General features: G+C 40.6%; 3 protein-coding genes across 3 annotated transcripts; all 3 read right to left on the reverse strand.

Annotated features, from left to right (window-relative positions):
* Window positions 1-1359: 1359 nt before the first annotated feature.
* On the reverse strand, window positions 1360-41973 carry LOC124290969 (3-hydroxy-3-methylglutaryl-coenzyme A reductase-like). Its single transcript, XM_046727820.1, has 21 exons — window positions 41820-41973; window positions 33872-34073; window positions 32675-32786; window positions 27565-27652; window positions 26490-26680; window positions 24630-24736; window positions 23555-23677; window positions 23230-23387; window positions 22038-22219; window positions 21227-21441; window positions 20517-20632; window positions 20022-20100; window positions 19409-19567; window positions 18644-18729; window positions 18452-18523; window positions 14880-14989; window positions 8599-8704; window positions 7542-7746; window positions 6105-6263; window positions 5242-5393; window positions 1360-4606 (listed from the first exon to the last, which is right to left on the reverse strand). Exons 1-21 carry the CDS (start codon window positions 41822-41824, stop codon window positions 4510-4512), a joined length of 2724 nt encoding a protein of 907 aa, XP_046583776.1. The 5' UTR covers window positions 41825-41973; the 3' UTR covers window positions 1360-4509.
* A 25541-nt stretch (window positions 41974-67514) lies between these two features.
* On the reverse strand, window positions 67515-89366 carry LOC124290998 (putative amine oxidase [copper-containing]). The gene is given in 4 exon segments (XM_046727860.1): window positions 67515-67906; window positions 67909-67945; window positions 70235-72418; window positions 89112-89366. Coding segments are annotated over 4 exon segments (2718 nt in total). The 5' UTR covers window positions 89364-89366; the 3' UTR covers window positions 67515-67661.
* A 29706-nt stretch (window positions 89367-119072) lies between these two features.
* On the reverse strand, window positions 119073-137512 carry LOC124291025 (putative amine oxidase [copper-containing]). Its single transcript, XM_046727927.1, has 3 exons — window positions 137342-137512; window positions 130862-132971; window positions 119073-119717 (listed from the first exon to the last, which is right to left on the reverse strand). Exons 1-3 carry the CDS (start codon window positions 137437-137439, stop codon window positions 119421-119423), a joined length of 2505 nt encoding a protein of 834 aa, XP_046583883.1. The 5' UTR covers window positions 137440-137512; the 3' UTR covers window positions 119073-119420.
* Between the last annotated feature and the right edge of the window lie 6667 nt (window positions 137513-144179).

A 144179-nucleotide genomic window follows, 5' to 3' on the forward strand; every position in this document is an offset into this window, starting at 1 on the left:
TCAACAGCATGAGCATCGATGTACGCAATTGGGAACCGATGTCGGCGAGCCTGACCAACCGATCCTGTTACTCGCCTCTTACAAGCGTGGGTTACTGAAGATCAATTCTACCCCGGATCTTCACGGGTACTTTACTGTAGGACATGTAATCAGTTTCTGAAAAGCAACTGGAAGTTGGCTAAACCTCCCAAAGGAAGTGGTTGTACTTTTTGCGATTCAAAATTAATTGGAGACAATGTCAATGGTTTTAAAATGGCCACACTTGATGTACGACCATAAATCATTATTGAAATACTGCAGTACAAAAACAACTCGAGTTTAAGGACTTATCTCGGATCTTAAAACACATCACTATGAAAATCAAGTAATACTTTGTCATCTTGCTGTTCTATTTGTACCACAGCAGTGGTTTATTATTTGAGGAATAAATTTGAAACATGTACTATACTACTACAAAACATTAGGAATTTCCGTCACTACATTATCGACATTAGAGTGAGTGAGTTTAGTTTCACGCCGCACCCAGCAATATTCCAGCTATATGGCGGCGGTCTGCAAATAATCGAGTCTGGACCAGACAATCCAGTGATCAACAGCATGAGCATTGATCTGCGCAATTGGGAACCGATGACATGTGCCAACCAAGTCAGCGAGCCTGACCGATCCCGTTAGTCGCCTCGTAGGACAAGCATAGTCGCCTTTTGTGGCAAGCATGGGTTGCTGAAGACCTATTCTACCCCGGATCTTCACGGGTTATCGACATTAGGACTAAATAACTGGGGACATCAATGTATACAGGCAGCTATTCACGCCCTTGTAGTTAAAGTCTCTACCCAGAAATAGGTATTACCACCAGCATACAGGTCATTCCGTTAGCTGATACAAGTGTTGGATATTCCACATGTACTTCCTTATCACCAGATGGGATGAATAAAAATATGTTGAAACTAAAAAACTTTTTTTTTCAAGTCAGCATCAAGAAATAAGAGTGATAATGTGTGTTGTTTTGTTCATCTGAGAGGTCTTGATGTGATTACTGTGTACGTCATAGTTTCACTTATTACATCTAACCAGTTTGTAGTGGACTTCCTGGTGCAGTCTAATGGTAGCAAATGGCCACTGCCACTAGCTGTAGCTTATTGGAACAGTTACCTCTGCACTGGAAGGGTTGGGTTAGCCAGGTCAAATTATCCCATTCTAAACATGACATTCCCAGTTACTGTCACTGTTGACTTTCATGTCCACTGTCCAGTGAGAATGCTGTTGGCTTAATTTTCAGTACCTTGTATTATATCACAATGCATTTTTCTAAATAATTCAGTACAATTTTGCAACATCAGTTCAAAGAAAATACAATTATTTTTGAAAGATCAATATATTTATTTTCATTCAAAAGATCAGTCATAATTTCCATAAATAAATATGTAAGCACAGTGCTGATGCGGATAGGAATATGTAATAAATACACTCATCATTTCTTTACATAATTACAAAATGTACATAGATAAAATATATTTTCTCTTTCACAAAATGTACATAGCATACCTGCACACTGACACATAACCTCTTACCATCCACACCATGACTTACAATCTACGGTAATAAAGAGGCTGTTACATTAATAGAATGATTAATACATGAAATAAAACAGTACACGAATGCACACAGATATACCAAACACAAGGAATCGTATCATCCTGGATTAATATTTTAATAACACTTCGAACAATATTTCACTGTTGTCAGCTAATAGATGAGAGAGCAAAAATGAAGTGCAGAGCATAATAGGTAATTTTGGCCTTGAAAATAAAGAATGTTAAAAAATTATTACCAATTTCAATATTATAACAATACCATGTCAATTTTCCAAAAATACAATGTCAATATTTCAATATTGTCATTATGATTAGTTCCAAAACATACATTATTGACATGTCTACCTGCAAGACAAAAACTTAAGACAGATGTGACATTGACAGCTGGCGCTGGGATGGAATGATTCAATGACAAAACAAATGTATTTTTTCATCTATCAAACATACACAATCACAATCTCTCTCATTCAGCCAGCCTTTGACAACCAAGGCCCATTTCAATCAAGTCTGCTCCTAAATCAACATCATGACAAGGGAGGTAACTGCGATCACGAGCCTCTATAAGTCAGGTTAACAGGAGTGGTCCTGAATCATATTTTAATGATGGACATGTAACCTAGGCTACAAATCTAATATCACAGCTGTACCTTGATAGTTACACACTTTCAACAAGTAATGTTCTTAAACAAAACACCTTAAACATACAAACAAAACATAAGCTGGGGCTACTCTTCCTCCCTGTGTATCCTTCAGTTATTCATCAAAACTGACATTCTGAATATCATCCTGTCTGAAAACAGGGTTTCATTTCCTCAGTAAGCCTTACTCACCTACCTCTATTACAGGGAAGATATTGATATAGGATATTGGGAAGATCTTTAACACCTACAATACAGAAAATGCAACCAAAGCTGTTTAACCCCAATTTCAGTACCCCCTTTTTCATGCCGAAACAAACAAGGAATTATAGAAAAAGATGAAAACTGAACAGTTAGGTGCTTATTTTCAGCAATACATTATTTTCAAGGATATTTCCAATTATTGTCGTACATGGATACATATGCAATACTTTTTTGTGAAACTATATAAAAACCAATCAGAAACAATGAAGATAAATAAATCTGACAGAATCAAGAGCGGGATGACATATCAGATTTATGCACATTGCTTACTGAGTTGTCTGAAGCCATGAAACATGATTTATATTATGACATCCTAGCATAAAAAACATGATCAGCCAAGGATACAATGGCTGATCAGTAATGTGCAGTCTAATGTGTAATAAATGCCCTCATAAATGCCATAATACTCCAAGGTGTACATGAATGGTGTTCCATCACACAAATCTGTGTGTATCCACATATCTGACCTGCAGGAGGCTTGTGTACCAACAATGACAATTTAAACAGGAAGTGTCTCCAGGGGGAGGGCAAGTTTAATGCCTCATCCAGAATCTTCAAGTCGTTTTCAACAAAGATATATTTGCCAGTACACAACTGACTTTCACAAATAGTTCAAAATAGCCAGTCTGTATTTTGTTAATGAAGAAATTGACACATTTTGACAACTAGGACAAGGACAATATGCAAAGGGTAGCATGATCTTTGAGACAATTACATTCCATGCTATTTTTTCAAAAACAACTTGTTGAAAAATCTGTTTTGTAATGAATACCAATATTAACAAATACAACATAGGTTCTTTGCAAGCCAGTCTGTGTTTGTAAAATGCGAGGTGTATTTCTTTTGTAATTGTGTACCTGGATAGCCTGCCTAGTGATACCAGCAGGACTAGTTCATCTTAGTTGGACACTGTTGGTGTGATCAACCAAGTCAACAAGCTACCCTCAACATGGTACATGATACATCATTTCAAAGGCTGCACAATGCTTCATATACCCCAGTAACTCATTCAAACTACTCATCACGTCTGAACACATTAACGAAACTCAACCATATAATTTATTAATATCACTCTCAGATCGATATTGCATCTCAACCCTTAATTCATGATATGGATTGTCATTCTATTTGTCAGTGATGGACAGATAACGAGTTGGATTAGATGTCTTCAGTGCAGCAATAATGATCATACACTGGAGCACGTCATAGGGTGCGACGATCCAATCCAACAATATATAAAACATGAACATGGACTACAACATTTAGTACACCGGTAGATCTGATACTGAGCCTGTTACAGCTGGGCCGTCATTAGCTGACTTTCGGTCCCAACAGAGTCAGGACACATTGGGGCTTCATGCTAGAGTCTCTAGAATACACAGAATACACAAAGGACAGAGAGACTGTCCCAAAAGCTGACATGGACGTACGGAACAACACAACTGGTCTCATTTACATCAGCACCTATAATCAGCAAGACAGAAAATGCTGGAAGATGGTTGGACAACCAGATTTCTTAGCACCGAGAATGGAAGCTGAGCAGAAACATAGAAAGTCTACAAAAGCTTGCATCACCTTAAAAGAGTTGTGTTTAGCATACAGTTCTATAAAACAACTACCAGTATTTCTGCAAGAAAATTCTAAATGTCACTTCACAAACAAATTCTGGATTTCGGGACAACACTTGTAATGACCATATATGATTTAGCTTTGAAAGGCTTGACTGTGAGGCACATGGACACTTCCAGTGCTAGCCTTGAAACCAGGTAGTGGACACTGTATTCACATTGCGCTTGCTGGCAATGTGTTAACAACGTTGGAACAGTTACCCTTTAAAGAGCATGAAGAGCAATAACATAATACACACTACATCTACCACCTCGAAGATGGTCACTGCTATATCTGCTGGAAGTAGTTGATGTGGTTACGTTCGGAGGATGGTTTAGATTTTGACTTTGAAATCAGGTTTTGACTAGTGCTGAGTGGAACAGAGACACCTATAGGGACTGTCATCATGATGCTTTGTGCAGGCAGGAGTTGAGGACAGGCTCTGTCTTCCGTTGTTGAGGCAGAGCTGGAGTGGCAGTGGCAGCCATGTTCATGCTAGACCTGGAACAGATGAGTCATCAAGTTTACTGCAAACATCATTAACATATTCATTGAGCTCAATGCCTTGAGCTGGATTAAATGCTGACAACATGTTAAAGTAACACAATCACTGCTTCACACTAGCACTCGACATTGGCCAGGTTATACAGCCATTCAAAATGATTTGTATCAGGTTATTTAGGATAAACTGAAGATGCTCCACCTTTTGCTGTATGATGCTGTAATGTAAATAGGTGAGTAAGGTCAGGACAACCCGAAAATTGATACATCAGCAATTACCCAGGCCATCAGGATATGGCCAATCAATGGAATAACCAAGTTACTTAGCTAGTTATTAATTCAAAATATTCATTTACTATATAACATGGACCACAGCATCTGGCTCTTCCTAATTTTTGTATAATATCTGTGCACAATATTTGCTTCAACCACTAAGATCTGTAGCCAAAGAAGCTTTACTTCAAAGCCAGAGCTTCGACGATCATCTCAAAACCCACCTACTTATTACTGTATATTTCTGACTTAATGTTGTTCATAGGTAACCTGTATTGGATGGAATTATTTTCAAATCATCAAACAAAGACGGCCTGAGATGATGCTTGTGCATCTCTCATAGCAGCAGTATGTTCACCTACCTGTTGTGAGTGAGGTGGCTCTTTACTAGATGACCAGCGGCCAGCGCAGACAGAAGGGAGAGTTCTCCAGCAAGGACGGTGGCACATACAACTCGCGCCAGGGTACGAGCATTGTCACCAGGTCTGTTAGATGCTCCCTTTACCCCCAGCATCTGAAATGTTATCTCATAATGTATTCCATATTAAACTGTCTGCAATAAACATTTTTAATCAACTATGATATGAAGGTTCATCAATAAAAACAATGTGGAATTATCTAACGGTCAGAGCGAGTGAGTTTGGTTTTACATTGCTTTTAGCACTATTCCAGCAATATCATGGCGGGGGGACACCAGATTTGGACTTCACCCAAGTACCCATGTGGGGAATCGAACCTGGGTCTTCGGCATGACAAACGAACTCTTTAACCTCTAGGCTACCCCACCGCCCCTCTAACGGTCAGAGAACTTTTAAACACTGTAACAAAATTGCCACAAACTTGAAACTACAAATGGAGGGATTTGGATCAGAAATGTCTAGGAATATTCTGGGAATAATATAGTGATAATCATAATGATAGATATGTCAGACAGCATTTTTTTCAAGTCTTTGTAGGTCAAATCTAAAAGGTTATATCTTAAAACTAAGTTTTAGAAGTTAGCTAGCTTTGATATTACTTGCATAAGGTCAATACGGTTGGATGCTGTGGATCCTTGTTCTTTGTGACAATGCTACAAGTACTTGACTACTTCATTGATAGTTACAGAATGATTTTATGAAGCTTCAAAAGTCGTTTTAAATAAACCCTAATGTCCGTCCACTGCACATTACCACCCTACCATCAGATTCATCATAGCTACATCCCATGTTTAGTATGAACCCACCTGCAGACAGGCTGATTGCGGAGGAAGAACAGTGCCGCCCCCAACAGTTCCGATTTCTATTGACGGCATGGTACAGCTGATGTAGAGGTCCTCATGATGTGGGCCTGTTGCTTCAATCAATGTCATGCAGTTAGAGCTGGCCACATTCTGGGCGGGATCCTGTACAAATAAAATAAGGTCACATTTACGTTTTTCACTTTGCTCTTTGAGGATAGCACCCCACATATGATCCATACCGGCTTCAAAATAGGGGTGGGTGGTCCAGTGTGGATTACACTGCATCATGTTTTGTAGTAGCCATGGACATCTCTCATAGCAGCACAACAGCACACATTTACTATTGAAGGAATGGAATGGGGTTGTCTGAGTGACAGGTCAATAGTTTAACAAGGACATTCTCCTCACTTTAACTGATGAACCATGCCACACTTGTCTCCTTTTCTGGTCAGTCTAAGCAAACTTAGGCTCAGTATTATTTGTTATACTGATTATACTGATTTGATTGGATGGTCATAGATCGCTCAAAGGTTAGCTGACGCAACTTCTACTAGGGTTTGTTAGACTCAGTACGGCAGTGTAGCGAATAATACTTTAGCCTAAGTTAACTTAGACTGCGTTTCTGGTCAATCATAGAAAATACAATAAAATAATAAAGATACAGTGAAACCTGTCTAAACCGTCACCCCACAGGACCGAAATAAAGACAGGGTGCCAGGGTGCCGGATTAGACAGTTACGATCATTTTCCAACATGGCTGCCATTTACACTCGTCAATCTCTTTATCTCTATAATGTCTTCGATCTTTTGTAATTGTGCAACAATGCATTGGATTATGGGACCTTGATTGGACTGCTCATACCCTGACGGCTTAGAGCGTTTGATTCACCGTGCAATCACTACTGCCTGATTATCTAGCGTGCCAAGATGATTAATTAGTGTATTGGATTATGGGTCCTTAACTTGTTTGAGTGGCATTTAGAAGTTGGTGTGATGAACAACGAGGAGAGTTCTATGGATAAACAACTTCTTTAATATAATATGAGCGACATTTCGGTGTAGCTACTAACACCGTTATCAAGCAAATGATGATAACGGTGTTAGTAGCTACACCGAAACGTCGCTCATATTATATTAAAGAAGTTGTATATCCATGTATATGGGTCCCTGCCTGGACTGCTCATACCCCTGCCGGTTTAGACAGTGCTAATTACAGTTAAAATTGCTTGTTGGGATCGGAAAGTCGTGCTGGAATACGGAATAGACAGGTGCCAGATTAGACAATGTTTTCATGATCATAATATCGCTGTAAAATGGATGGACCAAACTTTTATGCCAGTTTTGACAATGTGCTGGTGTTGGCAGGTTTCACTGTATATATATAAAACATCATCTGTAAGCGGTCTGGTATGTAAGGAGCTCAACTCAATGACTAATTACCTGTCCAGTGGCAATGAAGATGGCAGTGACGATGTTGGCAGAGTGAGCGTTGAAGCCCCCGATGCTTCCAGCCATAGCAGACCCAATCAGGTTCTTGGTGATGTTGAGGTCAACTAGGGCTGGGACTGATGTCTTGAGTAGCTTCTTGACAACCTGGCCAGGGACAACCACCTCGCATACAACCGACTTTCCACGCCCTTCAATCCTGGAAACACAAAAATGATGTGTAGAATACGAAGTAACTCAATGAAGATACTTTGATGCAAGTTTCAAGAAAGTCACTCAGTCAGGTCTACAGATGCTGTGAGCATTATTACAGTGATATCAGTATATGTCATATTAAATGAGCAGGTCTTGTGGTGTTCACAAGTAGGGGCCTAGTGCTGACAAATCATTCTCATAATGTGGGTAAATCTGGGAAATGAATCCACAACCATAGGACTTTGTACAGAGTATGGCATCATCTCCAATAGCTGGTTCACCTGCATTTTCCCAAGAATAAAGACGTTGGCACATTCCATACCATTACGACACAGAAAGGCTTTGTCAGGCAAACCATTTTCAGTTTTGAAAGAATTCTTTAAAAAGAAGAAACAATTGAATTTTGTAATGTTTTATGGGTGAGTGAGTTTAGTTTTATACCGCTTTAAAGCAATATTCCAGCAATATCAAGGTGGGGGACACCAGAAATGGGCTTCACACATTGTATCCATGTGGGTAATGTCTTGTGGAAAGATTTTGTCATACTTTGCAAAAGGTTTTGGTCATTATTTCAAACTTCTGATCCTACAAATGGAGTGTAGCAATTTGACAGTTGAAACAACATACCTGAACTTCATACCAACTGACAAAGAAGACATGCTTGTATTCTTAGCGAGCTACGTGAGGTTAGATAGTGGTCATTTATTCATAAGTTTCAATGAAACGTTGAGTCCTGTCCGATTATACTTGTAGGTTCACTGCTTGTATAAATTAAGGAAGAAATAGTATTAATAGCAAATATGTAACAAATACTAGAAATACACTAGACAACAATGTCTATTTCTATTTGACTCACCAATTGATAGCTGATGGTTTCTTGTCTGTGCAGTAGAAAATGTAATTTTTGAGTAAAATTGATATTTTATACTTATCCTGACTCATGCTCTTTGCTTGTCTCCTTCCTCTTGCAACATAGTGGAACACTTGTATCTCCCTAATTGAAGTTCCTTCAATGTAAAAATCACCAATTAGTACACCACGAAGTTACCTCCCTTCCACAAGCTGGAACGAGGGCCACCTCTACCCATGTGCCTCACTCTCCTCTCATATACTGAGCCCAACATTTGAATTTACAGGGAAATCCAAAGTGTTATTTGGGAGGATGGGAGGGTTGATTCATGAGTCAGGATAAGTATAAAATATCAATTTTACTCAAAAAATTACATATTTTTCCTTATCCTGACTCATGCTCTTTGCTTGTAGAATCCAACAGAGCGGAGGTGGGAATATATAATACTTTGGATTTTAATAATTAGTGATTTGAATCAGATGATTGTAATAACCCCATGAGAACTTCATAAAGGCATTGAACTGATGAATTCCTGCTGCCAGCTTATCAGCTGCCATATAGAGGTTATTACAATGTACTTATTATGATAAGTATATATAATATTAATACAATGCTTAAGACTAATAGACTTAAGCTTGTTAATATGCTAGTATAAACTCCTTAGAGTTTGTTAGCTAAAATACTTTAAGATATAAACATAGCACTAAGCTTAAAATATGATTAATTTTAAGCTAATTATATAATAACAAACCCTTTAGGGTTTGTTAGTTAAAATATTTATATGATATAGACAGTGCTGAGCTTAAGATATGAATAAGCTTAGCTATATATATAACAGCAAACTTTGTAGAGTTTGTTAGCTAATACATTTTTACAATATGAGATAGTATTGTGCTTAAGATATAATTATCTTAAGCTACATATATAATAGCCAAACTTAGTAGAGTTTGTTAGCTAATATATTTTTACAATATGAGTATAATACTGTGCTTAAGATATAATTAACTTAAGCTACATATATAATAGCCAAACTTAGTATAGTTTGTTAGCTAATATATTTTACAATATGAGTATAGTACTGTGCTTAAGATATAATTAACTTAAGCTACATATATAATAGCCAAACTTAGTAAAGTTTGTTAGCTAATATATTTTTACAATATGAGTATAGTACTGTGCTTAAGATATAATTAACTTAAGCTACATATATAATAGCCAAACTTAGTAAAGTTTGTTAGCTAATATATTTTACAATATGAGTATAGTACTGTGCTTAAGATATAATTAACTTAAGCTACATATACAATAGCCAAAACTCTGTAGAGCTTATTAGCTAATAGATTTATAATGTAACCATAGTACTAAGCTTAAGATATGATTAGATTCTTAAGCTAAATGTATATAGCAAAAAACTCCTTAGAGTTTATTAACTAATATACTTTTATGTTATAAACATAGTACTGAGCTTAAGATATGATTAAACTTAAGCTATATATATATAATAGTAAAACTCCTGTGAGAGTTTGATAGCTAATACATTTTATTATGTTGATTTAGACCTAGTATTGAGCTTAAGATATGAAGTAAACCTTAAGCTAAATATATAATAGCAAAAACCTTTTAGAGTTTTAATAGCTAATATACTTATATGGTATCAACATAGTATTGAGCTTAAGATATGAAGAAACCTTAAGCTACATATGTATAGCAAAACTCCTCAGTGAGTTTGTTAGCTAATACATGATATAATGTAACCATAAAGCTTAAAATATGATGAAAACTTAAGCCCAATATATAATAGCAAAAACTCTTTTAGAGTTTTGATAGCTAATATACCTATATGCTATAAACATAGTACTGCTTTAAGATATGAATAAGCTTAAGTTACATATATAATAGCAAAAAAACTCCATAGAGTTTGTTAGCTAATACATGTTATAATGTAACCATATTGCTTAAGATATGATGAAACTTAAGCCAAATAGCAAAAGCTCTTTAGAGTTTGTTAGCTAATATAGTTATATGATATAAACATAGTACTGAGCTTAAGATATGAATGAGCTTAAGCTACCTATATAATAGCAAAACTCCGTAGAGTTTGTTAGCTAATGTATTTTACAATATGAGTATAGTACTATGCTTAAAATATACTTGACTTAAGCTAATGTGATATAATAGCCAAAAAACTCTGTAGAGTTTGTTAGCTAATGCATTTATCATGTAACCACTGTGATGATAAAAACGAGCTTAAGCAAATTATATATAGCATGAAGCTATTTAGTACTGTTATAAGATAAGTAAAAATCTGTAAGATTGACTTATCTTCTCCGAGGAACTGTCAACTGTTGTGCAAGGACCATGGGATCGAATTGGTGGATACCTGAGATGTCCTCGTGGTGATATCTCTCAGATAATGGTTGGCAACCACCATATCGATCTACAGTAATAAACCCTCCATTATTTCAAATAACATTTGTGTAGATGAAATTGTAGAAGTTAGGGCTCTAATATCAAGAGTATTAAAGCTCATGGAGGGTCGGATTAGGTCCATCTGTCTTGTATGCACGAGTATGACAGTTCTGATCCAAACGGAGATATAGTACGCGAGACTACACTCTGGAAGTTGATGATAGAGGAAAAAATCTGTTGTATATTTTCTTCCTGTTTGGTTTGGTGGAGATAAATTTACAGTGCTCTTGCTGGCCAGCGTGATAGCATCATCGTATCATGGAGTCCAAGTATGTCATCCAGGCATGTTCATAAACCTCACTTGTGAGGTGTTGTAGCACTATATTCATATCCCCAAGTTGGTAATGCGAAACTTCCGCTTATTCTCCAAACAGAAACTTAGTAGGTTTACTAACCATCTAGTTGTGTTAGTAGCTTGATGATGAAATTCAGGTGTAGTCTGAAACGCTGTGGATTTCGATCCACTTGTATCACGCCAGTTCTAGGTAAATCGCTATGATGTCCTTGACGATGTATGCACAACCGGAGTTTGTGTCCTCGATGAACTTTATGTAAAATCGCCTGACTGCTGTGCCCTTGTCTAAACTTGACAGGGAGGTCTCTAACCTGAAGAAAGCAGCCTAATCATGAAGGTTCAGGTTAACTGGGCTGTAAGGAGGCTTGCTCGCTCATTGATATAAAGTTGTCACTTGCAACCTATGTCTTGAACTGTGAACTATGCTCGACCTCTGTGTAGGGCGTTGTTCATCGGGGTCCAATCAGAATAAGGCATTTTGATTCTGTAGAGTACCCGCCAGCTGTGATGTCACCGTGTAGCAGGAAAAGGAACCTTGTATAATATAGTGCCGCCGCTGATATTAGAACAATCATCGGTCTTCATCGTAACTCCCGGTTACCCGAAAGTGACCACGTGTTTCGAGGATTAATGGTAAACGCCAAAAGCTTCGCTAAAATACCTTGCTCTGTAATATTAATGCTGGGTAGGTTATTTTCCTGGCTGTCGTGAAAGTACTTCAGTTTTGAATATAATTCCGACTTCTTTATATATAAAGGTACAATAACTTGTAAGTTGTCAGCTTGTAGACTGTATACATGAATGTATCGCCATAATTGTAGAATTAAAGCTGAATTTGTTGTACATATTTCTTCTCAGAAATGTTGACGATTATGAGTTATACTTCGCTGTAACAAGGCTGCTGTTCAATTTCGATATTGAATTGTCTGCAGATATGCGTAATGGTCACGCATGTAGATAATCGTATCGTCGTCCGGGATTGCATATACTAGCAATTTATACGAATAGTTGATTTCTGTGAAGATCTATGAAACGTCGTTGACAAATTAATACAGCGACGCTCTGTGTTGTAAATAGCCTGTGCAATTGTCTTCGCAGAGGCTTATAGATCGCATCTGGCATACAGTTGATAGACAACTTATGCGTGTCTTGAACGGACTGAGGAGTAGCTATATATGACGAAAGTGGCTAGTATATGGAGACCTTGGAGGAGACTTCGTGAACGCCGGAGACTTCACGGGCTTCCTCGGCATCCCTCTAGATCTACTGGTGAAGTAGACTTGAGCCACTTAGCCTTCTCGCGACCTTCGCTGGCTGTATCGAAGTCAAAGTCCGATTAGAATATATATGTATATATATATAAGAGCTTTGCTTCGCGAATGGCCTCTGTGTTTAACAGGATGTGGGTCGGCGGCGCTACTCCTCCGCGACGCCCCTTGTAGCTGGTGAGGCTCTAGCTCTTCGCTGAGGCTGCCTGGGACTTGCTGGTTCTGCATAAGTAGGGGCGAGTGGATCATCTTATCATTTTCAGAAGTCGTGTTACTTAAATCTGGTGATAAGTGTCTCAATGATCGCTTCTAGATCTATTTAGGCCAACGAACATACGCCTCGGCCATGGATTCAACTGAACCAATTTCACGATTGTAGTTCTTATTGTTGATATCGATGATCAACTTGTAGTTTTCATCGATGTCTTAAGCCTTGAAGAAGGGGTCCATGTTGTAGCGTGGAAAACTTCTAGGCGTGAAAGTTCGCAATTATGGTGTCTGAACTTTTGTGGCTTTATGGGATGCTATGTCTAGATTCTGTGCTACCGCAGCAATCGGGTCGATCGGAGGTAGGGTGATAGCATCTGCGCCGCCTTCCCTTCATCAGGTATGTCTGCGCGCCGCTGCCACTTTCTAGGAAGGTGATGTAGACTTGTGTGCAGACTTGTGTGGTAACCTGTGAGGCGCATCGATGTGGTGATGTACGAGGAGATCGGAGACTATTGACAGCTTCACGGCTCTTGAGTAGTCCCTTGACTCTGTTAAAATGATCGATCTATATTCGGGTGTCCTTCCCGAGTGCCTTTCGCTAATGCCTTCGCGAACGCCTTCACGGTAACGCCTTTGTTCCTAAGTTGGAGCCTTCGGCTCGTGACTCTGGGCTGGCTGCTTCTCCAGTCTGTAGTGACCCTCCATCACGACCATGATTTGGTCGTAGTAGCTCGCCTGGGATGGTCTGCCACGGCAGTAGTCGGTGCCATCTCTGCGCTGTTAGTGGTGGGGCCCCCTCAGGTAAGTCGCCTGACATCAGTGTAGAGACATCAGGCTGCATGCATGACCATCTCTGCTGATGTCATTGTAGCTGTCACCGGGTCGCCACTTGTCTCATATCGCCGAGGATGATGATCGGCTGATCATCGAGAGGCCAAGTTCAGCGGCTGGAACAATCTCGCTGAGAAAGTCCTGTGTAGACTTCGCTGAATTCCCCTCAGAGGTCGACGCCAGTTCTGGGGGTGCCGGGTCTCGCGTTGAGTGTTGGTAGCGACGGGACCCTCAGGAAGATCATCGAATGTTGATCTGCGCTGACATCACTGTTGTCGACATCAGTCATTCTTTGATGTACATCAGGAATGATGATCGGCTGATCATCATACAGGCCCAAATCTGCGATGAGAACAATCTCGGCTGAGAAAGTTCTAGTAGACTTCGCTTGAATACCCCTCAGTGCGAATGGCGGGATGTCTGGGGAAGCAGGACGCTTCTTGAGGCGGCGGACTACGCCCCCACTTCCACCATTCTAGCGAAACCCAGACGGAGGGGGGTCACCAACAGCAGTAGACTGGCGAGGGGTTCAGGTGTATCAGTCATGCTAGACTCTCCGCATAATGCGGACCTCCATTCGCTGCGCTGCCTCAAACGCCAAAGTAATTATTTATTAAAGGTAGAATTGATAAATTAGTATCGCGAACTGCAACGCGAATCACATGAAACATGGCGCAGTACAGCTAGGGCATATTAAATGCGATCAGCAGCAGAATAAAACGAATGTGCAACAGTACAGAATTTTATCAACGAATCCACTGCAACAGCACGGCCCCAAGTGCATAAACAGTAGAAACACTAAATATCAATATATAATTGTTGAAAGATACTAGCTAAACCTCTATAGATCTCTATACGAGGTAACTAACTAAATATAATCAAAGGATATAGTGTCGGAGACACAGCGCTTCCCACGCCCAGCTCAATGGGCTTAAGAAGGAGAGAGTGAGGCACATGGGTAGAGGTGGCGCTCTCGTTCCCGCGCTTGTGGAAGGGAGGTAACTCGTGGTGTACTAATTAGTGATTTTACATTGAAGGGAACTTCAATTAGGGAGATACAAGTGTTCCACTATGTTCTCAAGAGGAAGGAGACAAGCAAAAGAGCATGAGTCAGGATAAGGAAAAATTTGTCAAATTACTACAGTAACAATCAAACAAAAAAATGTATAAAATTTAATGTCAAGAAAATGCGTCTTCACATTGCCGTCCTCAACCTACCTTAGACAGCATGTTCATGCCCATAGCGTCCCCAGTCTTGGCCACAAACCTCACATACAACAGGCGTCCGGCCTGGGCAATTTGGAGTCTCTGTAGGCGAGCAAACCTAGAACATAACAGTCACAATAAACAAATAACTATACATGTATAAACTTTCGATTGTGTGTATGTTTGTTGTTAAGCACAACAGTTAAGGGTCACATGCAACGCAAAACGAAACTTTGCAGATTCTGATACCTTTGGTATGGACTTACAGTAACAAATTATCAAAAATGCAAATTCGACTTATAAAGTTTAAAAATAACGCGATGACACTCCCCAGCCAGCTGGGGTGAAGAGTGGGTTTCAACAGTTGTGCTGCACTGCACCCATAGCATGCATGCTTAGTGAGCAGTGATTAGGTTCGCCGCGGCTTTTGAACCGGAAGGCTTCAATTCGTGAAAACACAACAAGTGATGCATGCAAGAATTCTCGCTGTGAAGATGTTTCTTGTGATTACAAGCATCTTGGGTCTGCAGTAACAAAAAATACACTGGTCCCATACTTGGTAGCATTAGAAATACTAATTTCATTGTTAAAAATTGCTCAGCTTGAAAACTGAAATGTGATAAGCAGTTTCTGTCACAGAAAAAACTCAATGTCTGTTTTATTGACACCTGTGTGTCTGCTTGCACAACTTCAATCATTGACCACATGCAATTTGAACTTAACACCTATCAGGCTATACACCATAAACAAAATACATTGATTTATGGCTCGTGCCCCTGAGTTCTGTCTCTGTCATATTATGTAATTACACAGACAGGCAGGTGTGATACTTGTACACATGACAAGTTATTATGTCTGTGGGTTGCAAACAAACTGCATCCATTTTTCTCGGATGACTGGATTGGACGGAAACTGGTGGAAACTCAGATTGTCAGTTTTAAGTCCTGCTTTGTACTTGGACGAACGACAGTTTCAAGCCACACAGTAGTTCACCATCTCAGTATTTGTTGATTGGCTCAGTATTTGTTGATTGGATCGAACACAAATGCAGAGAGCATGTACTTACAAAACCCAACATCTCTATACACAATCGCATCATATACATATTTGTTTTTTGGGGTTGCATGTGATCTTTAACAAGCATTGTCACTAAGGTGACATAATCCCCCGCTGCAAATTATCAAATCAAACTTCAAAAGTAATGAAAGTTTAAGATGAAGTTAAATGTCAACAAAAACATGACCAGTCAACCTCTCTTGACATCTTCTCTTTAGTTGTTCAAACACACATATATTTTCAAGACTGACTTTGACCGTGACATGAATGTCATAGTGAATGAAATATGCAAAAATGGTACTAAAGAAATTGCTTATTGAAAAACATTCAAGGGAAGTCTTGAAAGTCTATGAAGAAAATCCAGTGAATTCAGGTTAACATGCTGAAATCTTCAAAGTGTTGCAATGACCTTGAAAATTATGTGAATGTCACCAAAATTGACCGGGCCCTGCGCCTTCATTAGTGAGTGAGTGAGTTTAGTTTTACGCCGCACTCAGCAATATTACAGCTATATGGCGGCGGTCTGTAAATAATCGATGTCTGGACCAGACAATCCAGTTATCAACAGCATGAGCATCGATCTACGCAATTGGGAACCGATGACATGTGTCAACCAAGTCAGTGAGCCTGACCACCCGATCCCGTTATTCGTCTCTTACGACAAGCATAGTCGCCTTTTGTGGCAAGCATGGTTTGCTGAAGACCTATTCTACCCAGGATCTTCACAGGTTGCGCTTTTATTAGATGAAGCTTGGTGTCAAATATGAAAAAAATCCAGTGAACGTTTTTTGCGATATCTTGCTGACTATCTTAAAATGCAATTTCACATGCTGAAATCTTCAAAGTGTCGCTGTGACCTTGAAAAATAAGTGAAGGTCACCCAAATCGACTGGGCCTTGCTCTTTCCCTAGATGAAGCTTGGTGTCAAATATGAAGAAAGTCCAGTTAATGGTTCTTGAGATATCTCGCTGACCATCTTAACATGCAGGTTAACATACTGAAATCTTCAAAGTGTCGCTGTGACCTTGAAAATTAAGTGACGGTCACCAAAATCAAGTGGGCCCTGCGCCTTCCCTAGATGAAGCTTGGTGTTGAATGTGAAGAAAATCCAGTGAACGGTTCTTAAGATAGCTTAACATGCAGGTTAACATGCTGAAATCTTCAAAGTGTCGCCATGACCTTGAAAATTACATGAAGGTCACCAAAATCGACTGGCACCTTCCCAAGGTAAAGCTTGGTGTTGAATATGAAGACAATCTAGTGAGCGGTTCTCTAGATATCTCGCTGACAAGAGTAAAACGTTAAAGTCCCCTTGTGACCTTGAAATGAAGGTCAAGGTCACCAAACCTGACTGGGACCTTTCTTATGCTGTGATGAACCTAGGTACCAAATATGAAAAGAATCTAGTCAACGGTTCTTAAGATATTTTTATTCGTATGTACGTACGGAGCCTAATACTATATCCCCAACTTCGCGCTACACACTCGGCAGGGGACAGGGCTCCAGATAAGGGCTGTATCGGCGTATGTACGGATAAAATATATGCACGATACGGTAGGAAATATTTTAGAAAACGTAGCAGATACGCACAACAGCAATGGTGTATGATGTTAGAATCATTTACAGACATTTATCTGAAAAAGTTGTTTTGTCTGAAAGAAGTTGTTATCCATAAAAAATTGTTCTATATTGTTCGATATTGAAAAAGTTTTGCTTTATTGTTTTTCTAATTGTTTACACAAGAGTAGCAATGTTGTGGTACATATATGAAATGAAACATAAGATTACTGGTACTCCATTAAATTCCATTCAGTACTCTAAATGTACTCTTTAAGTTTTCCCAGTACTCCTATTTTGAAAAAATAAGGAGTACGTACTTCTGATGTTGAAAAATTATCTGGAGCCCTGGGGGGATAACAAGCATATCCTCCGCCGCAAATTATTAAATCAAACTTAAAAAGTATTGAAAGTGAAGGTTGCAGTTTAAGATGAAGTTAAATGTCAACAAACCCATGACCAGACAACCTGCACCTTCCTAGATGAAGCTTGGTGTCAAATATGAAGAAAATCCAGTGAATGGTTCTTGAGATGTCTCACTGACAAGGTGTAACAAAATATTCAATGTGTGTGTGTGTGTGTGTGTGTGAGATATGATAATTTTTATGGAGAAGCATGTACAATGTGAATGACCCTCCACCCCCTGAATTTATGTACAAAGTAAGTGACCCCACCCTGCATGTCATGTACAAAATCAATGCCCCCCTCCCTTCCCATAATTTTTAAATGTTTTTATGTACAAATTTGGTAACGCCTACTGTTAATAGTGTTATCCACGTATACCGGGATTTATCCACGAGGAGAGAAATGACAGAATGAATGTTGTTTAACGTATCAACCAGCAATATTCCAGCAAAATATGGTGGCTTATCAGACCTAAAACAGGTGCCATCAGTTAAGTCTAAGCAGCATACAGTCTGGGGGTAATGGGTGCATATTCCAAATATCGACAAGGAGAATTTCTTACCTGCTTGTGAGATCAAATGCTTCCTTGATCAGCTCAAAATTCTCCTTGTCCTCCATCCAAAGTTTCACCTCACTGTGGAAATAAATATTTAGCAATACAGATACAAAACCATAAGACGCCACTAGCAACATGCAGTAGACCGACGGAGAGATATTCTAACCCATGTCTCCATAGGGCTGACTTACTACTGACCTTGCTCTCTTGGCCGTAGGGAACCGAACGACTGGTGCGCGGGTCATGCCTTCATTGATGACCATGCTGTGGGCTCCTCCACTTTGCTGTAAACAATCAACAAATAAAAGCTTTAAGTCTTCGCCGTGATAACTGTTCCGTAGCTGCAGGGACGGTTGTAAGGTGTTTTTTTGTTATTGCCAGTGTCAGTATTAAATGGTTGAATCACTGGTAAAATGTTGAGTGTGGTCAGTTGCCATGTACATCTGAATGTATGCCATTCATCAGTGACGAAAGTTTTGAGTACACCCACATATTATAGAGCTTATCACTTACTGCTGCTGCCATGTACTGGTACTGTTTCCCTCATCCAACAGATCTTCCATTGATCTTGTTTCGTCACTTGCTGACTTCACAATCTATTTCTTTAAGTATTAATATCAAGTTTTGGTTTGGCTGTTGTTTAACGCCGGACTCAGCACTTTTCCAGCTACATGGCAGCAGTCTGAGACTGGACCAGACAATAAAGCGATCAACAGAATGAGCATCGATCTACACAATAGCGATAGGCTGACATGTGTCAACCAAATCAGTTGGCCTGACCACCCGATCCGCTTTAGTTGCCACTTACGTCAAGCATGGGTTGCTGAAGACCAATTTTAATCTGGATCTTCACGGGGGACTGATATCAAGATTAACTGTACATACACACTACTTCTGCCTCAGTGAAAACATTTATGAATTTTGACATATTTGGAGAACTCCTTTCTCACAAGAGTTACTCACTTCAATTGCTCGACAGCCTCTGTTGGTGCTGGCAACCAAACATCCTTCCGTTGTTGCCATGGGAACCTGGTACTTGACGCCATCAAGGAGCAGGGGACCTGCGACACCCACTGGTAAAGGCATGTAGCCAATCACATTCTCACAGCAGGCCCCGTCAACCTGGCAAACAGGTAACACATATAGTGGATGTCCTTGATAATAAGAAAATAAAAACTTTACTCAATATCAGGAATCTCAAAGCCAATAATATATTCAAGAAAAAAAACAAATATTACAGAGAAGTCAAATGAAGATGCCATTTAAACAGTAGTGCAGTTATATCATGGTGTATCAGCTTTATGTGAGAGGGGAGCATGAAGTGATGGAGGACTCAGATGTTTAACACTTCGGTGAAACCAGGGGTGTGGAAACATAACAGGTGCAAACACACAATCTGAACCCACAATCATATTCTCTCAAGGCACACAATTCTGCACAGGGAATTGTGGTGCCTTAACCAACTGGACCACCCATGCCCCTTTGAATGTAAATTCTACTTTAATATATATTTTCTCACATGATTAGCTAGGTAAAGAATTTTTAAAACTTGTCAACAACCAAAGCATATTCTTACATATTTGTAATCATAGTGTTCATATGGCAACGTCTCCAAAGCATCAGTGGCAGCAAGTTTTTCAGAAACCATCCGTCGTCTGGAATATCAAAGAAAGGTACATAAAATAAACCACAGAATACACTGTCACTGTTAAAGTACCCAAAGAATGAACATTATCAAAACTGTGGTGAAACGTCAAGTTTAAGACTACCACACTCACACAGTGACGTGAACATGTGTCTGTGTATTCTACCATTCAAAATCCAATCAGTCAGTGCAACTTCCTAGCTAACTATATACCATTTGTATGTATAGCACTATTCCAGCTATCTGACTGCAGTCTGTAAATATTCAAAACCAGGTAATCCAGTGATCAACATAGTGAACACCAATCCATACCATCTGATACACTAACACATTGAACCAAGCCTCTGAGTCTGATTTCCAAAGAACCTATATATTTTATTGATAGTCGTCAAACTGCATTTAGTGTTCAGCTGATGGTTTGTTTACCTGATGGCGACACCTCTGACGTAGTCCTGTAAAATACTCTCCAGCTTGTAGGCCGGGATGTGCTTCCTCTCCACCAGTAGCTGGATCTCTGCATCAGTCAGCACCCCAGGGCCATCCTGCAAAACAGCCGTTATTAGTACCAGCGGCATCTGACACTGCTTATCCTGAGACAGACTTAGAAATTCAGGGATGGTGGGGAAGCCTAGTGGTTAAAGCATTTGCTTGTCAAGTCAAAAACTAAGACATGTCATCGGTTCCCAGTTACTCAGATCGATGCTCATGCTGTTGATCACTGGATTGTCTGGTCCAGACTCGACTATTTACAGACCGCCGCCATATAGCTGGAATATTGCTGAGTGCGGTGTAAAACTCAACTCACTCACTCAAAAACTAAGATTCAATTCTCTACATGAGTAAAACCATGCTCATTCGTTTTCAGTGTTTTAGAAACTTGTTCTGAGGACTTGCAAAAACCCTATTTAAAAAGTCGTCTGCATTAGTAGTTAGTCCTGCTTGAGTGAGAGTGAGTGAATGAATGATTGAATTGGGCTTTACACTGCTGTTAGCAATATTCCAGCAATATTACGGTGGGGGGAGGGGAGAGAGAGAGAGGAAGAGACACCAGAAATGGGCTTCACATATTGAACTCGGGATTTCGGCATGCTCTAACTATATCTTGGAACCACCATAGAGTTGTCAGAAATACTTACATCTGACTTCATGATGGCTAAACAGTCTTCCAGACAGCGAGGTTGCTTGGGTTTCATCAGTAGCTGGAGCGGCTTGAATGCTTCATCATCCACCTCTGTCTGAGTTGACTTGTCTTCCTTCTCGTCATCAGAGCTGTCATCATATTCACCGATGATGAAGGATGCACCTGGTTTGAATGGAGTACTGACTTGTCCATCAGACTTAACTTCAACGGCTGGAACCAACAAAAACCAATGTGATGATCATGGTATACTCTGTTAGAACATCTTTCAAATCTTGAACATGGGTACCAAAGACACGATTTGCCTCAATCCATCAAGCATGTCTGAAGACATGTCACTTGTCAGCATGTACTGAATGATGGATAATAAACTCAGACAACTAAGAAAACAAAACATAAAATCAGCTACATTTTGAGAATCCATGAACAGTATCAAAACATGTAAAATCTCAAACATAAGTCCAAATCATTTCCATGAAAATCATGAAAAACATAAATGCCAAATATCTACAAATAGCAAAAGGCATCACTTTAGGGTCTCGTTGATATATCTACCAAATTTGGTTGAGTGATATTGAACGGTTATCGAAGTTGTGCTCCTTAAAAACGAAGGTGACCCCTCCCTTTTGAAATTAAGTTCAAATTGTTTCCATGGAAACCAAGAAAAATAAAATGTCAAAAGTCTGTAAATAGCAAAAGGCATCACTTGAGGTTTTGTTTGATATATCTACCAATTTTTGTTTTCAGTCATGCTCTGGAAACAAAATGATTACAGACAAATGGACGAGGCGTTGACAAGGTCAACTCACCCTCTGTCTGTGAGTCACTGGTGGTATTAGTTCCAATTTCTGCAACTGTCTTGTCAGTGGAGGCTGTCTTTAGCATGTCTTCCACTTCGCGGTCAACTTCAGTGTCCATGAATATATATTTGCATGTAAGGACGATTGCCAAAACGAGGGTCATTGCATAATCAGCTCTTCCCAGAAACATTCTGAAACAGGTGTAAAGTTTCTCAACATAATGCAAGCTGTCACTCAGAACTGTACTAAACAATTTTAAAAATATCGTCACAACTTGTTCATCTGAAATGGACCTGGTTCCTGAAGTGATTGCTATTCTGAACTTGGATGATATAGTTAATAACTAATAAATAATAAAAAAAGACCATATTCATATGGAACTTCATATCATATTGAATTTGTATCATACAATGCCAAAGTGATTTGATTGCTACAATGTATGCAACAAGTACAATATAGAAATGATACAGCCCATATCATAATACCTGATGTCAGTGTTGTCATTATGGCCAAATGATCCCAGTCATCCAATGTAAGATTATTAAATGCACTTTAATGTTCCACTCAAGGTTATTTCACTTATTTAGTTATTTAGCTGCGTGCGTGTTGTGTGTGGCAGATTTATTAAATTAGAGTGAGTGAGTGAGTTTAGTTTTACCCCACATTTAGCAATATGCCAGCAATATCACAGCTGAGAACACCAAAAATGGGCTTCACACATTGTGCCCATGTGGGTAACTGAACCTGGGTCTTCCGCCGATGACGAACAAACACTCTAACCACTAAGCTACCCCACAGCCTCAGAGACAACATAATGGGGATTATTCATACAATGTCTCAGTTCCTCAGCAGTTTGTAAGAAGAGTTTTAGATTCAACGTAACTGAATGAGCTGATAAAGTGTAGGACCACTTTAAACACATCTAATGTATAAAAGTCTTCAAAATTATACAGTTTTCAAATTGCATATCACTACAACATAACCATTGGGGATTTAAGACAATATATTTCAATGTGCATAATTATACACAGCCTGAAGGAGAGTGAGAGAGAGGACACATCTTAGGAGGATGGGGAGGTGGCATAGGGTTAATGTACAGGGTGTAAGGGGGAAGAAGGAACCCGGCGTTGTCTGTAGAGGTAGACTTGAAACATTCAAAGCCACAGTCAAATGTCATCACTACACAACCTGACCTACTCACCTCTGAACATAGAACTGCCACAGAGGTACATCAGGGTTGATTCTCTGGTCCATCAAAGCCTGCTCTGCTGGGGTCATGACTGAGGTCATCTGAGTGGCAGCGTTGTCTGCTCCAGCCACCCATCGACTGTGGGCATGTACAAGTACCAACCCAGCAGACTTGGTTAAATAATAGAAGAAATAGTCTTAAATTGTGACAAATGAACACTCAACAGCACCATTATTACAACTTTAACCCACTTAAATCAAATAAAAGATTTCAAAAGATAAAGCACAAGGCCAACTGTTCTGGAGTCCTACAGATATGAGAGTGCTAGCCTCCTCACCATGATGATCTTGACTCTCTGGGTAACAGGGTTGGGCTTGGTCTCTTCTTCCTCCTGCTGCAGGATCTGAGCCAGCTGCCGCAGCTGCCACATGGGGCGGCCATGATTACGTACCCTCGTCAGCTACAACACAAGGTGGCAGTCACACACACAACATTTCTCACACTGATCAAATATTCTTAAATGTGTTTTTATTGGCTTGCTTATTTGTTGTTTAATGCTGCACTCAGCAATATTCCAGCTGAATGACTGCTGATGCTGGTTGCTCAAGATCAATTCAAACACAAATCTTCATGATCTCAATAATGTTTCTCTCATAAATTAGCTGACAAGATTTATAATTTAATGGAAGTTCAACATGAAAGTGAATAGGTCCTTGCCAGATTTAGCTGTCCCCAGATTCTAATACCACAGAAGAGAATCTCCTACAAATTTTAAACACTGATCAGGATTCTTGCTTCCTAAAATGATTTTAAAATCTGTTAGCTCAAATTAATGCCTCACAAAAAACAACCAAAACAAGTGATATCGCGTAAACAAGAGTTTGAAAAGTGGTCAGAGTCATGGTGACCTTGAAGATAAGGTCAAAGTCACTCAAATCAAATGATGTCTGTGTTATCCCCAAATGTAGGCTGTCACCAAATTTGAAGACATTGGGCACAATAATTCATGAGATATCGCTTGAACAAGAGTTTGATAAGTGGTCAAAGTGTCGTGGTGACCTTGAAATTATGGTCAAGGTCACCCAAAACTGACTGGTGTCTGCGTAATTCCCCAATGTAGGCTATCACCAAATTTTAAGACATTGGGTACAATGGTTCATGAGATACCGCTTTAACAAGAATTGGGACGTATGTACATACGGACACAGCTGAATACATATTCCCCTGTTCCGCTTTGCGGCAGGGGTCAATAACTGAACCACAGAAATAAAAGAAATGTTAAAAGAAACTGTACATACAGAATTTCTTGAAGAATCAAGTAGGTTGACAGAAACATGTCAGATCTATGATAGTCATACTACCATCCTCAAGTAAAGGAGATAGCTCTGTACCTCTAGAAGTCCAAGTCTTACCTCCAGGACCAGTGCCAGACAGGCTGGGTAGAAGGTCATGAAGGCAAGGTAGTTAGCCATGACAGACAGACAGCCAAAACAGCACATGGTTTCCAGCTGACGAACACCTGGAACAACATGAGTTACTGAAAGTGCTGGGGATAAAACATATTTTCTGAAAGAGACAACTGCCCTTCCAGTGTTGGAAAAAGTACGTGGAAAATAAATATGTGGTAAGAAAAGTTTATTGTTGGTATTTTATGTCTGTTGCAGTTATATTGCTACAACAGCTGTGACACTTAACCATTGCATATCCAAATTAAACAAAAAGACAAAACAAGAGTCATCAGAAGATGACATATCCACCCGGCCCCCACATATTTGAAAGAACAAATCATCTGACAATTAGTTTCCAATCATTTAAATGGAAATCATGAGATATATAAATGCCAAAAATCTGTAAATAGCAAAGGGCACAATTTCAACATTTGCCTAATATATCTGCCAAATTCTGTTGAAAGATAATGAACGCTTTTCGAGTTGTGCACTAGAAATGAAGCCCACCTCTCCCTTTTGTGACTAAGTTCGAATCGTTTCCATCGAAACCGAGAAAATAATAAATCACAAAAACCTGCAAATAGCAAAAGGCACCACTTTGGGATCTGCCTCACATATCTGCCAAGTTTTGCTGAAAGATATTAAGAAGTTTTCAAGTTGTGCTCCGGAAACGAAACCCACCTCTCCCTTTTGGGACTAAGTCTGAATCGTTTCCATGAAAACCAAAAAAATTAAAATGCCAAAAATCTGTAAATAACAAAAGGCACCACTTCAAGATCTGTCTCATATATCTGCCAAGTTTTGCTGAAAGATATTTAGAAGTTTTCCAGTTGTGCTCCGGAAACGAAGCCCGCCCCTCTCTTTTGAGACTAAGTCCGAATTGTTTCCATGGAAACCGAGAAAAATAAAAATGACAAATATCTGTAAATAGCAAAAGGCACCACCTTAGGTTCTGTTTGTTATTTCTACCAATCTTTATTGAAAAATATTGAAAGGTTTTGGAGTTATGCTCTGGAAACAAAATGATTAGGGACGGACGAGGCGACGACTATATCCACCAGCCTTACATGCTGGGGGGGGGATAAAAAAAGAGAAAGAAAGAGAGAGATCAATCTGGAGCAGGTGTCAAATATTTATCCATTTTGGTACAACTGAGCATGATTATGGTGCCGACATAGACTGGATCCTTATCAGGGTGTGGCAGTTTTACAACTGGATCCTGACACACACAAGAGACATAACCAGGGTTTTACATGACGCGTGATTCCTGCGTATTTGATGCAACAATTTTGCAAACGACTCTCAAAATATTATCATACGAGTCAAGCTTGACGCAAGTTTTATGGGTGACCCTCACGATTCAGTTCAATAAAATCGATTTGATTAGCAAAAAATGATATTGTTCGATGATAGTTTGACTTTTACAGAGCTGTCAGATTATTCCAGAGAACTCAGAGGAGACAGTAATCCTGGCTGTTTGAATTGAACAATGCTGTAGTTTCATTTGGTGGTGTGACATAGACAGTTACATACTGAGAATGATTAACACAAAGAAATATTACAATTTTCATGACTCCCATATATTGAACATGCCTCCCCAAAATAGATATTGTGAGTCACCATGACTCACATTTTTAAAAGTCAGTGTAAAACCCTGCATAACTCTACACGCCTTGCAGTCTTAGACCTCACAGACCCTTCAGAATGAAATACAGAGGTCATCTGAGAATGTGGTATGTCAATTTGGAACAAAACATGTTCAACTTGAAATCAATCTATTCACTGATCAATTTTAGAAAAGTTCTTGGTCGCAAATGAGCTCACCTGACAGTGTTCCGACGCCAATAACCAGAGTTTCCACAATGGCATCCAGGGTGATTGATGGACCAATGAGGGCCATGCCTTTAGCTATGTTCTCTCTCACTTCATCCTGTGTGGAGGAGTTGAGGGCGAACCGAGCCAGGGCGCTGGCTTTAGACAGGTCAATCAACAGCAAGAAAAATGGCAGAGCCTCACTGGAGATGATAGAAACACCACTTTTTAGAGAATCAATTGTCAAAACCTCAAACAAAAACCAGCAAATGCATTTATGGTAAACTTGGTTCAAAAGTGAAATGTCTCATGACTAGAGTTGTGACGATATATCGTAGTATCGATAATCGTGATACTTTTTCTGACAATAAATATATCGATACTTTTTTCCGTATCGTGATATGTATCGTTGACCTTTAAATTGTGAATTTTCACCAGAAATTGATGGTTATGTCAAAATTTACACTGTTTCTTGTTATCAAGATACACTTTTTAAAAGAAAATAACTAAAGATAGCATATCGTGATATGCATCGTATCGAATCGTATCGTTCTATGATATCGCGATACGTATTGTATCGAAAATTTCTGTATCGTCACACCTCTACTCATGACACTTGGACGCATTATTAGGGCCATCAGTGTTATGTCTTTTGACTGCTTATGCTGAAAGAACATATGAAAATTTTCTTAATAAATTAGCCTTAGCTGATAGGGGTGGAAATAACCCATTGCCTGACACCCCAGTCCAGTGTTTTTTTCTGTAGGGTTAGCAAATTTGTATATCAATCACGCTGTACCGGTGTCCAGTTGACTTTCCAATGCTAATTATGTTGTTTATTTAAAAAAATCAACAAGAAAATCAGCCAGTACAGAGGAAAAATTATCAGGGCTAGTGAGTTTACATGTGCCACTGTACCGGAGTACATTAGCAATTTTAAAGTTATTTCCACCCCTGCAGATACAATTTCAGTGTAAGTTGAACGGAAACAATAAATGTGACCTGCTGAAATGTGTCATGGTCTGATAAATAATAATATCAGACCACTCAATATTCAAACCACATTCAGTATCAGTTAACTACTTACTCAAGTCCTTTCAGATTGTTGCCAAGGAGGTTGATGATGGCAACGCTGAACACAAAGCTTGAGAAGATGGTGAAAACTCCAGATATACCTGAATAAGGGAGACAACTCTATATTGTCCAACACCAGTATTATGTATGTATAGAGGATAAAAAAATATTCAACTCTAGGAACTGCCAATGAGGTGCCATGTATATTAGAATCATAGAACAGTTACTTTGGTACTGTGCTTTAATAATACATTGAATTTTCCAAGTATTGCATATTTTATAATTTCGCAATCACGACTATACTACGGACAAATGTTTCAAGATTATAATCACTATTATGATTACCACAATCACTTGGAAGTTGGAGAGGAAATAATGAAGTATGATAATACAGAAACATATCTTGATGCATGAGCAGAATCCGGCACTGGAATATACATATTGTCAACATTGAGATACAGTGAGACAGACAACATATAAATCATGCACAGACACCACAAACACAACACACAGATGGACATGCCAGGGTCCTGTTTCACAAGCAATCATAACACTATGTCTTAACTCCAACAGTTTAAAATAGAGATCTGACAGTTGGAGCTACAACTGCTTTGTGAAACTGGGCCTTGACCTGGTTTTCAACGACTTGTAATACACATAGTAAAGAGTGAACAGAACAGGAATTTGGGAGCTAATAGAAACTCTTACCAAATGCACAGTGAAAGATTATATTTCACTTGTTTTAAATTTCCAGATAAAACGTAGCCCCCCCCGAACCCCCCCACACACACACACAAATTATCATAAATACCTTGTACAGTTTAGTAACTGCAACACTGCACTTTAAAACCTATACTTTATAAAATCACTACATAATACTACTAATAATGCCCACTGACATCAACTGAAATACGTTTCTGAACATAAAAGCCTCCTTGATGATGAGGATATCAAATAATAACTCATTCAATTATAGGAACCGATTTGAAACCTCTGGCTGATTAATCCTTATTTTCCAAATCTATGGAAGAGGTTCTGTTTCACCATATTAACTGTGTTAACAGCAGATTTGTGGGATGTTTTTGCTGGAGCATCACTGCCCGAGAACAAAGATAATATTTCAGCCTAACATGGATTTCCCTGATCCCCAAACACACAGGATGTACAAACAACACGACAAGACCACAATAAAGGCAACATCAGCATGTGGAAACATAGAAAAGAAGCAAGATAAAAGGATCTCCATCAGATCATAGTGGACTCTCTGTTTAGGCCCACCCTTTCCTTAATTCAGCATGTCATACATCACAAGTTCTGCAATCAACCTCGTCATCCTCAAATCTGATGCCAACAGTCATTCTAATCACGCTAAAAGAATCAATAGTTTCTCAAACATAACTAACTTTGTCTTTCAATCCTGACCACCAAATATGACAGACATCAAATGTAGTTACTTGCAGCAGTATATGCATTATTTGTCAAATGATTACTAAACATTATGAAAATTATTAAACATGCAAACAATTTATACCTTAACAGACGAAATACAACAGAATGTGATGTAACAATAACTAAGCTTTTTGTCTGTGTACATATATACTTTAGCTAACCGAGCACCACTAACTCACTCGGGGCACACAAAGTGTTTTTAACTGAAATGCTCAAGTCACCAATATTTAAACTAAATCAAGTGTTATGTGTCTTGTTTGGCACAGCAAACCCTACAGTGGATGAATGTTATCATGGTTATGACAAACTGTTGTTAAACGCTGGAGTGCAATACTTCAGGAATAAGATTGCGGACATGTAAAGTATCAGGTCTGTACATGATGGCGATCCAATAAAAGATATTGTGAGAAACACTTAGTGATGTCAGGGTCCTATGACATGCTATTAACCAAGTAACCAAGCTTTACCAAGGTTTGCTAGAGTAATGCAACACATTGTAACCTGGAATCCTAACAGGGAACAAACAACAAATCATAACTACTTGATCTGCCCCACTTATAGCAAACATGCCATATCAGGGAGTGGGAAGTATTCACATCTCGAAGCCCATAAAATTAGAGAGCAGGGCTCGATTTAAGAGATGTTAACCTACTTGCACCAGGTGCACCCTAAGACAAAAACCTAGTTGCACCAGCCAAATTCCAGTTGCACTGCTTTTATTGCAACATGTAATGAAAGAAATAAGCTATTGAATCATTTAGATGTTTTATTACAAAGTTTACCCACTTGTCATTACTCAGATTCATCACTGCTCCATGCCTGCTCTGTCTGTGTTCTCTTTCCAGCTGCAGCAATCATCCTGTTCTTCTTCGTGAGCCATAGTGCAATGGCAGCATCTGGGTTGTAATCATGTGTGGCTGGACCATTCACTGATACAGAAAGCAGATCTGTCAGAGTCTCACTCTTCAATGAACCTCTCCAGTCAGATTTCACTCTCTTCATGAGTGAAACCCCTCTTTCACATATTGCGGAGTTCACTGGCAGTGAAAGGATTATTCGAACCAGGGCTAAGATGTCCTTGTTTTCACCTTTAAGTTGTCAAAACCCTTTCCCATACCTGTACAAGATTTTCTTCAAATCTGAGCATCCTCACAATCTGTTTCTTCACAGTAAGCCATTCCACTACTGCTGCTTCGGGAACATACCCTTTAGCAGTCAAGGGCCTGTCAAAGTGCTGAGCCAACAGCTGGATCTCTGTGTCCCCATAAGAGTTGAGTGCAGCTGGATCTTTGGGCCAGTTGTTGGGGTTGAGCACGTAGGATGCTCCACACACATCATCTGTCACATCATATCTTGATGCCAAATTTGACTTCATTTTCTGTATGATCATTTCTGCCGATTCAGTCGCATTTTCTTTTTCAGATTTTTTCACAGGTTGCTTTCCTCTTTTCTTTGGTAGTCCCCTTTCAGGTATACTAAGTGTCATCCCATGAAACCTGTACTCTGGGTTGTCACCTTCAGCCACTTCAATTCCTTTCATCATGACTTCAGTAAGTCTCTCTCTGTCTGTCAGCTTTTCAATATGTCCAACTGCCTTTTCTACATTCTCATGTACAGAGTGAAAGCCAGATTTGTCACATTGAAAAGATTTGCTCAGTTTTGACATCACTCCCAGAAGACTTGTGAGAAAATTAAGAATCATGACAAACTTCAGAGACTGGAGAAAAAGAAGTATGCATCTTGATTTTTCTTGATTGTCTTTATTGCCAGTTCTTGCTTCATTCTGAAGATGAACAGCCAGTGCTTCATACGACTGAGAGACAGCCTTCACAGCATGCTCGTGATGAGGGAGCCACCTCACACCAAGTATTCTAACTGGCCTGAGAAGGTTTACATTCAGTGCCTCAGCAGCTGCTTTTAGTCCTTGCCACCTCAGTGGCGAATACTTGTAGAACTTGTACAAGTTCACAAGAGTTTCGTCAAAGTCTTCCAAATAGGATATTTGCTTTGTGACATTTTAACTGCAAGTTCCAGTCGGTGGACACAGCAGTGGATTGCAACTACATGAGGGGCTAATGTTTGTATTCTCTTTGCCACACCTGACTTACACCCCATCATCACAGCTGCCCCATCAAAACACAAACCAACTAGACCACTTTTCCATTCATCCTCTGATAAATCAAGTTTCTCATCTAACATTTTCAAGATTGCCTCCTTGATGTGAAGAGCATCACCTCTTTCCACATTTGATGCACACACAAACACAGTTTTGGGTTGTCCAAATTTAATGTATCTCACATACATGATTTCTTGTTCCAAAACACTGCAGTCTGTTGACCCATCACATAATACTGAAAGAAATTCAGCTGTCCGAATTTCCTGACGAAAAGATTCACTGAGTAGGCCAATAAATTCTCTTGCTTTCTTATCATTTGGTATGTCTGGCCTGATTTAATTCCAAGTATTTCTAAAAGTTCAAGCATTTTGGAGAAATCTGTAAATGGTTTTTCATTTTTTGCTATCCAGTATGCTACTATGAATAAAATCTTCAGGGTGTCAACTTGATTTTCCTGCATTTTAAGAACTGTCTTTTCCAAAGGCAAAACTGATTTATTTTTGCACAGTTGTGCTAGTTCATGGGCCTCAGATCGGAGGTGAACCTCACTAGTTTGGTGGATTTCTATCACACTTAGTCTTATTGACTTGCACCCAATCCTAAAAGAATTACTTTTTCCACTTTTATCATACTTTTGACATGTGGCACAAGACATGTTATTTTCAATCTCATCATAATGTAACCAGTCCCTGTTTTTTTCCATTCCTCTTTAAATTTGTAAGTCTTAATTTTTTTTGCATTGCTTGTGGTTGGACTTACGTTTCAATTCATCATCTGTAGTTTTAACACCCTACCCCGAACTGCCACACGCATAGGCAATGTTAATGGAATCACTCATGTTAGTATCGGCACGTTTCCAAGTTTGGTTTACCACTTTTGTCAGCATCTTCACTTGATTTCTTCAGGAAAAATGCGTTAATGCTTGTCTGTTTACTTTTGCTATCTGTCATGGTTATATTCATTCACGGTTTGGATAAGTAAAGTTGACAGGAGGCTTAGTGTTTCACACAGCCATGTGCGATAAATCTGTTAACTATCACTTAAAATGATGACGTAGTGTGTTAATACGTCAGAGGTATCAGTGCACATAAACATATTTCTGTGACGAAGTACCCTTGAAACCATAGCAACACCGCTACACAGCCGATCCCTGTTTACAAGAGCTGTCACAGCCGAGCGGTGTCTATAAATTGCAATGTTTCGGTGCCATAGCTATTCAAAGTTTAGATGAAAAATGAGCTGACATAATTGTGCTCACAATGTTTGATTTATTGTTGATTTATTTCTCTAAAACTGACCTGCACCTGGTGCAAGTTAGACTAATAACTAGGTTGCATTTTGTAATACTGGGATGCAGCAGTGCAAGTTGCAAAGAACTAAATCGAGCCCTGGAGAGTCCACTATGAACTGAAACTTAGGTGAGACGAAGCAGGGGAAATAATAAATGTTTTACCAATAAAAGATCTTAAAACATCATGCATGGCCACAGGACAGAGAAAGGAGCATAACTATTGATATGAACCTGTCACAAAGCTTTGCTGCACAAGATTATAATCACCCAGGAGGTACTTGGAGCCCAGACGTCGCAAGTTGCGGAACTGCAGATAGATGTACATGACAGCAAGGCAACGTGTGATGGAGAGAATGATCATATCAGAGCTCTTCCAGTCCTGAAAACAGATAAAATTGGTTTTGTGACAATACTGCATGCATTATTTTGCCAAACAAATGACACTAAAATACAAGACAACAATAACCATGTTTGTATCATCTTCTTTTAGTCATTATTATTCACAATCATACTTGTAATATTATTATGACTATCGAGAATTTACGAATTTACAAACTTGCATGATTTAAATGTATAATAAAGATCATCCAGGGTTTTACATGACGTGTGATTCCTGCGTATTTGATGCAACAATTGTGTTAACGACTCTCAAAATACTATCATACGAGTCAAGCTTGACGCAAGTTTTATAGGTGGCCCTCACAATTCAGTTCAATAAAATCGATTTGATAAGCAAAAAATGATATTGTTCGATGAAAATTTGACTTTTACAGAGCTGTAAGATCGTTCCAGAGAACATAGAGAAGACAGTAATCCAGGCTGTTTGAATTGAACAATGCTGTAGTTGCATTTGGTGGTGTGACAGTTACATACTGAGAACGATTAACACAAAAAATTATTAAATGTTCATGACTCCCAAATATTGAAAATGACCCCCAAATATAAATATTGCGACTCACCATGACTCCCATTTTTAAAAGTCGCTGTAAAACCCTGATCATCACTGGTTACCTCTTATTGAGAATAATCAGGATGCATAAGCTGTTCAATGAGCTCATTCAAATACAAACTCAAATTCTTCATCTTGTTTATTCTCAATAAGAGACCACCAATGATGGTACATTTAACTCAAAGCACAAGTTGAACTTGTCTTCATAATTCTGAGTGGTAGACACCAGAGATTTCTTTGTCCATGAAATTGATGAACCTAAAATGTTTCATAAGTTTTTCAAGTTAACCACATACCTCTTCAACCCCTCTATTTCCCTTCAACATCTTGAACATGCTAAAATAAGATCTGTTACATATACTAAGAAATGAAGACTACTGGAGCAGAGCATCAAGCAAATGTTTCAGCTTAAAAGATCATTTGTAAATTTATCTATGGTGAAGGGGTGATTGTTGTTCCTGAAAAGGCAGCCTAACAAGGCAAATACAGTAATCATGTTAGTTAGTAACCATTACCTCCTCATTGTGGCAGTTGTAGTTCCAGCCACAGATTTTATTGCTGCCAGTGAAGACACTCATGGACATGAGGCATAGTGTTGTGGTCACTGTGCCAATGATCACTTCCCATGGGTGAGAGGCACAGAAATGGCCGTGTACTCTGAACACACGAGACAGCATCACAGAGCTTGTGGGGACGATTGGAGAAAAAAGGAAGAAGCTGCAAAAGAAAACAAATCAACATAAGTGTTTAAACTAGGATGCTAAACCAAGGTCCAAGTGAATGTTGAATAAAATCATAATATTATGAATAATCAATCTCAGTTTAATTTCTTTTAAGCTATTGCTCTCCAAACACATACTGAGTGACACTGGACATAACATGGGTAATGGTTTCCTTCCTTTACCATGTTTACCTTCAAAAGGTTCATATCATAACTGAAGTATTTCTGAATTCCAGCCCCTGAATTTAGCAAACTAATAACTTCACCAAGTTCTCTGGTTTTAAACAGTTATATAAATCCATGACGGCTAGAATGCACTTTACCGGGCGCAGCCCTCGCTGCTCACTTTACGATCCTTAGGGTTAGGGTATGGCACCCTTTACGATCCTTAGGGTTTAGGGTTAGGCACCCTTTACTATCCTTGGGGTTAGGCACCCTTTACGATCCTTAGGGTTAGGCAGCCTTTACGATCCTTAGGGTTAGGCACCCTTTACGATCCTTAGGGTTAGGGTTAGGGTTAGGGAACCCCAGCTGCGCTAATTATAATCTGAAAAAGTGCGCCCGGTAAAGTGCAGTACTCCCCTGATTCGTAGTGATGGGTATACTATTACTGCTGTACACAATCACAATTACTGTCTAATCGATTGTCGTACTACATTTTCAGAGATAAACAACCGAATCAAAAATTTATAATAAACCAAAGCTACAACAGGAAAATGAGTATGTACGATTTCATGATACACTAAAAAATCACGATAACAATTGTTTTCGTTCTAATTTGAGAAAATTAGAATATTTTTACCCGATCGAAAACTGAACAATCACATTAAATAACGTACCGTTTAAAGAAGAATGTTTTTCTTCACACGTGGCTTTGTGCCTATGGTTAAGGTATATTTTCCTTGTCTTTGAGACGCTTGTATGACATCGTAGAAGTGTCATGAATTTACGTAATCATAGCTAGTTGTACTATCATGAAAACATGATCCCATTTCTGAAGGTCTTGCCTCATGCCAAAATGGACGCACGTACAATGTATTACTTTCTACGTTACACATAACATATGTGATGAAAGTTGGGGCACACAGTGACAAAACGTATTGCAATAAAATATTAATTCAACATGCTAGATGTTATTGTTTGTATCCTTGAAGATTGATGAACCACAAACACACGACAATCCGTTAAATGTGAATCAATGCTAAATATAACTCAATCAGATAAAATAAGTTGATAGGATGACAGTATCTCAATAAATTCTTACATGCAGTTGTTTCCTCTCGTTGGCAAGATGAACGAAACACAGTATTTCGATTATGACGTGAAATAAATTGGGATAGGTGACAGTACCAAAACCCAGGCTATCAAGAAATACAAGCCGCATTAACACACTTGGGCTCCTTACACGAGATCATATTTGCGTCTGATGCGTAATGCAGATCTATAAATAGAGTACAGTTTGTCCAATGAACTCGTATGCTATTAATAGAGAGCCAATGTGTTTTTATTTTGGACCAACATATGACATACCCAACATACTGATGATCCCGAATAAGAAGTAAATAAAAACAAATGTTGAAACGTGAATCCATACAGAAAAATCAACTTCCTCTACCCACGGCTTCGTGCGTATATCATAATAAGACACGGTAATACAATATGCATACAGTATAGTTTAAATGTACATATGTACGAATTATAAGTAATATTTCTGCTTAACATAACAACTTGAAAGATACTAATGAAATATGCCCTATATAACAACCTAACAACCTTTAAACCTCCACTGGGTTTAACTTACAAAAGTGTAATTTAAATTACATATATTACCCATTCTCAGCGACATGTGAACTGAAGTAGTAAAATGTTTTACGCACGGAAGAGTAACATACGAGTATGCCGGGACGAAATTTACCCCAATCATCATTCCTACAGACTCATAAATTATAACAGAAATAATTACAAAAACAGCATTCATTTGTTAATTCATTGTTTAACGCCACACTCATGCAGCAATGTTGCAACTGTATGACAGTGACATGTATTCCAAAGTAATCTCGTTTGGACCAGTCAGTTCAGTGGTTGATATCGTGAACACGAGCCCAAGCAATACGACATGAAGTCAACCAATCACAGAACCCGACCACCGATCCATTTATTCGAGTGTCGATTATTTCAGAACAATTGGCACTTCACTGAAAGTTTTTCACCACACATAAAGCAGTTATTGCGTGAAAACATTACGATTTGTTTGTATATCCTTTGGAAGGTGTTACGATAAGCTTATATTTGCTCAGAAGAATGACCGATCAGATTTGAAATAATGATGTATTTTAACTGCAACAATCATAATTAGTATTATGATCATTATATAGTATAAGCTAGGGCACAAGTTGACAATGTAAACAACTTTGACAAAGACTATGACAGCGATATAGTACTTATAACTGGACATATTATGTTTGACAGCAGTGGGTTGAGAGATGTCATACCGTTTTAAATCAGCTGAACGCTGGCTCGTAATTTACTTAAACTACAAAATCAATACTCACGTTTGGAGCGGTCCCGCTCGTTCCGGATTTCATTTGACGTATCATTCAGCTATAAACGCATTCTTTCAAATAAGCCAAACGTCTGATTGTCAAAGTGTAAAATGTTTATATTTTCGAATGTAAAACACTCACTTTGGGTAATAACTGATTATCGGTCGTTATGAATGGCAGAGCCACGCGAGTGGTCTCATCTATCGTCAGACTATTTTGTAGACGCTGATTGGCTGATTTCGGGCGGTCAGAGGTCATACACCTGCCCACATGAGGAGACACACTGAGCGGGAACCAGAGTTTCTTGCGAACAAACAATGCCCATGATTCATTGATAAAGCGGCTTAAGTTTGAAATAGACGGATTAGACAGCAACATATTCCACAAAATAGGATATGACGGAGACAGATTGAATAATGCATAATATCCCAGACGAATCGATCCACTACAATTCTTTATGATCTCAACGGGACTCGATGGATTAACACACTTGCATCAATATCAATAGATTTTTAAAAAATTATGTAGAAAAGTACCTTAAAGCTGGAAACACAACACTTGCAAGTATAAAAAATATATATACAGAAAATAAGCACAAATATTTAGATCAAACTATTCAAAGACATTCACTCGATCTCTACAGCTTCAAACGATTTCTCGCGTCACGCCGAAGACCTGGGTTCGAATCCCCACATGGGTACATTGTGTGAAGCCCATTTCTGGTGTCCCCCGCCGTGATGTTGCTGGAATATTGCTAAAAGCGGCGTAAAACCAAACTCAGTCAGTCAAACGATTTCTCAAACTGACATTAGCCTTGTATTTCTATTTTCAGCTGAATTGTTTCATAACATCATTCTATGTACTCCAAATATATTTAATACATATATCTATCCATATCAATAAATCATGTATTTTGAGATGTATAACATAGCTCACTTCCAGCCTGATAAGCGAGGACACCCCCTACTACTGACTGACTGAGTTGCTGTTTTACTCCGCTTTTAGCAATATTCCAGCAACATCACGGCGGGGGACACCAGAAATGGGCTTCACACATTGTACCCATGTGGGGATTCGAACCCAACGCTTTTACCACTAGGCTACCCCACCGCCCCACCTAACACTGGTAATGCATTACTGTTACTACCTGTCCTATTTTAAATATTTATTCTAAATAAATCGTAACTAAGTGCACTCGTCATATATCGTAATATTGTGTGCAAAACATATAACTTCTTTATTCCATATGAATAATATTTAGGTTCACATTTGTCTTTATTTGATTTATATGATACAACAGTGTCGCAATTCTAATAGATAAGCTAATGTTTTCAATATGATGATGCCGACTCCCGTTAGACTAGAAGGTTAAACCGAAATGTTTATGAAAATAAATAACCTGTTAATAAATAAACTTTTTATATTGCAGCAATAAAAATTGAAATTACTCTCTTTTCGTCCATCTTTCAAAATAAATAATATAGCTTCAGTTTGTTCCTGTGTTTTTATTTGGACTATTCCATTATAATGTGTAGATATTAACAGGTAGTAGATAATCTGTTCACTGAACCGTAAATGTAGTTGAGAACTGTCTGTCTGCGTAATGGGAGGACACCCCACCAACCGGTGAACACCTGGGTTAGTCTTCAGCAACCCGTGAACACCTGGGTTAGTCTTCAGCAACCCGTGAACACCTGGGTTAGTGTTCAGCAACCCGTGACTGTCGTAAGAGGCGACTAACGAGATCCGATGGTCCATAGGCGGATCCGGATGTGTGTGTGTGTGTGTGTGTGCATCTGTGCGTGCGTGCTCACAGGCGTGTGCATCCCCCTTTTGTCCTGAAAGTCTATTAAATGACCTATGCAACCTCTGTGAAAACAGGTGAAAATGAACTGTGCCAACACACACACCCACCCCCACCCCCAACACACACACACACACACACATTCTGAACATTCGTGAATATTCTCCGTTGCAGTATCTGTTCTGCCATGACGATTCGAAGAGGGGTCCTTTTCAAAATACAGGTATACACAATGATTTATTTGTTTGTTGTTTAATGTCGCACTCAGCAATATTCCAGCTATAAGGCGGCGGTCTGTAAATAATCGGATGTGAACCAGACAATTCAACGAGCAACAGCATGAAATACGGGCAAGTGAAATTTTCTCTCTCATGTCATCGACGATTTAGATGTTTAAAGAGTCATTTTAATCTTTCACCAAACTGTCGCAAATCGTTGCTCCGTCATAAGAATAACGTCTCAATTGTTGAGAGCTGGCTTGTGTCAAAAGAAAGTGGACTTTATTCATCTTGCGATCGCCTATTCAGAGTCATTTCCGTCAAGCAATACTATATGACTATGCCAACGTCAGAAACACATTTTAACATGGCGTAACGTATAGGATATGGTGATAGATGCATTGGAATGAGAGTTGCATTAGCAGAGGGAACTCCTGGCTCGGTAACGTAACTTGGACGTGAAGACAATAGAGGCAGGACTGGAAGTAGATATGGATGTGGCCATGAGAGAGATCCAGCAACCAGTAACAGATGGAGCTACCTCCCCTAACACCCGAACTATTTGCACAACTGAACTACTTCGCCAACTACCTAAGAACAAAGCTAATTCCTCAACTCACTTACAGCAGAACAACCTCCATACCTCTCCAACAACAGAGCTCCCTCCCTAACAACAGAGCAGTTTCCTCAACAATACAGCTTCCTCCCCAACAACAGAGTTCCCTCCCTAACAGAGACAGCCACTAACAGCAGTGCTAACACCATAACAACAGTGACTGATAACGTTACCTTCGATCGTTTCCTTCTTGTTTTGTTCGCAGTATCAAATTCAGATCCGGGATTCATTTTGAAATAATCAGTTACCTTGCTTTGCACGGTCTTTGGCGTAATACATCTGTCTATGGTCCCGTTAACGTAAATAAATATATACATATTTAATAAAACCATACTCCTTGCAGGCCTGCGTTGAAATTAATATATATTATTTTCACATAGGTTGGTTTTAATTTGAAGTCAGCGGTGCGCTACACCCCTACAGCGCGCTCTAATAAAGGTTTTGTATGCCGACCCGCCCAGCATTGGGTATTAGGAACATGCTTATTTGTCAGGAATTGGCTCTTTCAGAAGACTTTGCATATACAAGTAACCTTGGTCATATCTAGAAACATCAACAACAACAATGACTGTTAACAGGGGATGTTGCATTTTGATCGATCTGAAAACAGAGCAAGCTCGTGCTGAGCATACAGAGGAACAGTCATGACTTTAATTAGATAGGTAAGTTAATTGTCCGCTAAACACCAGGTGACTAGACGGTTATTGATGTGGTGAATCCCTAGAACACTAGTTTGCTGCTACGAAACCAAGAAACATAATCGGGTTGAATCGGGATTCGAGGCTATGATCAGCGGATCCTGGTTCAACCAAGAGACGCAACACAGTACAGCACCTAACGGCGCATTACAGTACTGGAACGTGAATGTTTCTCCCTGAAGGTATAACTGATATTTGAAACCGACAAAGAGTTTGCTGTAAAAATAACAGGTTTATTTTGGCTGATTTGGGGGGTGGCGATTGGTATAACAGGTCCACAGTCCTTACAAAACGATACTGCACTACAGTAAAACCCTAGCAATACGGACTCAGTTAGCTCCTATTAATAATGTTCATGATTAAAGATATCATGCTTTCAGATTATTGTCATTTTGTATGCATGCATTGAAGCATTCACATCAGCAGTCGTCCGGAAAATACAGTGTCCGGGTTAACGGAGTGCGGATAAACGAGGTCCACTATGCAAAGACATGTGTTTTCCATTTGGAAATATATATGTTAGCGACAAAGACTGGGTGCTTTGCTGGTGGGGAAGGGGTGTGTGGGGATGTTGGGGTGCGGGGATGTGGCTCAACGCTTCCACGCGTATCTAAAACCTGAAGAGTTCATTGACTCTGCATATCGCTTGATGGGTTGTGCATGCACTAGATTTTAACCACTGATAAAACGGCTTTCCTTGATCTCAAACTGTCTTATTTAAATCTTCTTATTTGTATCGAAATTGACACGTACAAGGATAGAGCCATATGGACGATCGAGAGTCATAGCGCAACACAACCTGGTTTTACTTCTCTATCCTCAAAGGGGAGTATGGTTTCACGTTGCTCTGAGGGTCGTTTAATACCACGACATGTCAGCTCGGTGTGGCAAGAAAACACGACGCAGGTCTTAGATGTTTACAACGTTACTGAAACCCACGAGGATGGCGAGACAAACATAGAAACTGGACCAGGGCGAGTCGGGATTCGAACCCACGATCTTAGGTTTCTGGCACGTCTAAGGGACGCAACTCTGCTTAGCGAATCTGCCACCTGTCTGTCGTGTACAGTGAGCGTATTCGACCAAATGACAACGAGTTTGGAATGAAACTGATAGGATCTGTTTGATTTTAAGCACTATTCTGACAAAAGACATGTCAACGTCTTGAAAAACGACTTAACGGTTATTGACTCTTGCGGGGTGGTGAGGTAGCCTTGTGGTTAAGGCGTTCGCTCGTCACGCTGAATACATGGGTTTGATTCCTCCTTTTTGTATAATGTGTCCATTTCTGATGTCCCCCGCCGTGATATTGCTGGAATATTGCTAAAAGCGGCGTAAAACCCAACTCACTGACTCACTATTGACTCTTGCTGAGATTGCTGTTTGATTTTAAAACGAAACGGAGCGAGGCATATCAAGTACGTATAATGTAAAAAACACACAACATTACTATGATAAATAACGTTTCGTAGTATTTAATATAGATTTGAACTATAAATGCAATTTCTATATTAAATCGAAGCCATTACAAGGTCCGCATGGCCTCTCCTTCAGCGCATGCACCTTACAACGGAATTTCCCCACCGAATATGAGTTGGCCGTTCCGACATTTTAATAACTTACAGTAACATAAATACATTACACATGTCAGCAACAGTGATATAATAACTAATTAATATATAATACTTATATATAATTAATTGCATTAATAAAGGACATGAATTACATGACTGTAAAATGTTTCTATTCTATTTCAAATTCTACAATTTCAAATGATACCCAATGTATAATATAATATAGAAATAAGGTATTTCCACTTGTTCATTTACAACCGAACAAGTATATTTTGTCATTTCCCCCTACCGCATTCCGGTTCATGTTGAGTGATGCTATATCCTTTCCCCGCTTGGTGTCGCTGCTAACAGGTGTGACGATCTGCCGTGTGTTAGAGCACCTCTCGTGCGTTCGCTGTATTTACATACTTGATCAGGCGAGCCTAGACTTATACCAGTTTCCTTACTTCGGTAAATGTGCAATCTGTTGTTTGCCCCGACAGTTCATCGTGACAAGTATCTATTTCCTTCCTCGTCCGTGTTAAATCTTTATACACATGGACGTGGTTGTCATTCCATGTAGACTGCACCCAGTTTCCCGTCCGTGTTAAATTTTTAAACACATATATACTTGGTCTCTGCTCCTTATGTAGACTGGTCCCAGTTTCCTGTCCGTGTCAAATCTTGATCGTCATTCCAAGTACAGCGGGTGGCCACAATATTACGTACATTGATGGCGGCCGAGTGCGACGCCTCCTGTCAGCGCGGTTTATTCAAATGGTGATAGAGCATGAAATAAAGGGTGACTTACCTCAATACTTGGTCATATGACCCTTGTTCCTCAGAATTTTCACTATTCTCCGTGGAATTGATCTGTACAAGTTCTGTATGTGGTTAACCGGCGTGTTTTGCCAGATATCCCTGATTTCTCTCTCAGTCTCCTACCTCTCCGTGACACCTTGGCAGCACGACCTGTTCGATGGCGATTCTCAATCGAGCCTCTTCGTTGAAAACGGTTTACACAAGAATAAACAGTACTTCTGGGCAAGCCGAAATGTCTTGCAATAGCTGAACAATTTTGGCCTTCCTGATATCGTTCTACAATAATAGTTTTAACGGCCGAAGGCAAGTCTTGAGATTTTCCCATGTCGACGAAAATAGCAGACGGAAGCGAGCAGACGACTTTTTTCAGTCGCGTGAATGCCACGTGACGATAGGGCGTGTTCGGTTCTACTATTTCGCTAAGATTGGTTACGTTTAGAGAGTTAGTTTTCAAACGCGATCGTTTCAAAGTAAGATTAATTTCTAAACTTACTAAAAAAATATGGACAATGTACGTAATATTGTGGCCACCCGCTGGTCCCAGTTTACCGTCCGTACTAAATATTTATTCATACAGACTTGCTCGTTGCTTCTTGTAGACTGGTCTCAGTCTCTTGTCCGTGTTAGATGTTTCTGCATGCAACTTGGACGCGACACCATGTAGACTGGTCCCAGTTTTCTATCCGGAGTAGAAATCTAGTATGTTTATGTGTAAACTTATTTAAATATATATCGAGTTTGTAAATGATTTCTTTTGATAAAGCTCACGACATTGACATTGTTGACAGCCGTCGATGATACGCGATAGCTTGTGCTAACTTGTTATTTTTGTAATATTAAACACGGCTAATATGTGAAAATATGCGCTCAAAGCATCCTGACCGATACGCGGTGGGGTAGCCTAGTGGTTAAAGCGTTGGCTCGTCACGCCGAAGACCCGGGTTCCATTTCCCACATGGGCACAATGTGTGAAGCCCATTTCTGGTATCCCCCGCCGTGATGTTGCTGGAATATTGCTAAAAGCGGCGTAAAACTAAACTCAGTTAGTCAGTCAGTCCTGACCCATACGATTAAATGGATAAATAATGCAGATCAATAAATGTACAATATTTGTAATTGTATGCATCGTTTCTGCAACCGGGAACATGCACGTCATCTCACACATCAAGAAGTATGCAAGACCTTTTATACTACCAGAAATATATTTCCTGAATTGATTCAGATTCCCGCGAAATGCAAACTTAATTCACCTTCCCTGTTTGCTGCTTATTGACCTTGGTATCAACTGCAGTTGTTTTTCATCCTTTGAGTGAGTGGTGTCAACTCTGCTGATACTAACTAAATTAACGACAATTTATGCAGAGCGGATTTGTGTGGTTCATTGTAAAAATAATGAACCATAACACTTGAAAAATTAGGACTGGTCAATATGCATAACTCATTTATTATATGCAGAAATGTGGACATATGACACGTTGGAATAAACCTAATGTTGTCATTTGAACAAAAGATGTGATGACATCGACCATCCATATATGCTACCCAGAACCAACCCCAATAAATGACGGTGTTCCATATTCTTTCTGTAAGTAGATGCATACATTCAGTACAATTGTTACTTTCTGAAGCAGCATCATATGAATGTGGGAGTGTTTCGAGATGGAGTGAGTTTCGAGGTACCAGCTTCCTCTCATCTTGGTTTTTATGGATATACGATGTCAATAAACCACTATCGTCGTTTGTAGTTATTTGTTGTTTAATGCCGAAATCAGCAATATTCCAGCTATATGACAGCAGTCTGTAAATAATCGAGTCTGGACCAGACATTCCAGTGATTGTCATCATGCGCACTGGGAAACGATGACATGCATCAGTCAGCGACCTGACAACCCGATCCCGTTAGTCGTCTCGTACGGTAGTCGGTTGCTGAAGACCAATTCTAACCCGGACCGTCACAAATGTGTCGTTTTAGAAAGGTGGTCTTTTCGTTCGATAGTTTCTATTTTATCCTAGTATTACCATTGCTCTTGTTGATCCATTCTGAAATCAGTGATGCCGGTACTTCCTTGTCCATGTCCTGATCTGTTAAATGAGCTGAAGGAAGTATGGTGAGTGTTCACAGAAGGACTGAAAGAACATGTGACAGCTTTATTACAGTCACGTTGGAAATACCTCGTGATATGCATGTGGATTGGAGAGGATAGGATCGAGTAATACATTGAAAGCTCATAACACATAACGATTCTCCCTAACTTCTCCAGACAGCCTTTCCACGGAGTTTCTGAGTTCGGAGATTAGAAGACAGCAATCACCTCCTGCATACCTCACCAGTGCTCCCCAAAAGCTGTAAAATGACCCATATACATGCAGAAAAGTAGACTGAAGATCACTGATTGAAGGTTTGTGATCAGCTGAGTCTTATCGGACAATGGCACGTCAGATGTGATAACTTGCTAATTTGTCCTGGTTGCGGGCTGCTTCCAAACTTGCACATTTTGATTGCACACCTGTCTTCTTGGCTGCCAAACATTCACTGACTGTCCTGGGTAATGCAAAATTCGATCTTGAATTGTGCAAGGTTATGTAGATGACTGACTGACTGAGTTTGGTTTTACGCCGCTTTTAGCAATATTCCAGCAATATCACGACGGGGAACACCAGAAATGGGCTTCACTCATTGTACCCATGTGGGGATTCGAACCCGGGTCTTCGGCGTGACGAGCCAACGCTTTAACCACTAGACTACCCCACCACCCCTATGTAGATGACAGGTAACAGAAGTGAACTATTTGTTTAAGGGTTTTTCGGTTAGATTGTATTTTAATGAGTGGTACAAAGAGCATAGATATTCCCGTTAGTTTCAAGGACAATCTGTCTAATTTATAGACAACGTGTTGTAGACTATAATTGGATTGATCGGATAGTTTTGTTTCAGGGTCTCTGTGAGACAGAAACGGAGACTATGCAAGTCTAGTATACGTGTTATCTGTGTAACATGACCCGGTCTCCTATGCCCCGTAGATACACATACTGACCTGTACTCCAGCTATATCCTCATATCAAGTATATATCCCGGGAATGCTTTACAGAGAGATTAATCAGGCAGCCCTTGACACAGCCTGTTCAGTTCAGTGCCGGGTGATCCCAAATGCAGTCAGGCCATGGTGGCCTACTGGGTATCGGGTATTTTTTAAATCGAATGAGACTGTGTAAATTCCACTCCTCTTTCCAAACGACGGGGCAGTAAGGACTCGCCCGACTGAACCACGCAGTGTATGCGTAATACAAGAACTATGGATGAATGAGTGAGTGAGTTCGGTTTCACGCCATATTGAACAGTATGAACAGTGTGATCAATTATATCACACCTGTCCGTCTGATTTGGTAGTAGACTGAAGAGACGCAGGTTGAAAACCGTTACAACATATTTAAAACTCGGAGCTCGGGTATGACGCTGAAACAAGTACAAATATTCAGCTCTAATCCCAGACTGGAGCTGCCGATCATAGGTTCCTCTCACACCTAAGGGAGGCAAACCTGTACTTTCAATTGGACACATTGCCCCGGTTGGTGGACATCCTCAGGGTGTGTTTGGTCATTGATAAACCATGGATCATATATAATAGTTATGTAAGCATGACTTACACACACGATCCCACATACGTGCAATAATCATGAAAGTTACGTTAAGCCCTATTTTACCACAGCAAACGTCCGATTTCATACAAGTGTCAGCTATAGGTATATCTGCATTAGTCGTTGCCTAGTAGGTCGTTCGAAAGTGGAAAGATTTAGAGTCATAAGTTGACGTTGACCTGTCGAGATATGTGACCACCGTGGTTTGGGGGTCGTCTCAAATGTTGACTAATGTACTAAATGAGAATCGTTACCATCAAAAATACCGTGGTTATATCACATATCAAATCAATTTAAAATCAACCTGAACATGGCATATTCAAACAAACGAGAAATCGATGCTCAAGCTGTTGATCACTGGTCTGGTCCAGACTCGACTATTTACAAACCGCCGCCATATAGCTGGAATATTGCTGAATGCGTCGTAAAACTAAACTCACTCAAACAAACGAGGCACTCTTTAAACAAATATAACCGTTGGTGGTCTCCAAACGAGGTGGCGATAAGCCATATATATATGGCTGTAGTCGATCTGAGTCGTCTGATATTTATTCAGTTGAATTACACCAACATAACTTGACCGCCATAAAATGAAATCTCTCATTTCGATCCATACGTAATTTGAAAAAGCCAATTTGCTCGAGGTCAAGGTCGTTATTTCGAGTCGATCACTCGTCCAAAAGAATGAGACTACGTTTTCACGGATGCCCCTGATCTTTGTATTGTATTGCATGACACATGCTATCAAACAAGTCGGCATTTTCACAGGCCCTTACTCACTCACTCACTCACACAGTTCTGCAATCGTCGGAAAACTGAAACAAAATCCAAACTTCAGACAGTTTTACTATATTTGGAGAAGGTGGTGTCGGATATTGTGAATTCTTGGATATTGTGATACAATCGTGATTAGCCAACACACTGTTCGCAATCAGATCGAGGCCTATAGCCGCGTCTTCCATTATTTATGGTGGTAAGGCAGTTTGTTAGCTTTCATTTCGTTTGTACATTTTCAAATATATGTTTAAACTGAAACGAAAATGGTGTAGTTTTAGTAAAGCTTTCTTAAAGACGTTTTGTATGTATGGAGGACAGTTTTTCGAATGTGACCATTCAGTGAGAAAATTGATGTCCAATGCTATTTCCTACTTTGACTTGTACCGTGTGTACTGTGTTGTGGTATTTCTGTCGAACAGTTGACTTACCTGTGCCTGTATTTGCGACGGTAGACACCGGTGGTGCAGGATACGCTGTTGAGTGAGTGAGTATTGATTATCGCCGTCATCAGCAATACTCCATCTATATCACATCTTTGTGTAACAGGGGCGGTGGGGTAGCCTAATGGTTAAAGCGTTGGCTCGTCAAGTCGAAGACCCGGGTTCGAATCCCCACATGGGTACAATGTGTGAAGCCCATTTCTGGTGTCCCCCGCCGTGATGTTGCTGGAATATTGCTAAAAGCGGCGTAAAACCAAACTCAGTCAGTCAGTCTTTGTGTAACAAACACTGGCTTGCCACTTGACTTAAAACGCCAATAACGAGGAGTGTGAGTGAGTTTAGTTTTACCCCGCTTTTAGCAATATTCCAGTAATATCACGGCGGTGGACACCAGAAATGGGCTTCACACGATGTAGGCCTACCCACGCGGGGAATCCAACCCGGGTCTTCGGTATGACTAGCGAACGCTTCAGCCACTTAGCTACCCCACCGCCCCTAAACAAGGAAGCCAGGTGGACACGAAGGTACACAATGAGGCAAGTCACAGAACCTGGAACCCCCGATGTATTTTATCGCCTCTTAGGACATGAATAGGTTGCTCGGGTCCTACTCGAACACTACATCCCTACGTGGGAAATACATTAGCGTTATTCGGAGCCTGCTCATTCGGTCAACTTTAGGTTGACAATCACCAATTACCTGGCACGGATTCTACCCTGGAATATATATCCCCCCCAAAAGAATACATATAGTATCAAGAGACGGAAACGAATTAAGATATATCTACTGTATCAGCTACGAAAAAATATAGATAAATCGCAAATCATTCGATACCATTCTGAATCAGACAATTTTTCTTTCTGTTGCAGCTCAAAGGTTCGCCCGATTCGTGAACACTTATAACTCATACTGATTACATCGACACCTTGACCCACCCACGTTGTTGATTACAGGTGCTGACACTGGCTAATCTCGACAGCCTCATGCCACCGAGTTGAATGCCCATAATGGTCCTTCAGAAGTGTACTTCAGATGAAAGGTTAACATGACATGCCTCTTGCATGTACCGTCATACCTTCACGTTTGGGTATGTGTTCATACCAGGTTCTAATCGTTTACGGGGGCGGTGGGGTAGCTAGTGGTTAAAGCGTTGGCTCGTCACGCCGAAGACCCGGTTTCGAATCCCCACATGGGTACAATATGTGATGCCAATTTCTGGTGTCCCCCGCCGTGATATTGCTGGAATATTGCTAAAAGCGGCGTAAAACCAAACTCAGTCAGTCAGTCTAATCGTTTACAGTCGTGCAGCTTGTCGTGAAGACTAACGCTTAGTCTCTGGATTCATTATATTTTTGATATAAACAAACAATTCCTTTTGAATTGAAAAGGAGCCCCAGTTAGAAGGGAGAATCGGAACCTGAAGAAGTCTAGATTTACTTCGTTAAGGGATTTAGCATTGGAGAAAGGTAGAAGGGAAAATGATGCGGTTCTGGGACTGTGAGGCAGTCTACTTGTTGTGTATTATTATTATTGATACACTTCCCCTCGCTATTGTGGACTGACAGTCAACAAACACTCGGTAAAAGCCTTATATAACACATAACACATATTATGTAGAGGGTAATGTCCGAGTAACTCTCCATTCCTTAAAACTAATGACCCGTGAAGATCCGGGGTAGAATAGGTGTTCAGCAACCCATGCTTGCCACAAAAGGCGACTATGCTTGTCGTAAGAGGCGAGTAACGAGATCGGGTGGTCAGGATCGCTGACTTGGTTGACACATGTCATCGGTTCTCAATTGCGCAGATCGATGCTCATGCTGTTGATCACTGGATTGTCTGGTCCAGACTCGATTATTTACAGACCGCCGCCATATAGCTGGAATATTGCTGAGTGCGGCGCAAAACTAAACTCACTCACTTAAAAATAATGGAGCCGAGGCCTATTATTTTTAAGGAATGGAGAGTTACGAGGATATTACCCTACTTGAGTTACATTCAAAGTATTGGTAATATCTCTGTTATCAAAATTAAATGTCAAAATGAAGTCTTAAATTTGAAACTGGTACACATCGCTCCATTCCTGAAAGGTAATGGAGCGAGCAGACAATGGAATGACGTCACAAATGTAATTTAATGATGGAATAAACAGTTAAGGACAACCTTTATTTTTATCGCTGTCAAGCAGGCATGAAACAGGTAGAAAACCAGTTTCATACCTGCTTGACAACTATGCAAGGATCTGTATCGAAACGTCGCATCACCTGATTAAAGAAATTGTTCATCCATAAAGTCTGTCCTTATCTGACCCTTACCTTCTAACGATGCCACTCCAAGAAGAAATAAACAATTGCGCTTTACTAATATGAGATACAGTTTGAATATTCACCTCATTCGTGAAACTATTTAGAAATAGTATATATACAGGCATCAATAGAATAACTCGGTGATTCAAAGAGTAAACACCACATTACATTTTCCTATTAACTCTTACATTCTATTATGGAATGTTTATGTTTAAAAACACTTAGTCTAACTAGTCGTTCAGGTAATACGATCTCACAGTTGATCCCGCACTGAGCAACCGAGGCTACTGATTATGATTAGTCTTAATTTTCCAGTCACGTGATCGTATGACATTTGTGTGGCGTGACCTACAAGTGGCATCAGGTGTTTCAAGTGACCAGTCAGAACACTCGCTGCACGGGTAGTACGAAGTCTTGTATATGTTGAGCTTATCTTGTGCAGGAGTGTTCTTTCTATGGAAGGCAGTAGGCAGTCACATGTAACTGGTCTTACAATGACAAATGGTTTGATTCAAGCTGTTTTTTCTAAGAGTACACGTGAGACGTTATTGTGACTATAAATGGATTTGCGTCACAAACAGCCAATCGGTTTTTACAGCAGAATTGATGTACATAGTAACAGCACTCCACGTCCCGCTCGTCAAACAACACAATAACATTTTAATTCCCAGAGACCCCCAAAACGAAAAAAGATAGAGTTCATATGGATCCCTGCCCATGTTATTGTGTTTGGTAAAGACAAATTAAGTTGCGCTTAAACTCGCCAACTTAAACATACCATTATCTAAAAACGAAATTATTCATTATCTAAAAAGCCTATAAAAAAAAAATATTCCTAAAGTCGCAAAGTAAATACCAAAATTCAAATTCTAAACTAACCAAATCTACTAAAAATATTGACAGGGCGTATACCAAATTACAAACAGGTAACACAAAACTGAAGCCAAAAAACCCGAAAACAACACGGGACCATATGATACACGTGCCCCCGTCCCCCGCTGCCTCACACACACATGCACGCATGCACGCACGCACGCACACAAACACACACACACACACACACACACACACAAACACACACATTCACTCACTCAGAGAGAGAGAGCGCGAGAGAGAGAGAGATTCAAACAGGGACCAAGATCGATGCTCATGCTGTTGATCACTCGAATCTTTACAGACCATAACCAAATACCATATAGCTGCAACAAACAGACAATGAAAACCAAAACAAAGACACACACACAGGCACGCACGCTCGCACATATAATTCTATTACTTCGCATTGGTAATATTTTGTACTCGTGTTAATGTGGTTATGTGATTATTCGATTGAATAAACAGACGTACAAACTAAGAATTTCGATTATTGTAATTTATCTATGTTTTTGAAACACCCCCACACCTTCCTTCACAGATTTTACATACAATAGGCAACTCTTCCCGCTTTAGAAATGACACAGTGAGATCAGTGGTTCAGTGAACACAAAATATACTTATCTGTTTTCAGGGTTAAAACACCACTCTCCGATGTACATAATTATATACATACATTTTCATTTCAGTTTGTTTAACACTGCCAACAAACTATTGAAGTCCAGGCATATTTCTGAACAAACTACACTCTCCGTACAACTCCATCTCAATAGGAATCATAACGATACTTCCCTAAGCAAGGCATGCTAGTTGGAAGATGTAGCAACCAAAATCACAATTCAAGTTGAAAATATCACGCTGTGATCATCTGACTGATTTGTGCTTATCTATTGTGCATCGATTCCCTTGTGACAGGAAATGTCTCAAGTTCAATTTCTACATACTGCTTTGAGGACCGGGCAAAGTCTAACGAAGCGCACATACAATACTTGTAAAGCTTGCGAACAAAATTGACGTGCAATATGGGCGCTTCGTAAACAGGGCTATCCAGTCCATACCTACTCTTGCTTCTATGAGTGGCATTTTAGAAGTTGGGAAGTGTAATAACGACAGATGTAGTGATGGATAACAACTTCTGTTAGTATTTCATCTAACAACTTCAACTTATTTCATCGGTCCGACGTTTCGATACAGTTTCTTGAATCCTGCTTGACGACGCTTCAATAATCTGTATCGAAACGTCCGAACTCATTCATCATTAATGATAGCCATCCATGGATTTGTCATAGCTATTCTATCCTACCCATAGCTACTCTATCCTACCCATAGCTATTCTATCCTACCCATAGCTATTCTATCCTACCCATAGCTATTCTATCCTACCCATAGCTACTCTATCCTACCCATAGCTATTCTATCCTACCCATAGCTATTCTATCCTACCCATAGCTATTCTATCCTACCCATAGCTATTCGTGCCAATCTGTAGCTATTGTATTCAAACCATAGCTACTCTATCGAACCCGTAGCCATTATCTCCAACCTGTAGCTGATCTCTCCCATCCACAGCTACTGTATCCAACCCATAGCTGCTCTATCTAGTCAGTAGGTATTTTGTCACTCCATAGCTATTCTCTTTAATCCATAGCTACTCTATCCAACCCGTAGCTATTCTCTTCAATCCATAGCTACTTTGTCCGACCCGTAGCTATTCCCTTCAATCTATAGCTACTATATCCAACCCGTAGCTATTATCTGCAATCCATAGCTACTTTGTCCGACCCGTAGCTATTCCCTTCAGTCCATAGCTACTCTATCCAACCCGTAGCTATTATCTTCAATCCATAGCTACTCTATCCAACCCGTAGCTATTCCTTCAATCCATGGCTACTGTATCCAACCCGTAGCTATTCTTCAGTCCATAGCTACTTTATCCAACCCGTAGCTATTATCTTCAATCCATAGCTACTTATCTCTATCCAACCATGGCGTAGCTATTCCTTCAGTCCATAGCTACTTTATCCAACCCGTAGCTATTATTTTCAGTCCATAGCTACTTTGTCCGACCCGTAGCTATTATGCCAACCTGTAGCTATTATCTTCAATCCATAGCTACTCTATCCAGCCCATAGCAATCCATGGCTAGCTCTTTATCCAACCCGTAGCTTCATTATCTTCATATCCATAGCTACTTTATCCAAGCTATTATCTTCAATCCATGGCTACTTTATCCAACCCGTAGCTATTCCCTTCAGTCCATAGCTACTTTATCCAACCCGTAGCTATTCCCTTCAATCCATAGCTACTTTGTCCAGCTATTATTCCTTCAATCCATAGCTACTTTGTCCATAGCTCCGTAGCTATTCCCTTCAATCCATAGCTAAACCCGTAGCTATTCCCTTCAATCTCCATAGCTAGCTTATCCTCCTTCTATTTCTTCAATCCATAGCTACTTTATCCAACCCGTAGCTATTCCAATCCATTCCAATCCATAGCTACTTTGTCCGACCCGTAGCTATTCTCTTCAATCCATAGCTACTTTATCCAACCCGTAGCTATTCCCTTCAGTCCATAGCTACTTTATCCAACCCGTAGCTATTATTTTCAATCCATAGCTACTTTGTCCGACCCGTAGCTATTATCTTCAATCCATAGCTACTCTATCCAACCCGTAGCTATTCCCTTCAGTCCATAGCTACTTTATCCAACCCGTAGCTATTATTTTCAATCCATAGCTACTTTGTCCGACCCGTAGCTATTCCCTTCAGTCCATAGCTACTCTATCCAACCCGTAGCTATTCTCTTCAATCCATAGCTACTTTGTCCAACCCGTAGCTATTATCTTCAATCCATAGCTACTTTGTCCAACCCGTAGCTATTCTTTTCAATCCATAGCTACTTTGTCCGACCCGTAGCTATTCCCTTCAATCTATAGCTACTATATCCAACCCGTAGCTATTCTCTTCAAGCCATAGCTACTTTGCTCAACCCGTAGCTATTCTTTCCAATCCATAGCTACTTTGTCCGACCCGTAGCTATTCCCTTCTATCTATAGCTACTATATCAAACCCGTAGCTATTCTCTTCAAGCCATAGCTACTTTGCCCAACTCGTGGCTATTCTCTCCAATCCATAGATACTCTATCCAACCCGTGGCTATTCTTTCCAATCCATAGATACTCTATCCAACCCGTAGCTGTTCCCTTCATTCTATAGCTAATTTGTCCAACCCGTTGCTATTCTCTTCAATCCATAGATACTGTATCCAACCCGTAGCTGTTCACTTCAATCTATAGCTAATCTATCCAACCCGTAGCTATTCTCTTCAAGCCATAGCTACTTTGCCCAACTCGTGGCTATTCTCTCCAATCCATAGATACTCTATCCAACCCGTGGCTATTCTCTCCAATCCATAGCTACTCTATCCAACCCGTAGCTATTTCCTTCATTCTATAGCTAATTTGTCCAACCCGTTGCTATTCTCTTCAAGCCATAGCTACTTTGCCCAACCCGTGGCTATTCTCTCCAATCCATAGATACTCTATCCAACCCGTGGCTATTCTCTCCAATCCATAGCTACTCTATCCAACCCGTAGCTATTCCCTTCATTCTATAGCTAATTTGTCCAACCCGTAGCTATTCACTTCAATCTATAGCTAATCTATCTTACCCGTAGCTATTCTCTTTAATTCATAGCTACTTTGTCCAACCCGTAGCTATTCTCTTCAATTCATAGCTACTTTGTCCAAACCGTAGCTTTTCTCTCCAATCCATAGCTACTCTATCCAACCTGTAGCTATTCTCTCCAATTCATAGCTACTTTGTCCAAACCGTAGCTATTCCCTTCAATCCATAGCTACTTTGTCCAACACGTAGCTATTCTCTCCAATCCATAGATACTGTATCCAACCAATAGCCATTGTATCCAATCCATAGCTACTTTGTCCAACACGTAGCTATTCTCTCCAATCCATAGCTACTGTATCCATCCAATAGCCATTGTATCTAATCCATAGATACTGTATCCAACCGTAACCAATCTTCCTCCATTCTACCAAACCCATACATGTCTAATCATATTTCTATTTCCTCCAAAGGAGAGTACAAGGACATGGCGTAAGATTATTTACATAGATTTACAGAGAGACTAGGATGCTTAAGTACTTTGCTATATGTTACTGAAAATGGAGGTGATGATAGAAAAGTTTTTTATTACACTCTTGGCGTATAGTTGGCTCGTTTCTGCATCGGTCTGCATTGGTGGGTTGCAAGACAACAGACATGCAACAATGTCTACATCTGGCTTCTCGTGAAGGCATACGCTGATCGCAAGGGGACCAACACAGCTGATGTCAGACCAAAGGATATCCCTCAGGTTGGTATCCGGCTCAAATTGACATTCACCATGAGTCAGGAGGTCTGCACATAGTCTGTCACACAGTTTGCACATCCCTGTGTCTCTTCCTGGTCTCCATGACGCACATCTCCTGATGATGAATAATGCTGTTCTCTTCAGTTCAGGGTAGTCTTTGGAGATTTTGAGGTCGCAGTGTTGGGTGGTTGGTCTTTAAGTGTTGAAGGTCAGGGTCAGAGTTGAGACGTGTGTTCCAGTTGGTGGTCTCTGTGTTGTGAACTGCTGTCTTTACCATTCGTTTCTATTCCTGTTGTTTTTCGAATGTGCCTGAATTTAGAAAATTCTCCATATGTGCCATTAGTTTGTGTTTTCCGAAGATTCTTTAAATGTATGGGATCAAACTAGCAGTGGGTCTTCCGCCGTTACGTCTGTGTAGATACAACCTGGTCCTGGGAATCTGGCGTGGTAGTAGATGCTTCTTGTTATTACACAGCTGTCCAAGCAAGAGGAGCTTCTTGACATCAATATGTGCTTCCAGTGAAGTCCAGCCGAGGAGTGCACTGCATATGTCAGTTCTAGTGTGGTGGGGGAGGCCTTGTAGGAGCTTTAGGGCAAAACGTTGTGCTCGTTCCAGCGCTATCATCTCAGGACTGGAGATATTGGACCACAGTTCACAACCGAATAGTGCTCTTGGTATAGCAACTGATCGCAGTAGCTTAGATGATGTTATTGGGCTTTGCCCCAGTGGATGACAATCTGGAAAGTGCCCTTGTGGTTGATTTCAGGTTGGAACAGCTCTGTAGTGTTCTTTCCCAGGAGTTGAATTGGGAGTTCGGGATAATCCAAACATGGTTGGCCTCTGACACTGCTGGAACTACTTCCTTGTGTAGAAGTATCGGTGCCATCATCTTGTCCCTTTTGCCAAACCGAACGACTTGGGAGCTTATTGGAGAGAAGGTGAATATCCATGTTGAAGTGTATTCTTGACAGATGTTGACCACGTCTTGTAGATTTGTGTTCACTGGGCTCATTAGGGTGATGTCATCCGCCTGTGTTGGTGCAGCAATATGAAGGCCAAGGACCATTGCCCCTTTCTTACTTTGACTGAGACGTTGTAGTAGACCATCTATGTAGAGCAGGTATAGTTTTGCGTGGAGAACACTTCCTTGTCTCCTACCTCTGTATAGTTGGAACCAGTATGATAGTTCTTTGTTGGCTGCAACACAACTTGTCATGGATTTATACATACTGTCAGTGGCTATCCGTATGCCCAGAGTGTACAGTTTATGGAGAAGACCTGCACGCCACAAGGTGTCAAATGCTTTGGAGCTGTGGAGGAAGCAGACGTAAACATTATCTGATCTCTCAAGGTAGTGGTGAACAGTTTCTTCGATGACAAGGGATGAATGACACGAAGACAGTCCTTCCTGGAAGCCATACTGATGATTGGACGGGAATGATGTCGAGTATTACAGGAAGCAGCGTGACACCTTGATAGGAGTCTGGCTGGAGCTTCGACCTCTGGCCGCCTTTATATATGGCAATGATGAGACGCTGGGTCCACTCTTTTGGAATGTATCGGACATCAGGATGGCGTTGAACAGCTCGGCTAAGGCTACATACAGGTAAGATCCACCGACTTTCAGATGTTCATGACTTACACCGTCTGTTCCTGCTGCGTTGTTGTTCATGTGTCTTTTGCAAATGTGGTTATACAACTTATGTCAGACTCTAGTGAGCGAAGTTTGTTTCCCAGTTGTTCTATTTCTGATTCTATGTCAGACTTACGTTTGTCATCAAGATGTTTCTCTCCTTGGTCCTTATATACACTCTTGCAAATAGAGCGCGGATCATATATCCTTTCACCGTCTACATCAAGGCATGGAATTTGTTGTTGCTTCTTTCCGTGGCACAAGAAGGACCATAATCGTTGCTGGTCTATATTACCTGCGTCATCTACGTCTTTGAAGTATTCTGATTCATAGACTTTGTCGAAAAACGTATCCAATCGTAGCCAATCTACCTCTTCCGTAGCCATTCTACCCAACCCATAGATGTCAAACATAAGCCACTCCATCAGGACCATTATCATTCTGACATTGGGTTATCCCAACCCCTTCCCCGAGACATTGCAGTTATCGTTCTTGAGTGCTTGAAAACATTCGTATTTGGAGAGACTTTAATTTGTCCTTATCTTAATTATCGAAATGATTAAAACTGAAACTGCAGCATGTCAATTCGTACAGAATGAACCAACTGTTTTTGTGATGCACTCAAGCGACATGGACAATAAACTGGGTTGGAAGCTATTGATGTTAGCTTGGCTAGCCGAGGGCAACATTGAAGTTCGTGCAGTGAGCTTTGAAAAATTATTTTCTATTGAAATAACTGTTTTATAAAACCTTACACAGTGACAATCTCTAAAACGTACATTAATCATGTTATATATATCTGTTTATGTCCGCATATGTTGACGTTGAACAATGTGCGTCACATCCATTATTCCCGTGCTGTCGTGGGCTCACGCATAAGTTCCAAACGGTTTCGTCTGTCCATTGGTGGATTTGATTTATAGCGCGTGGACTTTGAACTTTTTATGAATAGAAATATATCTCAATGGGTGTTTCATATAAACGATATCGGAACAAAATGAAAAATATGGAATTCTTGAAGGTACATTGTCGTGTTGCCGCGCATTTTGAATCCCTGCTTACACATTGTATGCAGAAGGACAATGCCACGTGTTTAGAAGGACAATGTCACGTGTTTAGAAGGACAAAGCCACGTGTTTAGACACTAAAACGTAGTCGTATTGTCGTCAATAAAAATATTATTCAAAGCGCGACAATGAGAAATGATCAACATAATTATGACGTTGTCGCCTGGCCCTCTTGTCGCGCCTTTCTTCGTCTTGAACGTTTTGCTTTGTTGGTTTAAGTGCAACCATATGACAAAGCGACAATTTCCCTTCTAGGTTTCCATAATAGGTAATATTGGTGTTGTACTTACCTTACATTAGTTTATCTCGTTGATATTCTGTTCAGGTTAGGTCCCCTGGCAGACTGAAATGATTGGGTTGGTTGTTGTTTAACGCCGCACTGAACAATATACCAGCTATCTGGCGGCGGTTCAGACAATCCAGTGATCAGCATCATAAGCATCGATCTACACAATTTGGATGCGATGACATGTGTCAACCATGTCAGCGAGCCTGACCAGCCGATCCCGTTAGTCGCCTCTTACGACAAGCATGGGTAACTGAAGATCAATATTCTAACCTGGACCTTCACAGGTTCAACAACATGAGCATCAATCAATGCAATTAGTATACAATGACATGTCAGCGAGCCTGACCACCCGATCCCTTTAGTCAAATTCATATGAAAGACATGGGTTGCTGAAGATCAATTGTAACCCGGATCTTCACTGTTGCAGACTTGTCAATGGCACTGGGTTGTCTGATGGATTATACATAGACGTGATCTGGACAGTTGTTCATGTTATCAATAATGGTCTGCACTATCTGCTCTCTATCATTCATATACATCCCACATTGATATAGCGTCAGTAATACTACTGAGTGCGGCGTAAAACAACATGAATTCATTCAGTCCGTATTGTATTTAAAGAGTCATGTACCGCAATGGAATGTGATATGCTTCCTGTTCCAAGCTTGATGTAGTCTGATACATCTCGACACCAGCACCAACACAATAAACTTAATTTAATTGTGGCCGTGGAGAATTGTATCAACTGAATCAGAATATACTGTGTGAGGTATCGCCTTGACAATCGTTCCTGTCTCCTCGGGCCATGGGTGTCCCAGTCGTCTATGGCGTCGCAAATAGTACAGCGTCCCCAGGTTGGCATCCAAGGAGATCCTTGGTTCAGAAGATTCTTTATTTGTCAGAGCCATACAATGCTGGTAGGTTTCTGCATACATCCAGTGGTGATTAGCACTACATTGTATCTTCCGAAATAAGGTGAAGGTGACACGCCTTTACAATACAGAAATACTGTTAAAAATGTGTTGAACTCAACCAACCAACCAACCAGTGCATCCATCCATCCATTCATCCATTATCCAGCCACCCAATGAACCAGTCCACCCACCCAATCAATCAGTTAGTTACATTCAACCTGAAATACGGTGCGTTAAGTTACATTGAATCTGTAATACATAGCGTTTAGTTACATTCAAGCGGAAACACGTTGCGTTTAGTTACATTTAACCTGGAACACATTGTGCTTAGTTACATTTAACCTGGAACTTAGTTACATTTAACCTGGAACACATTGCGTTTAGTTACATTCAACCTGGAATACATTGTGTTTAGTTATACTTAACCTGGAATACATTGTGTTTAGTTATACTTATCCTGGAATACATTCCGTTAAGTCACATTTAACATGGAACACATTGCGTTTAGTTACATTCAACCTGGAACACATTGTGTTTAGTTACATTCAACCTGGAATACATTCCGTTAAGTCACATTTAACATGGAACTCATTGCGTTTAGTTACATTAAACCTGGAACACATTGCGTTTTGTTACTGGGAATGGATTCCTGGTGGTGCCACAAACATCTTCGTGTTTAAGATATAACATTGTCTTTTCATATAAGTATATTTTTAATCCATGTAGATATGCTCCCTTTACCACCACAGACTGTAAACTATACTATCTTCAAAATTTAATTACGTTTGCCCTGTTCAATTACATACTGATGAAATTCCCGTGAAGGTCCGGGTTAGAATATTGATCTTCAGTAACCCATGCTTGTCGTATGAGGCGACTAACGGGATCTGGTGGTCAGGCTCGCTGACTTGGTTGACACATGTCATCGGTTCCCAATTGCGCAGATCGATGCTCGATGATCACTAGATTATCTGGTCCAGACTCGATTACTTACAGACTGCCGCCATATAGCTGAAATATTGCTGAGAGCGGCGTAAAACTTAACTCACTCACTCACTTATTGAATAAAATATTTTAAAAGTGCTGTCCACTTTTTCCTTGTTCGACGGAACATTTTTCTTTGCAAAATGATTGATTGTCCTTGCAGCTTGTAAAAACGTTCAACCCAGCACCGTCGATTCTTGACTTTTTCTTCTGAAAAACCAGAACCTATCCTAGCCTCTGTGAGAACGTGGAATGTGGAATTTAAATGTGGATCTCATTAATTTACTGGGAATATATGTTTGAACGCATGCGCATAAAAACAGCAGTTTCAGTTTACGAACATTTTTCTTTTTGACAGAAGTGAGAGAGTGAATGGAAATTGTCTTGTACAGCAACATTACAAAAATATCACAGAGGCTTGTGAATACTTGGCTCTGGACCAGGCAATGATGAATGCATGAACGGTAAGCCATACCACTGGAAAATGAAAGCACGAGGACATGCTTTTTAATGACGACATCGACATGGGCGATGTTGATGCTGTTGCAACTGCGGATATCGAAAAATTAAAGGTGAATCACCATCTAATTCCTTTTTATTATTTTTAACCGCTACAAATATAGACATGTGCTTTCTTTTGACCTGCAGTCTATGGCGTCTCTTAGGAATCTATTTTGGGTGATTAATGATTGTTGTGATTATGTGCTGTTTATCGGGATGTATAGTTCCTCCGCTGACTAGATATATGGACAAGCGTGTAACGCTTAATCAAAGTAACGATGAATCGTAATTAATTGTGGCCTGATTGCATGATATTAAGGTGTATACAGACGTAAAAACGTAAACTGTCAACCAATTATCAGCCATGTAGATGTTACAGTCAACCCTGAGTATCTGTGTCTTAGGTTCTTCTCTAAACTTTAGGTCTTTATACACTAATAATGATAATACACATTGAAACTGACTTTCAGTCAATCTGTCAAATAAATCGACTAATGTTTCAGGCAATTTGTAAACTGGCTGAAAATGTCAGGCAAATTTACAAATTGCCCGAGTGAATCAGGCAATTTACAAACTGACTGAAAATTTTAGGTAATTTACAAATTGCCTGATTTTACACATTGACTGTAACATATATCCATTCACATGACATCAATCATGGAAACTGAGGGGCAAACGAAAGAATACCGTGGTTGCTTTTTTTATCTAACTGAAAACTGAAAGAACAGTTAATTTGATTTTACTTTTCCCATCACTCATTCCTGGAGCAGTTTGTAAAAAGTAACCTCTTGCTGGTAATTTAAAAAAAATAAAAATTATTTCAATGAAGACTGGAGCTGGAAAGGAACTTGCACCGATAAGGTTGTTCCATGTTTGAAACGTGAGTGTATGGCGAAATAAGCAAACATGTATTTAAAAAATTAACACCATCAAAGATACACATCAGCGGTTGTGTATTATGCGATAACTGTTAATTCTAGAAATGTGTTAAGTCATATTATATTTGAACAAATAAAAGTAAGAGTATTCTTTGAGTGCTAAATAAGCGAAAGTACCGTTATTTTCTGTGGATATAATAGCCTTAAATTCAGGTATTTTCAATGGAAAGTCAAACGTATGGGGAGTCAGTTGAAGGTATCCACTGTATAGTTTCTTTTGTCCCTGAGTGTCTATCTTAACACACGAGGTCAAACGTCACATAATGTTTCTATTAAATAAATATATGTAATGATGGTGGTAATGTAATAGAATTCTTGCGGTATCTGCAGAGAGGCTGTCACTGAATCAAGCAACGTGTTGTCTTTCTAAGTGCAAGAAGTCTGGACTCGTTCAATCAATCATGGATCACACAAATAACCATGTCAATAGATTTTGTGTTTCCAGAATGCTGAAATGTAATTGCTATGGCTGACTCACGAATTTTAAACATACAGACGTACAAAAGAAAGTACACTCCTGTTGTTTTGGGGATTACTTTCCCAAAAGCCAAGTAGATATTTTGAAAAACGCTTTGATTGTGACGCGTTAAAAATAATAATTATTTAAATGTTGCCAAAACACCACGGATGTCCTTTTCAGTGACATATTGTGAAAATTGAGATTTTGTTGAATAGCACGCACATGACATGCGTTAACAGTAAAAGGCACATTCAATTGCGATTGTTAGTGGTAAATCTGTTACAGACACACATCAAAATGCCAAGATTATCTGCTCTGGAACGAGCCATTGGAATGCTCAGAGGGGCTTCGAACAGATATATTGAAAGAAAGCTGTACAAGATAGCCCATTCTAAGATGCCTAGCGGTTAGAACAATCGAAAAAAGCAAACATTATCAGAACAATAAAGGTATAGTTTTTTGATGACGTAACAATTGAATGATGTTATCCCGTCACTGCGCCATTCTAGTGTGCCTCCTCGTAATCGAACCATTTTACATTACGTCACAATGTAAGCGACGTCACGATGCATGTCAGTTGTCATCGCCTCGTACGGCCTTTACAGTAAACTACACCGTTGCATCCAGTTTCTTGGTTTGCTGTTGCTTCACGCAGCTAACATCACTGTGGCCGTATGCACATGTTAGGCGTAGCTAACGTCAGGCGTAACTCACTACGTCGGGCTTAGCAGCGCCCTCCTCTTACACGTCATGCACAACGTCGGTTAAGCCTAGGCGTTGCTACGCCCGGCTTAACGGATTTACGTCGAGGAGCAGTGAGCTATTTTTAGATTTTCGAACGTTTTTTAAACCACCGGTAAAAGGCGCGAAACAACTTCGCGGTACATCCCTTTCAGCGGTAATCATGGAAAGCCAAAGGAAACCAAGAAAACCCAACTTTATCGATGGATCCTGATGGAGAAATAACATGGACTTTCAAAATGGGCTTCACCATAAATGTCGCCATTTTTTACACATTACGAAATCACGATTCACAACGTTATGTGGTGTATGTTTTCATATGTTCAAATCGGATAATTACTACTTAGAAGTATTGAATTTCAAATAGCATATTACTGATCACTGATATCAGGTTTTCATGAAATCACTAATGATAATTCTAAAAATACACTTACACGAACGCCGAAGTGCGCTTTCCGTCATAGTGGATAGTGTTTACAAAATCACGTTTCGCGAAGGCCGGTATTGAGACGCCAATTATATCACGTATATATCATATTCAGCTGCGACAAATGCATCACTGAATTCCCCATACATTTTAGAATCAAATTTCAAATGGGCTTTGTCACCAATATCAACTGTCTTGATAAAATGAAACGAAAGATATTGGGTGTGACAAGTCCAAACGAACGCTGTGCTCGAAAGGCTGCGCTTGTAAAGAACGAAAAATTCCGATTTTATACTACGTATCATTTTCTGAAATTTTCCGACATTCAGCCGTCTATTCATTGCTTGCAATGGCTCAATAGCTTTAGAATATGCATGGAAAGAGTATCGTAGCAAGAAATGGGAAATTAAAAACAGATACAATGCAATCATTTGATATTTCATAAGAAATTATCGAAGTTTCCGTGCAGCGTGACGCCATGACTGACGCAAAATCACGCAGAACGACAAAGGTAATTATCAGCATTTCTGGCTTCTTCTCTTACTTTAGTACAATGAAAACGATAAAACATATAACAATACACAGATAGTCAGAATCATTCTGATTACTTACGACTCATATTTTATAAACGAATGATCCCTGAATCAAGGGATGGGCCCTCGCAAAATCCTGTGTACCCTTGTCAGCGAGGCCGCCATTTTGTAAGATATCGGTCATCGGTAGTGATGTCATACGTCAACATTGTTGTACATGTTAGGCATTTTCTTTGAGGTGAATGTCGGTTGAACAAGAGTAAACACAATCGCCCTATCCTTCCGATTACACTTTCAGTATTATGATGTATGGTTTGCGTATCGTTCAGATATTTTTTCATCAAACTAATTTCTGTATATACATTTAGCCTTGTTCAATACCATATTATACGTGGATATAAGGGTAGGCGGGTTTTTTTTTTTATTCTTTGAAAGTTTTTGATTGTTTGAATAATATTTACATAAGAAATTGACGCATTTAGTGTAGTACACCATATTTTAAACCTTTACACAAGTATTAGAAGATCACACGTAGCCATAACTGCAAAATATTTGGGTGTTGTGAAATATTATTTTTCATTTACGTTAAATTGATGCCAAACAGGTGCGCGTGCTACTCACAATAAGATACGCAGTCAAACCGTCTAATTGTTGATATATTCGGGACACTATTTAATTGGTAAAATCATTCGTTTTATGTTTTCTCTAAAGAGTGTTAAATTCTGACATAGAAGCCGAGACCTTTTATACAATTAATGGAAATTAGGTACGATATATTTTAATTAGCAAACCAATGTCGTCTTTTTCCGACGTCGCAAAATGCATAAACAAGCAATGACGTCAACTAAAATGTTGTATTATTATCAGTAATTTCATTACATTTGAAGATATGGCTAGTACTCCGTTAATAACGATGCAAAATTAGTCAGAATACATCTACACAAACAGGAGAACATGGGAATCTAAGAACTAACTTACATATCGGATATGGTCATCCACATCGCTATTACCTGCTTTCTCAAGTAGTACATAGCCATCTTTTCTTATAAATTGTGAAACCACCAAAACGAATCCGCTCACATTGTTGAACTATGAATTGGAATAGTTTGGTTTACCGTGAACACAGCATAACAAAAATATAGCGTCCGTATCCACCACAACAACTTTTCTCCAAGTGATCTGAGTTACATTGACCTAGTGTTAAGCATAGCGGAGTTATGCCCCGTTATCTTTATACGTGTGTATGACCTCTCTGTGGTCGGTTGACGTCATAGAAGAAAATCCATTTTTGGCACTTATCGCGAGTCATTTTTAATGTTGAGCGTGTAACGTTAAGCATTAGCACATAAACCCATTTCATATACACTTATGTCGTTCAGATATCAGGCTGTATTTTCTTCACTCACACTTTCTGTAAAGATGCCAAATTAAAAATTTCGTAGCAGAGTGCTTTTATCGGTGCACGACAAAAAAGCGGAGAAATTGACACTGTTTTTTAACGCGTAACAAAATTTTGGACAACATTTAGCAGTGTCTATTTCTAATACCGCCGAGGTAGTCGCACTTATATTTATACCACCAGATAGGAAATTAAATGTTCTACATTTCTGTGTAATTTTATAGCCGTATGCAGATCCAGGACCACAAGAGCGCAATTCTCGCACTACGTTCACTTTTCAAACCTTTTGAAAATGTGCGGCTGAAAAATAACCCTCGGCATCCAGTGCCGCCATTACAGGGCTACGCCTGGCTTACGCCTGCTGGGTAGGTGGCGTAAATATAGAGCGCTGCGACTGGCGTAACTTTAACTACGTCTAATATGTGCATACCGGTTTACGTTACGTCCAGGCGCACATTTTACTTACGCCCGGACTAGAATTTACGCCCGACATGTGCATACGGCCACTGGTGGAAACATTACGTTTATGTTTTACGACGGTTAAAATGTGTCATTTCGACTCACAAGTTTTCAGCGACACGGTAACGTTCGTAATGTTTACATTCCCACAATGCAATTGTGGAATGTCGCTTGACTACTCAACTTCATCTGGATGTACTGATCTAAACTTACGCTGGTAGTAGAAATGCAACGTTCATATTGCCCCATATGGTTTACGTTAATGACAGATGTAATTAAAATAATTCAGAGAAGATATTTAATCCGAACGTAAAGCGTCATCAAACTGTTATCATTTGTTTTTTTCTGGTAACGTTCGTCTTAACGTAGGGGCAGACACATCAATAGAACAGCGCGCCAGTTAGCCCTGTGCGAGGATTCTTAATTTAGGTCACCGACACCGTCGTTTGTTTCCTGCCTTAAATTAATCGTAATTATCTGTAGAAAGTATTAAATTTGGCATCTTAGAAAGGAAATACACTTCGCCTACCACCATGTATAGTGTAATAAAACACACTTTAGCCCTGAACTATTACAACGTAGCACTCGGACGCAAGCGTCCTCGTGCTTTAACTATAATTGTTCAGGGCAAAAGTGTGTTTTATTACACTATACATGGTGGTAGAGCGAAGTGTATTTCTTAATTAGACTATAGTTTAGCCTCTGAATAGGCATAATTTTAGTAGTAACAATTATCCCCATTTTAATTGAAAAGGAGTCCTAGTGAGATGGGAGATTCAGAACCTGAGGAATCTGGACTTTGCTTCATTTAGGGCTTTAGCATTCGAGGGAGGGCAAAATAGTAGGGCAAAATGATGTGGTTCAGGGACTGTGAGGAAGACGAGGCAGGCCATCTTCAGGCTGCTGAGACGCGACCAACAGAATGGCCAGACATCAGTCCATCCCAAAAGAGTATACCCGAGATTGACCACCCCACAAGGTGACAGTCAACTGCCCACTCTCCATCTGCAAAATCAGGTGCTCAAGGTGACGTCATCAGGACCAACAGCGTGTGGTTACCGCATCATCAGGAACACACTGTTGAGACGTCTTTGTGCTGTCGGCATCCGGGCCTATCGACCATTTCGGGGCATGCATTAACCCGTCAACATCAAATGAATCATACACGTGGGCGAGACACGTGTTTTGGCAATACGTACAAATATTTGTGACTTGCAAGTCACATTCAAAACACTTTTCGAAATATTAACATTGGGTTTTGTAAAATAATCCTAAAGGCCATTGTGTGTACTTTCTTGTGTACGTGATACATGTGTTTTCACCTTAGGCAAGTGATTTTGTTCAACATTGCCTCTGTTCACCCAGCAGAAAAATGGGTACCCGGTAGGATAGGTCATGTGACTATTAACCTTGGGTTATCCGGGGTAATAATAATCAGATTGTTTGGGCGCTTCAAGAATTCATTATGCGTGGAGAAATACGCATGATAAATCGACTGTTATTATTATTATGATGATTATTATCAGTTTATGTCAAGCCAAGGTGCTGTTTGGAAGAGCGCCATATTACTGTTGCACAAACGTTAACAGGTTTACTCGATTCCGGTCCTTGGTACAACTTTCACAACGTTTTATTGTTGACATCGGCGTTTTGAAACGGATGAAACTGACCATTGCAGTTCCCTGTTTTGATCTTTAACATATGTTCCCATACATGTAAAATGAATACTCGAATTGCGTGATTGAACACGTGATGTAGTTATGATATAGTCGTAATCACAGAGTGGAATTCAGCAAATATTTGTTGTGAATATGAAAAGGGTTTGGGGCTTCGATTTCATTAGACGAGGGAAGTACAACACCTCCGTCGTATTTGCAGAGGACAAGCAAACAAAGATGCTCTAACCGTCCGATGTGTCGCAGATGAACTACCTGCGAAGATCCGGGTTAGAATTGATCTTCATCAACCCATGCTTGTCGTAAGAGGCGAATAACGGGATGGGTGGTCAGGATTGCTGACTTGGTTGACACATGTCATCGTATGCCAGTTTCGTAGTACGATGCTCATGCAGTTGAGCAGTGAATTCTCTGGTTCAGACTCGATTATATGTACAGACCGCCGCCATATAGTTGGAATAATGCTGAGTGCGGCGTACAACCATCAATCAATTAATCGCAGATGAACTGTGCAGCGTAGGAATGGCAGACACGTAACTGTTTGAAGCCGCCTTCTCCCCATTCCGTTCAATGTGTGTCAGCACAATACCCGTAGTAACGGTCTCCATCAAAATGGTAAACACCCGAGGCCCGCATCACTTCTGACTTACCTCCCTCACTGCGTAGTTTAAAGCGGCGTTAAACTACATTCACTCACTAACTCCAGAAACAATCCATGATCCAACAATCCACATGTGCGCGTAAGTAAATACAACCGATTCAAAATACAAGTACCACTTTAATAATAATAATGAAATTGAACATAAATGAACCGATACCAACTTGACGTGACAAATGTACAAAAATGATGTTGATATTTACACGAACGATGATTGTTTTTGGTGCTTGGAGATTATCCGTTAACTTCACCCAGCTGCCATAAAAATATGGTCCTTTTGTTTAGAGATATCGTCATTAGACATGTGACTCGGGGCACAACTAACATTTTGGGGAATTCCGTGATTGTTCACACTAAATTTCGGTTCTCCATCAATGCGGACCGCATCACGTGCTCCCATGGAGGGGCACTCCTGGAAGTAATTGTACGGGAGTAGTGTGATGATAGCTTCAGTGCCAGTCGTTGGGGTGTTTGGGATATCCTCAGTGTGGGGAGGTGGAGCATTCCAACCGTTGCCCAGACAACCAGATCCTGAAACAAAATATATTTTCAAATGTGGTTTAAATACATTTGAGTGAAACCTTGTCCGTCCTTTGCTTTATTGTTTAAGTATTAATCAGTATTTCTGTGACATCAACAAAGAATGACATTTTAAGTCGAATTTGTGAGATACTGTCAAGTATTCACCGATATGTGTATTTGGATTCCAGATCACAAATTCGAAACAGTGCAATGAATAAAATCAGTATTTCTTTATATCGAATATATTTTTACTGTTCTGTTCTTTCCTACGCCCTGACGTCATCGACAGTAGCTGCGAATATACTTAGTGTTTCCCGAGGCATAGTTGTTGACAATTCGTTATTTTAAACGCATGATCTATCATATGTCACAAGACGGAGCAATCTCTTTAAAGATATTTAACATGCCCAAAAGAATGACATATGCGTCACAGAGCTTCCACAAAACACGCCTCTGTATTACAAAGTTGATAAATTGAAGTATACTTTGGTTTAATTTTTATCACCGTAGAACAATCATTTAAACCTTTGTCAAATACATTCTTGTTAGCATAAAGTGATAAAAGCAAAACCCCGAAGGGCATAATAAATCACTCCATTAATGCTTTACACGGATTATCTGGTTCACAAAATGTGTAACTGCTTACATGTTTGATTAATTAAACTAGAACATCGGGAACTTCTTATCGCTGTTGGTAATGAGATTACGCACATCTGTTGCCATAAATGTCATTAAAACACGTTGATCGACTGTGGTTCTAGACGGTTAGGAAAGTGCGGACGGCCGCAGAACTTTACTCTTCAAAGGTTGAGTTGTGAACATATCAGAAATTTGACAACTCAGGTGTCAGACAGCAATATATCACGCCACTGTTTTGGTTATCGACACTTGGAACAAAAGTGGGTTCTCATTTGTGGGCCTGGACTAAATTTGCTGGTAATTTCGCTTGAGGGCTACAAGGGTTGCTATTTGTAGTTTTACTGTGTACTGCTCAGAGGTAATAATTGTACTTCACAACAGAGGCACTGTATCAGAGGGTCTTCCTTAGACAAACAAATGATTAACTGTAAATGAAGCCCATGAGGAGATAACTCTCATTAAAGCCCCCAGCAGTTGTCTTCTCTGACGTCCGCGCTAAAGCTCCCGATTAGCCAATCTGAGCCCCCGGCCAATGTTCAAACCTTCCCGAAGAACTATTTTAGGCATTTGTGACGTCATCCTGAAAAGTTTTGTCTGTAGGAATAACTGGGTGATATGAGTAATTCTTGGAAATAATCGTTTTTAATATCCGTTATCCTGTTTTGCGTTGATAGCTGTTGATCTCAGACAGGTTAAAGCACTTAATGCACAGTTTGTATGCAACCACTATACAATATGGGTTATGTATTTCAGTACGTCCTGTTATTATTTGATAAAAGACATGGTGCGTGCATTGTAAGCTGCTATGCAAAAATAGTATTTTCCCTGTTCACATTTACGATTCAGCTTATTTACATAAATGGTGAGCTTAGTTCAGAACATACAGATTATATTTTGAGAAAAATAACCTGCCAACAGTCCGGTTTTATTGCTGAGTTTCCTGTGTATAGAAGAATGCGCCTGACATCCGGAAATATTTACATACCATAAGTGGAACTATGTCCACACAAGATCAGATCATGTAATTGCCTCTTGTGGTGCCGGCAAATTGTTTCCTTTGTAGATATCACTATTATATCCATATTGGTTTAAACGTCGCGTGATATGTCTCCTATACTAGTTGGCGACACCTAATGGCATACATTGCGTATGGTCGACGTGGGTCTTGTGACATACAAAGACTAACAGCACGACAGGGCCAACGGAAGCTGCTTTGTGAGTGAAGATCTAGCGCCTAAACAACTGAATCTAATAAACAGTTAAAGGACTGAAGTGACAGAGCAACAAATGCCATGCTGATGGACATTTTTGTTCAATATTATTTAACGAAATAAATATTCAATATTAATGTATTATTTATCGAGAGCAAATGTTTCTCTCAATATCTCCATGACTCGCACAAATCATCCCCATTACCATGATAAACTGATCAATTCCATGAATCTTGTCAGCTCAAATTTCCTGCACTTGATTTTGATCAACATTTAAACATCCAATCAAACGTCCAGGGCGGGCACTTTGAGACTACGAACACCATTGAAATGGGTTTAAATGCTGGTTGACTGAAATACGGGCCCTGGAGAAATATTGGATGATGTTTCCGAGACGGACGAGGGTCTATTATAAACTTACCAAGTGTTTAAAAAAGAAATATATTACCTGATCAACGATGTCTTCATCATCATCAATGAATGTTTGCAAGCTCACAACAGGGTCAGCACTGTCGAATATAGCGTGCATGGAGCTGCTGACCGGCTCTTCGTCCTTCCGTTTGGTGACGGCCAACTGATAGCGGGACCACGTGTAGGTGTTCAGGGCGCCGAGGTCCTCAGGAATCATCTGTTTCGAGAAGCCGTGCGCTTGCAGTCTGTACCCTCGCTTCCCCGAAAACACGTTCTCCATGTTATTGTTGTAAATCACGTGATATCTTGGGGTATCGAAATTGAACTTGTAGGCCGCTTCTTGCTCCGTGCGTTTGAGGTCACGTTCAAACGATAGCTGAGGAATCGGTTGTCCGTTGTCATACCAACTTCTGGTCGTGTTGTCCACTTTAAAATTCAAAGTCTCGTATCGGTTGTTGGTACCAAGGATATCGATGTCAAGTTTGAAGTTGAACATATGATGATGAATGGAACCTACAGTGTCATCAAGCACTCTGAATCCAAACGGTTTTTCCTCTTCTGTATAGAAGGCGCTGAGGATATAACCAGTTGACAACACCTTAATCTCTAGGGCGCCGCTTTGGTGAAAGATAAAGTCCAATATGTAGTCATAGTTGTACATGACGTAAACTGTTCTAAGTATGAGGACAGTGTCCACGAGGCCCTGGTAGTATGAGCCGCTTCGGTAGCTGTGGGCCTTGTGTCGCCGTGCAGGGACGTTGTTGTTGTGTTCAAAGATACAGACACTATTTGGGTAGTCGAGAGGATTCGGATGGTCAGCTCCAAACAGGGTCACAGGCAAGAACGTGGCATGGTCCGGGCAGTCTACTCCAGGAACTAGACCATGAGCGTTCCGACTCAAACCGAAGGCACTGTCAGCCAATTGGGCGTGCATGGTGGCTGGATTAGCTCCTGCATATAACACTACAATTTCTTGCAGACTGATCTCATATGCAATTCTGTGTCCTCCAAACTTCACATCATAAAGCTGAATAGCACTGGCGTAAGACATCCTATAATTGAAGGACCATTGCTGCAAATACTCCACGTGTTCATCCTGGACTGTGTATCGGTGACCTTGGGGCTCATACTGGCGGGGCCCGGCCTGGGGCACCTTTGGGAACTGTTGGCCCTTGATGTTGAGGGACCCGCGGAGGGTGTCCTCCCCAGCCTCGACCTTGGGAAACTTGAGATTAATCCGAGGGGTCTCTCCTCGTTCATATTTTGCGATAAGATCATCAAAAGAGTCGTATAGTTTGTCTGCGTACCAAACCTTCTCAATGTACCACTTAGAAGAATCAAGACCAACCATTGTGAGAAGGAACTGAAAGCCTAGGGCATGTAACGTGGAGAATTCCACCATATACATAGCGTTAATCCACAGCCGTCTCTCCTTCGAGAAGGCCGAACTTACTGCAGAGCTGGTGAATGTCAAACACTGCCCAGAACAACCAAAGAAATGGGCTTGATAGTGTTTATGAAGGAATTCCTCAATCTTAGATCCTAATGCGTTCTGTACTGTTCTGATAGCATGGCCCATCTCAACGTTGTTAAACTGGCGGACCCTGAAATCTATTGACTTGTCTCTCCTGGGGTTACGATAGTGATACGTTGGAGTTGGTAGCGGTCCAACCACATATTCCTCCACGACTGGCGGGTTGAAGGTAGGAAGGAACAGCACAGCAAGTGCTTCGCGTGCGGGTGGTCTCCCCTTGTTGTCCAAAAAGTGCAAGGCGGACGATTTATTTGGTGTTTGTAACTCAATACTGAAGATAAAATTACTTGTTAGCTCTGCTTGAAATGCTTCAACTATATCAAAATCTTTGACTTTGAATAAGTATTCCTTCACAGATGTGATCTCTTCTGATCTCAGATCATGGAATATGTTTTTGTATGGTGGAGGTGTTAACCTGGAGCTGGAGTTACCCCCACACTGTGTAGGCACTGTGGGGGCGTGGTGATTTGGGTCAACTGATGGAGGTGTGGATGAAGAATGTCCATTCAGACCAATCACGGGGTTCGTTTGTGACACTTGTTGGTCATCCTTTGACCAATAGTCAAAGGGCATAAATCGAGTCCAGAGCAAGAATCCAATCAACGCCAAGTTGAGTAACACAGATAGTGATAGGAGTACCTTCAACACAGAAGATTTGTTCATCCTGACTAGGCCTTTGTAGGGTACCTGAAAATATAGAATAAGATATTCCTATAAACAAACAAGATATCAGATTAAACAACTGGGAAAATTACACCCATGTTTGACAGTGACTAAAATGAAACTAACTACAAATATCTGTACGACGGTGATGTTTTGTAAGCTTGTGTTTTGGAACTTAAATTTTCCTTTGTTTCCGTTTTGATAATGTTTGTGAGTTTTTATCAAATCCAAATTACAACTGATTCTTATGCCCGATAGTATGTTACCGATAAGGATTTATAAGAAGGATGAAATGTGAGTCAGATTTTTATCGACTGACATAGATACACAGTTTGGACACTTCAGTTTTCACATAACCTTTTAAAATATTTTTATTTCAAAACGCCTTAAATTCAATCACGCTCAAATTCACTGAAATATGATATTTAGCCTCCGAATGATATTGGTCGGTGTGTAACTGGCTGATATGTATCGACGAAATGATTAGCAGGCAACTTCTGCGGAGTCACATACCTATATTTCTGGCGTCATTTAGACCAGTACACTCCATCATGGCGCGATAACAGAATGGATATTGATAACTGTGGTATTTAATTTATCTGATATATAATCCATTCATCGAACCGCTACAGCCTCTCCCGGGCCCATGACATAGAGAACCCCCTTCCTGGTCTTGTGACAAAACATCTCAAGGGACATCTACCATAATGGCACTGGTATATTAATTCTGCAGATGGAATCACATTCTAACGAAGAGGCAAACTCTGTGTTTCAATAATATAAATATCTTGCAAGTAATTCTGTGAAAACTTTTAGCGTTAATGTTTAATGAACCGAAAAGAAATATGCAACACACACTAAAAGATTTCAACACCTTTTCTTGCGTTTATGGAATTATGAAGGGAAATAACGTTTTTGCGAATTCGGATTTAGCCACTGTGCATACCGTTTTTTATATCTAAAAGTAAATTGTAATTTTTTTTATCTGTACTTAACTTACAAAATATACCCTCGATGGATTCTTCACCCATCAAGGCATTCAACATATTTGTATATATAGTTTATTTGTGTCAAAGAGGCCACAGGCCATACAGTTATTAAATAAACAAACATATGTTTTACAAAAGCATCATATATACACTTGTCCCCAAACTTAAATAGATATACATACTGACATATATGTACAAAGCATATTAATAAATATAACTTTTTACTACTGCTACAGTTAATTATCTTGTGTACCATAAAGTTTAAAAGCAAAATATATATATTTCCCAAGATTTAAAATATTGATTGACAATTTGAATTCATTAAGTTCGTAAAGATTCCTGTGATGGATTTATAGTATAATTGCATTTAACATACCTTTTCCGTAAATTAGTAAATGCATATTTATTATGTAAATTATACATATTTGTATAAATACCAATGAAAAACAGAATTAAGTTAGATTCCCATGTAAATACGTTTCAAAAGATCGACAGTTTGCAATAAACAGTTGAATTTATACTTTGTACTTTAAATGGTAGACGTTATCGTACAAAATGTTATGACATGATGAATAAATACAACACACTTTTTCAACCCGACATTATATAAATGAATGATATGTAGAAGAAATCCCGTTATGCTCACAATTCACCGTACAACAAACACTCTTTAATCGGGACAGTCGTACAGTGTCAGAATGACACGAGGTTTGCTGGAAGCCTCAAGTGTACTGTAAGCTGTGAAGACCTCACTGTGATCTGACAGAGCTGACGGGGATAGGCGCGAGTGCGACTTGGTGACAGTTTGTCTTTCATGTGTTCTATGTTCACATGATGATTCATGATGACAGACTAATCGGTTATGATGATGGACTTAATATGTTTTCCAATATATAGGCCACATCGTTATAGAGGCTTAGCTGAACTGAAGCTGAATGTTAGCAATGGGGCGTTTAGCGTTTCGAGACAAAGGCTTGCGTTTTATTGTTCTGAGCGCTGGAAGCGTGGCGACATATGGATAAAACTATTTCATTTTATGCACATTAAAACAGAATCAGCTTTAATTGGAAGGAAATTCAAACATAACACATACTTCATTGACGATGGACAATTGCATATGGGAATCCTGATTCCAAAAAAGGTGGTTCCAAGTGCTGGCTGTACATACAACAGAGAGTGTTGAGAGGAGTTGAGCCTGTTAACGTCCAGGTCAACACTATATGAAAAAACCCAAGCTTCGCGATTATATGACATAGGCGGACCCAGAGAGGGGGAGGGGGGTGCAGGGGTGCGCACCCCTTTTGCCCTGAAAGTTTATTAAATGACCATTGAAACTCGGGTGAAAATGAAGTGTGCACCCCCCCTTTTCCTCAATAGTGTTCACCCCCTTTCTCAAAAAGCTGTATCCGCCCCTGTATGAAGTGAGCATATTGTTTTACGCCGCAATGTTACGGCTGTACTACTGCTGTGGTAAAGCATTGTCTAAGCCTAGCGAACCTCTGCCTGATAGCATGAGAAAGACTAACGAGGTGACAAGCATGGTGCGACAGGACCCCATACTGCCTGGACTCCGGTCAGAGTAGACTATCGTTAACCTAATGTCCAGTTAATTGCAGTCCGGGAAACACGTGGCATGGTGCGGTTGTCTTGATGAGGAAACAAAAATAGACGGTTCATCATACCTAAACAGTTGACCGCCTGATTTTGTTTGCTGTTTAATGCCACACTTAGCAATATTCCAGCTATATGACGGCGTTCTGTAAATAATCAAATCTGGACCAGACAATCCAGTGCTTGTCATCATGAGCATCGATCCACGGAATTGGGATACGATGGCATGTATCAACCACGTCAGCGGAACTGACCCGTTAGTCGCCTCTTACGACAAGCATGGTTGCCGGAGACCAATTCTAACCAGGATCTTAACGGGGACATGAACGTATTCAATATGACCTGGCTGAGTTAGTGTAACATCAAACCCAATCTAGAACACGATTTGTCGCTGGAACATTTGATAAAAACAAATAATACACGTGGTGACCATTGCGATACATCTTTCGTTTCATCAACATCATCTTCAGAACTCTCCTTACAATTAAGATATGATCATGCTAAATCATATTCAAAAGTTAACTCAATTACATAGCTAAAATCACCTAATAAACTAAATCACACCCGTGATGTAGTTTAAAACATAATCTTCAAACAGTCGAGCACAATTATTAATTTACTAAAATTCGCTATTTGTTGCTAAGAATTATGGAGTGACAGAACCAGCAGTAGGAGGGTGTTAGCATACCTCGCCGATACCGTACACGTCCCCGTTCGTCGTCGCAGGTGGCACTTCCATAGCGTATTGAACCAGGAGAAGCCAGTCAGGGTTTTAACAAGCGACACACGTGGAACAATGATATATTGACACCGTGTCCCGACATGGCGGAACTATCATCTCAATAAGGCGAGCTGGTTAAAAACTCTCCTTCAGGCGGTTGAAGATCGAGTAGAAGTGGAGCTATATTCTCCTGTTATCACTCAATCGAGAGGATGGGCGTGTTTTCCTTTAATTCCATGGTCACCTTTTCCATGGTCGATCAATGTTTAATTGAAAAATCTATAGGGAATCCAATTTAGTATGCAGATAATGCATTTGTATGATGAAATGTACGCTGAAAAAATTAAAGAATGTATTAATTATTACATCACAATGGTAACACACGAGAGTGGCATAGGTAGGTGTTAAACAATTATAGGTAGTAGGTAGATAGGTAGAAATCATTACTAGGTAAACACTTCGTACTTCAAGGGCTGGTGTTCGTCGATGTGTTTTGGGGAGGTGTGGGTTGGGGGAGAGGGATAGGAAGAGACAGAAAGATAGATCACAATTTTCATGGAGTGTGTTTTCATTACGTTAGCAATCAATCTATTTAAAGCATTTTACGACTATTACACAAGCGTTCATCTTCCTTATATGGTTACAAATAATTGTCTGTGAAAAGGAGTATATTCGCTCATTTAGTGCTGAAAATATATTATCTTTCACAAGCCTTTACTTTGTTCTACAAGGACGCGTGTTGTGAGCAAGTGACTGAGTGAGTGAGTGAGCAAGTGACTGAGTGATTGATTGAGTGATTGAGTGGTTGAGTGTGCGAGTCAAAATTTAACTATGCTACGGCTTCAGATTGAGGAGGGATGATCAAGATAAAGGGATACAGCTTCATCCGTATCTCAAAGATTTGTGGATTATTAATATCAAAATTATATTCAATATATTAATGGTGAATTATTTATTTGGCGCGACTCTTTCCATTTGTTTACTCCTTGTCCTCGTACCTAATCATTCTCATGAAGTTATTTATGAAGTTAAAGGAACTTTCAATATATGTGTTAGACATGACAGCACAGACAGTAATAAGAGCATATACATATGAGAAAGTAATGATATATCAACTATAATAAGTCTCAGGGCTCGAGACCCGTGAAGACCCGGGGTAGAATAGGTCTTCAGCAACCCATGCTTGCCACAAAAGGCGACTGTGCTTGTCTTAAGAGGCGACTAACGGGATCGGGTGGTCAGAGGCTCGCTGATTTGGTTGACACATGTCATCGGTTCCCAATTGCGCAGATCGATGCTCATGCTGTTGATCACTGGATTGTCTGGTCCAGACTCGATTATTTACAGACCGCCGCCATAAATATTGCTGAAAACTAAACTCTCTCTCTCTCTCTCTCTCTACAGAACTAAATATTAACTATTGTATTCCTTCAAACACACAACCAAGAGAGATTGTTGACAAAGGGTAACGTCGATATTTATGTAGAGATAACGCGGTAGATACTATCTCGCTGGGAAACCTCTGCAGAAAATATGTAACACTCTTGACAAATAAATGACCCATTTATAAGTTTTAAATTTACTATAATAAATGGGTTAAAGGGCACAACATATCCCAGTATATGTAATAACGAAAGTTACATGTTATTTAAGCGTCTCAAGGAGACATATACATTACATAATCAAGGTAATTCGTAACAAGAAACATTGGAAGAGCACTGTTAAAAGCAATCACATCGAGCCCACAACCCGTACTTGTATGATACGCCTGATGGAAGCACTGAAGAAGATAGTTTCTATGATCAGCTTCTTGTATCAGTAAACTCTCTGCTGTTTGTTAACTATTCCATGCGATCTTCCTCTCGAGAACAGGTTCTAAAGATGTAAAGCTGCTAGACATTCAGTTCAGTCTCTCATATTGAACAATTTACTCCAAAATGGAACGGGTTGAGATGCAATTAATTGATAACGACATATATCAATATCTTCTTAGAGTTTCTTTGAGAGGCATTTTAGAAGTTGCATAGATAGAGGAAAACCATGTTCTATGGATAGTCAACTTCTTTGTTGCAATGGGTGCATTGCAATAAAGAAGTTGACTATCCATAGAACTTGGTTTTTCTATGGATAGTCAACTTCTTTGTTGCAATGCACCCATTGCAATAAAGTAGTTGACTATCCATAGAACTTGGTTTTCCTTCTTAAAGTTGGCCGAAATACTACAAATGTTATGGTTCTTGGAGAATGTGGAGTCCCACTTCAGTATATCTATATGACTAGAGCGGTTAAGTACTGGACGAAACTTATTAATATGAACGAAAATAGGCTGCCTTTGCAATGCTATAATATGTTGTTGTCACAGGATGAAGGCGGAAGAACAAATTGGGTTACACATATCAAAAACATTTTGTTTAGACTTGGCTTTGGATTTGCTTGGGTTGCACAAGATGTGGGGCACCTCGATACCGTTATTTCAGCATTTAAGCAAAGGCTGTTTGATAATCTCCATCAAAAGTGGGTCTCAGAATTGGGTGTTTTATCAAAGATACAATACTATAAGCAGTTTAAATCATTATTAAATGTTGAATTGTATTTATCATCAGATTTTCCTATTTGTATTAGGTCTGCCATCGCAAGATTCAGATGTTGTAATTATGGACTAGCAGTAGAAACAGGCCGTTATGATGGTACTGAATATTTAAGGCGACTCTGCCTTTTTTGCCTTAAAGATGGATTATCTCTTGTGGAAGACGAATACCATGTATTATTTGTGTGTAAACAATATGCAGCCATCAGAAGCACATACATTTTCAAACATGTAACATCAGTATCACAGCAGTCTTTTATAAATATTATGGCATCAGATAAATGTAGTGTTGTCTATGATATTGGTCAGTTCCTACTTAAGGTGTATAAACTTAGAATTGCCGTTACATGTGAAATGGGTGTGTGATATGTAAATCCATATGCATGACAACTCTTGCAGGGAATAACTCATGGACTCTACTGTGTATTTATGCGCGGATTGTGAAAGTTAATACATGAGTGTATTTTGGGCCAATGGCCTTGGTACTGGAACAAAATGTCTGTCTGTTTGTAAATGCATTCTGTAGAGAAAAACATATCTCGGGAATACGATATTTGAAAGATCTCTTGATGCACATGGAAGTATGAATAACCATGCCATTTGCAACATATTTTGTTAGTTTAATAGCATTTTGGATGTGACACAGTGAGTCTTTATAAACAGGTCTGAGAAGATAAAAAATTATTCTACCAGGATTGATAGTGTCTAATTTTATTGATTGTCCAATCAAATTCGAGTATTTCACGTAGTCATGGTAGAATCGATTTTATTGGACAATCAAAAAATTAGACGCTATCAATTTGGATTGAAACCGCTTGACCGCTTCACTGCGCACGTATACAGCACTGTCGCACTACTTCAGCTTGACCACCAGCATAGCTAATATCAACACAACAGACGAGATGGAAATGCTTATTAAACATTCATTAAAACCCGAAGAATACAGTTACATTAATTTTCATTCACAATTATTAGGGAACCCTTACTATCATATTACCTTCTATTATAAAAATATTCAAACTCAGTTAAATGCACAGTCTAAAACAAGCAAACAATATCGAACTTTTTGAGAGGCATTTTAGAAGTTGTATAGATGAAGGAAAACCAAGTTCTATGGATAGTCAACTTCTTTGTTGCAATGAGTGCGACGTTTCGGTGTAGGTACTAAAACGGTTATCACTATATAGAAGACTTGATAGAACTTGGTTTTCCTTCAATATCTTTACAGAAAGCCTTGTAAAAATACACCCCTATCTATACACAATTTGCAGCAAAACGTTAGTAAGCACTTGCCTACCTGGTAAATGGTAAATTTGCTTCCGTTTAGAATGGGAAATTCGTAAGATACCGGTCAGGCGATACATCAAATTTATGCCACTTATCGTTCCAAAAGTACTGGTGATCTATGTTCGTTCAATCCTGTCCCAAATCATGAAAACAAATTCCCAGGAATCCCAAGTTAGTCGCATGTACACAAATCATTATGTTAGACCAGCACTGTCACTCTTTCGTTGTCACGCTACGCGTTCGGCTTCAAATGAAATTTAGCGACTATCAATTCGGTCTAACACTCATCTCATTTCCAACACAGTACGTTTATCTCGTACATAATATCAAGCAATAAGGAAAACTGGTAACCTTTGAACGTTTATTAATCAACTATATAGAATTAGTGAATAGAACTTGCACAATGCCCATAATCTATCATAGTAACATTCACTGATGATAAAGTGTTATCCACACTTTCACACTGATGGTGCTGTTGAAACATCTTATGCTGTCAAACGCGTTTAATCATTTTATTCATAGCTAGAGATTACAATATCCGCTTGCAACATTTGCTGTGGTATCAACCTATTACTCTGCGGGTACGATTGCAAGTGATAAAGTGCAAAATATATGCTGAATATATCCCGATGAAGGTATGATGTATTCTGAGATTATGCGAATGCACAGTTACTCTGCAAATAACACCTTGTTATTTTTAAAATAGATATTTGGAATGTGCTGTAAAATATTGTTTTATGCGCAAAGGAAACAAATATAGTGAAAGACAAAAGTCCATAGTTGTTAAGGGTATAGTTGTTGAAAAGTTGGGTCACGTGATGATTGATCAAGGATCATAATTGGGCTGAAGGGGTCGTTCTCGGCACAGGTACTACAGATACGTACCCACAAGTACGTTTGTGTATACAGATATGTACCCTAAACAAAGTCAAAATACAGAAACGTACCCGATACCCTTAACGGCGGACGAGTCCATATTCCGCAATCCAAAACCGAAACCGTATGTAGTTGCTCCCGTTCAACTGATTGCGAGTGGTATTCATGTGCATTGCGAAATATCCTTTACTGTGTATTCTCATTACTTATACATGTATAACGCAATCAAATGTATCTAATACAACAGCATTCCAGTTCCGGTCAAGAATACGACACAGTGGGAATGGAATCGTCCTAGGGTACGTTTCTGTATTCTGATTTTGGCCAGGGTACGTTTCTGTACACAGAAACCTGTGTACTTGTGGTACCAATCTGTAGTACAACGACAACGACCCCTTCAGCCATAATTGGAGCGATCCTAGGATTCGAACCTCTGATTTACATGTCTTCACCACAGCGATCATATATTGTTGTGCATTTACTCATTGCACTATATACGTCCCTGTCACCACGGGTCACACTTGTGCTGGTAACACGAAAACCACACAACGTTATATTTTGCTTAGACACACAAGAGAACGAAAGATTCGTCATAAAACACCCGAAGGTTTCTTCTTACAAATATATATTGATTTTTGGCGAGATCATCAACAACAGATGGGGATTATCAAAGTAGCCATACATAATTCCATACGGATATACTTCGTCACTGTTAACAACCGGAACCAACTTCACCGGCAATGATTTACGAGTTCCATGCGCCTTCCAGCTTGACCTTGACCCTTGGGGAAGGGAGATAATTAGCAGGATAGCTTTTGTGAGTGAAGGCATGTTTTGTTATTTCCATCACCCTAGACTGTCTGATATGTACGCAGATGTAGGACATGTATTCAAGTGATCGAACGTTTTACGAGACTATTCAATCTCCAAGAGGAAAACATTTTCTAAGTCACCTTTTATTGGAAAGAAATGAACAGTGTTTAATTGGAAAGAATGTCTGGTAGCAGAGAAACAGGAAACGTGTCTAAATGTCAGAGGCCTTGAGACAGTGGCTCACCTGCTACTATCTCCTCGTGTAAACTGCCGTATGATTCCCTCATGTATATCTCCCTCATGTATATCATTTATATGCCCCTCGTGTATGTCATGTATACATCATGTATATCATGCATGTCTCCATCATGTGTATCATGTATATCTCCCTCATGTATGTCATGTCTATCTCCCTCATGTATATCATGTATATCTCCCTCATGTATATCATGTCTCCCTCATGTACATCATGTATATCTCCCTCATGTATATCATGTATATCTCCCTCATGTATATCATGTATATCTCCCTCATGTATATCTCCCTCATGTACATCATGTATATCTCCCTCATGTATGTATATCATCTCCCTCATGTATCATGTATATCTCCCTCATGTATGTCATGTCTCTCTCCTCATGTATATCATCATGTATATCTCCCTCATGTATATCATCTCCCCTCATGTACATCATGTATATCTCCCTCATGTATATCATGTATATCTCCCTCATGTACATCATGTATATCTCCCTCATGTATATCTCCCTCATGTACATCATGTATATCTCCCTCATGTATATCTCCCTCATGTACATCATGTATATCTCCCTCATGTACATCATGTATATCTCTCCTCATGTATATCATGTATATCTCCCTCATGTACATCATGTATATCTCCCTCATGTATATCTCCCTCATGTACATCATGTATATCTCCCTCATGTACATCATCCATATGTCCTCATGTATATCATTTATATCTCCATCATGCGTATCAAGTATATCTCCATCATGCATATCAAGTATATCTCCTCATGTATATCTCCATCATGTATATCAAGTATATCTCCTCATGTATATCTCCATCATGTATATCAAGTATATCTCCTCATGTATATCTCCTCATGCATATCAAGTATATCTCCTCATGTACATCATGTATATCTCCATCATGTATTCTCCCTCATGTACATCATGCATATCTCCCTCATGTATGTCATGTATATCTCCATCATGTGTATCATGCATATCTCCTCATGTATATCATACATATCTCCCTCATGTACATAATGCATATGCCCCTCATGTATATCTCCTCATGTATATCATGCATATCTCCCTCATGTACATAATGCATATGCCCCTCATGTATATCTCCTCATGTATATCATGCATATGTCCCTCGTGTATATCATGAATGTCCCTCGTGTATATCATGTATATCTCCTCTTGAATACTAGTATCTCCCTCATGTACACCATGTATATCTCCCCATCATGTATAACATTCATATCTCCCTCATGTACATCATGCATATGTACATCTTGTATATCATGTACATCTCCATCATATATATCTCCGTACACCATGTTTATCTCCATCATGCATGTGGTAGATAGTCATGCATGCATAAACTGACCCATCAATTCAATCTATTTGATACGTGACCGTCTGATTACGGTCAGTTTGAAGCGAACATGCAATATTCCTGGCTCAATGACCCATTGACCCCATGCTGATCCAATACTAGTATATATAGAAGCAGATGCTATTTAGATACGGAAATATATACACAACTACCATAACAGTAAATAAGGAAAATGTCACTCACCACAGTTGTAATGAAGTTATTGCAGTTTGATCGATGGAAACTGATATATCAATTTTACGCATTTATAGAAGTTTTCAAACAAAGATTTATATAATAATTAACAAGAACGAAATAGTTTCATTTGGCAATATTAGGATATCTTTACGACATAAATGAACGTAGAATTCATATAGATGTTTCAAACAAAGATTTATATAATAATTAACCAGAACGAAATAGTTTCATTTTGCAATATTAGGATATCTTTACGACATAAGTGAACATAGAATTCATATAGATGTTTTCAAACACAGTTATATATCATCATTAACAAGAAGGAATGAGTTTATTTCGCAATAGCAAGTTATCTTTAATTCATAAGTGAACGTAGAATTTTTAAAGATGTTTTCGAACACAGAGTTATATATCATAATTAACAATAACGGGGAGTTTTATTTCGCAACAGCAAGTTATCTGTAAGTCATAACCGAATGTAGAACATTTGAGGACATTGAGGAGATTTTAAATTTAGCGACGTTTGGTGTTTTTGTTAGATCATTATGTGTACGAGTACATAGTGGGAGAGGAGAAGGTGTATTACCTGAACAAGATTTGTGTAAGTCTTGCGGTAACAGTGTTATTGTGTATCACTCTCATTTCATTTTCTACTCATATGTCCCCTGTATCTTATTAGGACAATTGGGGCGGCGGGGTAGCCTAGTGGTTAAAGCGTTGGCTCGTCACGCCGAAGACCCGGGTTCGAATCCCCACATGGGTACAATGTGTGAAGCCCATTTCTGGTGTCCCCCGCCGTGATGTTGCTGGAATATTGCTAAAAGCGGCGTAAAACTAAACTCAGTTAGTCAGTCAGTCAGTAGGACAATTGTTTTAACATGATATCATGAGACAAACGTTGCGGTTAACAGTCTGCGAGCTCTTCTATCAGCAACGGCCAATTTCTGTAGAATAGTTTTGCTAATTCTTTGCAAGTACCGCTACAAATGTCATATAGTCATACAATAAGAATTACCTTTATTTTATACCTGCCCAAAAGTCTTAAATGTGAAGCATGCGAATCGATTCTTTTTTTAAAAAAATATTAACAGTTTGAAGATATATGCGTCAATATGTAAGTATTAATGTACATGCAAGGTAGTCCAGTTGCTTAAACTATCTAATGTGGATTGAGTGGACAAAATTCCAGTGGACACTGTTTCACTGATTTTTTGTTGCCGCAGTTCAAATAAGATGCAGACGCATATAGGTCATATCTAAACAGGCACTGGATTGAGCTAACATGCGCAGTTTATCTAATTAAAACATGACAGCATATTGTTTTCTGAACAGGCATCACAAAGATTTGCAGGTTTTTCTCAACCATGACAGTGATGCTATTTCTTGCCAAGTGATGTCGCACGTCTCACATCAGCAGAAGTACTAGCGGGGATTCCGTGCCAGAAATGGATGCCGGAGGTAGAAACATGGAAACAGTGTCAATTCCGTGTTGACAACCGAGAATTACTTTTGACAAAACAATTACGTGTGTGTGTGTTTCCAGGCACCAAAATGTCTAAGAGAAATTATTACGTTTTTAAACGGAAAAATCACCAACGATTGAATCTCATCTCGGGTTTGCATGCAAATAAATATATAGTTAGACAAAGAAAGATACCAGACAACGCACAGTGTCGCGAAGTGGTTGACTGGTCCAAACTCATAATGACTCTTCTGCTGCTGCAGCAACTACTACTACAACTGTTAGTAGTACTACTGATGATGATGATGATGATGATGATGATGCGGCCACTTCTAACAGCACGTCTTCCTTTATGATATTTCTGCTCTGTTCTGATAACTACAATGTCCAGGGTAGGTTGTGTTGGGTATATGTGCACACTTCCTTTGGAAAGTGTTATCATTTACCTTTTTTCCAACAACTCCTTTCCAACATTCTTTTTGTACCGACTAGGGTTTACTCAAATGAACTGCGCATATGATATTTTCCTGAACATAAAACACAACATCGGCGACAAGCATTAACCAAAGAGAAGAGAAATCTTGGCATGAATCAGAATATTAATGTCCAACCATTTGATCCTTCCCTGCGGGGACATTCCGGCATATGCTCCATAACTCCTAACTGTGTCAAACAGCACAATAACACATCGCAAGACATAAATATGTTTACGATCAATAGGGACTATTCTCTCGCGGTCCAAGCGCGGAAGCAGCCCAGATAAGTGCGCGAAGTGGCCGGTTTTAATTGGCTGTCCACACTTCAGTGAGAGGTGTTCTGGGCAAGGAATAGAGGGCCCAGGTGAGACCCGTCCCTCTGACTCCTTCAAGGGGGGCATGCTACACATGAGAGATAGTGACAATACAACTTGGATATTATTTCGGGAACACATGATCACGTTTGTCTCTCTTCAACGAGCGGCATGTCACCTGAAGGTGCTCGAGGCTAAATGCTGTATTTTTATTAGTCATATGGAAACTAGTATAGGTATATTTCCTTTCCAGCACGCGTCAGTCTCCAAAGTGTACATAAAGTTGATTTATGAGACAAATGATGTATTCCGAGGAGAATTTAAGCATGTGTTTTGTTCGTCATAACACTTTTCTTTCTGCCACAGAGTCACCATATAAGGGAAGTGGAACTAACGTCGCTTTGAACGAAATATCTCGGCGGGGTGTTAAATTTGACCCATCACAATGAAACATGTCAAGGACAACTACCCATTATAACTTCCCATATTTTCCAAGGCTGAATGTTGACATGCCGTTGCATGTGTTTGTGACGGATGCCATCGGTGGAGCAGGATACGCTCCCTTTTCGCGGTAACATCAAGTACCTGATATTGTCAATATTTGATAGTGATTTATAATGATATTGCTCATAATAAAATCGGAATCATACGATCGACCGTAGTTTCAGCAGAGACCTTTGGGGGACAATAGAAGGGCTATTGTCCTGTTATTTATCGTTAAATGCTCCAGAGTTCTTATGAATGTAAACCAAATTTCCTACGTGGATAATAAAGTCTTATCTTATGTTATCTTATGATGCATACCTTAACTTCAGCTGCCACTTCTACGATAACCACCACCACCACCACCACCACAAGGTCTACTACGCTACTACTAATCATCGCCATCTTTATATAGCCCAATATATTCCATAATAAACTTGTTCATCGGTGTTGAAATATGTGGTTACGCCTCAGTGGAACACTTTTCATACCAGTCTTGAACGGTTCAGTTGGTGAACATTCATATATGTCCCAGCGTCTCACAGGTGGCTGGTCACGACTCACGACTACTGTCAGTAAAACCTGACTATACACAGTCGATTTTCAACTGTGGGAAGAGTGTACAAGAAGTTAGAGGGCATTCATTCCATTGTAGACTTGTCGGACTGACGAACAAGCTCCTACATGAGCGGAGGACAATGAAACTTCTGGGTTCAAGGTAGCAATGTGAAATAATTGCTGTTAGAGTACTCGTGCCATACTGGTTCACACACCGTGTCGGAACTCACGTTTTACCAAGGTGTTGAAGGAAGCCATGGTTCAGGCTATGACTTGTATGTTTTCTGATTACTCTATAGTCCTCCAAATTGTAGTCGATACATTTGTGAAATTTGATTAAGAACGTGCTTAAAATATTTACACGTGGCGAAGTAACAATTTAAGGTATAAATATGATAGATACTAATGTGTGTTGGTCTTTAGGTAAACAACATTGACATATGAGCAGTCACATCAAAATATATTCCCGTTTTACTGATGAACCCAGCGTAATCACGATAATACCGTTATCTTGATATAGTAATGAAAGATTTATAAGTAGGTCTTTGAATAAGTAAGTGCTTCAGTATCTATATATACATACATAAAATGTGTAAAAAAGGGAACATTTATTCGAATCTACGTCAGTTGTAAATAGACCTGGGCATTACTGTTTGAATAAAGTCATTTTAACAGCCTGTGTCTATTAAATCATGTTTATTATCGATTTCAACGCAGTAACGTTTCAATCTAACAACACTGGCACACTGTTTCACACGACACTGAATGAGGAACTTTCCTCAGTTCAGTTGGCGGTATAAGTCAAGGTGATTTCACGTTAATGATCTTTAACGGTAGTACACAGTACTCCTTTTAGACAACGCCTGTGACAAAACGGACGGACGGACAAAGAGCACATTTGTCTTATTCAGGTGCAATTTCCCTGAAACTCAATCAACAAAAACACATGTGCTATATCTTATAGAAATATAGGACGTTTACAAATATCCTGTAAAGAGTAATCGGTCTGGGAGAAAACACAGTGCATTCGTTCGAATCCCAGATAAGATTCAACTAACAAAAAACCCCTAAAATTTGTACTTTACTGAGAATGTGTAATCCCAAAATACAACATATGCTACAAGTTCAGCAAGATGAGATGTCAGTGGATAGTTACCCATTTGCCCACCACGAACTTAAATATGCAATAGCGCGCCTTCTACCCGTCAAAGTCGTTTTATCCAGAACAACCCTGCTGGGGGATACAAATGCCTCTCGATACTAATGCCTCTCGATACAAAAGCTTGAGCAGTGTTGCGGGTCATGGTGCCCCAGGGTATCCAGGGAGGGTATTACAGAACAAATGCCGCATTCATCACCTCAACACTACCGTAAATAAGACATTCAAACGATCACACGCAACGTCGACAGGGTTTGTGTTTCCATAATGTACAGTTGGACCCCGTTATCTCGAATGTACCGACGTCTCGAACCCATTTTACAATCCCGAGGGGCGGTGGAGTAGCCTAGTTGTAAAAGCGTTCGCTCATCACGCAGAAGACGCGGGTTCGATTCCCTACATAGATATAATGTGTGAAGCCCATTTCTATTGTCCCCTGCCTTGATATATCCGGAATATTGCCCAAAGCGGCATAAAACCCAATTCACTCAGTCGCTCGACCATACCGACCGTATTACTATATTTATAAACGTATCTTGAATTGTAGGTATCGATATAGGTATCTCGGACATGACTCGAATGCTCTGATAACTCGAAGTTACAACAATGTCCCGCTAGGTTGGAGATACTAGAGTCCCATCTACTACCCATAGAGCCCACTCCTTCGGCTTGCACGCCAGTCTGCACCCCTAACACCCGGCGTTCTAAAGAAATTCATAAAATAGCCTCGCAGGAGAATGGATCCGTGAAGATCCGGTTAGACTTGATCTTCAGTAACCCATGCTTGTCGTAAGAGGCGACTAAAGGGGTTGGAGTTGTCTCAGTTGAGTAGATTCATGCTCATGCTGTTGATCACGGGATCGTCTGGTCCAGACTTGATTATTTACAGACCGCCGCAATATAGCTCGAATATTGCTGAGTGCGGCGTAAAACTAACTCACTCACTTACTCACACAGGAGAATGTTTTACCCAAGAAATCCTCGACCTAAAGAACCAATCCTTCAAGCCCTAATTCCGAACACGTATAACACATTGCTAAACATACTGTTGGCTCGTACAATAAAAAAGTATGTTTTTAAAATGGATAATATATGTCCTACAATACAGAGACTTCCATTCATACCCACTGAAATGCAACTGAGCTATTTACGTCTGGATTCTAAAGGACCGTCTCAAAGCCCCTTCAATTTACTGCCTGTGTATAGCAAGGCGTGACCCAGAGCATGTTTACATGCACCGAGAAATAGATGCTATATTCTGTGTCCGTCAATAATCCTACCAAAACAAACACATTTTCTCTATAATCTTTAAACACGTCTTCATCTTTCGTCATGATTTCCGATCACACTCCGTCATCTTCACAAAAACAAGTAAATATGTTCCTCCATTGGCATGTTCATTTCGTGTATCGAACATGGAATCAATGTTGTTACAAATCGATAACCACGTACTAACCTACTTAATTCATTACATGCTAAGAAACCACCCTCATCTGAACCTGTCTTGCATACTGTTCGAGCCCCGTCCAGTCTATAGTTTAAGGGGTTACCTGTAACGTATCTCCGTGTCGTCTGTTTTTGGCGAAGCCTTCATATGTTTGTGGTATTTCAGCATCTTCCTCTACTGGAAGCAGGGCGTATCCCTCAGACATACTTGTCGTCTGCTCTGATTCTCCAGCAGATCTCCACAGCTGTTCTACCACCACCCTGTACCCAGCCAACCGGAGCAAGTCTCGTCTGCAGTATGCAGTGACCTGATTGGTAGGTAGATGTCTACCATACAGCTTACTGACATCAGCCATGCATCGCTGGTCTAGCTTGTTTCGACATGACTTTATGCACATTGCTGACCTGTTAACTTGTTCATACTTTTAATTGCATGAACACAATTACGCAACTATATTTGATCTATTGATGAATGTACTTTCGTCCAGTCCTACAGACCCACCCACCCGTGAAAATGCCTCTGAATTTAATGCCCAGGCTTGGCGGTTCAGGTAGGCCTAATCCTATTGAATCCTTGTGTAAAACTGCTCGTGGCGCAATGAGTGGTTCATTTGAATAGTCCTTTATTCGTTATTGACGCATGTGCTTAATGGTCAGACATATCCTCAAGTGAGGTTAATTACATCGAAATCAGTGTAAATGACGTATAGCAGGTGTACCACATGGATGAAAGTCATGAACACTGTGCGGAAACAACCACAAAATAACGTATTGGATGTGTATCACACCGATGAAACCCTCGAACATGGCGAGGGAACCCCTATAAATGACGTAAAAGAAGTATACCACACCGATGAACCCACGAATCCTGTACCGAAACCCCCGATATGATGCATGTATTTGAGGTTTATCACACCGATGAACCCGATGAGTACTGTGCTGAAACCCCCAATATGATGCATGTATTTGAGGTTTATCACACCGATGAACCCACGAATACTGTGCTGAAACCCCCAATATGATGCATGTATTTGAGGTTTATCACACCGATGAACCCACGAATACTGTGCTGAAACCCCCAATATGATGCATGTATTTGAGGTTCACACCGATGATGCATGTACCCCATGAGTACTGATGAACTGAAACCCCCAATATGATGCATGTATTTGAAACCCCGATATGATGCATGTTTTTGAGGTTTATCCCCAATATGATGATATGCACCGATGAACCCACGAATACTGTACCGAAACCCCAATATGATGCATGTTTTGAGGGTTTATCACACTGAAACCCGAATCCTGTTCTGAATATGATGCATGTATTTGAGGTTTATCACACCGATGAACCCAAGAGTACTGTGCTGAAACCCCCGATATGATGCATGTTTTTGAGGTTTATCACACCGATGAACCCCATGAGTACTGTGCTGAAACCCCCGATATGATGCATGTTTTTGAGGTTTATCACACCGATGAACCCCATGAGTACTGTGCTGAAACCCCTCAAATGACATATAAGATGTGTCCCACACCGATGAAACCCCAGTATGATGCATGTATTGGAGGTTTATCTCTCTGCTGAAACCCTCAAAAACGGTGCGAAATGAACAATGATCACAATTTGGTAATTTGAGAATAGAACCCACTACTAATTACGAACCGGACTGCATGAATTTGCGGTGTATTCGATCGACCAAAGCGAATTAAAAACAAACAACAAAACTACCCAAAACAGCAACATGGCATGGACTGAAGTCGTGTTTGTTATTCTTGCTATTCATCTATAAACCGACCAGTTCCAAATCACCAGCGATAAATCGTCAGATTTTCGCAGTACCTAGATTAGGAAAGAACCCTAATATCCATAGAAATGGCTTTACGATGGAGCAGATAGTGTTGTTATATTCAGAACTCACACGCGTTGATAGCACGACTTCATTAGCATAACGGTGAAGCGTTCAGATACGGATCAGTTGACAATGGGCCCGTACAGTATGATGTAGACATCAACAGCGTATCACATCGACTGTAGACCAGTCATACACAATAACACAACTGTTACTGAAGTATAATTACCATATTTGCTTCATTCCTTATAATGATATGCAGTTGATTCCATTTTGATAAGCTTTTATTGATAATGTACACTTTAATATCATAGTTGTTCAAAGTAAACTGAAAGTGTAATTTATTCCAATCGCATTATGTGCGAAATATATAAGAATAACATAGACATAACAGGCACAGTTCGAGTTCATATTTTCAGTTACTCTTTGTGTGGATTCAGGGTAAAATGCCCTTAGGTAATGGCCTACAACAACTGTAACTGACACAACCCATACAAGTTAATACTGTTTGTGGGGCGGTGGGGTAGCCTAGTGGTTAAAGCGTTCGCTCGTCACGCCGAAGACCCGGGTTCGATTCTAAATATTGGGTACAATGTGTGAAGCCATTTCTGGTGTCCCCCGCCGTGATATTGCTGGGATATTTCTACAAGCGGCGTAAAACCACACTCAATCCTTCACTGTGACGTGTCGTCAAGGTAACCAGGACCTTCAACATACTCGCAGTATAAAGTGCTGCACGTGTTAACTAAGCTTGTTTGGAACTTGAGCGGCAACGTGTATCCGTCTCAAGATCGCCAGACAAGGAAATGTACCTATTCCGCAAATGATCATTTATCTCACATTTACCAGCGACAGTAATGCAGCCGAGACCAAATCAATATGGCTGACAATATGTATGAACCTGTAGACCAATATCGTGTAAACATTGGACACGTCGATGGTCGGTATATTTCATACGTACACGCTGTAATTACTTTACATGCATATTTAAAAAGTGTTGTTTCCGTACTCAGTCTAAAGATCATAATATGCTATTTGAGAGAATATATTTAGAGAATCGTCATATACAAACAGTTGTACTACTCTACTGTTATAGGTAGTTGTACTCTTCCTCGACTGTTATTGCTACTTCTGCTACCATTATCATCATCATCATCATCATCATCATCATCATCATCAACAACAAAACATTGAAATATATGATTGCAGCAACGAGGGTTCATTTTATCCTGGCATTCAGATTAGTTAGGCCAGTGGTTGAAAAGTTTTCAAAACTCCACTGGACACAGGTCCAGTAAACTTACAAAATCCACTTGACCAAATGTTAATTACACTTAACCACATTTAACAATTTGGTTTCTTTTGCAAATAATCTTTATCAATTGGAAGCAATTGCATTTTTATTTCATCATCAAAATACATATATCATACAGTTTTAAAATTCCCGCCTGTCCGACCGTCCCTAACGGTTTATTTTTATCTCGGACGGTCAAATTTCAAAAGTAGCCTGTCCGGTGGTCGGGTAGATATATTTACCCCTAAATATTTCATAATATCAGACAGGTTCTCTTGTCAGTTTGAGGTGTTTAAGGTATTATGAAAATTATGTTAAACTACTTACGATTGGACAGTTCATGTTACGATAACCAATCACAACACGTGTAATTTCAGCTTATTGTTGAAAACCGGACAGGCAAGTTTGTATCCAGACTGATAATTTTTTAAAGTTACCAGTCCAGCTGTCTGACTAGGAAATTTGGGAGTTCTTTAAACACTGATATATTAGAACATTTCAGTAGTGTGGCACTACAGTACCACGGTAAAGTTTAATGTGAATATTTACTTGACCGACCGGAGAATTCCACTCAATCTGGTCATCGGGCAATAGTATTTTTCAACTCCTGTTAGACTCATCAGCTCAGGTCCAATGCCCCTTTTAGATGCTGCCTAGTCGAGCCCACCAAGAATGTTGGAGAACGAGTAGAATCCCCAGCACTGCACCCTGCTGCATAGCCCACAGTGTCAGCAGGGCTGTGCTCCTGGCAGCGCACCCAGGCACTATCAACAGGTTGGGTGGTACAAAACCTACGGCACCAAGTGCAATGGGGAGTCGGACAGTAAGAAACCTGGGATACAATCGTGACATGTCATAAGCAGGGTACGCCTATTTGTCAAGTTACCCACATTACTCTCAAAAGGGACACAGAATTTAACAATTGAAATGATGAAATAACTTCCATTGGAGTTACGAAAAAGTGCAAGGTTAGGTATATTGGGCTGTTTCGGACCGATTCCAAAGAACTGTATTAATTAAATTATAATTGTCCATGGCACCCACTACATATTCTGGGTCGAACCATGGAAGAGTAAAAAACACAGGCATGGCGGTAATTATATAAGGGCAGGATCGATCCGCGCAATCAAGTGCTGCTATATTGTTACTGCTTCAGCAATTAGTAACTTTGACTACTGTTAATTATTGCTACTGCTTCCCTCACTACTACTATTGCTTGTCCTCCTCCACCTTCTACTGTAGACCGCCTCCGTGGTGTAGTGGTTAGAGCGTCCGCCCGGAGAGCGGAAGGTCGCGGGTTCGATCCCCGATCACGTCATACCAAAAGACGTTAAAATATGGTACTTGTTGGTCCCTGCCTGGCGTTCGGCATGAATGGGTACATCAAGGACTGGTCGGCTCGGAGTCAGTATAATGTGTCTGAGTCGGGTATTCATGCTTCACTGCGGCATTGTATCTCAGTGGGCTAGCACTATAAAACCAGCTTCAGTCTGGGCTAGTACAAGCAGCCGCACATACACATACACGCGTGCACGTCGTCATACGAGCGAAATATTCTCAAGCACGACGTTAAACCCAATTTCACCTCAACTCACCTTCTACTGTAACTACTCACTGCTGCTGCAAGTGCTGCTACTGCTCCATATTACTGCTGTCGCTACTACTACTACTACTACTACTAACCATTACTTAGTAGTACAAGTACGATACTACGAAAGTACAAAAGTTAAGTGAAACGTAGGTAATACGCAGGAGTCAGTTAAGAAATCACAAACATCGCCTCGATGTTTCTGTAACAGTTTCTGTAACGAAATAGCTTTAGAATCTGTACTGACAAGCTGATTCTATTAAATATTGCTTTCATTCAGATTCCTTCCACTGAAATCAGAGGATTAATACAGTCGGCTCCATTGCCTCTGATACGACCGCTCTAATACAATACCTAAATCAGTGTAAATGAAGACTTCAGCTGAAAATAACATTAATACCACTATGTGTATCAACGAGTATTTACTTGTCACATATATGAATACACAATCAAACAATCAAACAACGACGAGGCAGCCTAGAGTAACGCAGATCTTCAGCCTTTAAACATTCGGTAAAACAAGGGCACAGGAAAATCGTAGGCGTTTAACACTTTAGTAGAACCACCCAACTCGGACTCGGTGCTCACAAACGTAGAAATATAGTCACTGGGATTCGAACCCACGACTACCCACGAGTTCACGCACGACAAAAGGAAGCAACTTCCCGTGCAACTGTCTTCGGTACTAAGGCACGTCATGAATTCATCTAAACAAATCTGGATGGAAGTGTGTTACTCAGTTGTAATCTGTGCGAATTTGGGATTCGAACGTACGACTACACAGAGTTCTCGAAACAGTTGCATCTGCACCTCCTGCATTACCTGTCACAAACACTTGCAAAGGCAAGTCAACTGTTCAAATGTAACATGCACTGTATTAGTGAGTGAGTGAGTGAGTGAGTTTAGTTTTGCGCATCATTTTGTAATATACCAACAATACCACGGCGGAGGGCACCGGAAATGGGCTTCACACATTTGTACCAATGTGGAGAATCGAACCCGGGTCTTCGGCGTGACGAGCTAATGCTTTTACCACAAGGCTACCCCACCCCTGTATGAATGAAATGTGTTTGGTGGCATAAATGCACCTACACAGAGCTCCGTCTGGATGGCACTGTGTTACTGAGTTACGAACACTATATGTGAACTGAGATCACACAGAAACTAACTTTACCAAGAAACAATCCTTTATATACTCTTTAAAAAGAGCAGGAAAATCTTATGACAGAAAAAATGGGCCTTGAAAAATGACTGCCTGAGATAGAATGGTTACGGTTCCAAAACCTTACCCCCTACACCAAAATGTTGCAGTTTCTCCGTGCACGTGGATAGGTGGTTATTCTGAACCACGTGCAATGCTGATTTTCATTATCCACGTGCGTTTTTTTCACAAGATTTAAACCATGCAGCAGTAGTTTCTTGGAGTATTTGGAAAAATTATTTTGGACGTCTCTTACGCGAGTTAAACAAGTATACAAGTCATACAGTGTCCTCACTTAAGTTCACATTCCAACGGTAATCTCCCGGGCCAGTGGGATCCAAACTAGAACAATGAAATCTGTTCCCCCTTTTTGTCACACAGGAGCATCTGCACTGTGACTTGCATGTGCTGAGAGCATGTAACTGAGTAATATGGATGACGCTATAAAGGTACCTTTATTATCATTTAATATAAAATAAACAAGAAATAAACATTAGTTCAAGGTTCACAAATATATATATTTAGTATGCTATTTTCCAATGAAAAGCCGTTTGTTAAACAAACAAACACTATAGTCAGAACTGTATAATCGGCTCTGTTTTTAGCAGAGATGTCTTCCGGGTATGGAATGGGTTTGTCGCTTCCATATTCGTTTATGCTATTGTTCCTTGATGCAGGAATCAGTCTTGCAAAACATAATCATTATATACTTTTTTATGTTAAGACTGATTTGTTTCTTGCATGTACTATGTGTATAATAGTCGATACATTTGATTCATCTGTTCTGATCTTAAGGATATTCGTGTGCAATGTCATTTATTATACATTAGTATGCCCTCGATACATCCAGACAGACGCCACGTGGTGTCTCCCAGGTACATAGCTTATAGCTTATATCTCCTGCTCTATTAGTAATCCCATAAAACAACTGTGTTGTATTTATATAAGTGCATCATTACGTTCATAATAAAAGGGAAAACAACATGTTTTCCTGATCATATACGTCAGTAGATAGGGTTCAGAGTGAGTGAGTGAGACAGGTTTAACGCAGAGTTAAGAACATGCAACATGTTTTTTCTGATCATATACGTCAGTAGATAGGGTTCAGAGTGAGTGAGTGAGACGGGTTTAACGCAGAGTTAAGAACATGCAACATGTTTTTTCTGATCATATACGTCAGTAGATAGGGTTCAGAGTGAGTGAGTGAGACAGGTTTAACGCAGAGTTAAGAACATGCAACATGTTTTTTCTGATCATATACGTAAGTAGATAGGGTTCAGAGTGAGTGAGTGAGACAGGTTTAACGCAGAGTTAAGAACATGCAACATGTTTTCCTGATCATATACGTCAGTAGATAGGATTCAGAGTGAGTGAGTGAGACAGGTTTAACGCAGAGTTAAGAACATGCAACATGTTTTTTCTGATCATATACGTCAGTAGATAGGATTCAGAGTGAGTGAGTGAGACAGGTTTAACGCAGAGTTAAGAACGTGCAACATGTTTTTTCTGATCATATACGTCAGTAGATAGGGTTCAGAGTGAGTGAGTGAGACAGGTTTAACGCAGAGTTAAGAACGTGCAACATGTTTTTTCTGATCATATACGTCAGTAGATAGGATTCAGAGTGAGTGAGTGAGACAGGTTTAACGCAGAGTTAAGAACGTGCAACATGTTTTTTCTGATCATATACGTCAGTAGATAGGATTCAGAGTGAGTGAGTGAGACAGGTTTAACGCAGAGTTAAGAACATGCAACATGTTTTTTCTTATCATATACGTCAGTAGATAGGATTCAGAGTGAGACGGGTTTTACGAATCTTCGACAGCGTTAAGAGGAACAAGATTGTAGCGTCATTTGCACATAATTTCACATACACTCTTGAATGCTAGTTTTTTAAAAACACACTGTATTAACATGTTCTTTAGCGGTGACGTAGCTTAGTGGGTAAAGCGTTTGATCACAGCCTGTGCGGTTTGGTTTGACTCCCGTATGCCCGCAACATGTGATAAGCTTCATCTCACGTAGTAGAACGAGTAAAATCATGTTTTATACCAATTCTTAAAACGAAGATAAAATAGGGTAATTATGAAAACAAATGTACACACGATACCGAATTACCTTAGAGAGCAGTACCACTACATGGCCATTTCCGTCAGCTTGCGACGACGTCTTGTCGAGTGTATAAACCTTCTTAGATAGCTTTACGGACGCTTCGGTTGTGTGCTTGTGACGTTCTTTCAGTTCAGATATCCGATGACATGTTGTCCATGGTTCATACCTACACGGACAATATACACACATGTAAGCTTGGGTTACAAGTGAAGTTCAGATATGGATACCTTAAGCCAGAAAATGTTCAGCGGCAACTTCCAGACATTCTTGGGTTCCCGTGTATGCAGGTCCTGATGAGGGTATTTATATTAGGTGTCTGATCTCACGTTTCCCATGTTGGAACAGGTTCATACAGACATGAGCAATACTACAACACCGCTTCAGCAGCAGAAACTTGGATACTGGTTGAAAAGAAGGCCGATGCCAGGTCCGGTTCAGCTGTTTAGTTCAGACTCCAGATGATGTAGAATGGCACTGCGAAAAAAACAATAGAAGAGTCTTAAACAGAAACAAGTCATGAACTAGTCCTACCTGGCCTGTAAAACGCCAGTTTTCATACCTCCGATTTCACATATAGTGCCAATGACTACCTTGAACCACACTGAGAGAATACTCCCGGACAAAGGAAACACGTTAACGCCCCTACAGTTCCCAAAAACTGTTTTGCATTGAGAAGAAACGCTATGAAACAAAGATGAACCCACCTTCAACACACAGCGACATGATCGGGCAGAAACATTGATAATTGAAAAGTATTTTAAAACTGTGAAAAACTACATCGAGTTCTATCTTTCCGTGATATCAGTATATCAATACCCACCAATAACATACTGGCCAAGCCATAGAGGATGACCACGTGATAGACGGCCATTGGTGTTTCCTAGGCACTTTATGTGAGGAGCCTTTGGCGTGAGGACTCCGGAGTTGCCGCTATTGTTCCAGTGAGCCACAGCTTGCCCAAGGGGAGGTTTCACTGCCACTTCAGATTTGGCCAAGGAGAAAAGACGCGGTCTGGTGTCACGACGTCGTCATTAGTGGAGACTGCGGCACGTCCCTGGCCGTCTTCTCCGCACCAGCTGACCATTACAACTTCATCTTGCTGGGAGGTTATCCTCTGACCTAGTGAAAGAACGGAACGGTTTAGACAAGGGTTTAACGACGGGGACCTAGTTTTAGTCATTTCCTTCTTTTGTTGAGTTTTGAGGGTTGTTTGCTGTATAACGCAACACACAGCAATACCCAGCCGTATGGCGACGTTCGACCATCTGATGATCTGACGGCCATCTGATGACCAGACAATCATGTGAGTCACACCACTGTGAGTGAGTGAGCTGGGTTTGACGCCGCTTTTAGCAATATTCCAGCAATATCACGGCGGGGGACACCAGAAATGGGCTTCAAACATGGTACCCATGTGGGGAAATCGAACCCGAGCGAACGCTTTAACCACTGGGCTACAACAGGCTATGCAGTTACGATACGGTGACACACATCAACCAAGTCGGCGAGTCTGACCACCCGATCCGTTGTTGTCTCTTCCGACAGGCATGGGTTGCTGAAGACGGGATACATTTCCTTTCGTTTGTATTCTTCTGTTGAATGATAGGTTGGGATCTTACAAAAAATACATTCATTTTGCCAGAAACACGCATGTAGCATTTTTTTTGTGAAACTCAAAAAGTATTTTGGACCGAAACAAATGTTTTCAGTAATACAACCCTAACACCAGGTTAATCCATGTGTTCTTTAAACCCATTGGTTACAGTTAGTAAAATGATCTTCTCTAAGATATTTTCAGTTTGCTTCACATGCGGAAACAGCATGTATTTGGTAAAAAGTAAAAATCAAGTTTTATTGATTAGAAATAATGGTACTGCACTGTTGCACAATGGAAACGAAAAGCAAACGATTAAGATGACAAACGTTGATCATCTGTACTGCGTCAAGTCAACTAACGTTCCATAGCAACGTCTCCGCCATCGTGACAGCCAACTGATCTTTCGTACTTTTATTTTACGGACACTACAGCGCTGCTCAAAGTAAATGTCACCTTTATCTACAAGGACGCGCAAATCTACTTGCCTTATGGAAGCCTTTGGGGCAACTTTGTCCACACTGAAACATTATGTTTGGGCGTCCTCGGTTGAAAGCCGCGAAAATAGACATAACGCCCAGAAGGGTCTCACGTATTTCAAGCACTGACTCAAGGATGAAGGAGAGCTACTCAACACTTAAATGTACCTAGTATTACCTTTGGTACTCATTTGATGGAGTGTAATCGCATTCTGGGTGAAAGACTGAGATCCTGTGAAAATTCATATACATGTATTCCAAACTAATACTAGTAAATAGAACCAGAGACTAGATGTATATGTAATGGCGATTAAAATCACACATCATCACATTGTTCAAGTCCAATCAAAGCCACAGACACATGTCTAAGATCCTAAGTCTTTGCTAGAAGCCGAGACCATCATGAGCATATGTTTATAAATCGCGATTAAATACTGATGGTACCAGGTAGTCGATCAAAACTGGTTGCATCTGCACCTCCTGCCTTACCTTTCACAAACACTTGCAAGGAAAGTCAACTGTTCAAATTAAAAATGCATGGGGTCATATGGTACAACAGGGCATAGGACCAAACATCACATCTGGCACCAGTGCGTGTAAGTTGGAAATGATCTACACAACCCTTGAGCAAGAGTCGTATAACGATCTTTGAAATACGGGTAGAAAGGGCGTGTCATCTCAAACAGTTGGAAATACTTCTAGAAAGGGCGTGACACCTCAAACAGTTTGAAATACGGGTAGAAAGGGCGTGACACCTCAAACAGTTTGAAATACTTCTAGCAAGGGCGTCACCCTCAAACAGTTTGAAATACTTGTAGAAAGGGCGTGACACCTCAAACAGTTTGAAATACTGCTAGAAAGGGCGTGACCCTCAAACAGTTTGAAATACTGTTAGAAAGGGCGTGACACCTCAAACTGTTTGAAATACTTGTAGAAAGGGCGTGACACCTCAAACAGTTTGAAATGCTGCTAGAAAGGGCGTGACCACTCAAACAGTTGGAAATACTGCTAGAAAGGGCGTGACCCTCAAACAGTTTGAAATACTGCTAGAAAGGGCGTGTCACCTCAAACAGTTTGAAATGCTGCTAGAAAGGGCGTGACACCTCAAACAGTTTGAAATGCTGCTAGAAAGGGCGTGACACCTCAAACAGTTTGAAATACTTCTAGAAAGGGCGTGACACCTCAAACAGTTTGAAAAACCGGTAGAAACATTTGAAATGCAGACAATCAAGGCTGAAATGTTACTGTTGGAAAGTCGACAATTCAATAAGTACGTCTTCATGACACGAGCGCATATATTATTTGTCCATCAGTTTCACAGAAGACTGAGAATGTTATATTTACTACATGTTACTCTTAACAATTATATTCACAATAATGGACAATTTCGGGACAAAATGGCATCTCCACGAACATGTTTCAATTCTGATTTGAAATATTCCAGAAATACCAAGGGTTAAACTTAGGCGACACTTTCATAAATGAAGGAGGTCAGTGGTGTTTTAAGACCTACAATTCAAGACGCGCACAACAATATGATGTGGTGTATAAACAGTAGGAATTAAATGTTATGAATCGTTCGATGGGGACGCATTACTGACATCATCTCAAAACAGTTTACCTTGTGCTGTTTCAGCATTTTAAAAAGTTAACCTCATATACGAGTTATATTTCTTTTTCTATCTTTCCCCCTCATATCGTTTAGAAAAAAGTAACTGTTAATCAGTCTAACAGCCCTATTCATTTACTGACTTGACACAATATCAAATACGTACTACATAGTAGCTCATTACAAGATGCTATTAGCAAAGAGTAATTGTAATATAAACCCACTAGATACGCGTTCACACATGGGAAACAGCAACAATCATCTAAACGCTGACACAGTAGCATCAAGTTGAACAATCATTGACAACTCACCCATAGGCATGTGCCGTATTCTGTTATATTTCCATGTTCTAATAAAATCTCAGAAGGCGAACAAGCGAGTCTTGACCAAAGCGTGACATCTCTCAACTGACACCACAGCAAAGACTGGCCTCGGTGCCGGTTGTTGTGTAGCTGCTGTTATGCAATAGCTGGTCTCAGTAGACCTGTTCCTCTTCCTTGGGACGAGTGCGTGGCCTGTATATACAATCCAACAGCCCCTGTGCTATCCTGTCCTGACAATGCGACTTGCAGCTTCAGATTTCCATTTCAGCCTTACCGGTGTATTTATCGACTAGTAAGCCTGTTTCCCTCAATAGGTTTATATACTCCGAAGGCTTATCCTGTGGTTTTGTCTTGCAGATACAAGGCATAAATATCAATATGTCCGCTCATCCCTTGAAGTCACATGTACTAATGAAAACGTGTTTTTCTGTTTCAATACAAAGACAGAAACGTTATTAATTTTTCGCTTTTTTGCCATGCAATATCTTCTGTTTGTCACGGGGTCCGTAAGCATCGTTTCACGCTCGTGTTGCAGGCCCAGAAAAATGAAGAATGTTGCCTGTATTTTGTGTGAGAAAAGTGTAAATTAATGTCCCTTCAACACGAGCCCCCATTTCACATTGTTCAATTTAACACGGGTGTATTTGTCACCTCACAACTCTACTGTAGAAAAGCACAATATCACAGTGGCGATTACCGTGATGTAATCATCAGTGGATGTTTCTTCCTCAAAGACCAAGCCATGGGGGACCAATGGCCAAGTGTTATATTTTTGTGCAGTTGGCCGAAATTTTATTCATATTTGTCAGTGATCATGACGCTGTAGTTGAGGCAAGGAAATCTGTAACTATACAAAATCCCGCGGATTCTCCCGAGAGTGAAAGTGTGTCTAACGCCTCTGTTGACAGTGCTTCAGCTATAACACAGCGTGTCTGCTGAATGTGGGAGAAAAGCTTGAAGTGATTGTTTCTCAGACATTTCCCTCTTTGGGGAAACCCGTGACCACGCCATGGTGCTGACAGTGTGATCCGGGATTAGTGCCCACGATACTCAGATATCGGTGCTCACAGTGTCAATCACTGGATGGTCTGGTCTAGAAGTTATTCCTGTAAACCTGGGATGCTGGGTGCGGCGTTAAACAACAAACAAACACATAACTCAAGACAAGTGGATTAGAAATAAATTAACCTTCTCTAGTCGAGAGTCCAATTACTAGTGCTGCGGCATCTTTGTGAACACGGGCCTCAGTACCTTACTGCATATAATACAGTCACATCGACTTCCATTGGTAATCCCTTCATCCTATATTTCTTGTGTCCTTGGCTAACACTATGGTAATAAGAGTCTCTGTTTTTGTGCTTTTCTAAGCTGGACATAATGCTTAAAGCTTATAAACCCGGTGAGTGGATCAGTGTGCACTGCTTGTACCATCTCGACTCCCTGGGGAGTATACAACCAAAGTTGACTGTGTGGTGACTTTAGCACTTCCTATCGGATCTCATTCACTGCTGTAGAGGCTTATGTCACATACCCAGCTTTCAGAGCCAATGCTACACGACCAAGCATACAGGGCATTTTTGCAACCCAATTCAACTTTGTGACCTTTGTACATAACTTTTGCCAGAGCAGCAATGTGTTGTTATCGAGGCATTCTTTGTCCCTAACCACGGTTCCGTAGGCCGTTCCCACTAAGACGCTGGTTGTAGTGATAAGGCCGTATTACAACGGGATTCCGGAACACCTGTATTCATGACTAACTGAGACCGGTTCATGCAACAGACACTCGGTGGTACGTCAGTCGTAAGAGGCGGAAGAAGGTGTCGTGGTGATGACAATGGGAGTCTGACAGACCGAAGCGATAAAACCGGCACAGGTAATCCACACGGCCATGTTTGTTTGTTTGTTTAACGCCCCACGCAGCAATATTCAAGCTATATGAAGGCGGTCTGTAAATGATAGAGTAGGGACCAGACAATCAGGTGATCAACAGCATCAGCATCGATTTACGCAATTGGGATACAATGACGTGTCAACCAAGCCAGGGAGCCTGACCACCCGATCGTGTTAGTCGCCTCTTGGCATGGGTTGCTCAAGACCAATTCTAACCCGGATCTTCACACGGGTATATGTTGGTATTACTAGAACCTTAAGTGTGAATAGGGATTCGAAACACGATTATAGATTGTTTGCACGCCGAACTGACTCACTTTTGAACAGACGACTTCGGCGCCTTAATCGAATGCCCAACCTACGCCCAAGAATCAACTATCAAAAGACCCTGGTTAAGATAAGGAATGCAACTCTCCACAATGAGGTATTAGATCACACTTGAAGGACAACCATAACGATTTGCTGTCACTGTGTAAGCAATGCTGATTTCCCGGCGACTAATTACACTGATTTGTCTGGTAATCCCACGTTGATGAAGTACCATAGCGTTATGCAACAATCCCGATATTGACCCGAGGAGTTCACCGAGACCCGATCAATCAAGGACGACGTTTGTAACGTGATGCCCGTCGTGGGACCACGACAATTTGTGAGCAACGTTCGTTTAGCAATATGCACATGGTGACAAAAAGAACATAATCTCAGACTCCTTTGTGGAAATAAAATTCCAAAACCCTGTTCAGATAGTTTGCTGGATGCCAAATGTCATCTTGAGACATTCCGTAGACCATATATGTCAGAACGGGGTTCTTAATTGGTACACGTGTCCATTACGCGAAGAGCAACTCTTAAGAGTGCCACAATGCAGCGGAACTGGTATGGTGTTAATATGGAAGCCATGTTGTCCGGAATAATGGGTGTCATGTTTGCTGAGCGTTATGAACAAGGAGGCGTTCAGTTACGGTTTAAGAGCCAGACAGGTACGATGATAATAACACAAGCATGTTCAGTGGGTGAGTTATCATGCAAGCTCACATCGGCAGTATACTTAGTACTTACCCGTGAAGAGACGATAATACCATCAAAACAGTCTCTGGAGCCCAGTCCCTAACAACATCACTTGCAGACGGGACTATATTTGGCATCAGTCCGACATGCGAGCAGGGACGTCGACAGCACTGTGCAACTGTACTTTGCAACGTCGGCAATCTACTCCCAATATTCATTTACGCTTTCGACAGAACACCACGGATGTCATGAAAGCTAAGCTGGAATCTCAAAACTGTATTTAAAAAACGACATTATTGCAGTTGCCTCTCGCCGGCCTTGCGATCAAAAACGTTTGAAGTAATGAGATTCACACTGTGTATTGATAGTAGCATAATGATTAAAGCTCAATGATGAGTGCAGTTACGACCTTGAACTTGGTGTTGTAAAGCAGAGTAGCGCCCCTTGGACAAAATAAAAACGGTAAACTGGTTCGTGGTTGCCTGTACGCGTCCTCCATCACCGCAAATATTGCTATATGTGAGACTGGGCCCAGGTTCAGTGGAAAGGCGGACGAAATGTTGGACTGGTTTGCCTGCCCCGCTAGGAGGTGAAAGAGCAAAATATCATCATGTCAACCGATGCAATACTGTGTCCCTCATATTACCAGGTTGACTATATAACGGGGAGTGGTCACTCCTCGAAAAGCCCCTTAGCGTATGCCTCGGCTCGTCACATGACCAGTGTAGTTTTTAAGATTGAGCCCGGTATATTTTCAACAGCTGATTACATTCGCTGAGTGTTGTGACAACTGAAAACCTACATGTAGAAGATAAGTTACCTATTCTGTCACTTCATTTTAAGTCAAATAATTGTTATTAGTGTCAGTATTAGTACAGTAGATTTGTAGTAAAGTTTCAAGTCGGCATGTTGTAGCTCACTGGCTTCAATTCTCGGTACACAGCGAAGGAAGACTAAATTCTATCGCTAAAAACTTCTTTCACATATTCGTTTAATTTTTAGAAGGGAAATATAACTTTAGTTGAAAGGTGTTTGCAAGTAATAGTGATAGTTTTATAACTAAAAATGTTTGTTAGGGTGCATTTGAGGTGTGTGAAAATATGACATATCGCCGATCTGCCATTGAAATACTACTGGGAGTTGTTTGAGTGTTTCTAGTTATTGTTCTAAAACATCTTTCACATACACCTTTAATTTTTATGAGGGGAATATACCATCGGGTGAAAGGTGTTTGCAAGTAATAGTGACAGTTTTATAATTTTAAAAAAAATGTTAGGGTGTATTTGAGGTGTGTGAAAAATATGACATATCGCCGATCTGTTCTGATCCGCCATTGATGCTTGTGTTGCTTGAGCGTTATAGTTCTAAAACTTCTTTCTTTCTTGTTGATCTTAGTATTTGACAAAACTGGAAAGGTGTTTGCAAGGCTTTGTGATAGTTCTAAACTTTCTGTTCTTGAGGGGTCTGTGACAGTGTCAGTTAACATTGTGTTAATGTCAATGCCCATGTCATTCCACACATGCAATAAGATATCTGAATTAGTTACTAATGTAAAAAAATGTCTCAAAGTAATGGACAGCTGATGTTAACACATGTGTTCTACCGATAGTTTTGCGTTCTTTAACATGTTTGGGGAGGGATGGCCGTGGTGTATCATTATTCTTTCATTCATTCACATATGTTCTTTTTCTTTTGTTCGTTTTCTTAATTTCTTTCATTCATTCACATAAAATTCTTGCTCTTAATTCATTCATTCATTCATTGTAAAATTCCGACCTATACAATACACTGGCTGAAGTACTGTTAAACGCAGCCGAAGTTGCGCTGGGAACGAACCAAGTCACTGTGTGCGTTCGGGCATGACGAGGCACACGCTAATTAGTACAAATGGTAAAGAAAGCAAGCGAGTGACCTATCCCTGTTGTAGAGTATCCCTGGTTCAATGTATCCCTTTCAGATTCCCTTGACATTCATACATTTCTGAACGCGGCATAAACTTTTAAAGATTTACTCAAAACACCTTCAGATCTATAAATCAGAGAACCTAGCCGAAACTCCAATAGTGAACGCTCCATGCCTATGTACATGTATGTATTAGTAGTGACGGCCATTGATTCACTGGTTGCTGGCCGGATTACTGTTATTATATTCTGATCAGCATCATTGCCGTACACTCTACCAGACAGAAGTCAGTGGGGTTTCACGGCAGGGGACACGTCCCGTCAAGTTCTAGTCCCGAGGGTAGGGTGATCAAAGGCTCGGGTCCGGATGAAGGGCGTGGATAATGCCCTGTCGGATATGCGCCCCTAGGGATCCCGACAAATCATATTATCTTTAGTCAGGGTTAAGTTCTTAAGTTGGGATCTGGTTTATTGATCGCAGAGCATGTAACGTCTAATACAACGTCTTACAGATAGAAGGCGGTTTCAGGAACATTTATTCAACAGAAATATTCTCCCAATCAACGTCTTGCCTGGCTGTTCTGACGTGTCATCGCACCCAAAACGTGCTGCTCAAGTATCAAAGCTGGTTTGCCAATACCCAGACGAGGATTCCGCGACAACCTAAATGTAGGGCACTGAACGTGGTTGTCATTAGAACTGACTAAAATTTGGTCACACGGCGTGCCCTGGTAGGTTCAATACAGTGCAGGTGAAAGTCCTACTCAAAGTCCTTGGACCACATAAGTTTACTTTAGATCCAACCCTTTAAACAATGCAAAATACCTTAATGAAGCAAGTCAAGATTTTTCTCAGGATCAAAATCTGAGTCTCCCATCTCACTGAGGCATCTTTTCAATTCAAATGGAGAAATGTGTTTCCATCAAAATCGTATATTTTCAGAGACAACGGGTTTGTGTAAGGTGGTCACCTTAATTTCATTGATCACTTAATGCGTAAGTCACATTATATATTTTTCCTTGAGATATATTGATACCAAAACGTACACAAAGAGGGAAATTTTAAACAAATTATTATATAGATTTATATTTCAGATCATTTGCCCAATGTTTTCGTACTGAAGCATGTATTTCAGCATCATGTCCACAGAAACTGAAGGAATTTAAAAAGAAGATATTACGGATGATGTGTATTCCAACGCTCAGACAATGTGGCTACCACTCAAGGAGCTTCATACTTCAGTTAACGCACACAATGTGATCGTCTTATATTACATAAACAGTAGGGGCACTGACAGAGCGTTGTCGTGAATGCCTCTGTTCACAATGTGCCACTATTTTCTATCCAGCTACCGTAAAATGACACTTATTGCTTCCAAATCTTCCAACACTGACTTCATTTCTCGAGCCGTCCTTATCGGTGGCTGATGTGTTTTCCCGTGTGGGCAATGCCTCGGTGTTCATCAAGACCAATGTTTTATTCGGGTTATCTTATGCCAGTACTTGGTACTGGTATTCTAGTGGGCCGAAGCGTGACACGTCGCTGTTGTGAGTTGCGTCCCTTCATTGGGAAAGAACCCGCTGAACGCGGGTTCGAATCCTTGTCGCTACTTGATTTTGAATGTTGGAACGTTAGCACAATGGCTGTCGATGTGGTGAGAAACGCCCTATCCTTGCATTTAATTTATTAAACGCTACCTCCCCCATTAAGGAGCAATAACTGAAATAAGGTCCAAAGTGCAATTCCCGCGTATTTAAATCGTTCACTCATCATGTCGAAGACCCGAGATAGATTCCTCACATGGGTACATAGCTTATAGCCCAATCTGCCATCCGGATCCCCTACCGTGATCGTGGCGGTGGGGTAGCCTTGGGGTTAAAGCGTCCGCTCGTCACACCGAAGACCCGGTTTCGATTCCCCACATGGGTACAATGTGTGAAGCCCATTTCTGGTGTCCGCCGCCGTGATATTGCTGGAATATTGCTAAAAGCGGCGTAAAACTAATCTCACTCACTGACACTCACTCCTACCGTGATATCACTGGAGTATTGTTATACGCCCTCTGAAAGCATACTTTTTTTATTATTATTATTGGATATTTATATAGCGCACATATCCACGCACTAGTGCATGCTCAAGGCGCTGGTAGTTTTTCCCTCGATCATTGGATGTCAATCTCAACGGCACATCTTATTATCAATCTCAACTCCCTGGGGATCATACAACCCTTGCTGCCTACTAAGCGCACCGAGTTAATGTTGCTTTCCGATCCTTACGAGGTATCATTTACAGCTGGTTGAACTGGGACACATAGTCACAGTACTTTGTCCAAGTTTACTGCACGTTGCTGTACCTGCAACTAGGTGTTTGCACGTATTCATGTGGCCACCATCTGGTCATATACCAACGGATTCGTGGGTTCTTTTAAGTGCACAGGGTTGTGTACTGTACTCTAGGGGTTGTGACAACACTCAAAGAGTCTGCACACAAAGTTGACTCCAAGGTTTTTACACCCGGTCACAGGTGAGCTCGATCCCGGCACTCGCTGGATCACTAGCCTGGCGCTTTAGCCAGCTCGCCCAGCTCGCCCAGCTCGCCCACCATGCCGCCCCCACCCACACACACACACACACACTCACTTGACGAAGGTCTTTGATACACGACGGCCATTCATACTATAGTGCTGCACGTATTAAGTGAGACCAAGTTCCCCTGTGAGATAGGATAGTCTTTCCCCCAGGTACTGATTAGAACGACAACATTTATACAATGTAGACACCTCCAAGAGAGCTGAGGATGGAAATCATGTACAGACTGATCCACCTGTCGGCGTAAACACGGGGCGCTTTGATCCTGCTTTAGGGTTTCAAGTTATATAATATTGTATATTAATACTTACAAAGCTTCCATATTTTCATAAATCTAAAAACCATGTAAATTCAGACGATTATCCAGATTAACTGGGAAGAAATATGAGAATAATATGGATAAGGTTGAATTTAAAATAAACAAAGTTAGCCTGAATTTTGAGTATGGACAGAAACGAACGTAATGTTTCAATTTCTGACCAAACTATTAGGATATAAGCACTTCCTATAACGACGGGTTTTATAGAGGCACAGAAACAAATGCTGGACTTAATTGGTCGGGTGGTTAAACTCAGCGACTCGTTTGATTACACTATATAGAATCCTGATAGCTTTGAACATTCCTCGTCGTTCTTCGCAATATCAGTCACTGGATTGTTTGGTCCAGACCGGTCGCTGTCATAAATCTGGACATTTCCCAGAGCAGAGTCAATAAACACTAACAAAACCAAGCATTCTAGATCGGTTCATGTTTCACAGTGTGATCTCTTGTAAACTTGACCTTTCACATAAGTTTAGATCTTTATAGATTTCTTCATACATCTTTACATTATTAACTAAGTTTCTTAGGTTTTGTGAAAAGTATTGATATCTTAAATTTAAAGAAAAGAAACAACACAAATAAGAAAAAAAATATGTTTTAGAAGCGAAAATTGCTAGCGGACATAAAGCCAATATTTATTAAGCCATGTCTTATTCAATCTCTGTATTACAGCAGTCTTAAAGTAAGTTGTTGATTGACATCCCTGTATCATTTCTCAAGCTCGCTCTCACAACCAGCGTCTGTTAAATTCCAAAAACTGTTGCAATAGAAATCCTGCTCTCTTACCATTAAAGCCATTACTCTTTATGAAAACAATATTGGGCGTTGTAATCCGCCTGCAGCATCCCTCGGGCATATCATTTCCAATGAGTTGAACATCGGGATTATTCTACACCGTGATCGCGTCCTCCAAGTTTCCCTGAACGATTTCTGAAGGAGAACTAAGAATCACTCTATCATCTTGTGTCAGCTGTAAAGACGCATATCGGTCTGAGTCATTATTATATAAATCATCGTACTTTGGCTGAAGTGCGTGAGGACGGTTTGACGGGAAGTACAGTAATAGCGTAGCTGTGTACACGTGATGATCACAAGTTCCAGGTTGTACAGACCCCTGATGATCACTTGTTGATTGATTGATTGATTGATTGGTTGATTCTTGCTTAACGCCGCACCCAGCAATATTCCAGCTATATGGCGGCGGTCTGTAAATTATCGAGTCTGGACCAGACAATCCAGTAATCTACAGCATGAGCATCGATCTAAGCGATTTGGATACCATGACATGTGCCAACCAAGCCAGCGAGCCTGACCTCCCGATCCGTTAGTCGCCTCTTACAACAAGCATGGGTTGCATGAGTCGTATACTGTGATTACTGAGTGAGTGAGTGAGTGAGTGAGTGAGCGAGCGATTGTTTTTTTTATGTTGCCAAGCAATAATCAGCAATATCAAGAAACAAGGCCGGACAGATTGGGTTTACATATTGTAATCATTTCATTAATCGAAGCCGAGTTATCAAAGACACGAGCGAACATATCATGACCGTCAGGCTGCTCCACTAGCTCCACTACCAAAGGGTCACCCGTAGCCGAAATAATGATTATTTATAATTCACGTGTATGGATGTTGCTGCATTATCAGCATTATTCAAGCTATATAACCCGTCGAGGCTGACCCAAACACATGCGTTGGTGTTCGCGTCGCTGAAACCACGTCGATGCAACGTTACAATTTTAAGTGTGAGTGTCCGCACACGCAACCACAAATGTCATCAGACCACGATGACGTGCGGTCAGCCGAGCCTTACCACAGGGATGTAACGTTTGGATTGAAATAATGGTTCTAATTAAAATATACACTTTGCCCTTTTCTTGTCAGAAATCAATCTCTAATTATAAGCATCTTCTCCCATTTCACAACACTTCACGCAGCGCTTCTATATATTCTGGCGTAGTTTAATGAAAAAGTCCATGCAGTAACGGACGTGAATGTTAATTAACATTGCGTAAACTACAAAGGTACATTGATAAGAGGTCTCTTGCCCAGATCTAGTTAAAATGTCACATTGTATTACATTTTCGAAAAAGTGCAAATCCATTAATTAATCCCCACTTCACTCACTCGCTAGGCTGCAGGTTGATCTCCCTTCCAGAACAGGCCTGGATGTTGTGAATATAACCCTGTATCAGTAAGAGAAACAACGCTGAGACAGTGCATAAGCGACGAAAATGATTACTGTAAATTGTCATGAAAATGTCATAAATTCATGCAATTCAGTTTATATATATTTAACTTTAGTCAACTGGCATACGGTAGGATAGGTTAAAGGTCGTTAAAGGTTAACGGTTTGCTGGTCGTGACGAAGACTTGGGGTCGAATCCCCTATGTGGACATAGTGGTGGCCTGGTTAACTGTGTTCAGGCGTACCAAGGAGGTGTGGATAGTTCTTGAGAGATCCAATTTGATGGAAAACCTACAAGCAAACAATATTTTGTGTATCAAGTTTTATTTAATGGGATTTATTTGATAGATTTACACAAGCGCAGAATCATTTCAGCGTGTTGTCTCTGTTCTGTTATTGCGATCCCTGAGCCATGTGAGGTATTCAGGTGGTACGTTGTTCGAAATAATTTCACTTGAATAGTGACGAGAATGAAAGTGTTAGTTTCTTTGTTCAAATTCTTTTCATCATACTTACGTTGATAAATATTTTTAAAAGTGTTGTATTGTACATTTGATTTGGCGAACAAAGGGCGTGCCACCATGCTGATGCAACAGATCAATAACTTTGTTGCTGTGTTGAGAAGGTCCTGGGGTACTGGGGCAGAGTACACGTGATAAGACCGCAGATTGTGCCGTCACCGTCAAGTATATTTTTTGAAATTATCAAAATGATTATTTCCTTGTTTGAATATATTGAGTTTTACAAACTATCAACATATTGTAATGTCAATTAACGAAACACTACTTATCATAACGACCGGTGAAGATCCCGGTTAGAATTAGTCTTCAACAACCCACACTTGTCGTAAGCATGGCATCGGGTGGTCAGGTTTCCCGACTTGGTTGATGCGTGTGATTGTATCCCAACTGAGTAATCTATGCTCATGATGTCAATCATTGCATTGTCTGGTCCATTATTTACACCCACTAAGCCGCAGGGGATGTTCCTTCTCAGGTGACGAGAAAATCCTGTAATAATCTATTACTCACAGCGATACAAATGACTCTTCAGACATAAATGGTGGTGTGTTTTAAATACAATTATTCCACGATTCAGCAAAACTGAGTCTTGTAAATGTACAGTAACGCTGAGCTGTATTCACGTTGTTACTTTGTATGAAAGTATTACAACTGCTAGGACACACTTGTATGATTATGAAACAATGCGCATAGTCGGTATTTAAGGGGGCGGTGGGGTAGTCTAGTGGTTAAAGCGTTGGCTCGTCACGCCGAAGACCCGGGTTCGAATCCCCACATGGGTGCAATGAGTGAAGCCCATTTCTGGTGTCCCCCGCCGTGATATTGCTGGAATATTGCTAAAAGCGGCGTAAAAACAAACTCAGTCAGTCAGTCGGTATTTAAGTGAATAAGTGAATGAATAGCATTACCGTTTTAGGCCGCTTTCAGCAATATTGCGGCAATATCACGTAGGAGGACGCCAGAAATGGGCTTCCTACATTGTACCCATGAATCGATCCCTGGTCTTAGGTGTGACGAGTCAGACTTCAAGAAACGTGAAAGACGTGAGGTTGTGTAGGCTCAACCATCCACATAAGGTTGTTCCGATTTGCTGTTTTGAGCAACCACGTCAGACTATTCGACATTAGGGCTGTTTATATATTAGTATTTAACTAGACAATGCAGCTGTGCATCGCATTTGCTTCCTCGCCTGCAGACAACAGTTCTCCTCTGCAAATCTTTCTAAATTTTGAGCAGTATCTAACAATGAAGACGGCCCGAGTTGTCACCCTTACATAGCGTTGAACAAAGCCGATTTTGTGCGCTAAGTCCCAAGGGGATACAATCGTTGTGGCGAAATAAAGGAAAGAATAACCGAGTGTGGTTTAGTCTGTAATATGATAAATGAAACCTTGCAGAAATCAGACTGGCGTCAAATATTTAAGCTTGTAATGATTACCCTATCCTGATTCAATTCAAACAGAGCCTACTACACGAATTTATCTATGTTTATCTTGTTTGTTTCTAAGAAATTATACCTATCTTCATACCCTACCTGAAACTGGTTGTGCAATAAAGGGTTTATTTCAGAATTATGCACAATGATTCTCAATTATTCAAATATGTGTTTCACTGTTACCACTCTGGTGGAGTCCCGTGGGTGCTAACACACCCGTCCTCTGGCCCCTATAAAATACTGTCGACTTTCGTACTCGTCTGTACTTGTCTTCCATTCGTTAGAAGGTAGGTACATAGCCAAGTAATGAAGCATTCGTTTGTCCCGCTGACAACCAGGGTTTGATGATTGATTCCACACATGGTTACGTTATGTGAAGCGCTTTTCTGTTGTCCCGATATTGCTGCAGTAGGGGCGGTGGGGTAGCCTAGTGGTTAAAGCGTTGGCTCGTCACGCCGAAGACCCGGGTTCGAATCCCCACATGGGTACAATGTGTGAAGCCCATTTCTGGTGTCCCCCGCCGTGATGTTGCTGGAATATTGCTAAAAGCGGCGTAAAACCAAACTCAGTCAGTCAGTATTGCTGCTATATTGCGCAAAGCGACGTGATAAGACTACAAAAAGTTTTTCAACCGTTTCAACTTAGTTGAAGCTAGTTGAAATTCAGCAGAAACATTGAACGAACCAAATACAACTACCTGTATGCCAGAACTAAACTTTAAGGCAAACTCCGTGAAGAAAAACGTTAGATTTGGCCTAGAATAAGACGACTTAGGAGATCGGGGGGTTATTCTCGGTGACTTTCATTTGGCTGATGCATGTCATCGTATCGCAAATGCGTCGATCGAAGCTCATGATGTCAATCACTGGATTGTCTGTCCAGAATACATTATTTACAGACGGCCGTCGTATAACAACAATACGTGTGTCACGGTCGTCACTGGGAGTCGACGGATTGGGAAATACAGTTCATTGTTTATTATATTCCAACTTTATCAATGCACCCTGGCCCCGCCGGGGATTCCGGGTCGGACTTTGATCCAAACAATGTATGCTGGACGAAAGGCGCGATTTAAATGAGTCGCCGACTAGGGGCATAGCGTGTGCTATAGACTAACATCTAGTCCCTGAAACTTATTTTGCAGAAAAAACCAGACTGAGTTTATAAATTAAAATAGTGAGTTTAGTTTTTCGCCGCTTTTAGCAGTATTCCAGCAATATCACGGCGGGGAACACTAGAAATGGGCTTCACACATTGTACCCATGTGGGGAATCGAACCGGGTCTTCGGCGTGACGAGCGAACGTTTTAACCACTAAGCTACCCCACCACCCCATAAATTAAAATAATATACAATAATTAGGAGAACAGAGATTTTCTTCAATTTCAGAGACTGTGGTAGTCTAGACTGGCCACACATTCTAGACTGGCCACACATTCTAGACTTTCATGGGTTGCACAGGGTATATTTATTTCAGGGTCTCTACAACAGACTATGTGTCCTCGTACCCGGCCACGTGTATCGTCGCTCACAATATCAATCACTGGACTGTCCGGTCCGGACTTCATTAATCACAAGGCCCCCGCCTTATAGCTGGATTATTTTTGCTGAGTGCTGCTTAGATAACATATACGCACGCTTGAGCACACAAGCGCGCACCCACGTACGTTCGCACCCACGCACACCATCCTGCACATAATCGGTTCTGGACCATGCAGTCCATATGCTGGTGATATGAGCAACGTCTCATGCGACTAATATGGTGACACGAACCCGATCCTGCCTACTAACCCATGATCTTACGACAAACATCTATAGCATGGTCCCCAAGAGGTATGCATGTTCACCGTCTCGCCCACTACGCCAGCTAGTACTGTTAAGGGATCTCCGACTGACAATCCCTACCCCCATTCCACCAGACTTCAACACAGGCAGGTCTGACTGATGCAATATCCTTCTGTTTGAGGTCCCGGGATAGAACGGGTCCCAGTGCTTCCAGTCAAGCACAATGATTTAAATGAGAATCAGGTGGATCCAACTGTACACCTGTAGGTGTCCTAAAACCGTATGGACAGCTGCTCATGCTATTGTCCCCTCGTTTGCCTGCCCCAGATTCAGGTACATACACTATGCTCGGATAAAGCATGACCATCTCTGACTGGGACGAAAGTCTCTTCTCCGCACCGTTAACATCCGGGTAAGAGTTGGTCTTCAGCAGCCAAAGCTTGTCGTAGGATCTACAGTGTGGCGGTGGAGAATACGTAGCCGTGTTTCAAAAGACTTTTCTAGTCTATGCATTAAGTCGGGTTCGATTCCCTACATTGGTAAAATGAGTGAAGTCCATTTTGGATGTCCCTCGTCGTGATATTGCGGGGATGTTTCTGAAAGCTGCGTAAAACCACCTTCCCTCACATGAAAACCGTAACTCACGTGAAGGGTGCTGAGACGCGCTGACCTGGTTTATGCATGTCATCGTATCTCAGATGTGTAGCTCGATGCTCATGATGTCACTCACTGGTTTGTCTGGCCCAGATTCGATTATCTACAAACCGCCGTCATACAGCTGGAATATTGCCGAGTGCGCGGTAAAGCAACAAACACAATTCACTCGTCTTCTGTAGGAGGCAGATGCGACTGACCCCACTGAGGAGATTCACAAGGAGAACACGACATACACACACGATAGTGAGACAGTTTATTGCACAGATAAAGACTTCAGGTACAGTATATTTGTATTTCTGACAGCACGTTTGGCATTCAGTTTGATGAGTCAAGTTCCTATCCATACATTCCAAATCAAAGGATTAGACCTTGCCATGTTTGAAATTGGAACTTTTACCTTAGTGTTAGGGACTAATCATTTGGTACAGGGGTGGGGTGGTATGACATATGTTACATGAAATGCTGGGAAGGCGGGTGGGGGGTCGGCAAAATATGATACATGTATTGTCCTGAGACCAATCTGACCGCCCCGCCCGTAAAATATTGACCAGGGCTTAGATTTTCGAAGCTCTCTTAGAGCTAAGATAGTCGTAAGTGCCATACATTAAAATTAACTTACGACTATCTTAGCGCTAAGAGAGCTTCGAAAATCTAGGCCAAGTCCCTCAACATTAAGAGCACTGGTCGCAAGATTAATTTACAGAAAGTTTTTTTAATTTCTTGAATCAAACTTGCAGAGAATACCACTTTCCATTGGCCTCGTCTCTTTCACGACAAATGTACATACGTAACTGAAAGTATGCCATGTGATGTGACGAGATGTCGGGATTAACCGACATCAGATGAATGTAGCTCGCTACATGATATGCAATAATAGTAGAGGTATTAAATATTGCACAAGTATGTGCACAACGTTTGATTCATGAACACCGCCCATGCATATACTCTAGTGTATGTCGGCCATCCTTGGTTATGCGATGAAGGAGGCCCGTTACCAAACGTAAGGCAATCGGAACATACAGTTGTGATTTAACATAACTCGGGTGTAAATTTCCACAACTGTTGAGAAAAACATATAGTGTCTCTTAACAGAAGGCTAAATGAAGTATTTACAATGGAAACTATGGTGTATTTTTTCACCTGCGTTTGAAATATGAGATTTCTCACGACTTGTGTTGTAAAATTCACTTTGGTGGAAACATGCGTAGGTTGTAACATTTCATGGAATAAAAAATAATCTAAATAATAAAGAAAACATGTAAATCAAATATCAATATTGTAACTGATTGATGATACTGCAGCTCATTCTCATTTAAGAATCAAATATCAAATATTTGTGTCCCCTCCCCACTTACCCTCCACCTCTATCTCACCCCACCCCCACCCCCATGTGACTGTTGACTGTAAGAATCGAGAGCACTACCGAACGACGGTATCACCCCTCACCGTACATTGAAAACGCGTTAATAATTACTTATAGGCCGAAGCGCCCGTAAAATAGACGGCCACTTCAACAGGTTGTCAACGACAGTTTAAATAGAAGCCATAATCAAAACAACTGCTATGAACACGTACTTCATTACACACACGACAATGCCATGCCTTTCATTTGTTTAAATCTTTCCAAATAACATTACTGTTATCTTTCTGTTTCATTAAATTAAATTTTATCACCTTATCACACCAACAGGAAATGATAACATCTGTCATACACGATGCTAATAAATATATGATGATGTACATGTCTGAGCATGTACAATAAACAAATAGGTCTTCATCTCACAGGCTCTCACAACGGTGCAATCGCATAGACAAACACGCTATGACGTCATCGGCAATTTTCTTTGGTATAAAGGACAAATATTATCAAAACATTTGGAATTATATTTGCGTTTTGAAAAGCTTCCAAGCATAATATGATCCTAATATATGTAAAGAGGGTTCAGTTGGGTTTAATCATTTTATTCCTACCAACGCATGAATTAACATTCCTAATGCAGTCGTTAAGTTGAGTTCAAACTAGTTTATACCGTCAGCTATCAATGGCTACTTTGTTTTTGCCAAACGCCTATCAGTAAAACTCACATTAGCTATTCCACCAATAAAATTTGTTTGGTCTAAAGGCGATAACACGAACGACTGATTCGCAAATGTCATAAATAGTGACAATGTTCCCACCAGAACAGGCAGCCAGGGGGTCTGTTCTCGCCATTACTTAGTGGCATTCCGACGTCGTCGACAGACAGCGGGAGCGAACGCGAGAAAGTGTTTGGAAACCGATAAATCTTCACCGACGCCACGAAGAGCAGAGATTAGGTTTTTTTAACAAAAACATATCGTTTTGAAAGTATCGTTGTGGAATTTAAGGTAGAACCTTCTTGCCAGACCCAAAAGGTGAACCGGTTCAGTAGATAGAGCGTCTCCGGCGATATGGATACTTCACTGACGTAGACGGCAAGTGTTGCATCATCACAACCCACCGTGGCATATGTGTAAGATAAAGGCTTATTAATAAACCTCAAATCAAATATCTGTGGAAGTGAGTAGTACTGCATTCCTTGGCTGTGTTTTACGTAAACATTTTACCGTCAAGACCAGTTAAGTTGAGATTGTTTCAGTGAAAGTAATTTCAACTTTTGAGCCAAGAGAGACTGATAAATACTTGGTAAACATGTATGTAATTCAGAGCCTTTAGGAAGGATGAAGGCAGTGTATGAAATAAGCCCCAAACCCAGCCAGACATCAGGGCTGGTAACTTCAAAATGTTACCAGCCCAAAATGGATTTAACCAGACCAGACACCAAAATATTGTGATTTACTCAGATGTATGGAACATGTCATCTAAGATTTTTACCCGACCATCGGGCTGGCTAGCTGGGCCTTATTTCATACACTGATGAAGGGCGGTGACTGTTTGACGATAACTACTTCTAAATAGGTTTTTGTGAACTGTTGGATACTTTGACAAAGAAAATGTAATTGAGACATGTTATGAAACATGTACGTAAGCAATGTTAACTTTTTGGAAACGTAGGGTCTGAGAATCATATGAGCGGCACCTGGGAGTTGTTTCTGTGAACACATATTCAATAAATAAATGTACCTAGTAGGTAAATGGTGGTAATATATCGTAAAATACAGTTGGTCATCAAAGAGATGGCCGCATCTCTACGAGTCACCACATAATGCTTGCCTTTGACACATTTTACCATCCTCGTTACTCCAAGGCATTATAGCTCCTCATTAATGAAATGAACATTCATTTATCCACTTTACTGTACAGTTATAATGCACTGGACAACTGAGGTTGCACTTTCCTGCGCGTTCAGGTTCTAAGGTTGGACGGATTGTTTCTGAAGAGCTCATTATCAGTGTATTCGATTGGCCGTTGATTCAGAATTTTGTATCAGATATAAATACAGGCAACGTTTCACTAAAAAGACCAGTTACCTCAAAGGTGTCTTAAGGTTGTACGTACAAACATGTATTGTTTGATAGGGATTTGAAAGCATGAATTCACTCGACACAAGTAATTTTGTTGTTGGAAGACAAAACAGATTGATATTCTTGAAGGGGGTCTTGGCAACGCCATCGGTTAATGAAACAAGAGTGAGTGAGTGAGTTTAGTTTTACGCCGCTTTTAGCAATATTCCAGCAATATCACGGCGGGGGACACCAGACATGGGCTTCACATATTGTACCCATAAAGAGAATCGAACCCGGTCCTTCGGCGTGACGAGTGAACGCTTAAACCACAAGGCTACTCCGCCGAACCAAAATGAAACAAGATGATGGTGGCTTGAAGCGTTTAGTTTGCGGTTGTAGATTTTACCTTCTAGGGATACACCGTAACACTCAACTTCTGAAGCCAATCGAATGCAACCGAATGAACGGCATGGGCGGATAGAGAATCGGGTAATTACAATTAGTCAAAGGAGAAGACATGAATGCGATTCGAAGTGCTTGGAGTGGTCACGTTTACAAAGACAATGTCGTCCTTGTACCTACGTATTAGGATGTGACGTTTCTTAGGTTTGCATTGAAATGTGGAAATGTTTTCTGATTAAGCGATTCAGGCAAACAGGGAAGAACTATTTTTCTGCAAAAGTTCATCAGGTAGAAGTTCCGGTGGTGAACATTTTGAAGTTCCTTTCAATCCGTACCGTTCTACCACTGCACCTGAATATGGATTTTTTTTGTCCAATGGCGTAACCCGAACGGCGTCACGTGATCCCATTGAGGGGTCCTCTTTAAAATAGTTGAACGGTGCAAGCAGGAAAGACAGATGGCCTCCGGTAGTTGCAGTATTTGGGACATTCTCTGTCTGGGGTATATGGTAGGTTCCGAGGGTTACCCAGGCAACAAGATCCTGAAAAAAACAAAAAACTAAAATTAAAAAAAAATGTCAGCTCATATGGACAGCAAAAACTGTTAAACATGAGAATTGCAACTCGCACGCCATGACAGATTTACAACAGTAACATAAAAGATTTGGGTGTCCTTAATTTCTTTTGAGTAGTATACAATATGAAGAGAAATTGAGAGTGCTTTGACAATATCCCATATGTGTCGGAGTGGGGAAATACCATAAGGAATTGACCCAATGAATCCCCAGGTGACATCGAACCTGGTCCTGCTATAGCGGTGAGAGCGACCTTTAACCACTAAGCTACTACAAATAGAACGAAATGTTTCTTTGCGTGTTCTGCTTGTTTGGCTGTTTGTTAGTTGTTAAAGCCGCACTCCGCAATATCGCCGCTACATAGTGGTAGTAAATCTAGACCAGATAATCTCGAACGAAATATCACCGACTTATATCATTATTGAAATCTAAACCAAATACGACAATAAGGTTAAAATATGAACCGTAAAATCATCTACGAATGGGGTTAGTTATGAACAATTCAACGTTTTTCTTTGTATTTTGTGTGTGAGTGCGTGCGTGCGTGTGTGTGCGTGCGTGTGTGTGTGAACCAAACTGTCGAGGACACCAATGTGGTCCTTGAGACCTCATAAATAGCGTCATCATCTTGGTCGTCTATCACGACCAAAGGTCTCTTTCCTGTACCGGTGGAATGTTCCTCTATATGTCTACATAGGAAGGATACTATTAGGTAATTCTTGTAAGATCAGTGACAGAAGAAACATTTCCACCCACAAAGGTTATTGCTTTAAAAAAACCCATCTCTATTCACAGCGAGTTCTTGTCGCAAGCAGGAACTGAAGAGGGTAAATCAGGTGGTAGGCGCATGTCAAATCCTTTCATCCATAGAACATGTAATAGTACCGTTAGATTTTAGCAAGCACCCATCAATGCACGTGGGTGAGACACAGTTTGAAAAGGTACACACGCCCCCGCTGGGATTATCCTCAGTTGACAGGATCCAGACCGATCACAATGTACCCTGGATGTTTGATCTAATGTTAGATAACAGGACCACATCCTGACCACGACATGACCACGATGTGACCACGGTGTGACCACGCAGCGAGTTTTATTTTCTATCGCCTCGGGGGAATTACCATATTTAGAGCAATACCCAGAAGGACAGCGCCTTAAATACGCTGCCTCACCGTTCCCTTGCCAATTAAATGGGAAACATCAATCTAACTGTACCCAAAGGATGTAGATACGTCTCGATACCAGTGTATTTAAACAGATACCACATATCCTTCCACTGATCATTATTGAAAACTGACGACGGCAGTGACAACGTGGGAGAGAGGCTGATGTCAATAAGCGTGGGTGATACGTGGATGAGTTAAATTTGCCGTTAAACTCAGAAACAAGGATACTGTAGTTTCCTTAATATTGTAGCTGGCGGTTGTACATAGATGGCGTTTATACAATCAGACCAATCAGACAGAACCTGGTCATTTTGCCCGCAACACTTCCGGTTTCGAGTAACGATGTTGTTTCCTACCTTCATCTAAATTTAACTAATGATAACAAGGTATACTTGATAAGAAAGCTAATTTAGTAATGTTGATATATTGTTTTCCAAAGATTCATAAATCTTGGCCAAAAGCAGAATGAGTCAATTTTACGTTTCCGGCTGTATCATGAGCACATAACGTGTGAACTTTCACCATTGCAGTTTCGATAGCGACATTAATGAAACACCAATTTCATAAGCTATCCATATCTTCAGGAATGGCTATGAAATATATGATGATACTTGTCAGTTTTCTCCGCTGAGTGGACTAAACGTCGCACTTGTCGGTTGACGAACGTCAACAAACAGTTTGTGATGCATCAATTTTAATTTTAACATCCTGATAAAGTGATTCAGCATTGGACGATACATAGCCTAGTAGGTACAGCGTTCGCCCGTCACCGGGGTTCAGTTCCCAACATGGATGTAATGGGTGTAATGTGTGGATACCATTTCTGTTGTGCCCCGCTCTTGATTTTGATGGAATATTGCTAAAAGCTAAAAATATCTAAAATCTGTGTGTGTAGCCCACCTTCACATTTGTCAACAACAAAATCATGACCATGAAACACAGCATCTCTTGCCTGATGCAAGTGTAGCAGGGCGTGGAGTCATCCCACAGATGACATCCTTACCTTGTCAGCTTGCTGACGGGGTTAACCTCTTTGGTCATGTGGACAAGGCGTCCGACTTCTGATCAGAAGGTCCGTGGTTCGAATTCCAGCACGGGACTCGGAAATTTTATGGCCGCTACATTGGCGCCCAACACGGGGCTGAGCACGTTCATATCAAATTTGAGCAAAATAAGCCTCAGTACCCAACTATGCGGCTCAGGACGTGCCTTCTGTTGACGGGGGAGTATGTAGCAGGGCGTGGAGTCATCCCACAGATGACATCCTTACCTTGTCAGCTTGCTGACGGGGTTAACCTCTTTGGTCATGTGGACAAGGCGTCCGACTTCTGATCAGAAGGTCCGTGGTTCGAATCCCAGCACGGGACTCGGAAATTTTATGGCCGCTACACAAGCAAGGAAAGCTCGCTTGATTTCGCATTAATGCCATTCTCAAATGAAGTTCATGACAAGTCCCGTACTGCTGAACTCAAAACAGTCGACACTGATAAGGATATTGATCGATACAGACAGGCAACGGACATGCTTATAAGAAACAAAACGCAGCCACTGAGTTATTGTAACATGTTTTGGGGACACAAGTCCTGCTTCCTAATGAAAGGTCCTGCGTTTGAAAATGGAACTTTTTTTTTACCAACGCATCGAAATAGCAGCCTCATCAAACAGACGATTAACGATGACGTAGAGACGCCATATATAGAGTGTGTGCTGGGTAGGTCCTGGTACATATGGGACATCCGGTAATACATTGTATGGTTTACATGAGTGCCACGAGGATGTCCGTGTGTCAGCTTCAGGAATCCCACCATTGAGAATACTGTAAGTTGGCATGTATAGTAACATTACAAGTCACCATGAAATGGCTAAGTTTTGTTCCGGCTTCGGTACACGTCATACGTATTTGATAGATGTAAAAATTGCATTCATTGTACATTGTACAGTGCAACTATGCCGTGATGGCTAAAAATAGTTTGAAATATATATATATATATATATATATATATATATATATATATAAGAAGTTTTCTGAAATAATCACACGACACGGATCTTCTCCAACTTGTTTCACTTTTATCTCCCTGAAGATAAAAGTGAAACAAGTTGGAGAAGATCCGTGTCGTGTGATTATTTCAGAAACTTCTTCTTATATATGTACTACTGTACGCTCGGTATTCTCATCACTTTCTTTATATATATATATATATATATATATATATATATATATATATATATATAAAACCAAGAAACCGAGAATACTCCTATAGCATACCCCTAAATTCAAAACTGACCGTGGACCAATTACCAAAAGGTACCAAAGGTTGGAACTTTTGTTGTTCTTGGTAACACAGAACTGTGGAAACTAAAATTTGCGCATCATGTGCCATAAGCAGTTTAGGTCACGTGACCACCGTTTCAGTGTGTGATGAGCTCCGGATATCCCTGCTGCACCCTACTAGAACCCTGTGTGGAGAAGTCAAGAGGCCAGACGTCAGTTCAAGGCGAGAAGCATGTGTTCCACGTGCTACAAGTGGCGTGATTCACGTTATACTTAATCATCAGCTGATCCCGCCTTGCCATGTCAAAGAGAAAATACAATATTTTGACTGACAGCGTATAATCGAAACATGTCAATACGATAAAATGTTTCAATATACAGTGATATTGTACATAAAGTGACGCGTGCAGCACATGGCGTTTTGTCATTTCACGTGATTAACGATCTGCATGTACTGCAGTATAACTCCAGTATAAACACAGGTACCAGCCTGTGCACGGTACTATGTAAGGCCTTGACCTCAAGTTCCTCCGTGGCCTTGACATTCTCACCACACCTCTAAGCACGCTGCGTCAAAATGATAATTTGGATGACTAAGAAGATCTCAGCTGGCGAAGAGAGCGTGTTTTAATCTAATGTCACTCCCAGAGTGTACATGCTTCCTACGAATGTACAATGATGTATACCAGGTTCAAACGCGTTAAATTCCCGAGTGCATTCACAGCAATGAAAAGTTTCCCCTCAATCAGTCGTCGCTCATGCAGGAACTTCATGATGCATGTAAACGTCTACGCGCGCGTTGATTCATCGCCGACGTTCATACAGTGCGGCCGACGTTCATGTCAGTGAGATACGCTTATCAGTGGGATAACGTTGTTGTGCCCCACTGTTAACGGTCTCAGTAAATATAGGGTTAAGGATAGTGGCCTTGGGTAGGAGGATCGCATTGTCCTTCCGTGGGCAGTCATGCTTGAAGTAAGTACCCCGCCTATGGTTCTGGTCACCGACCTTGACTCGCTGTGATGGACCTTGACATTTGTATTCAGTTACCTGTGTTAACATGCATAGGTCAGTGACCAGTGTATTATATGTTCCGTGTTAGAGGTGAGGTGAGGTGAAATTGGGTTTAACGTCGTGCTTGAGAATATTTCGCTCATATGACGACGGGCATGCGTGTGTATGTGTATGTGCGGCTGCTTGTACTAGCCCAGACTTAAGCTGGTTTTATAGTGCTAGCCCACTGAGATACCACGCCGCAGTGAAGCATGAATACCCCACTCAGACACATTATACTGACTCCGAGCCGACCAGTCCTTGTTGTACCCATTAATTCCGAACGCCAGGCAGGGACCAACAAGTACCATAATTTAACGTCTTTTGGTATGACGCGGTCGGGCATCGAACCCGCGACCTTCCGCTCTCCGGGCAGACGCTCTAACCACACTACACCACAGAGGCGGTCGTTCCGTGTTAGAAGGGCCCCCCCCAGCAACCTTGTCGTACGAGGCGTTAGCTGGAATGGGTGGTGAGGTTCGGTTGTATTCATAACACGACGGGGTATTGCTAAATGCTCATAATATTTATCTGTCACTAGTTTGTCTGGACGGGAATGCCTGTCATATGTCTGGTATTGACGTTTGCGGCGTAAAACAACAAGAACATTTTATTGGTTATCCATACGGGTGTGTTGTCAAGTCGAGTATTGCCCGGATTTGACTAAATATAACACATTCAGTGCCAGTAACACACAAAAAAACATTCTTATCTTATAGCTTATGAAAAAAATATTTAGGATTATCCTTAATTGTGGAACATTTCTTACACGATGTAGATGGACCTAATAAACTATCTAGTCTCAATAAACAGGATATTTCATTGGTGAAAAGAGTAAATTGAGAGAGTGTCCCACAAACGATGTTTGAGACGACCCCATCTTACAGATGAACATTAACTTTGGAGATGATCCCCATTGCTGCCCTCCCAGGTTTCAGGTGGCGTAATCAGACATTCCTGTTGAAGGACTCTCTTCTCTGTGACGTACGTGCAACGCAGGAAATGGTTGATATTAATGGTAATGTGTAGTGAAGCTCCGTTCTTGTCGGCTTTGAATTATTACCACGTGGTGTGGCGCTGCATTTGTGCAAATAATTGGTCTATGAATGAGATTGTAATATATCCCGTACAAGACTCCGGGGCAAGACAGCCGGGGCAAGAGAGCCGAGACAAAGTACAGTGACAGTTTATGGCGTGACCGTTGAACCCTGTCGGCTACATAACAAAGGGATCTTTGAAATAATTTGATACAATACCAAACATACGTTTTTGTATATACACACGGTGCTTTCAAAGGTTATATGTTTATTTTAGTCGAAATAAGTAATTTGATTCTTAATAACCATATAGTACCTGGGGCTAGGGAGGGACTAACTATGGTAAACCACAGTGTTATATAATGTCCCCACTGCCGAACCAAGGAATGGTTATTTTGCAGTCGTATTCAGGTGGTAAAAGATTTGTCGCCCTGCTCTTCCCGGAGCAGTGGGGTAGCCTAGTGGTTAAAGCGTTCGCTTGTCACACCGAAGACACGGGTTCGACTCCCCATATGGGTACAATTTCTGAAGCCCATTCTTGTGTCCCCCCGCCGTGATATTGCTAGAATATTGCTAAAAGCGGCGTAAAACTAAACTCACTCAGATTCGATCATTAATTGGTGTGCCATGACCGGTTCCCGAGCGACTAAATATATTTGTTTTAGCATCAGTTGTTAGTAGGGAAGGGACATTAACAGATAACAGACTGCGATTAACGATGAAAATATAACAGACGGGGGAGCTTATATTTGTTCCTGAGAAAAATATCTTACAAAAAATAATTTTGTTGTGGCGGGCAATTTATATATTTTTTAATAGGCTAAAGCATACTTATTATATCCAAGCATTCTCTGGAACAATGTATTTGTTAAAATAAAATCTTTTAAATCCAAGTGCAGCTACGGGGTACATCAGATCAACGCAAGAAAACCTTGAAATTAGAAGGGTCGGTCCGGCGATGAGAAACACAGAAAATAAAAATGCTGCCCTTATTGGGTCTGACTGGTTAGACATCTTGGGTTGGGGTGCTTCAAGTGTTTCCACTTCACAGATTCGGCCAGAGTTATACATCAGGTCTCGTCACCTGTCACTTACCTAAAAAGAACATTTTCTGGATTGTGATTATATCTGGTTACCAGGGCATTACAGGTAGTGACCAGGGTAGACTTCATTTCATCCCACGTCATTTTAGAAACCCTTCGGGCACACACCTTTGATCAATGTAGATTTTATGAAGGATAGTTTCTAGTGGCCTAGACGAGAAGCTTGTGGTCTCCGCTTACCCACTGAGTGTAATGAGCTTGTTTGTTCAGTACCAGGTTGTGGTGGGCATCAGTGTATTCTTTTGTTGTGCTTGTGGTGGGTTCACCAGGGCGGGGGTCATCTTCCTAACTCTCTCACTCGCACGCTGAAATTCTTTCACCCAATTGTGGTGTCAGGACATACGTCCATACGAATGACCTGTGACAGTCGTGGCGCTAAGACGATCGTAACTGTCATGCTTTCACATACACTTACGACAGTCGTAGCGCTAAGACGATCGTAACTGTCATGCTTTAACATACAGTTACGACAGTCGTAGCGCCAAGACGATCGTAACTGTCATTCTTTAACATACACTTACGACAGCCGTAGCGCTAAGACGATCGTAACTGTCATTCTTTAACATACAGTTACGACAGTCGTAGCGTTTAGACGATCGTAACTGTCATTCTTTAACATACACTTACGACAGTCGTGACGCCAAGACGATTGTAACTGTCATTCGTTAGCATACACTTACGACAGCCGTAGCGCTAAGACGATCGTAACTGTCATTCGTTAGCATACACTTACGACAGCCGTAGCGCTAAGACGATCGTAACTGTCATTCGTTAACTGCATACATACACTTACGACAGTCGTAGCGCTAAGACGATCGTAACTGTCATTCTTTAACATACACTTACGACAGTCGTGACGCCAAGACGATTGTAACTGTCATTCGTTAGCATACACTTACGACAGCCGTAGCGCTAAGACGATCGTAACTGTCATTCGTTAGCATACACTTACGACAGTCGTAGCGCTAAGACGATCGTAACTGTCATTCGTTAGCATACACTTACGACAGCCGTAGCGCTAAGACGATCGTAACTGTCATTCGTTAGCATACACTTACGACAGCCGTAGCGCTAAGACGATCGTAACTGTCATTCGTTAGCATACACTTACGACAGCCGTAGCGCTAAGACGATCGTAACTGTCATTCGTTAGCATACACTTACGTGAGTCGTAGCGCTAAGACGGTCGTAACTGTCATTCTTTAACATGCACTTACGACAGTCGTGACGCCAAGACGATTGTAACTGTCATTCGTTAGCATACACTTACGACAGCCGTAGCGCTAAGACGGTCGTAACTGTCATTCTTTAACATACAGTTACGACAGTCGTAGCGCTAAGACGATCGTCGTAACTCCCATACAGTAACATGCATTTACGACAGTCGTAGCGCTAAGACGATCGTCGTAACTCCCATACAGTAACATGCATTTACGACAGTCGTAACCCAAACTCATGACATGTCCCACCACTGGGTTATCATCGCTGTTTGATATTGATTCATTCGGAACCTAACAATGATTCTGCTTTATGCAAAGATTTCTAATGGGTATGAAAAGGATTTGTTACTTGTATTATTTGATAGGCCAGATGTGATAAAATACAACGACATGGATTATAAGCATTGTGCTATATATGGCCGAACGTTAGTGATTTCTTAGACATAGAAATATAGCGCTCGTACACATTGACGCGAAGGGTCGCGGTTCAGGTGCGGCCAACTGGATATTTTTTAACACACGAAAGCTTGAAATAGAAGGTAAATTTACTGCTTCAGGAATGACAATAGATTTTACTGCACAATCCTTTTACGACTTGAAAAGAGAGATGAGGCTTCATTCATGCAAAGGTTCACGTACAGATATATTGGTAATTGTACAATGCAATGAAGCGTCTGAAGTCCATATTTAGATCCATGCAATATGATGGGTCCAAATACTCCCCTTCGACTGACTCACAAGAGGATTGTATGAAAGCCATTTAGGGCCATTTGGGTTTTGTTCTATTTTCATAGATTCCAGTTTCTTAAAGGAGTGTAAGGTGGAATTTCCAGTTATTGCAATGAACTAACAAAACATGTACATTATCTTCAAGAAGTAAGCGTCAATAACATTTAACACTATAAGCTGAAATCGGAAGATAGTATTCCGATATTTCAAGATCATTATCAAGTTAGTTGCTTAAAAATTTCATAATCGTATCTTAAAATGGAAAGATATAAAGTTAATCATTATCTAAAATTTCAACACACTATCTCCTATGTCAGTCCTCCATCATCTCCAGCCATTGGTGGGGCGGTGGGGTAACCTAGTGGTTAAGGCGTTCGCTCGTCACGCCGAAAACCCGGGTTCGATTCCCCACATGTGCACAATGTGTTAAGTCCATTTCTGGTGTCCCCCGCCGTGATATTGCTGGAATATTGCTAAAAGTGGCGTAAAACTAAACTCACTCACTCACTCCAGCCATTGGTGTCACATCTTTCTCCGAAGATTTCGGGGAGCGCCAAACGAATATTGGGCAAATATTGTTTTAACAGGCTAACATACATAATTCAAAGCCTTGGTGAAGAGTTAAACAAAATTCACAGTAGACAGATATAGGCCATTTCTAATCTTGACTTTCCTTTGCATAAGTTTGTGACAGAAAGCGGCGATTATGTATTATTTGATTGATAGCAATTTATATAAAAATTCTTACGACATGCTCGGAATCGTATAATTACGTCTTTAGTGGCGATTTCTAATGCCATAGTTTTATATATTGAAGACAATTTGCACACATAGACAATGCTTATTTTCCCAACAGAGTAAAATATCAGGCACAGAATATATATCAGACGTTAAATAGTGTTAAATTTGTTTACATGCCCCCCGTAAGATAATTCTTCGGTCATTTAATCTGAATATTATATATAAACACAACATGCTGAAATGGGAATGCGAGAAATGTATGTTTTTCGTCAGTTTCGACATTATTTTTGATATTTAAACCTCTGGAATCTACGTTTTTCCTACTGGGCTGCAAGCCAAATGTTCTACTACGTATCTTTGCCAATAATATAGGTCACTGGGCTAAGAAAGTCCAACGGAATACATCACCCTCTTCGCCATGTTTCAAATGTGCCGTAATTGTTTTTAAGTCTGCAAGGTTTGAGACAGGATATGCTATATACCCAGTACGGTGAGTGTTGAATGATTGTATCGTTTTATTTACGTGAAACGTCTTGTTTTTGAAGACTTGTTAACCTTCTCTTGCTATTTGCGGTCGTAGTAAGGTTATGTTGGCATGGTTTCAATACACAACCAAGCTATCAGTCGGGGAAAATCATTTTAGACGAAGAAAATGTACATGCTTTAACCATTTGCAGATAAAGTTATGTATGGAGACGTCGGACTAATGGAAGTTTGTAAATATCTGTGACATTTTTGCTCGAATATTAAATGAGCTGTATCGCAGTGGCAAAATTTGATATCACGTATGACTTAGGTTTATCGCCTGGACGTTTAAGAATCCTGCCACAACTAACGCTAGTTTTACTGAGATCGTGGTAATCTCCAAGTCTATCCTGATTCGGTCCCACATAGCATCTATTTAGATAAGACAGATTGGAATATATATTCCTGGACAGATACTTTTGACCTGTCACGGAAAGGGATGTCTATGTCACTGGGAACTAGGTGGATCAGCATCTCGACTCAATGTCATGGACGAATGATGCAATACGGCCTTGCGCATGCGCTGCTCTGTATGCGTCGGTGTTCCTGTTATTCAGTTATAACCATATCTAATAGACTAGTACCCTACCCATCTCCTGATCTTCCTCCCCAAAAGAAGCGTTTTTGATCACCACTGTCCAGGTGGTCCGACGCACACCAAAGCATTGACAGTTTAAGATACATATATCTAACTGAAGACTGCCGAGACAGTTTGGTGAGCACTGATGTCAACCAGGCCCCGATTTCTCGAAACAAACTTAAGTTTTTACTCAAATTTCAAACTGAGTTGGACAATTTGAAACAGCTGAATTTTTAACTCAACTGCATTTTTGAAATAAAAAAGCCCAAACAACTTAAGTAATCTATCCACCAAACTCAAATTGTCCACTGTGTTTGATTTTAATATCGATTTTAGTTCATTGTGGGAAATGCATTTTCTCAAATTTGAGTAAAAACTCGAACTTAAGTTGAAACTCAGACTTAAGTTTGTTTCGAGAAATCGGGGCCAGGACATGCATCGTTATCAATTCGCAAAATAAAGTGACACTAAATATATGCCTGGCACAGAAAGGTAAACGTTCTCATATTTTGACCCTGACATTTATGACACTTGATAAACCTCAAACTCCACAAATGACCTCTTTGAAGAAACGGCCTTTTTGTTTCGAAGCTTGACGTGGCAAAATGTCAAGAGTGGCATGGACATACTGGAACCCACTCCCGTGTTTACCATTTTACAAGTTACAAATGTGTTTTCTTACCTCATCCACGATGTTCTCATCGTCGTCGATGTAGTTCTGGAAGTTGACAACAGGGTCTCTTGCATCCCACATGGCAAACATGGAACTACTCGTTTCTTCTTCATCGTGGTGCTTCGTAACCGCCATCTGGTAGCGCGACCATGTGACCGAACTCTCGAACCCATCCCACGACGGAAGGTTTTGTTTCGTCATCCCATGCAGCAGCAGCCGGTAACTGTTCAGGTTTCCATACTTATCAGTTTTGTCGGCGTTGGAAAACAGAAGATACTGGGGCTTTTCAAAGTCATATATAAATGTAGCGTCTTTTTCTGTCTGTTTTATGTGTTTGCTGAAAAATAATTGTGTGTGTTTGCTGTTGCCGCCGTCTGACCAGTCATTGGTCTTGTTTTCCATCTCGATGTTGAAAGTCTGATGTCTGTTCCTCACACCTTTCACGTCCACGTCCGCTTTGAAGTTAAAAAGATGATGATGCATGCCGGCGACGACATTGTCGTTGACGCGGGTTCCATAACGCGCTTCTTCCGGAGAGAAGAAACTCGTGGTGAGGTAGCCAGTGGAGACGACTCTTACGTGTACTGCGCCGTTGTTGTGGAAGGTGAAGTCGTAGACGTAGTCGTAGTTAATGACGGAGATGACGATACGAATGACGAGTACCGTGTCTAAAAGGCCGTTGTAGAAGGCGCCTGATCGGCTGTAGGCGCGGTGACGTCTCAGAGGTAGCTGTGTGTTCTGTTCAAAAATGCACAAAGCGTTTTCGAATTTCCGCATACCACCTTCATTGGAAGTGAACAACTCAATGTCTTGAAACGTAGCGTAATCGGGACAATCAATTCCAGGAAGTAAACCACGAGATCTTGTTCCGTACAAACCAGCACTGTCCGCAAAATAAAGCATGCTGGAAGCCGGACTATGCCCAGAATACAACACAGCAATTTCCTGCATACTGAGTTCGTATAGGATTCTCTCTCCTTGGTATCGTATGTCAAATAACTGTATTCCAACGGTCGGTGACATTCTGAAATTCATCCGCCACATCATATAGTCCAGCTGATTGCCCTTGACCTTATACCTGGGACCATTCGGTTGGAAGTGACGAGGCATGTGTAGGTCTTCGCGCGGAAAGGTTGGTCCCCGTAGATAAAGGGAACTGTATAAGTCTTTTTCATCACTACTTGGGTACGGCACCTTAGTAATGTTTATTTGATTATGTTCATATTTATGTAACAAATCTTCGAGGGAAGGAAATAACGTATTAGCGTACCAAACTTGTTGAATTGTCCAATTGTTTGGATGAACGTCCGTCATGTCGACCAGGAATTGGAAGTCCAGTGGCAGCAGAGTGAAGAACTCTTTGTCGTACGCCAGCCAGAACCATGCCTTCCTCTCGCCTTCCCCAATGAACGCACTTGAAACTGGTGTCATGGAAAATCGTAGACATTTATCCGTGCAGTCCAATAGCGTGGCACCATAGCTATCATTTAACAGTTTATTGGCTCTGCGAGCCACTGGAGGAAGAATGTACCTATATATCCCTTTAAACTCATAAAGAGAGAATGGTCTCATGGTGTAGGGAACCTGAGTCTTTCTTGCACGGTTTTCAGCCAACTGGTGGAAGGAAATGTCCGGCAGATTGCCTACAATGTATTCTTGCACCATAGGTGGAGTCGCATTGCCCATGAAGATGTAGACTTTAGCCTGACGGACAGGAAGAGGTCCTCCATTGTCGAGATTCTCCAGCACTTCCTGCTTTGGGGCTAGCTTCAACTCAACGCTGTGGATGAAGTTGGAGTTGATTTCGGCCGTTTCCAAAGTGGAAAGACCCAGAGATTTCTGTTTCATGAGGTAGTCTATGACCGCTTTCACTTCCTCCACTTTCAGTTCTGTGAAGGCGTGGATTGGGCTCCGGATGTATTCGTCCTTTGCGAAGCTGCGTTGTTCAAGCTGGCACGGCATGGTATCATGGTCTTCGATGGTTCGCGAGGTCTGGCCAAGAACCACCAAGGTTACCACCAATGCTGTCAAGAGCATCAGGATGATGGCGATGAGGATGAATTCTAAGATGTCCCGTCGTTTAACCTTGTGTTTGATAATCGTCACATCTTTGCTCATTCTGAAACCAAAACATATAATTAGCATCTTCGTAGTTGCCAAAACATGCAAGTGGGTATCAGGAAACACCTCAGCAAGAACTGTGTGAAAGAGAAAGAATTAAGAAACCTTTGAAAGTGTCAAACAGCAGAATATCGAACCATGCTCTGGCCTCTTCAAGGTGCTATAAATGTGCATATAAATGATGCCCTGTCGTGTGTTCGAATCCCAGATACGCCGCAGCTTTCCGCCATACTATGCTTCCTAACTTCACCTGACATTGTAACTGGTTTCGACTTGAGGCATTCCGGACCCACGATATATTATAAATGCAGGCATATATTATTGTCTCGAAGTTGATGGGACCTACGTAAATATTTCGATTGATCGGAGTTTCACCACAGTTGCAAAATGATGACTTAATTTGGAATATACAGATCCAGCTTTTACTTCGACACAACCGTACGTTCGACACGTCAAAGATCGACATTACGCTTTGTAACTGTAGTTGGCGTTACAACCTAAAAGCTCTCACTATAATGTTAATGTTCGCAAACAAGGGCAAATATCCTTTTTACGAGAGATTTATAGGGGCAGCTATTGGTATATGTTGTACTGTAGATTTCCAATGGAAACGTTTGCCTATCGAACTGGGAGATGGAATAGCGACTCAATGTTTGTGTTAACGCAGCATAACGTGCTATAAATACTCCACTATTTTACAGTCAAACCACATATTTGTTAAGCAGTTGAATCACCGAAAGAAAGGTCCCGTGCGCCAGGGATAAAATAGGCGTAAAACCAACATTTGTCCGTTACGCTTGAGCCGTTAACTGGTAAACATTGCTATAACACAAGCTGTGATTGGTGATGTGTGGCCGGTTGACCTCTTCTGTTGAGGACAAGGCCAAATGTGAATCATAGGTAACGATTCAGTTTGGGTACACATCGCTTTTGTTTATGATTACCTCATGTATTTTTGATGAGACATCTTCTGTAGATATAGATTTGTCATAAGTTTTATCCTGCATTATTTACCAACATTTCAGCATTTAAGCCTAAGGAAGGGTACTTAGAAATGTATGCTCTCCTTATAACAAACACTTGATGTTATCACATTTCTTAGTTATTCACAAACCCATATGTTTGAAATCGTACAAGATATTTCTTGTCAGTGTGGAAAGGGTTTTGCTTATATAATAATCTATTTGTATTATTATTAAGTAGTTAAATAAATCCTGTTTATTTTAACCTTATTAGACATAAACGGCCTCACTTAACTTGAATACGATCTGTATTATTTTCTACCGTAACCATGTTGCCAGTAAGATTGGTCATTGCTCTTTGTATTCTGACATGGAAGCGGAGAATTGTGCTGATTATCGCCCACGCTTGTTTCTGCTTTAACGGCATCAGTGTTGTGATGGAGAGAGACAGGTTTAGGGGTTTCAGAAGCAGTAGCCATGCTACGCAAAACAAATTGGCACGGGCGTCAGCGGCGAAGACATCAATGGAACGTCCATTTGTACAAGTCATGTGGTATTTGAATGGGCGCGTTGCTTGGCTATATGTGAGAGTCTTACGCTGTAGCTCTAGGGTACGACCGCTGGAAAGAAAAACTATCGTCTTTTTATGCCATCAGTAGTATATGAGACTTCGGAACAGAAACATTAGGCGGGCAATTTGGGGCACTGTGGCGTCATAAACATTGACGTAAAACGTGCAAAGATATGTCTTACGTAAATTGAAATGTGATTTAGGATAATTACATTATTGTGTTGTATATCTGTCATCATCAACAACAGATCTAAATGAAACCTAAACTTCTTTGGTCCACATATGCTTATGCGGCAGTAATTGGAAAAATATATTTCACATGAAACTTGAATTTCATTCAGAAGAATCAGGGTGTACAATACCGATTAATAAGGCTAGAAACTCATCCGGTTTGTATCCGCTGTGGGTGGTGTTGTGCTAAGAATGCGGATTTGATAACATCCATGACACAGGAGAACATAACAAATAATGCAAATCTTTGTTACTGTCTCAAATACGCGTATGAGAGAATATGAGTGAGCTTTCATGAATGGTTGTAGGTACATGATGCATATTTATATAATGAGGCTATGCGTGATACAGGATGTTTGATTAAAACTTTCAGAAATGTTTGGTCTGTAACAACTTGTTTGGTCTGTATCAACTTGTATGGTCTGTATCAACTTATCAACTGGTATGGTCTTGTATGGTCTGTATCAACTGGTCTGTATCAACTTGTTTGGTCTGTATCAACTTGTATGGTCTGTATCAACTTGTATGGTCTGTATCAACTTGTTTGGTCTGTATCAACTTGTATGGTCTGTATCAACTTGTATGGTCTGTATCAACTGGTCTGTATCAACTTGTATGGTCTGTATCAACTGGTCTGTATCAACTTGTATGGTCTGTATCAACTTGTATGGTCTGTATCAACTGGTCTGTATCAACTTGTATGGTCTGTATCAACTTGTATGGTCTGTATCAACTGGTCTGTATCAACTGGTATGGTCTGTATCAACTGGTATGGTCTGTATCAACTTCAATAAGAGCTTTCCTGCGCAGACACAATGATAATTACCAAGTCAAGACCGGATGAATTTTTCATACGTCACTGGTGCTCTCCGCTTCCTGTCTCTAAACACCATGGGTATCTCAATTACAACAAGAGTGGTGTCAAGTGTAGAGACAGGAGGAAAGTCTAGGACTTTTTTGTCTAAATCTTAATCTAAAGTCCCCTAGGGCCGTATATCCTGTTTCTGTTTGGTAAAGAATGAAGACGTGTATTACGGCAACCTTATGGACAAACATGTGATTGTCCATCTGGTATGTGGAATGTATCGGAACAATAAAAACTAAAAGTGATTCATTCATTTCTCGAAGCAACGTCAAATGACTCATGCTTCGCTGAAAACTATAACCGAAGAATGTTCTGTATTGAAACCTTACACGTGTTGTAATTTCCAGGGAATGTAATTAGGATTTCGGGAAATGCATTGCAAAAGTCTGAAACATGAACGCGGAAGGTAAGCTGTGAATATGCTGACAATGTGGGACAAAGCGGATTATGGAAAGATCGCTTAAGACATACACGATTTTTGATAGATTCGTTTATCAGTAAATGATACAATATGTTGTCTTGTAAGGAAGGCATACATGGGTGGACATGGTGATAATGGCAGTGATGAACAGACGGGATCACGGATCAGCGGAGGAAAAAAGTGTATTGCGGTTTACGGAAAGATAGTGTTTCTGAGTGGGAGCTATTTGTTCGAACAAAGAGAGATGTATGTATGGTGTTTCGCGATACTTCGGTCGGGGTGGATCAGGGGGACAGTGTTGCCTTCGGTAGGGGTGGAGGTAGGGGACAGTGTTGCCTTCGGTAGGGGTGGAGGTAGGGGACAGTGTTGCCTTCGGTAGGGGTGGAGGTTGGGGACAGTGTTGCCTTCGGTAGGGGATGGAGGTAGGGGACAGTGTTGCCTTCGGTAGGGGTGGAGGTTGGGGACAGTGTTGCCTTCGGTAGGGGTGGAGGTTGGGGACAGTGTTGCCTTCGGTAGGGGTGGAGGTAGGGGACAGTGTTGCCTTCGGTAGGGTTGGAGGTAGGGGACAGTGTTGCCTTCGGTAGGGGTGGAGGTTGGGGACAGTGTTGCCTTCGGTAGGGGTGGAGGTTTGGGACAGTGTTGCCTTCGGTAGGGGTGGAGGTTGGGGACAGTGTTGCCTTCGGTAGGGTTGGAGGTAGGGGACAGTGTTGCCTTCGGTAGGGTTGGAGGTAGGGGACAGTGTTGCCTTCGGTAGGGGTGGAGGTTAGGGAAAGTGTTGCCTTCGGTAGGGGTGGAGGTTGGGGACAGTGTTCGGGCAACAAGTACGGAGTGTCTGCAGTATGTGTAGGTAACAAATATTGAAATACTACTTAAAAGCACCATACATGTAACAGACAAATATTTTCCAATATCGATACATGCTTAAAACACATTTAGCTATGAATGGAATATTTGACTTAACGCTGAAGTGAATGTTTATTTATGACAGCAAGAGTTTGTACCGTTAGATCTATACGAGTTATTTTAACAAATGATACTCCACGCCATCTGTAGGCGGTTGATACGGACACGTGATATATATAACAGGTCGGAGGGTCAGGTAGCTAGACACAAGAGTACAAATACATAAAGAAATATGATCCGTCGTCTTGAGGACTGATGCATCTCAGATTCATGAACAGATAAGAGTCATATACATCGTTTTTAAAACAAACTTAGTTTGGTATGGTAGGTTAACAATAGAGTACATTAAAATAAATAATATTGATTATCATAACAGTATTAATGGCTATAATAAGTATTAATACTAATAGCTCACCTTAACATAGCAGTTGTAGCGCTGCAGTTTGAGTCGCTATCAAGGGGCATCTTTTGTCCACAATGAAGGTACTCGAGCGTCTTCGTCGGGAATGACATAGGAATTGAGGCACAATCGTCTTTTATATAAATGTAAACAAATGTACTCTACAGAGGACCCGGAGTTCCTTGCTGCTCCTACGCGCGTTGCTGGCTTTAACTGTTTCTGTACAACCACTCGGATATAATTGCTGTATCTGGGTCATGTGATTCCCAATAGATGACATGTGTTTTTGTCAAGTCAAAACGAAGGGTTCTCATTTGTTGTTATAGGAATTCACTGCCCTAGTGCACTTCGAAGGAAACGTTGGTCCATTCAGAATCTGTGGGGGTACGGCTCCTCTCAGCCAATCAGAACAAGAATTGCCACCTTCTCAGCCAATCAGCAGCTCGCCTCAGACACTGCCCACAAGTTGCTGTTTATATTCTGAAGGGGGTTGTGGGGTGTTATGTATGTGGACGCTGGGGTTCGATTCACCTGAATGGCTAGTTTGCTGGACAGTGTCCGGTGACAACGACACGCATTCCCTCTCGGGTGGGCATAACTGACTTCAGGAGCAACTATTGGCTGAAATGAACTCGCTTAACTGAACAGTAAATGCTTTTAAAAACTGAACTTAACCACTCAAATTAACTACTACTTGAATCCAAACTATCAAATTCTGAAATTACATGGTACTTTAAAAGACTATACTTCATACATTATACACATAACAACGCAGCGAAAATAGTATGTATTCAAAGTAATAAAATGCTTCCTTAAGCAACATCCGTTTAAAGTAATAGACATTAGTATCATATAGCGGGAGATTGACTAACACTGTCTAATATCACAAAATCAATAACCAACCTTCCCACAGAATATGTGAATATTACGCAGAAGCCGACATGAGTAAGCCATATAGACTGTTTCATCACCTCGGCCTCAACGCCCTAGCCCCGCCAGGCAAAGCCCTTCCCCCCGCCCGTCACACGCTGATCTCCCTGTATTCTCATTGTTAAGGGGGAGTGGGCAAAACGCCAACGCTAATCTCGATTTCTCTCTCTCGCCTCCATCCTACATCCCCATCGAAGTCAGGTCAACAATACTGGCGCTGGGCCAAAACAGCACATAATATCGACACTGTGAGATGCGCATGTGTACTCTCCAGCACCATAAAGGTTCGTAACGGTTATGCTTACCAGAAAAAAAGGCTGAACTCTCATTGCACGTTACATATGTCAGGAAGGTTTTGGACGAGATAAGCAGCAGGTTACTGAAGCTGAATGACAAATGCCCGCACCTAAATTGATGTTTTAACGATGCTAGCGTGTGGAGATTACATTCAAATGTTCCATATCCAAATTAAGTATTTCCAGAAATATAAACGGAGTGTACTGCATAATTCCAATCTTTCCGTCAAATATTTTATGAAAGTCTGAAATTACTTTGGAACACGACGTCTCTTTCAAACATAAGAAAACGAATGTATGCAGCATTCCAACGTTGTTGAATGGGATTGGAGCCAGACAATATTTAAATTTACTGTATAGAAACGGCTAGTTGTCCTTGAAATGTTATCGAAGAATATGACACCATGCAACGACAACAATGTATTAGTGAGTGTCTGAGAATGTTTTGCGCCTGTAAATGCAAGCAATGTTATGGTGTTTCTTCACCCAGAAGGGCCGCTCATTTGGAGATTCGAACTCGGGTTTCTATGAGCCTATACATAAAATCAACCAAGTTACCATCAGATACCTTCCTACAATGTATCTGGATTTGTCGCAGTGGCTTGACAATGGGGGTCTCCGTGTTGTGCGTTACATATATAATGCATACCGTTTGCATATATTCTCTTAAAAATAAGGAGATAGGTTCATATCTCAATATATCTGTTCATATGTTATATCTGTCACTACTGTTCAGTCGGTAAATTCTAACTATCGAATTATGATTTGAACACGCTGTGATGATTATGCTATTTATGTTGGAGCCTAAAGAGGCTGAGGGAACGCAGTAGAAATAGATGTCCTTGGGACATCTGAGTGAGACAGTGAGTGAGTTTAGTTTTACGCCGCTTTAGCAATGCCCCAGCAATATCACAGCGGGAGACACCAGAAATGGGCTTCACAAATTGTACCCATGTGGGGAATCGAACCCGGGTCTCAGTGTGACGAGCGAACGCTTTGAACCACAAGGCTATCCCACTTTCCCCTTGTTAGTCGTGATTGACCTCGAAGAGAATTACAGTTATGTCAACGGATCCTGGTTCATAGTTTATACTTACAACCTTGGAACCCCGGCTCCCCGTGAAGCTGTTTGTTGTAACACCCAACAAGTGTGATCGAATTAATTGTATGTCATCACGTGAGTGAGTGAGTTCGGTTTTACGCCGCTTTTAGCAATATTCCAGCAATATCACGGCGAGGGACACCAGAAATGGGCTTCACACATTGTACCCATGCGGGGATTCGAACCCGGGGTTTTGGTGTGACGAGCGAACGCTTTAACCACAAGGCTACCCCACCGTCCAGTGTGTCATCACGCCCTGGCATGGATGGCTGTCATGATTTTAACCAAAGGTTCGCGTGGTCAAGTTTTTATATTTCACAATATGACGTTTTAATCCCAAGGGAGCTGAGAATGAAAATCGAAATCATCGGGTTATAATGATTCAGCGTCATACGTGTTGCTGTGGTAATGAAATCTGACGCATCATAAATGGAGTTGTTATTGTACATGGGGATATTCCTCATTGCGACGTGAAGCCGCATTAACCTACTCTTACCCCGTGTGATCGGCATCAATAAAGGTGTTGTCTACGGCGATGACGAAATAACAATCGCCATACACTGTGCGATGAGGCACATATTGACGTGATCATTTGAAATTTCATTATCGAAAAACCAAGGTAGTGAACGGTCATAAAAAGTGAGTGAGTTTAGTTTTACACCGCACTCGGCAATATTACAGCTGTATGGCGGTGGTCTGTAATTAATCGAGTCTGGACCAGACGATCCAGTGATCAACATCATGAGCATCGATCTACGCAATTGGGATACGATGACATGTGTCAACCACCCGATCCCGTTAGTCGCCTTTTACGACAAGCATGGGTTACTGAAGATAAATTCTAACCCGTACCTTCACGGGTGGTCATAAAAAGAGTGAAACATATGATTTTAAACATCAGCCCTGTATCATTGTACAAAGCGATCTTAGGGTTAAGGTGATCGTAACCCCTATACCTTAACCTAGACTTACGGTAGTCGTAGCACTAAGCTGACGGTAACTTCCATACCTTAACATACACTGACGACAGTCGTAGCACTAAGGTGATCGTAACTATACCTTAACGTAGACTTGCGGCAATCGTAGCACTAAGGTGATCGTACATCCCATACTTTATCATACACTTACGACAGTCGTAGCGCTAAGTTGTGATCGTAACTCCAACATGTTACCAAAGACTTACGGCAGTCGTAGCGCTGAGATGATCGTAACTCTCATGCCTTAATATAGACTTACGTCTGTCGGTTCTAAAGTAGCAGGGTCTATAATTGGACAGATTGTAGCGGAACACCGACCAGTGTAGAATCCACGTCCACTAGTGTAGGTGTGGACGACATACATGTACAGACACAAGTAGATTTCTTTGCGTAGAGGGACACTTTCAATGTACCTGTACGAAAGCCTGTTCCAACTCAGTTTTTCGCCGAGATGTTGTCCTCAACAACCCCACTGCATTCAAACCTTAATACTGACGTCAAAGAATGTTCGAGATACCTAAGACGTGCACATTAACATTGGCTGAAGCGCTGGATTGGTTTTGTTATCTCAAGCACGTTTTTGAAATGCGAAGAAGTTCCGTCTCTCACGCTAATATACTCATGCCAATAATGGTTGTCACCCCCTTCAAAAAAATTTATTGGAGAGGGTGTGTGTGGGTGTGTGGTGTGTGGTGTGTGTGGGGTTGGGGTGGGGAGGGGGATGACAACCATTATTGGCATGAGTATATATCTTCGTTTTAATGAAAATTGTCTTATGTTCTAGATTGTACCATGGGTGTTTAGAAGCTGATATTGCGATGTTTGACGAAACAGATGTTGATTAAAGTGGATTAGATCTTGAAGTGACATCACCTTACTTTTTGTAATAGGCATCGGAGCATATTGAATGCGTATATGTAGGAATGATGCAATACTTAAAACAATTGCGTATACTTCGCAAATACAAATAATAACGTTGAAATATATATATCATATCATGGTATGAGTGACAAAATGAAGAGAAAAAGATACTCTTTCCAATGATATGTCCAAAAAACCATTAGCTTAATAATCATTCCTGGGCGTCTGTGCCATGCTATGCCGCGATGGGCATGCTGCTGTAGAGAATCAAACAACGAGCGACACTACTGAAAATGACCCTTTCGGAAATACAAATGTACACCTATCCGTGATTACACGGGTTAGAATAGACTAAGGCTTAGTCTCTGAATATATAATTTTCATAGTAACAAACAAGCCCATTTATATTGAAAAGGAGCCCTAGGGAGATTCAGAACCTGAGGAAATCTAGACTTGCTTTATTTAGGGCTTTAGTACTGCAGAGAGAGCTTGGCAGTGGGGAAAATAATGTGTTTCGGGGACTGTGAGACAGACTAGGGTTAGAACTGATCAGTACCATATGATTGGAAGAGGAATAAATGGTCAGCCGCTGCGCTCATAACATCAACCAGTGATTTTTATGGTCATGATTCGATTATTTACAACCCTCTGTAATATAGCTGGACTTTTCCGGCATAAAACAACATGTACTCAATATAATCTGGATAATTCAATATTGATAATCCTTTGATCTATGAAAGTATGGATCTAGACATAACAAAATGTGACTTCCTGTATTTAGCGAAACATGTTATTACACAGACTGTGGAATGTGAAACTTCCTCACTGTACAATGAGATACTTCCTGGACTGGAAGGTGGGAATCTCTGATAGGACAATGACTCGTATACAAAGTCACGGACGCTCACACAGCCAAATAAGCAGTGTGGAATGGTGTTTCCATACATCATACAAGAACAGTTCACAACTATTTAAGTGTTTATAATTGTGTATGCATATACATATTAACACATAAAATATTAATCTGCTTAATGTAATATACTTGTTCGTGTCGTACGTGTCAGTTCCATAGTCTCAACAAGACATAAACACGATGTCACCTGACGTCACCTAACATACCTGTGTAATAATACAATCATTATAAACCGACGGGCAAAAAAGAAAAGAATACACTTCAAAATACCTGTTTCTCATGATTGTGTGAAATTACGACGTCCATTTTCCTTGAGACGTCACATGGACGTCACCTGTTGGAAGACATTGGTATGAGGCATGTAATAACGCCAATAAAACCTGTATCAAATACATCACCATGGAATAACACTTTCCTGTTTGTTTCCTTAGCCACTATCAAGAGGTAAACTTTATTTTGTATGGGAGTTTACATCTGCATCTTGCACTGCATAATAAGTTTAAATTTGATAAAATCAGTGTTTTTAATTTATTTTAGAATGTGGTGAACGTGGGCAATCAGTATAAATTATGCACAATATGTATCATAGTGAGCGGTGTTACTGCCCCAGCTGTAGCTCGACTGCGTACTTAGCTTTGAGTAATAAGCCAGGGTTTTCAGAGCGGAAAACGCCTCAAACACCCGAGTGAACTTTTACGTTTATGTGCAAAGAAGAATTCTCGTTTAAGTATCTGATTACATTTCAGAAATATTTTCCTTACAATAACGTTACACATTTTGTTTTCATGGCGTCATTTTGTGAATGAAAAATCTTTTTTTTACTTTAAAGAATGATGACTTAAACACGACTTGAGACAAAAATGTAATTAAATGTTTTACGTTTTAACTTCATAATAAACACGTCGTTGTTATTAAAAGCTAAAAACTAGGGGTTCTTCAAGTGCACTTGACATTTGTGTACAGTCAATGAATGACGTGAGCCAATGAGTCAGGCTGGGTTTGAACCCAGAATGGCCATATTGCAAGGCGAGGCTCGATACCCGATACTCATAGTTTGATGTTGTCTGGTAAATCGAGAAACATACACGTCACCGCCACAAATGTCAAGGATATGACCAAACACTCCTCTCCCTCTACCCACAGAGGTAAAAAAAACGACGTTTCATGCACTGAGTCTTACTGTAGAGTTGCCGGACGTGCCCCATCTCACGGGGGCCGTCACGCCCCGTGGACGTAGACCACCTCTGCTCAGCGTGAGCTAGGTGTTGTCCAGATCACGTTACGAGCATGCGTGACTGAGCATTACTTAAACCTGCTACCGGTTTGTAATAATCTTTTGAAGGATGTTTCCTATCTCGAGTTTCAAGTGCATTTTTTGAACGTTTATGTCGGGTGCGAGCGCCAAGATTGACAAGACGATGATATTAAGTTACCCGTTCACAGGCTTTGACAAAGGCAGGCACAGTAAGTGTTGTCTGTGATTGACGACACAACTATCTGAATTGATGAGGGATGTAAATGATTTGTATCAAGAAATATGGCCATTAGGAAACACTATTACTCTGTCTGCAGCTGACACCTCGAGGGAAGCGACATCCTCTTCCGGTGTGTTCCGATTGCATTTACCTGTTCAACCACACTTGAACAGCCACGTCATCAGTACATCTACACACTCAAGGGGTCAAGTGTCATGGCGCAGTTTCGTAATCGAGTCGTTAAAGTGGCTTCTTGTCACATGGAAAACACGGGTTCGATTCACACATAGGTATAATGT

Source organism: Haliotis rubra, unplaced genomic scaffold, assembly GCF_003918875.1.
Source record: "Haliotis rubra isolate DU_JTF1 unplaced genomic scaffold, ASM391887v1 Scf48, whole genome shotgun sequence".
In the NCBI taxonomy this organism is placed as follows: Eukaryota; Metazoa; Mollusca; class Gastropoda; order Lepetellida; family Haliotidae; genus Haliotis; species Haliotis rubra.

Bases quoted from the DNA above. Each gene is read 5' to 3' on its own strand.
- LOC124290969 (XM_046727820.1), bottom strand. The intron at 20,633-21,226 runs GTAAGTATTTCT...GCTGTTTTGCAG, and splicing joins TAGCCATCATGAAGTCAGAT to GATGGCCCTGGGGTGCTGAC. The intron at 7,747-8,598 runs GTGAGTCAAATA...TTGTGTTTCCAG, and splicing joins AAACCATCAGCTATCAATTG to GATTGAAGGGCGTGGAAAGT.
- LOC124291025 (XM_046727927.1), bottom strand. From the start codon at position 137,439: ATGTCATTCCCGACGAAGACGCTCGAGTACCTTCATTGTGGACAAAAG. The intron at 132,972-137,341 runs GTGAGCTATTAG...TTTTGGTTTCAG, and splicing joins GCTACAACTGCTATGTTAAG to AATGAGCAAAGATGTGACGA. The intron at 119,718-130,861 runs GTAAGAAAACAC...TGTTTTTTTCAG, and splicing joins ATGAGAACATCGTGGATGAG to GATCTTGTTGCCTGGGTAAC.